The 144,179-nt window shown below is 43.6% G+C and overlaps 1 protein-coding gene across 3 annotated transcripts; it reads left to right on the top strand.

The window, feature by feature from the left end:
• The first annotated feature begins 33,717 nt into the window (after nt 1–33,717).
• Nucleotides 33,718–127,158, top strand: LOC137543654 (uncharacterized). 3 transcript variants are annotated; one of them, XM_068264778.1, is made up of 16 exons: nt 33,718–33,861; nt 38,092–38,265; nt 41,006–41,170; nt 51,158–51,328; nt 55,201–55,374; nt 62,723–62,896; nt 65,329–65,502; nt 66,776–66,946; nt 68,918–69,091; nt 73,341–73,514; nt 84,550–84,720; nt 87,217–87,390; nt 107,425–107,598; nt 110,615–110,794; nt 121,772–121,945; nt 125,138–127,158. In XM_068264778.1, the coding sequence occupies exons 1-16, from the start codon at nt 33,774–33,776 to the stop codon at nt 125,338–125,340; spliced, it is 2,715 nt and encodes a 904-aa protein (XP_068120879.1). In that variant the 5' UTR covers nt 33,718–33,773; the 3' UTR covers nt 125,341–127,158. The 3 variants fall into 3 exon arrangements, with proteins under 3 accessions (XP_068120879.1, XP_068120880.1, XP_068120881.1); XM_068264779.1 differs by lacking the exon at nt 51,158–51,328; XM_068264780.1 differs by lacking the exon at nt 84,550–84,720.
• The last annotated feature ends 17,021 nt before the right edge of the window (nt 127,159–144,179 follow it).

Here is a 144,179-nt window from a genome sequence, read left to right as displayed (position 1 = left end):
CAATCAAATCTCAGCCATTCATTTTAAATGGGAAAATTTAAACTGCAGCCATTCTTAGACTGTTAATCGCAGGGTTTTCAAACTTGGCACACTTGGTCACTGGGTGAATGAGATTAACCACTTCCCGACCGCCGTATGTACAATTGGCGGCCGGGAAGTGGACCCCGCAGGGACCGCCGCATATACAATTGGCGGCGGTCCTTGTACGGGCATGGGCGGAGCAATCGCGTCATTCGTGACGCGATCCTCCGCCGGGGACTGGCTCCGCCCCCCTCGCGCTGTAACCCGCCGGCCGTTCGGAAGCGCCAGCGGGTTACTAGCACCCGGATCGCCGCATGCAAATGTATAATACACTTTGTAATGTATACAAAGTGTATTATACAGGCTGCCTCCTGCCCTGGTGGTCCCAGTGTCCGAGGGACCACCAGGGCAGGCTGCAGCCACCCTAGTCTGCACCCAAACACACTGATTTCCCACCCCCTGCCCCCTGATCGCCCACAGCACCCCTCAGACCCCCCCCGCCCACCCCCCAGACCCCTGTTTGCACCCAATCACCCCCCTAATCACCCATCAATCACTCCCTGTCACTATCTGTAAACGCTATTTTTTTAAAGCCCTAAACTGCCCCCTGCTCCCTCCTGATCACCCCCCCCACCCCTCAGATTCTCCCCAGACCCCCCCTCCTGTGTACTGTATGCATCTATCCCTTCTGATCACCTGTCAATCACCTGTCAATCACCCATCAATCACCCACCAATCACCCCCTGTCACTGCCACCCATCAATCAGCCCCTAACCTGCCCCTTGCGGGCAATCTGATCACCCACCCACACCAATAGATTGCCCGCAGATCCGACGTCAGATCACCTCTCAAGTGCAGTGTTTACATCTGTTCTCTACCCTAAACACCCACTAATTACCCATCAATCACCCATCAATCACCCCCTATCACCACTTGTCACTGTTACCCATCAGATCAGACTCTAATCTGCCCCTTGCAGGCACCCAATCACCCGCCTACACGCTCAGATTGCCCTCAGACCCCCCTTATCAATTCGCCAGTGCAGTATTTACATCTTTTCTTCCCTGTAATAACCCACTGATCACCTGTCAATCACCTGTCAATCACCCATCAATCACCCCCTGTCACTGCTACCCATCAATCACCCCTTGTCACTGCCACCCATCAATCAGCCCCTAAACTGCCCCTTGTGGGCAATCTGATCACCCACCCACACCAATAGATCGCCCGCATATCCGACGTCAGATCACCTCCCAAGTGCATTGTTTACATCTGTTCTCTACCCTAAACACCCACTAATTACCCGTCAATCACCCCCTGTCACTGCTACCCATCAGATTAGACCCCTATCTGCCCCTAGGGCACTCAATCACCCGCCCACACCCTCAGAACGCCCTCAGACCCCAGCCCTGATCACCTCGCCAGTGCATTGCTTGCATCTATTCCCCCCTCTAATCACACCTTGAGACACCCATCAATCACCTCCTGTCACCCCCTAGCACACCTACCCATCAGATCAGGCCCTAATTTGCCCCGTGTGGGCTCATGATCACTCTGCCAAATCCTCAGACCCCCTTCCGATCACCTCCCCAGTGCATTGATTGCATCTATTTTCCCCTCTAACCACCCCCTGAGACACCCATCAATCACCTCCTGTCACCCCCCTAGCACTCCTATCCATCAGATCAGGCCCAATACAACCTGTCATCTAAAAGACCACCCTGCTTATGACCGGTTCCACAAAATTCGTCCCCTCATAGACCACCTGTCATCAAAATTTGCAGATGCTTATACCCCTGAACAGTCATTTTGAGACATTTGGTTTCCAGACTACTCACGGTTTTGGGCCCGTAAAATGCCAGGGCGGTATAGGAACCCCACAAGTGACCCCATTTTAGAAAAAAGACACCCCAAGGTATTCTGTTAGGTGTATGATGAGTTCATAGAAGATTTTATTTTTTGTCAAAAGTTAGCGGAAATTGATTTTTATTGATTTTCTTTTTCACAAAGTGTCATTTTCCACTAACTTGTGACAAAAAATAAAATCTTCTATGAACTCGCCATACACCTAAAGGAATACCTTGGGGTGTCTTCTTTCTAAAATGGGGTCACTTGTGGGGTTCCTATACTGCCCTGCCATTTTAGGGGCCCTAAACCGTGAGGAGTAGTCTAGAAAACAAATGCCTCAAAATGACCTATGAATAGGACGTTGGGCCCCTTAGCGCACCTAGGCTGCAAAAAAGTGTCACACATGTGGTATCGCCGTACTCAGGAGAAGTAGTATAATGTGTTTAGGGGTGTATTTTTACACATACCCATGCTGGGTGGGAGAAATCTCTCTGTAAATGGACAATTGTGTGTAAAAAAAATCAAACAATTGTCATTTACAAAGATATTTCTCCCACCCAGCATGGGTATGTGTAAAAATACACCCCAAAACACATTATACTACTTCTCCTGAGTACGGCAGTACCACATGTGTGGCACTTTTTTACACCCTAAGTGCGCTAAGGGGCCCAAAGTCCAATGAGTACCTTTAGGATTTCACAGGTCATTTTGCGACATTTGGTTTCAAGACTACTCCTCACGGTTTAGGGCCCCTAAAATGCCAGGGCAGTATAGGAACCCCACAAAATACCCTATTCTAGAAAGAAGACACCCAAAGGTATTCCGTTAGGAGTATGGTGAGTTCATAGAAGATTTTATTTTTTGTCACAAGTTAGTGGAAAATGACACTTTGTGAAAAAAAAACAATTAAAATCAATTTCCGCTAACTTGTGACAAAAAATAAAATCTTCTATGAACTCACCATACACCTAAAGGAATACCTTGGGGTGTCTTCTTTCTAAAATGGGGTCACTTGTGGGGTTCCTATACTGCCCTGGCATTTTAGGGGCCCTAAACCGTGAGGAGTAGTCTTGAAACAAAAATGACCTGTGAAATCCTAAAGGTACTCATTGGACTTTGGGCCCCTTAGCGCAGTTAGGCTGCAAAAAAGTGCCACACATGTGGTATTGCCGTACTCAGGAGAAGTAGTATAATGTGTTGAGGGGTGTATTTTTACACATACCCATGCTGAGTGGGAGAAATATCTCTGTAAATGGACAATTGTGTGTAAAAAAAATCAAACAATTGTCATTTTCAGAGATATTTCTCCCACCCAGCATGGGTATGTGTAAAAATACACCCCAAAACACATTATACTACTTCTCCAGAGTACGGCAATACCACATGTGTGGCACTTTTTTGCAGCCTAACTGCGCTAAGGGGCCCACAGTCCAATGAGCACCTTTAGGCTTTACAGGGGTGCTTACAAATTAGCACCCCCCAAAATGCGAGGACAGTAAACACACCCCACAAATGACCCCATTTTGGAAAGTAGACACTTCAAGGTATTCAGAGAGGGGCATGGTGAGTCCGTGGCAGATTTCATTTTTTTTGTCACAAGTTAGCAGAAATGGAAACTTTTTTATTTTTTTTTCTTGTCACAAACTGTCATTTTCCGCTAACTTGTGACAAAAAATAATATCTTCTATGAACTCACTATGCCTCTCAGTGAATAGTTTGGGATGTCTTCTTTCCAAAATGGGGTCATTTGGGGGGTATTTTTACTATCCTGGAATTCTAGCCCCTCATGAAACATGACAGGTGGTCAGAAAAGTCAGAGATGCTTGAAAATGGGAAAATTCACTTTTTGCACCATAGTTTGTAAACGCTATAACTTTTACCCAAACCAATAAATATAGGCTGAATGGGTTTTTTTTTTATCAAAAACATGTTTGTCCACATTTTACTTTATTTGAAAAATGTCAGCACAGAAAGTTAAAAAAATCATTTTTTTTTGACAAAATTCATGTCTTTTTTGATGAATATAATAATATAATAAAAAGGAAAAATCGCAGCAGAAATCAAATAGCACCAAAAGAAAGCTTTATTAGTGACAAGAAAAGGAGCCAAAATTCATTTAGGTGGTAGGTTGTATGAGCGAGCAATAAACCGTGAAAGCTGCAGTGGTCTGAATGGAAAAAAAAGGGTCTGGTCCTTAAGGGGGGTAAAGCCCACGGTCCTCAAGTGGTTAATTTCAATGGGAAAATGCAATTTATTGATGCCAAAGACCACAAAGCCTATAAACTTGGTCATTGAGTGATTATATGTCAAGGTTTGAAATTGTGGGCTGAGCCAAAAATAACTAACCTTTTACATGGGAAAATTGCAGCCATTCTTACACTGTTAATGGCAGGGTTCTCAAACTTGACACAGTTGGTCACTGAGTGACTGGAATTAATATTCAGAAAAGTGGGTGGAGCCTACAACAGCCAATCAAAATTCTCCTATTGATTTTCAAGGGGAATATTGAAACTGCTGCCATTCTTACACTGTTATTGGCAGAGGCCTCAACCCTGCTACAGTCGGTCATTAAGTGATTTGGGTTCAAATTCACTCAAGGGGCAGAGCTACAAACAGTCAATTAGATTTTTTTTGCTGGATAAACTGCTTCCATTCACACGATTTTAATTCCAGGAACCCAAAAGTACACAAACTTGGTCATTGACTTGGTCACACAGTCGTGTCAAGGTTACAAAAGAGGTGGAGTTAAAAACAGATTTCCCGGGGGAAAAACTGCAGCCCTTCTTCACTGTTAAAGCGGATCCGAGATGAAAAAATAACTACAGCAAGTAACTTGTCTATATCACTTATCTAATGTTTAGATAGTTTACACAGCAAATCTAGCTGCAAACAGCTTCAACAGAATATGATTACTTCTTACTGTGATACAATGATGGCAGCCATATTCTGATTGTCTTCATTACAGCCATATTGTGATTGTCATCATTACACAGGTAACTGCTCTGTATCTCCACCCCTCAGTCTGTGAAACTCAACTCCCCTTTCCGCCCCATTCCCTCTGAAATCTCGTGCATGCTCAGTGTGTGCAGGGGGTGTAATCTGTGGAAAGTAGCTACATTTACTGGAACACAACCTGTGGAAGGAGAGGCGTAACTGCAGATATAACAGTTTCTGGAATTTCACAGTCAAATCCTTGCAATAACCTAATTTTATTTATAAAACTATTTTTTTCTCTCTAACCAGATAAAAGTATTACTCTGCAGTGACAATGATTTCTTGCTCATTTGTTATTTTTGTTATGGTGGCAGCAGGTTTTTTCAGAACCAGTCCATTTCCGCAAAGCTAGGAGTGATTTGTAATTGCTGTTGTACCCAGTTATCTGGTGTGTTTAGTATAAAGGTGCCCATACAAGTATAGATTGCCACCCAATGTGGCAAACGGTTTAATGTCTCTCTATGATCTGAATTTGCATTGGGCTGTTTGATTCAGTATAATGCTATGGGCTGTTGATCTACTTTCAACTGGACAATCAATCACCAATCTTACCTCGACAGTGATTTGAAAAGCGATTGGCTAATGTTACCCTATGACGGTGTTCTCACAGCAGTGTTGTGATTTTTTCAATATCGCAAGCACGCTGCATGTAGCATTTTTTGGAGTGATTCATTCAAAAATCACTCTGAAAATCACTTCACAAAATCTCACTCAAAAATTGCTAGCGATTGCTATTGTGATTTTGCCGTGCACTAGCCCAGAGAGAGAAGTGGAGAGAGACTGAGAATAGCCTGAGATGGAGCAGAGCTGTATTGCAGTCTCACATCACACAGAGGCTACTTGCCTGCAATTTGACTCCTGTTCCTGCCAGTCTCTCACACAAGTCAGAAAGCAGCCCTCCTGGAGTCTAGAGACTGTCAAAAACTTTTCAACTTGTTTAACACATTATCCACACATGAAGTCATAACAATGGGGAGAGACAAGACAGATGTTTGCCCACAGACCCTTCAGGCAAGCTCTGTGTAAATGCTGTGTAAATTTAGCAACTTGCCTGCCCTCCAGTTGCACTTTTATCAGCTAGCCTAGTGTTTCACATTGCCTTACAACAAACCTGAATACACCAGGCACTGGACCGGTGTTCCAACATTTTAACACCGGTGTAATGTCTGATTACGCTACCCGGAAACTCCCTTCCACACTGAATAGCGCGCATGCTCAGTGTGAAGTTAATGATGCTGCTGGAGATAAAATACGAAATATCTCCGCTCCCACATCTCTTACACTACCCACATTTTCAGGGTAGGGAGGGGACCCCCCGAACGACCTCTATGCCAAATTGCAGCCCCCGAGACCCGCTGGTTCAGGAGATAGATTACAGTAACCTATCTCGGGAACCAGCGGGTCTCGGGGGCTGCAATTTGGCATAGAGGTCGTTCGGGTGGTCCCCTCCATACCCTGAAAATATGGGGAGTGTAAGAGGTGTGGGAGCGGAGATATTTCGTATTTTATCTCCAGCAGCATCGTTCTATAGGAAATGTGGCCGCACAGTCTCCTACTGCGCATGCGGGGCAGCGCAAATCCACAGGCAGCGCAATCAGACATTACACCGGCCCTAAATCACTGAATGAAAGGTGGCCTGGGGGGATATTGCCCCCCTTCCCCCCTGGCCAGTCCGCCCCTGAGCCAGTCCCAAACAGTTTAACATTCTCCGTTCCTTGATTTATTGCTGCTTTTAAACCAGTGGCAGCTACAAGGAGGGTGAGAAAGTGAAAGTAGCTGCAGCAGCCCTCCTCCTCGTTTGTGTCCACTATCCACGCTGTTCAGACTTGCTGAACACACACACACACACACGCAGTGCTGTTGTGCTCCCAGCTAGGCTCTAGTGACGCACACTGGCCAAATTCTGTGTGACGCTGGGAGACTGCAGAAGAGTTATAACTGTCGCTAGGGAAAAGGCTGGAGCTGCTGAGAACAGAGAATAATGCATCCTTATGGTGCTGCTCACACAAGCATCGCGTGAGTTCAGCTGCTCCCTGACTGGCAATGCCTACTCCTCCTCCTCCAGCAAAAGCCTCCTCCTCACCAGTCCGAGCTTCCATAGGCATTTGTGGCACTGAATTCAGAACACCACGGCGCTGGAGAGCTGGGGGGGGGCGGGCTTCATTAGATTAATGAAAAATAAAGTAATTTTTTTAAAAAATGAAGCGTTTTGGAAGAAGATTGCCCTATGAAGTTTTTGTAAGGGGCACATTTATCAAGGGATCAAAACGTCACCTCAGATCCACTGTTAATGGCAGGGTTCTCAAACTTTGCACAGTTGGTTACTGGGATTAATATTCAGAAAAGTGGGCAAAGCCACAAACAGCCAATCAGATTTGTTTCATTTCACTGGGAAAATACAAATTATTGAGTCCAAGGATCCCAAACCTCACAAACTTGGTCATTGAGTGACTGTGTGTCCAGGTTACAAAAAAATGGGCGGAGCCAAATACAAATTTCACTGGGAAAATATAAACTGCAGCCATTCTTACACTATTAATGGCAGGGTTCTCAAACTTTGCCCAGATGGTCACTGGGTGAATGAGATTAATATTCATGGAAGTGGGTGGAGCCTATAATAGCCAATCAAAATTTGCCTGTTGATTTTGAAGGGTAATATTTAAATTGCTGCCATATTTAAACTGTTAATCAGAATCAGAATCAGAATCAGAATCAATTTATTTTCGCCAAGTAAGTTTGCACCTACAAGGAATTTGTCTTGGCAGTTGCTTAACAAACACAAACAAAAACAATACAAGGACAGACAGTGTGAATATTACAAGTTAAGGACATTATAAGTATAGTGGCAGTAAGCAATGTGAGAATTGTTCATGTTTAGTTCTGTGCTGATTACTTTCAGTCCTAGCAGCTCTAACGTGGTTCAGCATTAAGTATGGCTACCGCTTGAGAAAAAAAAACTGTTCCTGTGTCTAGAGGTTTTGGTAGCGATTGACTGGAATCTTACTCCTGAAGGCATGCGCTGGAAGATGGAGTGAGCTGGGTGAGAGGGGTCAGAGGCAATTTTGGTCGCTCTCTTTCTGCACCTGCTAGTGTAAAGATCCTGCAGGGAAGGTAAGCTACAGCCAATTATCCTTTCTGCTGATCGGATGATGCGCTGCAGCCTCCCCTTTACTAATGCTGAGCAGGAGCCGAACCATACAGTCATAGATGATGTTATGGTGGATTCGATGATTGCAGTGTAGAACTGCACCATTACATTTTGAGGTAGGCCAAACTTTTTCAGCTGCCGAAGATGGTACATTCTCTGTTGTGCTTTCTTGACAATAGTGGCAGATGCCTCAAACCTGCTACAGTTGGTCATTGGGTGACTGGGGTTCAAATGCTGGAGAGGGGCGGAGCCACAAACAGCCAATCTGATTTGTTTAATTTCTATGGGTTAGGGTTAGAGAAAGTGGGCAGAGCCAACACCAGCCAAATACATACCCGGGCAACGCCCGGTCATCAGCTAGTCTTTAATAAAGCTTGACAAGGATGATTCTCGTTAGCAAATTTCATTAATACCTGGTGCCAAATTCGTTAATAACCCAGGCCCTTTTTTCACTGCGCCATTTTTTCATGCACGCTAACTTAGAACTCGGCACTACATTTTGTTTTCTTAGTAAGTTTCTATATTCAGATTTCTGTAAAATGAATCACATCTAGCATCCAACTAATGGTCCAGTTTCTAGTAAAAAATTGTTTGTGCGGTCAGATAATTCTGACCAGACGTGATTGGATTGACTGTAAATAATCTCTATTGATGGGCACAATCGATAAAAACATTTGGATTTTCTTGTCGTTTGTGATAGATAGGAAGAAAAGATTAATTTGCTGATGGTGTAGTCAATGATGTATAATTGTAAGGGATAGCGTAGATGCCGCCGCTTCAGGGAATGACATGGCAGCTATCTCCGCGTCTCAACCGGCGGTTTCCATCGCGCAGTTACATGATGAAACTGTGCCTGGGTTTGTGGCGATGGAGGATGAAGCCGCCGCAGCGCCAAGTGGCATGGCGGCGGTCTCCGCGTCTCAGCCAGCGGCCTTCGCCGCATTGTCGCATGATGGAACTTTGTCTGGTCCCTCAGTCACACATAGACTGAGGTCTACGCACGCGCGCGTGCGCACACAGACAGGCTCTTTATGCAAGCAGAAGGGGAGTCAGCTGATCAGCCGGTCAGCTGACTCCAACACTGATCCTGATTGGCTGATTGGCTGAGTAACTGGGGCGGGGCTTAGGAGCGCTCCCAGTATATATAGAACAAGCCTGATCCACACTTAGGCAGATTCTGTTGATAGCTTAACCACTTCGCTGCCCGGGTACAGTATATCTACGCTCCTTTGGACTTCAGTTCCCTGCCCGGCGCGTAGATATACGCACCCCCCGCCGCTACCGCCGCTGCCGCCACTGTCCGCGCTCCCGCTTGCACTCCCGCGATCGTGCACGCCGCTGCCCGCTCGCCCGGAGATCAATGAACAGGAAAATACATTCCCGTTCGTTGATCTCTGCCCCCGCAATGATCAGCATGCTTCTATGAGAAGCAGCCGATCATTGTGAAAAAACTCAGTTTCCCAGCCTCCCTTCTTGCAAGCGTCTTTCCGACGCTTGTAGGACGCCTGTAAAAAAAATGTGGCCATCTTGTGGCCAAAAAGTAATACTACACCCAAACACATTTTTCACATACAAATACATTATTATCACTATTAAATTTAACTCATTAACTCCCACACTCACCAATTGTTAAGAATATTTTTTTTGTAATATTAAAATAAATTAAAAAAAATTACAATAAAAAAAAAAACTTAAATAGTTACTTAGGAACTGAAATTTTTAAATATTTATATCAAGAGGGTATAACACTGTTACTTTAAAAATTATGGGCTTGTAATTAGGGATAGACGCAAAACTGAAAAAAATGCACCTTTATTTGCAAATAAAATATTGGCGCCAAACATTGTGATAGGGACATCATTTAAACGGTGTAATAACTGGGACAAATGGGCATATAAGTTACATGGATTTTAATTATAGTAGCATGCATTATTTAAAAACTATAATGGCGGAAAACTGAAAAATAATGGTTTTTTTTCCAAATGTTTTCCTATTTTCCCATTAAAACACATTTAGAATAAAATAATTCTTGGCATAGTGTCCCACCTAAAGAAAGCCTAATTGGTGGTGAAAAAAACAAGATATGGTTCATTTTATTGTGATAAGTAATGATAAAGTTATAGGCAAATGAATGTAAGGCGCGCTGAAAGGAGAAAATTGCTCAGATGCTGAAGGGGTAAAACCCCTCAGTTGTGAAGTGGTTAAAGTACTAATTGAATTGTATTATCTGTCATGACCTTCTGCTAAGCCTTGACTACTCTCCTGTCTTCTGATTCTGTGCCTTTGCCTATCTGATCCAGTTGCCGACTTAGGTTATTCCTCACTCTGATCTTGTCTGCTGCCTTTGTACTGTATCTGTCCGTGTGTTGCCGAACTTGCTTGTCTGACTCCTCTACCCTCGCCAGGGAGTTAGTCCTGGTGAGGGGCTCTCTGTTTAGATATCACCTGCTCCTCAGGTAGATAGCTGCAGTATAGTCTGAATCACCTGCTCCTCAGATTGATAGCTGCAGTATAGTCTGAATCACCTGCTCCTCAGGTTGATAGCTGCAGTTCAGTCTTTATCACCTGCCCCTCAGGTTGATAGCTGCAGTACAGTCTTAATCACCTGCTCCTCAGGTGACTAGCTATTACAGTACTGTCTGGATCTCCTGCCCCTCAGGGGATCACCTGTTTCAGTATAGTCTGAATCACTCGCTCCTGGAGTGATCTCTCTTCATTGTCCTTCTGTGTATTACCCGCTCCTCGGGTAACCCTATCATTACTCTTCTGAGTCTCTAGCTCGCTGGAGTACTGATTACTGTGTTAAGAGATCCCCCTTTTACCAGCTCCTCTGGACAGTGGGTATCTCTATCTGTTATTACTGTTGCACCAAACACCAACCTACATATCAGTGTGTCTTGCTATACTTGTATTATTGGTGATTCTGCAGATCACCACATAATCAGGTATAACATCTGTATTATTGGTGATACTGCAGATCACCAATAATCAGAAAATCTGTTCTTGCTGACACAGATCGTTACAATAATGATATTTCACTCCCAATCAAAATGATCTGATTGCTTGAATTATTTTTAGCTAGAAATTGGAATGTTGGTGGCCACCTTAACTTGTTAACAGCTGCTTCACGCCAATTGGTATGGACGCGGTGGCAGCCCCAGGACCGCTGAATGCCAATTGACGTGAAGTCCCGGGGTGGGGTTTTGCAGGAGATCACATGCACCATCTTCAGTTTCCCAGCGGCGATCACCAGTGCTGTACTGGTGACACGTAGAGATGAGCGTAATGACCTAATTACGAATTTCCGAAATTTCGCGAAATTACTACAATTACGATTTTAATCGAAATTTCGTAATTTTCGCAAATTACGCAAATTTTCGTAATTACGATTACGAAATTTAGTATTTTAAAGTTTGCAAAGGTTTCTATCCCTCTAGATGCCTAAAATGAATAACCAACCCTCCTCCTCCTCCTCCTCTCTCTCTCTCTCTCTCTCTCTCTCTCTCTCTCTCTCTCCAGAGATCTGTAGTATTTCAAAACCATACTCACATTCATGACATGTCCAGGGATCAAACCCAGGCCAACCACATGGAAGACAGCTATGCTCACCACCATACCACCAAACACACACTAAATAGACTGCTAACCTAAATCTTACTTGTAGACAGTCATATGAGACACATGCTGGGTGCAGGGCTTTGTGATTGGACCATGGACCATGCGATAGAGTGAGGTGCAAAAATGAAATCATGCCTAGCAGAGGATGGTTTCACAGTGCTAAATGCTAGGCTGGCTGTGGTGCAATTGGTTAGTGTGTCTGGCTGGTAACAGCAAGGTTACAGGTTCGATTCCATCCAGGCATGTCTTTTCCTTTTGCGCCATTGAACCCCATGGGGTATTTTGCGTGCGTAAAACTTTTCGAGAGAGGAGGAGGAGGAGGAGGAGGAGGAGGAGGAGGAGGAGGAGGAGGAGGAGGAGGAGGAGGAGGAGGAGGAGGAGGAGGAGGAGGAGGAGGAGGAGGAGGAGGAGGAGGAGGAGGAGGAGGAGGAGGAGGAGGCTGGCTGGCTGTGCTATTCATTTTAGGCATCTAGAGGGATAGAAACCCTTACAAACCTGAAAAAGTAAAATTTCGGTTGGAGACACGAAATTCGTCATTACGGGAGTGAAATTTCGATTATGAAATTGTAAATTACGATTTGAAAATTAATTACGAAATTACGAATTTGGGTCGTAATGTTAAATTTCGCATTCGTAATAAAAGCAGTTCGAAATTTCGAAAATTTCTGCTCATCTCTAGTGACACGGCTGTCCCCCTGGGAGGCACAGAAGAGATTGGCTATGCCTATGACAGCCGATCGCTGTAATTGGCTAGTGGGGGGAGGGAGTAAAAAGATATATAGTAACATTTATTTTAAAAAAATACAAATAGATAAAAAAAAGAAAGAAAGAAACATCCCGCCAGGGATCAGGGCCCACCAACAGAAAGCTCTGTTGGTGGGCAGAAAATGGGGGGGGGAGGGAGGTAATCACTTGTGTGCTGAGCTATATGGCCCTGCAGCGAGGCCTTAAAGCTGCAGTGTCCGCAATTGTAAAAAAATAACCTGGTCACTGGGGGGGGGGGGGGTGTAAGTCTACAGTCCTCAAGGGTAGTGTTGGGCGAACACCTAGATACACAAGAGTTTGGTGGACCCTCCAGGTCGCCCAATCATTAGTGGCATTGGGTCAGTGAACCATCGAATAGGACAATACCTGGATTTTTTCTTGCAGCCGGTGGTTGATAAATTACCGAGAGTGCTGCGAGATACCAAACATGCGATACAAATTTTGGAAAATCTGGAAGTAGACGATGAGACGATGTTGGCAACGGCAGATGTGTCATCGTTATACACAAATATCCCGCACGAGGAGGGCATAAAAGCAGTTACGGAGGCCCTGTGGAAGGATGGAGGATTGCCAGAGAAGCAAATTTTGTTTCTGGCGGAACTATTACGTTTCACACTAACGCATAACTATTTCTGGTATGGGGGAGACTTCTATAACCAGAGATATGGATGCGCCATGGGGGCATCGTATGCACCCTCCCTGGCAAACATTTATATGGCAGTGTGGGAGGAGAAGGCCATAAGGAAAGGGGGTAATAATATTACCCTGTGGAAACGTTACATAGATGACTTGGTATTTCTATGGAAGGGGGATAGAGACTCATTGGAACAGTTTATGGAGAACATCAATGAGATTGCCCCTAACATCAAACTAACATTGGAGGCAGACCCTTGTAACATTCACTTTCTTGATTTGGATATCATGAAGGTCAATAATAGACTCATAATGAAATGTTATTTCAAAAAAACAGATAGGAATGGCTTTATACCAACCACCAGCTGTCACCATCCGAATTGGATCAAAGGGGTGCCAAGAGGGCAGTTCACTAGGGTGAGACGGAATTGTACATCTTTGGCCGATTATCAACAACAAGCCATCACCCTAGGTGAAAAATTCATTGAAAAGGGGTATAAAAGAGATATTATACAAAACATGGCCAAAAGTGTAGGGGAAATGGAAAGAAACAAAATCCTGGAGAACAGAATACAAAATGAGCAAGGAGAAAGCTTTCAACTTGCGTTTATAAGTGATTTTTCCCGACAACATAGGGCCGTGGAGAAAATCATTAGGAGGCATTGGCCAGTCCTGATGAGTGACATACAGCTAAAGAGAGTAATACCTGAGCATCCAAAATTTATTTATCGCAGGGCCCCGAACCTAAAGGATAAACTGGTCCCGAGCTGTGTGGATCCCCCAAGGGGTGGGGAAAATCTTAACCCACAACTAAAGGGTTTCTACCCGTGCAGAGACTGCAAGGCTTGTAAAATGGGAATTATGGCTAAGACAAAAAAATTTACAGCTAAAGATGAGACAAAGGAGTTTAAGATTGAACAATGCATCACGTGTAGAAGTAATCACGTGGTATATTTATTATGGTGTAATTGTGGATACAGATACGTGGGGAGGACCACCCGTACACTGCAAGAAAGGGTGGGGGAGCATGTCTATAAAATCACGAAAGGACATGACAACCACAGCGTATCCAGACATTTTAAAAATAAACATGGGTGTAATCCAAAACACTTAAAAGCATGTGCCATTGAGAAAATACAAACGGATTGGAGGGGGTGTCACAAACTACGAAAGTTGTGTCAGACTGAAACGAAATGGATTTACATACTGAAAACAATGCACCCTGGCGGTCTAAACATTGATTTAGACATAAATTGCTTTCTGACTAATGATTAAACGCCATATGTGCTGTATATTGATATATCTGCCCCATCCAGAACCATGCAAATACACCCAATGGGGAAGAGAGCGCAAGCCCTTATAAAATGAATGGGGTTGAATAATAACTTGAACAGACGTGGATATAATGGAGTTGGAGATGATGGAGATGTAGTATATGTGTATATGATATTCATATGATGTCTATAAACTCTATGAGGAATCCACTAAAATCCACTATAACTTTGGGACCCATTCTTCCGGGCGCCAAGCTATTGTTACTGGTATTGTTATTTGTACTTTTACTGTGAGGTATAATGGGTCAATGGGCACACGAGATGGGATAATTAGAGTATGTATGTTAGGGATAGGTTAGTGGTATTGTAATAGATTGGCAATATTCCCAGTGGTTCTGACATTTTGTAAACCGATCGCTCCTTCAGTTGTGGGAAGCGGCTAGGACGCGGTTGGTAGCTGGCGGCGCTGTGACTACGCTTGGGGGAGGCGTGTTGCAGCGTTGCCATGGGGAATAAGGGCGGTGCGGGAAGGAGAGAAGGGGGAGGTGTATGGTGATGCATCCTGGCCTGCGCTTTGACTACGGTCATATGACTTGCAGCAAGCCAGGAAGTAGGGGATGAGGGCGGAAGCGGAGGGGGACAGTGGTCCTGGCTACGGACTTCCGCCCTTAGCGCATTGAGGTATATAGTTGTCCTTTCCACGCATGTCAGACAGCCCCTGATGAGTCACACATTGTGACGAAACCGGTAGGGCGTGGCTTGGAGCAGCGAGGAGGACAACAAGTGCGAGGAACGCCGGACACGCTGGAAACAAGAGCGAGCTGAGCCGTGGCCCTGGAGGGGAGATCGGTACTATGCTTGTGACATGTTATTTTAAAGAAATTGTGATGTACGCGCATTACTTTTAATTAGTAGAGATTAAATGTATGTTTTTACACATTGGAAGCTTTGTTTACTTTGAGGTGCATGATCTATGGAAACAGTGTTGGGCCCATACTTGTGATAAGTGGTCTGAGCGGAAAGCAGCGTTCTGATGATCCTACTGGCTGTGTATAGTACCTGCTGACGGTGAGCGGGGAGTATATCAGAATTGGAGGGGAGAGCCTGTGTCTTAGCTGGTGATGGTGGTCCCCGCCCCCTGAACCTCACAAGTAGAGTGTATATGTGTATCCTCACACCAGCTGGGTGCCAAGAAAGTTTTTTAGCAGTCTGCACTATCATTTCTTTTATCTCCTTTGAATTCTGAGGTGTTTCCGTGCCCAGGAGAAATCTTGCAGAAGCAAGTTCCCCCATTGGTTGTATGGATTGAGCGCAAGCTATCTTGATTGGGAACATTTTTACACTGGACTGGTAACTGTATATAGCGCGCACCACCTATTACGTGTAATCCTGTAGCGCTGTGACACTGTGGGTTTGAATTGCAATTATACTTGGAAGCAGCAGCTTTAAAATGGATCTGTTTGAAAGGAGAAAACACAGAGGAGTCAATTTGGACTTGATTTTTGGGGATGATGGAACGGAGGGAGGGAGAGGGGGAGGGATGGATCAGGATTTAAAAACTTTACATACTACTATGGTTAAAGAACAACAAACCTGGTGGGATATTGCCACTCTAAATAAATATGACAAGAGGGGAATAGTGCCAAAAAAACTAAGATGGGATGTTACCCCTAATGATGGGGAGGAGGGGGAGGAGAATGATGAGGAATGGGAGACGTTTTTTGAAAAGAGTGGGAATCAGTTGATTAAATTATATATAAAAAGAAAAACGAAGAGATTGGAACGACTAGGAGGAGAAATTGAGGAATTAAGAACTAAATTAGAACCATATAAGGAATTTGAGGAATATAAAAAACGACTGGAGAAAATCCAGGAGTCATTAAATAAGAGTGAAAAAGAAATTATAATAGACAAACAAAAACAATACGCTAGAGATGTAGAGGAATATAAAACGAAAACAGCATATAAATGGCAAAAGAAAGTAACAACTGGGAGTGAAAATACAGGGGTCCCCAATCAGGAAAACGAAAAGGTAGCTATGGTACAGAAAGTTCCTATTAATCAACAACCAGAGTATAGGCAAAATGTAACACAAAATCGAATATACGGGAACAGTGGAGGTGGAAGAGGCCAGAGCTACCCACCAAGGGGTCAAAGATATAATGGGAGGGGCCAGTATGGCCCATCAGAAAGGGGACAATGGCGTCAAAACCATGGAGGATATACCCCACCGAATCAGAATGGGGAGAGGTACGGTGTACCAATTTATAACAGATATGAGAACTTGGGGCCCCAAAGAGAGGGAGATGAACAGTATTTTTTAGGCAGGGGCCAATACCATCACCCTTACAGGGAGAAAAGCCACTATCAAACAGAGACATACGAATCCCCAAGAGGTTCAAGAAAAAGAGGAATAGAAGGGGATGTAGGGGAGGTAGAAAGCAACAAGAAAAGAAGAGAGTGAATTTGGAAGGAATATTTAACCTTAGCGGGCAAGAATTGGATGCCAAAGAAATGAAATTATTAAATAAGGGATTGAAATTTGCACCACCAAATGATATTAACAAATTCAATCAGTTTATTGATGTGCACAAATTTGTGCGGAAGATAAACCTGAAACGGTATTTTTTGGATAAGGAAGGGCCAAACACTAGAGCCAACCCAGTAACCGTATATAGCCACTCAAATATGAAGAATAACTCTACATTTAACCCCCAATCAAATTGCAAAGCAATCGATGTATTTCGAGATATCGTCAACAAGGAGATCAGAGAGATCCCGATTAGACGACACACAGGGGTTAAGGAGCAAGTGAAAAGCCTTTTGGAAGAGAAAAATTTGGTGATACGACCGGCAGATAAAGGGGGTGGGGTAGTGGTACTTAATAAAATACAGTATTTCGGTGAGCTGGATAGATTGGTGAAAGATGAGAATACCTATGAGAAATTATCTAACGATCCAACAAACAAATATAAGAGAGACCTCATACAGATATTGAGACAGGGATTAAACGAAGGGATACTGACAGATAATGAATTTGACTGCCTGGTGCCTACGGCTCCAAGAGTTCCAGTAGTGTATCAAACTCCTAAGATACACAAGAGTTTGGTGGACCCTCCAGGTCGCCCAATCATTAGTGGCATTGGGTCAGTGAACCATCGAATAGGACAATACCTGGATTTTTTCTTGCAGCCGGTGGTTGATAAATTACCGAGAGTGCTGCGAGATACCAAACATGCGATACAAATTTTGGAAAATCTGGAAGTAGACGATGAGACGATGTTGGCAACGGCAGATGTGTCATCGTTATACACAAATATCCCGCACGAGGAGGGCATAAAAGCAGTTACGGAGGCCCTGTGGAAGGATGGAGGATTGCCAGAGAAGCAAATTTTGTTTCTGGCGGAACTATTACGTTTCACACTAATGCATAACTATTTCTGGTATGGGGGAGACTTCTATAACCAGAGATATGGATGCGCCATGGGGGCATCGTATGCGCCCTCCCTGGCAAACATTTATATGGCAGTGTGGGAGGAGAAGGCCATAAGGAAAGGGGGTAATAATATTACCCTGTGGAAACGTTACATAGATGACTTGGTATTTCTATGGAAGGGGGATAGAGACTCATTGGAACAGTTTATGGAGAACATCAATGAGATTGCCCCTAACATCAAACTAACATTGGAGGCAGACCCTTGTAACATTCACTTTCTTGATTTGGATATCATGAAGGTCAATAATAGACTCATAATGAAATGTTATTTCAAAAAAACAGATAGGAATGGCTTTATACCAACCACCAGCTGTCACCATCCGAATTGGATCAAAGGGGTGCCAAGAGGGCAGTTCACTAGGGTGAGACGGAATTGTACATCTTTGGCCGATTATCAACAACAAGCCATCACCCTAGGTGAAAAATTCATTGAAAAGGGGTATAAAAGAGATATTATACAAAACATGGCCAAAAGTGTAGGGGAAATGGAAAGAAACAAAATCCTGGAGAACAGAATACAAAATGAGCAAGGAGAAAGCTTTCAACTTGCGTTTATAAGTGATTTTTCCCGACAACATAGGGCCGTGGAGAAAATCATTAGGAGGCATTGGCCAGTCCTGATGAGTGACATACAGCTAAAGAGAGTAATACCTGAGCATCCAAAATGTATTTATCGCAGGGCCCCGAACCTAAAGGATAAACTGGTCCCGAGCTGTGTGGATCCCCCAAGGGGTGGGGAAAATCTTAACCCACAACTAAAGGGTTTCTACCCGTGCAGAGACTGCAAGGCTTGTAAAATGGGAATTATGGCTAAGACAAAAAAATTTACAGCTAAAGACGAGACAAAGGAGTTTAAGATTGAACAATGCATCACGTGTAGAAGTAATCACGTGGTATATTTATTATGGTGTAATTGTGGATACAGATACGTGGGGAGGACCACCCGTACACTGCAAGAAAGGGTGGGGGAGCATGTCTATAAAATCACGAAAGGACATGACAACCACAGCGTATCCAGACATTTTAAAAATAAACATGGGTGTAATCCAAAACACTTAAAAGCATGTGCCATTGAGAAAATACAAACGGATTGGAGGGGGTGTCACAAACTACGAAAGTTGTGTCAGACTGAAACGAAATGGATTTACATACTGAAAACAATGCACCCTGGCGGTCTAAACATTGATTTAGACATAAATTGCTTTCTGACTAATGATTAAACGCCATATGTGCTGTATATTGATATATCTGCCCTCCAGAACCATGCAAATACACCCAATGGGGAAGAGAGCGCAAGCCCTTATAAAATGAATGGGGTTGAATAATAACTTGAACAGACGTGGATATAATGGAGTTGGAGATGATGGAGATGTAGTATATGTGTATATGATATTCATATGATGTCTATAAACTCTATGAGGAATCCACTAAAATCCACTATAACTTTGGGACCCATTCTTCCGGGCGCCAAGCTATTGTTACTGGTATTGTTATTTGTACTTTTACTGTGAGGTATAATGGGTCAATGGGCACACGAGATGGGATAATTAGAGTATGTATGTTAGGGATAGGTTAGTGGTATTGTAATAGATTGGCAATATTCCCAGTGGTTCTGACATTTTGTAAACCGATCGCTCCTTCAGTTGTGGGAAGCGGCTAGGACGCGGTTGGTAGCTGGCGGCGCTGTGACTACGCTTGGGGGAGGCGTGTTGCAGCGTTGCCATGGGGAATAAGGGCGGTGCGGGAAGGAGAGAAGGGGGAGGTGTATGGTGATGCATCCTGGCCTGCGCTTTGACTACGGTCATATGACTTGCAGCAAGCCAGGAAGTAGGGGATGAGGGCGGAAGCGGAGGGGGACAGTGGTCCTGGCTACGGACTTCCGCCCTTAGCGCATTGAGGTATATAGTTGTCCTTTCCACGCATGTCAGACAGCCCCTGATGAGTCACACATTGTGACGAAACCGGTAGGGCGTGGCTTGGAGCAGCGAGGAGGACAACAAGTGCGAGGAACGCCGGACACGCTGGAAACAAGAGCGAGCTGAGCCGTGGCCCTGGAGGGGAGATCGGTACTATGCTTGTGACATGTTATTTTAAAGAAATTGTGATGTACGCGCATTACTTTTAATTAGTAGAGATTAAATGTATGTTTTTACACATTGGAAGCTTTGTTCACTTTGAGGTGCATGATCTATGGAAACAGTGTTGGGCCCATACTTGTGATAAGTGGTCTGAGCGGAAAGCAGCGTTCTGATGATCCTACTGGCTGTGTATAGTACCTGCTGACGGTGAGCGGGGAGTATATCAGAATTGGAGGGGAGAGCCTGTGTCTTAGCTGGTGATGGTGGTCCCCGCCCCCTGAACCTCACAAGTAGAGTGTATATGGGTATCCTCACACCAGCTGGGTGCCAAGAAAGTTTTTTAGCAGTCTGCACTATCATTTCTTTTATCTCCTTTGAATTCTGAGGTGTTTCCGTGCCCAGGAGAAATCTTGCAGAAGCAAGTTCCCCCATTGGTTGTATGGATTGAGCGCAAGCTATCTTGATTGGGAACATTTTTACACTGGACTGGTAACTGTATATAGCGCGCACCACCTATTACGTGTAATCCTGTAGCGCTGTGACACTGTGGGTTTGAACACCTAGATGTTCGGGTTCGGGCCGAACAGGCCGAACATGGCCGCGATGTTCGGGTGTTCGACCCGAACTCCGAACATAATGGAAGTCAATGGGGACCCGAACTTTTGTGCTTTGTAAAGCCTCCTTACATGCTACATACCCCAAATTTACAGGGTATGTGCACCTTGGGAGTGGGTACAAGAGGAAAAAAAATATTTGAAAAAGAGCTTATAGTTTTTGAGAAAATTTATTGTAAAGTTTCAAAGGAAAAACTGTCTTTTAAATGTGGAAAATGTCATGTTTCTTTGCACAGGTAACATGCTTTTTGTCGGCATGCAGTCATAAATGTAATACATATAAGAGGTTCCAGGAAAAGGGACCGGTAACGCTAACCCAGCAGCAGCACACGTGATGGAACAGGAGGAGGGTGGCGCAGGAGGAGAAGGCCACGCTTTGAGACACAACAACCCAGGCCTTGCATGAGGATAAGAAGCGTACAGATAGCAATTTGCATTTTGTCGCCATGCAGTCATAAATGTAATACAGATGAGAGGTTCAATAAACAGGGACCGGAAACGCTAACCCATCACAGATGTTCATTGTTCATGTTACTTGGTTGGGGTCCGGGAGTGTTGCGTAGTCGTTTCCAATCCAGGATTGATTCATTTTAATTTGAGTCAGACGGTCTGCATTTTCTGTGGAGAGGCGGATACGCCGCCGATCTGTGACGATGTCTCCGGCAGCACTGAAACAGCGTTCCGACATAACGCTGGCTGCCGGGCAAGCCAGCACCTCTATTGCGTACATTGCCAGTTTGTGCCAGGTGTCTAGCTTCGATACCCAATAGTTGAAGGGTGCAGATAGATTGTTCAACACAGCTACGCCATCTGACATGTAGTCCTTGACCATCTTCTCCAGGCGATCGGTGTTGGAGGTGGATCTGCACGCTTGCTGTTCTGTGTGCTGCTGCATGGGTGTCAGAAAATTTTCCCACTCCAAGGACACTGCCGATACCATTCCCTTTTGGGCACTAGCTGCGGCTTGTGTTGTTTGCTGCCCTCCTGGTCGTCCTGGGTTTGCGGAAGTCAGTCTGTCGGCGTACAACTGGCTAGAGGAGGGGGAGGATGTCAATCTCCTCTTTAAAGTCTCCACAAGGGCCTGCTGGTATTCTTCCATTTTGACCTGTCTGGCTCTTTCTTCAAGCAGTTTTGGAACATTGTGTTTGTACCGTGGATCCAGAAGGGTATAAACCCAGTAATTGGTGTTGTCCAGAATGCGCACAATGCGTGGGTCGCGTTCAATGCAGTCCTAGGCCGAAGAGGTCATAGCCTAGGGTCACAAAACCTGTTTATTTGGGCAATTTCAATGGTGGCGAGTCTGACATACATAAATCGCAGCAATGGCCGTTAGCAACGTCTGAATCTCACAAAATGTCTCATGCAGGTAGAAGACATATTGTTAGACTTGGGCTCCAAAGATGGGTTCCCTCCATCTCTGCAAACCAGAGTTACAGGGCTCCAAATTTGGTAAAATCCCCCATAGGCTTTCATTGGGCCTCCTATTTACAGTTCCAAAATCTCACATCTTTTCAAAGGGCAATTACTCAGCGGTGGCAAATTTTCTAGCATTGTAGGGACCCTTAGGGGGAACATGACTGGTGAGTTTCGGGCCCCTAGGCCGAAGAGGTCATAGCCTAGGGTCACAAAAACCTGTTTATTTTGGCTATTTCAATGGTAGTGATGGTGACGTACATAAATCTCAGCCATGGCCGTTAGCAACGTCTGAATCTCACGAAATGTCTCATGCAGGTAGAAGACATATTGTTAGACTTGGATTCCAAAGATGGGGTCCCTACATCTCTGCAAACCAGAGTTACAGGGGTCCAAAATTGGTAAAATACCCCATAGGCTTTCATAGGGCCTCCTATTTACAGTTCCAAAATCTCACATCTTTTCAAAGGGCAATGGCTCAGCAGTACCAAATTTTCTAGCATTGTAGGGACCCTTAGGGGGAACATGACTGGTGAGTTTCGGGCCCCTAGGCCGAAGAGGTCATAGCCTAGGGTCACAAAAACCTGTTTATTTTGGCTATTTCAATGGTAGTGATGGTGACGTACATAAATCTCAGCCATGGCCGTTAGCAACGTCTGAATCTCACGAAATGTCTCATGCAGGTAGAAGACATATTGTTAGACTTGGATTCCAAAGATGGGGTCCCTACATCTCTGCAAACCAGAGTTACAGGGGTCCAAAATTGGTAAAATACCCCATAGGCTTTCATAGGGCCTCCTATTTACAGTTCCAAAATCTCACATCTTTTCAAAGGGCAATTGCTCAGCAGTGGCAAATTTTCTAGCATTGTAGGGACCCTTAGGGGGAACATGACTGGTGAGTTTCGGGCCCCTAGGCCAAAGAGGTCATAGCCTAGGGTCACAAAAACCTGTTTATTTTGGCTATTTCAATGGTAGTGATGGTGACGTACATAAATCTCAGCCATGGCCGTTAGCAACGTCTGAATCTCACGAAATGTCTCATGCAGGTAGAAGACATATTGTTAGACTTGGATTCCAAAGATGGGGTCCCTACATCTCTGCAAACCAGAGTTACAGGGGTCCAAAATTGGTAAAATCCCCCATAGGATTTCATTGCCTCCCTATTTCACTTTCCAAAATCTCACATCTTTTCAAAGGGCAATGGCTCAGCAGTACCAAATTTTCTAGCATTGTAGGGACCCTTAGGGGGAACATGACTGGTGAGTTTCGGGCCCCTAGGCCGAAGAGGTCATAGCCTAGGGTCACAAAAACCTGTTTATTTTGGCTATTTCAATGGTAGTGATGGTGACGTACATAAATCTCAGCCATGGCCGTTAGCAACGTCTGAATTTCACGAAATGTCTCATGCAGGTAGAAGACATATTGTTAGACTTGGATTCCAAAGATGGGGTCCCTACATCTCTGCAAACCAGAGTTACAGGGGTCCAAAATTGGTAAAATACCCCATAGGCTTTCATAGGGCCTCCTATTTACAGTTCCAAAATCTCACATCTTTTCAAAGGGCAATTACTCAGCAGTGGCAAATTTTCTAGCATTGTAGGGACCCTTAGGGGGAACATGACTGGTGAGTTTTGCCACTGCTGAGCCATTGCCCTTTGAAATGGTGTGAGATTTTGGAACGGTAAATAGGAGGCCCAATGAAAGCCTATGGGGGATTTTACCAATTTTGGAGCCCTGTAACTCTGGTTTGCAGAGATGTAGGGACCCCATCTTTGGAATCCAAGTCTAACAATATGTCTTCTACCTGCATAAGACATTTCGTGAAATTCAGACGTTGCTAACGGCCATGGCTGAGATTTATGTACGTCACCATCGCTACCATTGAAATAGCCCAAATAAACAGGTTTTTGTGACCCTAGGCTATGACCTCTTCGGCCTAGGGGCCCGAAACTCACCAGTCATGTTCCCCCTAAGGGTCCCTACAATGCTAGAAAATTTGGTACTGCTGAGCCATTGCCCTTTGAAAAGATGTGAGATTTTGGAAAGTGAAATAGGGAGGCAATGAAAGCCTATGGGGGATTTTACCAATTTTGGACCCCTGTAACTCTGGTTTGCAGAGATGTAGGGACCCCATCTTTGGAATCCAAGTCTAACAATATGTCTTCTACCTGCATGAGACATTTTGTGAAATTCAGACATTGCTAACGGCCATGGCTGAGATTTATGTACGTCACCATCACTACCATTGAAATAGCCAAAATAAACAGGTTTTTGTGACCCTAGGCTATGACCTCTTCGGCCTAGGGGCCCGAAACTCACCAGTCATGTTCCCCCTAAGGGTCCCTACAATGCTAGAAAATTTGCCACTGCTGAGCAATTGCCCTTTGAAAAGATGTGAGATTTTGGAACTGTAAATAGGAGGCCCAATGAAAGCCTATGGGGGATTTTACCAAATTTGGAGCCCTGTAACTCTGGTTTGCAGAGATGTAGGGAACCCATCTTTGGAGCCCAAGTCTAACAATATTTCTTCTACCTGCATGAGACATTTCGTGAGATTCAGACGTTGCTAACGGCCATTGCTGCGATTTATGTACGTCAGACTCGCCACCATTGAAATTGCCCAAATAAACAGGTTTTTGTGACCCTAGGCTATGACCTCTTCGGCCTAGGACTGCATTGAACGCGACCCACGCATTGTGCGCATTCTGGACAACACCAATTACTGTTTATTGTTTATTGAACCTCTCATCTGTATTACATTTATGACTGCATGGCGACAAAATGCAAATTGCTATCCGCACGCTTCTTGTCCTCATGCAAGTCCTGGGTTGTTGTGTCTCAAAGCGTGGCCTTCTCCTCCTGCGCCGCCCTCCTCCTGTTCCATCACGTGTGCTGCTGCTGGGTTAGCGTTACCGGTCCCTTTTCCTGGAACCTCTTATCTGTATTACATTTATGACTGCATGCCGACAAAAAGCATGTTACCTGTGCAAAGAAAACAGACATTTCCCGCATTTAAAAGACAGTTTTCCCTTTGAAACTTTAAAATCGATTTTCTCAAAAACTATAAGCTCTTTTTGCTAATTTTTTTTTTCCTCTTGTACCCACTCCCAAGGTGCACATACCCTGTAAATTTGGGGTATGTAGCATGTAAGGAGGCTTTACAAAGCACGAAAGTTCGGGTCCCCATTGACTTCCATTATGTTCGGAGTTCGGCTCGAACACCCGAACATCGCGACCATGTTCGGCCAGAACCCGAACATCTAGATGTTCGCCCAACACTACACGTGACCCGTTCGGCCAATCAGAGCGCTAGCCGAACGTTCGGGGAACGTTCGGCCATGCTCTCTTAGTTTGGCCATATGGCCGAACAGTTTGGCCGAACACCATCAGATGTTCGGCCGAACTCGAACATCACCCGAACAGGGTGATGTTCTGCAGAACCCGAACAGTGGCGAACACTGTTCGCCCAACACTACTCAAGGGGTTAAGGCCCCATTCACAGTGCAATGTGAACGCAGCAGATACAGAAACAGTGTGCTAAGCTTATGCTCATCAGTTCCGTGGGCTCTGGAATCTACATCACATTATTAACGTTCCTGCCATTTCTACCCACTGTGTTTGTGACGTCTCCCGTACCCCATCCCCCGTCATCTGCCACTTCTTTTGTTCTCTGATCCAACACAGTGGACCGAATGGTGGCGGTGGAACCGAATCCACAAGAGAGGTGAGGTTTTCCATGTGGGGACCAGCCTAGTGGCAACCAGCACTTTCCATTCCCATAGGTTCCTTTTCTGTCTCATTTACAGCGTTTACAGCTCTATTGCAATGTGGTTGTGGAAAAATGCAGCAGGTTGAGAGTTTTGCATTTGCGGCCTCATCCATGCATGTTATGCTTGCATTCTTATTGTCAATGTGATAACATAGTCACAGTGTGATGCTGGCGCACATGCACCGCTTTGGTTACAGTGAGGAAGTACATCGCAAGTACGGAGGACAGAAAGCGGTGTAGCGGCAGGCGGCCACTGTGTCTTGCTATATAGCCAGCTACAGGATGAGAAGAGGTATGCATCGGCATCCACAGGACTGGAGTGAGGGGGAGAGGAGCGCGGCGGGAGGACAGGATGCAGTAAGACCTTCCCTGCGCATTCTGCACTTCTTCTTACCATATCTTTTGAATGTGTTGCACAGAAAGAGCCCATGTGAAAGAAACTGTAAATTGAAAAATACACTGTACTACAAAATCCACGTATAATCAGCATACATTTTATTGAAACAGTACCAAACAAAAAATTATTTAAAACCAAATGTTAAAAAAAGTCTCCACAACCTGATTGTAATCAGTGTCTCAGAACTCTATATATAATAAAATATTGTCCATCTCATTAAATGTATCTCATCCACACATACAAAGTGCCAAGTGCCCCCCCCCCCCCCCCAAAAAAAAATAATAACAATAAAAAAAAAAAAAAAATCACTACCAAAAAATCACTGCAAAACCATGTTACAAATATAAGGAAATATAAAATAAAGTGCAAAACCTCTCATGAAAAGTCATGTGATGGTGTGTCGAATCCTGTTGCACAGAAAAAGTGCTAGAGCAATGTTAGTGCAATATAATCAATGCATGACTCTATTAGGCAGGGACGGATCAAGACCAAGTTGCGCCTGGGGCAAGGTCAGGTTTTGGCGCCTAAACTGCTATTCTTTTTGCTGCCTTTTTAAGAATTCAACAAACTGCGCCTGGGGCAAGATACCCGCTTGCCCCCCCCCCCCCCCCCCCCAGATCCGTCCCTGCTATTAGGGAATAGAGTGTACTGGGATATAAAAACTGTGCTATATATATAAATGATGCAGTTGCAATCAATGGTGCCATGTGCATATAAAGTGCTGAGAGCCTACCATTACATGGCTGGGAGCTAGGAGAGCAGAGATTGTCGCCTGAAAATAAGATGCACTAACCCTTTTGAAAATAAAATACATCCACTTTTCCTTCAGTTTTAGTGGGTGGGTGCCTATTTACATATACAGTATATACCAAAATACGGTATATATATATGTATATATATATATATATATATATATACAGTGGTGTGAAAAACTATTTGCCCCCTTCCTGATTTCTTATTCTTTTGCATGTTTGTCACACTTAAATGTTTCTGCTCATCAAAAACTGTTAACTATTAGTCAAAGATAACATAATTGAACACAAAATGCAGTTTTAAATGATGGTTTTTATTATTTAGTGAGAAAAAAAACTCCAAATCTACATGGCCCCGTGTGAAAAAGTGATTGCCCCCCCATGTTAAAAAAATAACTTAACTGTGGTTTATCACTCCTGAGTTCAATTTCTGTAGTCACCCGCAGGCCAGATTACTGCCACACCTGTTTCAATCAAGAAATCACTTAAATAGGAGGTATCTGACACAGAGAAGTAGACCAAAAGCACCTCAAAAGCTAGACATCATGCCAAGATCCAAAGAAATTCAGGAACAAAAGAGAACAAAAGTACTGTAATTGAGATCTATCAGTCTGGTAAAGGTTATAAAGCCATTTCTAAAGCTTTGGGACTCCAGCGAACCACAGTGAGAGCCATTATCCACAAATGGCAAAAACATGGAACAGTGATGAACCTTCCCAGGAGTGGCCGGCCGACCAAAATTACCCCAAGAGCGCAGAGAAAACTCATCCGAGAGGTCACAAAAGACCCCAGGACAACATCTAAAGAACTGCAGGCCTCACTTGCCTCAATTAAGGTCAGTGTTCACGACTCCACCATAAGAAAGAGACTGGGCAAAAACTGCCTGCATGGCAGATATCCAAGGCGCAAAGCACTTTTAAGCAAAAAGAACATTAAGGCTCGTCTCAATTTTGCTAAAAAAACATCTCAATGATTGCCAAGACTTTTGATAAAATACCTTGTGGACCGACGAGACAAAAGTTGAACTTTTTGGAAGGTGCGTGTCCCGTTACATCTGGCGTAGAAGTAACACAGCATTTCAGCAAAAGAACATCATACCAATAGTAAAATATGGTGGTGGTAGTGTGATGGTCTGGGGTTGTTTTGCTGCTTCAGGACCTGGAAGGCTTGCTGTGATAGATGGAACCATGAATTCTACTGTCTACCAAAAAATCCTGAAGGAGAATGTCCTGCCATCTGTTTGTCAACTCAAGCTGAAGCGATCTTGGGTGCTGCAGCAGGACAATGACCCAAAACACACCAGCAAATCCACCTCTGAATGGCTGAAGAAAAACAAAATGAAGACTTTGGAGTGGCCTAGTCAAAGTCCTGACCTGAATCCTATTGAGATGTTGTGGCATGACCTTAAAAAGGCGGTTCATGCTAGAAAACCCTCAAATAAAGCTGAATTAAAACAATTCTGCAAGAATAAGTGGGCCAAAATTCCTCCAGAGCACTGTAAAAGACTCATTGCAAGTTATCGCAAACGCAGTTATTGCTGCTAAGGGTGGCCCAACCAGTTATTAGGTTCAGGGGGCAATTTCTTTTTCACACAGGGCCATGTAGGTTTTCAGTTTTTTTCTCACTAAATAATAAAAACCATCATTTAAAACTGCATTTTGTGTTCAATTATGTTATCTTTGACTAATAGTTAACGGTTTTTGATGAGCAGAAACATTTAAGTGTGACAAACATGCAAAAGAATAAGAAATCAGGAAGGGGGCAAATAGTTTTTCACACCACTGTATATATATACATTATTTTATCCAACACCTGTGTGTGTGTATATATATATATATATATATATATATATATATATATATATATATATATATATATATATATATATATATACTGTATATACATATATATACAGTGGCTTGCAAAAGTATTTAGCCCCCTTGAAGTTTTCCACATTTTGTCACATTACTGCCACAAACATGAATCAATTTTATTGGAATTCCACATGAAAAACCAATACAAAGTGGTGTACACGTGAGAAGTGGAATGAAAATCATACATGATTCCAAACATTTTTTACAATTAAATAACTGCAAAGTGGTGTGTGCATACATTTTCAGCCCCCTTTGATCTGAGTGCAGTCAGTTGCCCATAGACATTGCCTGACGAGTGCTAATGACTAAATAGAGTGCACCTGTGTGTAATCTAATGTCAGTACAAATACAGCTGCTCTGTGACGGCCTCAGAGGTTGTCTAAGAGAATATTGGGCGCAACAACACCATGAAGTCCAAAGAACACACCAGAGAGGTCAGGGATAAAGTTATTGAGAAATTTAAATCAGGCTTAGGCTACAAAAAGATTTCCAAAGCGTTGAACATCCCACGGAGCACTGTTCAAGCGATCATTCAGAAATGGAAGGAGTATGGCACAACTGTAAACCTACCAAGACAAGGCCGTCCACCTAAACTCACAGGCCGAACAAGGAGAGCACTGATCCGAAATGCAGTCAAGAAGTCCATGGTGACTATGGACAAACTGCAGAGATCTACAGCTCAGGCGGGGGAATCTGTCCATAGGACAACTATTAGTCGTGCACTGCACAAAATTGGCCTTTATGGAAGAGTGGCAAGAAGAAAGCCATTGTTAACAGAAAAGCATAAGAAGTCCAGTTTGCAGTTTGCCACAAGCCATGCGGGGACACAGCAAACGTGGAAGAAGGTGCTCTGGTCAGATGAGACCAAAACTGAACTTTTTGGCCAAAATGCAAAATGCTATGTGTGGCGGAAAACTAACACTGCACATCACTCTGAACACACCATCCTCACTGTCAAATATGGTGGTGGCAGTATCATGTTCTGGGGGTGCTTCTCTTCAGCAGGGACAGGGAAGCTGGTCAGAGTTGATGGGAAGATGGATGGAGCCAAATGCAGTGCAATCTTGGAAGAAAACCTCTTGGAGTCTGCAAAAGACTTGAGAGTGGGGCGGAGGTTCACCTTCCAGCAGGACAATGACCCTAAACATAAAGCCAGGGCAACAATGGAATGGTTTAAAACAAAACATATCCATGTGTTAGAATGGCCCTGTCAAAGTCCAGATCTAAATCCAATCTGTGGCAAGATCTGAAAACTGCTGTTCACAAACGCTGTCCATCTAATCTGACTGAGTTGGAGCTGTTTTGCAAAGAAGAATGGGCAAGGATTTCAGTCTCAAGATGTGCAAAGCTGGTAGAGACATACCCTAAAAGACTGGCAGCTGTAATTGCTGCAAAAGGTGGTTCTACAAAGTATTGACTCAGGGGGCTGAATAATTATGCACACCCCACTTTGCAGTTATTTATTTGTAAAAAATGTTTGGAATCATGTATGATTTTCGTTCCACTTCTCACGTGTACACCACTTTGGTCTATCACGTGGAATTCCAATAAAATGGATTCATGTTTGTTATAAACTGTTCTAATCACCTTTTTCCGGCACCAGCAACTCATCAGCAAGAGTTGCACATACGACTCATCACAGCAAGCAGGAGATAGACTTTCTCAGGCTTCTTCAATATTCACGTTATTTATTCAGGAAACAGAAATACAGATAGATACAGTTCATCATATCCTAGCCACGCCAATCTTCATGTTGCGTTACAAGCTTCTTGATTAAACTTCCTGCTGAAGTCAATCAGGCACCTTCTTCCTAACCTACGTTACACTAGACTACCTATGTACAGCAAACATTATATCAGATTACATATAGAATGAAAATACTTAGAGGTTCCAGTCAGCATTGAGAGCTAGTGTGAAAGTAAGAAGCAGAGTGAGCTCCCATCGCTCACTCGGGCTTTAATACCGACTAGGAAAGAGTTAAATATGACATCATCTTCGCCATCCCCTAGATCAGACTATTGGTGGAGCCCCCTCGTGGGGTCATAATACCCACCTACTCAATTAATATTTAATGAGGCTTTTGACATACATACATGGAATTTGGTGTTTAGTAAATATGGCTGATGTTTACTGTTCTAGTGGTGTACATGCACAGGTCAGGGAGACCTGTGGCCTTGTCCATAGAACAGCTTCTTGGTATGTTCTGGTTCTGCTGACAGAACTGCAGAAGGCTAAAGGGCAGGTCTGCTCCCCAAGCCTTTTTGACTAACTCAGTCCAAATAACTGAGGCCTACTTAAATTACAACAATGTTTGTGGCAGTAATGTGACAAAATGTGGAAAACTTCAAGGGGGCCGAATACTTTTGCAAGCCACTGTGTGTGTGTGTGTATATATATATATATAAATAAATACCAAGGGGTAAGCAGCACAAACCAAATTTTTATGCAATTCTATGCAAAGCATGCATGCAGCACAGGAGGTCCCCAACCTCCATAAGAAATATATAATTACAGAGGGGCTGCAGCACACAACAGGAAAACAGTGACAGGGGCTCTTGGTTACGCTTTAACGCGCTTAAGCTCACCAACTGCGCCAAAGTGTCCCCGATCTGGTGAGTCCTACTCTACCATGCAAAATGCCAGTTTTTATAAGCAGTCTAGTGGGAACTAAACCATAAACCCAAGAGTCAACTTAATGGGAAAAAAAGGAAATTAAAAACACCTTACCTTTTACTAGCTACCAAATGAACTCTCTGAACATGTGCAATGCACTCATTTATATGCTTAACTGTGCTAGAGGTGGGTGTGGTTATGCAGGCTTACAGGGGAAAATTATAAATCAATACCAAGGGGTAAGCAGCACAAACCAAATTTTTATGCAATTCTATGCAAAGCATGCACGCAGCACAGGAGGTCCCCAACCTCCCTAAGAAATATATAATTACAGAGGGGCTGCAGCACACAACAGGAAAACAGTGACAGGGGCTCTAGCACAGTTAAGCATATAAATGAGTGCATTGCACATGTTCAGAGAGTTCATTTGGTAGCTAGTAAAAGGTAAGGTGTTTTTAATTTCCTTTTTTTCCCATTAAGTTGACTCTTGGGTTTATGGTTTAGTTCCCACTAGACTGCTTATAAAAACTGGCATTTTGCATGGTAGAGTAGGACTCACCAGATCGGGGACACTTTGGCGCAGTTGGTGAGCTTAAGCGCGTTAAAGCGTAACCAAGAGCCCCTGTCACTGTTTTCCTGTTGTGTGCTGCAGCCCCTCTGTAATTATATATATATATATATATATATATATATGTATATATATATATATATATATATATATATATATATATATATGTATATATATATATATATATATATATATATATATATATATATATATATATATATATATATATATATATACAGGTGTTGGATAAAATAATGGAAACATCTTAAGAATCAACAAAATATATTTTATTATGGTGTAGGTCCACCTTTTGCTGCAATTACAGCCTCAATTCTCCAAAGTATTGATTCATATAAATTGAGAAATGTTTTCATATTTTAGCCCATTCTTCAGTTACAACACCCTCCAGTTCTTTTAGAGAAAATGGCGGCGGAAATCGACTTCTTACTTGAATCTCTAATAACGACCATAAATACTCAATAATGTTGAGGTTTGGGGATTGTGGTGGCCAGATCAGATGCTCAACTTCATTAGAATATTCCTCGTGCCATCCTTTAACAATTCTAGCTGTATGGATTGGGGCATTATCATCTTAAGAGATGGCATTCTCCTCCAGAAACAGTTCTTGAACCATAGGATGAACTTGGTCGCCCAAAATTCCTAAATAGTCTCGGCTGTTAATTCTTCCATGAAGGGAAATAATTGGCCTGGTGAATTTCTAAGAAATAGCACCCCAGATCATCACAGAACCCCTGCCATGCTTTACGGATGGGAGAAGGCAGTCTGGATGAAATGCTTCTTTCGGCTGTCTCCAAACGTACACTCAGCCGGAAGTTGGAAATGAGGTAAACGGTAATTCGTCAGAGAAAATCACATTTTTCCACTGCTCGAGGGACCAATTCTGGTGGTTTCTACACCACTCTAAACGCTTTTAAACATTTTTCTTTGAGAGCAGAGGTTTTCTAATTGCAGTTCTTCAGTGGAATCCAGATTTGTGCAGCTCCTGACGAACAGCTTTTGTGGAAACTGGGTTTTGTAGGTGTTCATTCACCGCAGTGATTTAAGGAGCCGTGGCCGTGGTCTTGCAAGTTTTTCTAACAATTCGATTTAGAGTCTGACGGTCTCTCTCAGACAACTTCGACTTTCAGCCACAACTGTGCTTTGCTGAGGACGTTTTTTCCTTCTCTTTCAAAGGCAGTCATTACTTTTGAGACAGTACCTCTTGAAATTTCAAGCATTCGGGCAGTTTCTGTTACAGTAGCGCCTGCCATACAAGCACCAACAATTTGGCCTCTTTGAAAGTCTGATAGATCTGCCATTTTTATAAATTATAATCAACTTTGGTTTAAATATCTGTAAAAAAACAATTATTTTAATTAAACCTGTCAAATAACAACAATATTAAACAAAAAAATTGTGTGTGTGTGTGTGTGTGTGTGTATATATATGTATGTATATATATATATATATATATATATATATATATATATATATATATATATATATATATCAGCAGGGGACTGTACTCATGATTGGTTTAAAAAATAAAATAAAAATGATAAAATAAATATTAGCAGCACTAAGCAGTACATTTGGAAATATTTAGAAATCACCTTTCTATACATACCATATGTATGGAGCTAGAGCTGCTCAGAGTACAGTAATGTTTACTAATAAGCAAAAGGTCATGTTGCATTGCAGATTACATTTCTAACCTGAGTCTTATGTAAACTAAATTTGAAGGAAAAACAAATGCTAAGGTTAACAAGAACGGTCATTGACTCTGCGGCCAGAACAAAACTGAAGTGGCTTTGCCTACAGAGTCAGTGGGTAATGGCTTGATGGGGATCACTGCCTTGTAACACATACAGGACAGAAGCACCATCTGCATGACAAATGTATTGTTCCAGGATGTTTATTATTGGATTACTGGCATTTCTCATACCTACTCCAATCTGTAGAGCAATTTTAGCAACAGGGAATGGTGAGTATATCTCTTGTATCCTTATTACTGTATCACTTTATGTTAGGTCTGCTATAAGGGCACTACCGTATTTAAAAGTATGGGTCAGAAAGATCTGTGGTTTTCAAACACAGTATCACTGCATTGGCAAAGTACTGCTCATCAGGGCTGGATCATCGACAAGGCAAACCTAGGCAGTTGATTAGAGTCTGGAGAGAGTCTAGGTGCCTAGTAGAACATTAAAGGACTTTTTTTGTGGTCGCGTTTTAATTTCAAAACTGTCCAAAAACATGGACAATGGCATGGTGGAGGAGGATCAATGGCAAAATGTCCCCCCCAAAATTATGTATTTTACGCATAGGCTTTTTTTTATGTGTAAATGCGAAAAATTGCTGTTTGCGCAGTGTGGGCTTAACACTCCACTAGAAACGCTTTGCTTGATAATGTCTGGTGAGATGACACAAAATATTTTATATGACACAACAATTTTGGTCACAAAATATGCTGTTTGTGCAGTGTGGACCACACACTACACTATCCTACACAGGTTGTGTGGTGTAATATAAGATAGCTGCACTCCACACCAAACAACACCTACACACACAAAAAAATCTAAATTACAAAAAAAAAAACGGCATAAGTCCTCAAAGGGACTTTTGGGGTCCCTGGTTGGTGATGGTGAACTGCCTGGGGAAGAACACCTGTGGAAGCAGCTACACAGCAGTGGATAACACTGAACAGTGTCAGCAGCAAGTTTTCTATCTGTCCCTCAAGCAGCAGCACAGCGCTCCCTACACTGACTCCATGTAGACTGTAAAATGGCTGCCAGGTTTGTTTCTTTTATGGGGGGAGGGGAGGGTTGTGGCCCGTGTGGCAAAAATGTGGTAAAATGCTTAATTGGCTGTCCTTTTCCAACTTAAGGGTTTGAAGATACAAGCATCTGATGCCATTTGAACACTGAGCGCTAGTAGAGTGGACTGAACTGACTTAAGGGTGAAGGGTCAAAATATGGCTTTATGTTAACTACTTTAGGACCGAGCTGATTGAAACCTACGCCCTGTTTTGGTGGTTACCTGGCTGGCAGGGCTTAGATTTCAATCTGCTGCCACTGCGCGCATCCGCCGCTTCCGTCGCTCCCGCCGATCTCGACGCTCATTCCCCTCCATCTCTCGCCGCAGCTCACTGGCTCTGCCTGTCTCTATGATGGCAGAGCCCTGTGAATGGGTCAGGTGCCGATTTCATTGGCTCCTGACCCTGTCTATCAACGTAAGCCACTCCCATGGGAACTCTGTCGTCATAGAAACGGCAGCGTGGGTGGCCCAGGTTCCCGACGTGCGGTGGTGACGGCGATTGCAGTGTGTATGTGTGGAAATTTGTCGTTTTCCATTGGGATTCCACCGTTTCTGTACCAGTGGTCTCTGGTCCTTAAGGGGGCAGAGACCGCTGGTACTTAAGTGGTTAAAGTATGGAGCTAATGCAAACTCTGCAGAAAGTTCATATTAAATGTGAACAGCAAACAAACTGTTCTCTGTTGCAAGCCGCAGGCCATCACTGTGCTTCAGCGGGGAAGGGGGGGGGGGGAGGGTTGTCATAGTGAAGACAAAGGCAGAGAGTGTCTCCTGACCAGCAATGATTACATTTTCTAATTAATCAGAGATAAGCTGGCTTCTACTGCTCTCTTTAGCAAAAAAAATAAAATAATGCAGACTTTGCCATGTTGAATAATACAATACAATACAATAACATTTCTATAGCACTTTTCTCCAATAGGACTCAAAGCGTTTCGAGTAGACACTCCACACCCCCCACCTGCCCCCCCCCCCCCCCCCTACATGCGATACTCCACATTGACATGCAGGCATGTGTAGGATAATCATTGGACAGTTTTTACATCAGTCCATCCATTGCCTAAGGGGCACTGACCCTATGGGATGGTATTTTTGAGAATATTTATTTGTTGTGGACGTCTGCAGTCTTTCATTTGAAGTGATCCATTAATACAATACACATTTACAGAGATTGTTATACATATTGTGTGCCTCTAAAGAAGTGACCATTTATAATTGTGAAACGCACGTCAGGCTGTGTTTATGATACTGTTGTGATGCATTGTGAGATTTGATGTACTCCAGGTGGATTTTAAGTTATGTTTTATTGCTTTACACTTACAATACTAGGCGTTGTGAACTGTAAGGTGCTTGTTGAATAGGGTTTAATGTATATAAAGGGGGCATATCTCTGACAGATTGATTTTTTTTTATTAATTACATATTATAATCCCACTTCAATGATAAAGAGAATTATCTCTACAAGGGTTATGTCACCACAAAATAATGAAGCAGACATGAGTTACAGTAGACATTCAAATCCCTACACCATTTGGACCCCTTAATACATGAAGGACTTGCTGAAACTGCACCACACCTCTCACAACCTCAGATCAGCAGGATCCATAAACTTGGTCACTCCCAGAGTGCACCTCAAAACCTTTGGAGCCAGAGCTTTCTGTCATGCTGCCTGTAACGATCGGTGTCAGCACACAGAGAGAATCTGATTATTGGTGATCTGCAGTATCACCAAGAATACAGATATATACCTGATTATTGATGATCTGCAGAATCACCAATAATACAGATATAGTACTAACCTCTGGACACCTGTATAGTGTGAGTGTTTGGTGCAACAGTAATAACTTTGAGTGGGACCACCCGAGGAGCAGGTGGTCCTTGGCCGTATGAGAAATACCTCCCTTTTGGGAAGTGCAGGGACCTTGCAGCAGCCTGGGACATACAAGGGGTGGAGCCCCAGGCTGAATAGCAAGAAGGCCCTGTGTCTGAGTGACACCTAGAAGGTGGGCGTCACCAGCAGGTTTGGAGACTAAACTCTCAATGGGAGAGATAGCTCTCAAGGTCGAGCAAGCCAGGTCGGCAACACACAGGCAGATAAAGTACAGAGACGGAAAGCTGATTCGGTAACCAGGGACAGGCAGGGTTGGCAACAGGTGATCAGATATGCGTAGGTACCGAATCAGGAAGCAGAGGGATAGTCAGGAATGCAACAGGTCATAACAGATATCAAACAATGCCTAGTCTTGGGTGTGAGGTCCGTAGTCTCAACACCCTGGAACTAGTCTGAAGTATAATATGATGGTAACACAGAATCCCTAGTCTTGGGTGCGAGGTCCGTGGTCTCAGCACCCTGGAACTAGTCTGGAGTATAACACAATGATAACACAGAGTCCCTAGTCTTGGGTGCGAGGTCCGTGGTCTCAGCACCCTGGAACTAGTCTGGAGTATAACACAATGATAACACAGAGTCCCTAGTCTTGGGTGCGAGGTCCGTGGTCTCAGCACCCTGGAACTAGTCTGGAGTATAACACAATGATAACACAGAGTCCCTAGTCTTGGGTGCGAGGTCCGTAGTCTCAGCACCCTGGAACTAGTCTGGAGTATAACACAATGATAACACAGAGTCCCTAGTTTTGGGTGCGAGGTCCGTGGTATCAGCACCCTGGAACTAGTCTGGAGTATAACACAATGATAACACAGAGGTAATCTGGCTCAGTGTGAATTCCCAGGTCCTCCTGGTTCAAACACACTGTGGTATCTGACTATGGTCTGAGTGCTTTCATGTAAGTGTTTGCAACGGCAGACAACCTGAGACTGACCAACAATAGGTATATATAGAGCGGCGCTCTCCGGCACCACCCACCGCTGATCAACCAATGGCCAGTAGTTCCGTGATCAGCTGACCAACCTGGTCAGCTGACCCCTCTTCGTTTGTCATAAATGTTCTGCCTCTCAGCGTGCGCGCGCGTATTCCTCAACCTGTGTGCACTAGAAGGCTCAGCCAGATCAGACGCACGCTGCCGCGTGTAAACCGCCGCGTTTGACGCGGAATAAGCCGCCTCGCCGCCAGTCTGCGCGGCGGCTTCTCCGCAATCTATTACACTGCCCCTACCCTTTGGCATTCCCTGCCACGCCAAGGAAAAACAGCCCCATCCCTGGAGTTATTCATATCCAAACTGAACAGCCACCTGTTTAGCCTGGCATTTGTAAACTTGTGGAATTCTTCCTCTGTACCAAAATTAACCAATTGCTGGTCTGAGCCATGCTTATGCTCATGAGTCCTACAGGAGAAAAGCGCTTTACAATTTATTTTTTATTGTTGTTAAAAGTGTAACACTTTATTATTTGTATCTGTGACATGTATGAATGCCTTTATCTCTGTAAATCCATGTATCTTCCGTAGCACTGCCCACAGTGGGAGGAAATGCAAATGGAGCACCATGCATCTTCCCTTTCACTTATAAAGGCATTAAGTATTATACATGTACCACCGCTGGACAGGATGACCGCAGGCTATGGTGTGCCACAACCAGAAACTATGAACATGACAGAAAATGGGGCTTCTGTCATGATAAAGGTAAAGCAAAGTTATTATAGCAATCAGATATATATCACGTATAATACTAGACTTGAAAATGTATTGCACTTGTATAGAAGCTTCATATTATGTAATTTGTAGCATTAGAAAAAAAAAAGCAGAACAGTATCATGATGTGTCAATGAATATATTTAAGTTTAAAGTACACCTGACCCCAGGTAAAGCTACCTAAGTTAAGCACAGAGGTATGTTCATGCTGAATCCACATCCCTCTGTGCACTATCCGTTACTCCCCTTTCTCCCAGAAGTCCCTATAATCACTGCTTGAAAAGTTTGACTTTCAGCTTAAGTCAAAAGTTCAGGCAGGAAGAGGCAGGCTTGTTGCAATGTTCCCTCCTAATACCCTACTTTCCCTCATATTACTTGCAACGTTCACACCCTTAACCACTTCACCCCCCCCCCAAGGGTGTTTACCCTAACGGATCAGAGCTCCCCCCTTTCATTGGCCAATAACTTAACACTACTTATCACACCAAAATTATCTATGCCTTGTTTTTTTCATCCCAAATCAAGCTTTGATGGGGTGCTATTTGTTTTCAGCAATTACTTTATTTTCTATTCAATTTAATGGGAAATCTTGGGGGAAAATGAAAAAAAAAATTCACTATTTCTCTTATTCAATCCCCTATAACTTTATAAAACCCACACATTGTATTTGCCCATTGTCCCTGGTTATTACGTTTAAATTATGTCCCTAGTACAATGTACAGTGACAATATATTATTTTGAAATAAAGGTATATTTAATCTTTTTTTGAGTTTTTTTTTGTACTGGATCAATAATTACAAGCCTTTTACTTGCAAAAAATAACAGTGATATAACTTCATGCAAAATAGTAATTTACCTTAGGCTTCATGCAATATAGTAAAAACAGTCCCTAAGGAGATCTTGGGCAAGTCTCCCTAACACTGCTACTGCCTATACAGCGTGCCCTAGTGGCTGCTGCTCTGGTGCTTTGAGTCCGCCAGGAGAAAAGCGCAATATAAATGTTCTGTGTTTGTTTGTTTTGTTAATCAGTCCCCCACCTTCCTCCTCTGCCTCCTGGATCCTCTGTTAGAAGCCCCGGTATGCCTGGGCGTGCGCATGAACCCTGTTGCGATCCTGTCACCAGAAGCATTCTGCACTTACACAGTACTGCTGCGCAGGCACAGCTGGCTCTTGGCTGCTGGAGCAAGATGAGGGAGCTAGTGTGGCTGGACTGCTCCTGCACCGACTGGCCCCGAGTACCGGATTTACCTAGCGGAGGATCCAGGCAGCCTGGGAAGACGGTGAGGCACCAATAAGCCTGAAGGGGGCTCCAGGAAGCTCACTTCAAACATTTAACCACTTAAAGACGACAGGCTTACACCCCCCTAGTGACCAGGCAATGTTTTACAATTCAGTGCTCTGCAGCTTTAAAAGCTCACTGCAGAGCCATACAACTGAGCACACAAATGAAATTTCCCCCATTTTCTTAGAGCTTTCTGTTGGTGGCATTTGATTGCTGTTGTCATTTTTTTTTATTAATTTTATTCTGTTTTTTATATAAAAATGCATATTTTTTATTTATATTTTTAAAACCAGAAAGTTATCATATTTTTTTTTCGGTTGTGTCTGTAACATAAAAAGTTTCATCCTTCGCAATTAACTGACCACTCCCACCAATGTTTATCACAACCTTAAATCACCCGCATGGATTTTCATAATGGTTAATAGGGGACTCTATTTTCCTCTTTTTACCCCCACCTTACAGAGACCCCTCTTTTCCCTATCATGTGCCATGCAAGCTAATATAATTTAGTGTAACTAAGCCCCATGCTGGTGAGCTCAGCCACCTTAGCTAAGCCAGCCTGCAGAGGGACAATAGGGGTAAAGAAGCGCTAAAAGGTGTTTAAAACAGAGTTAAAAACAGCAATAAAGATGTAAAGGGGTGACGTGGCTTACCTCAATGACATTTTCGAATGAGAAAAATACATTTTATTTAGCACATTAGCATGAGAAGTGCTCCACACTGAGAGCTCCATGCTCTGGCACACTTATTGGCCTGAGGAAGCGGGCTTAGACCTGTAAAACGTGTTTCCTGTGCTAAAATAAAGCCTCCCCCCCCCCCCCACATAGAGCAACCGCCATTCAGTCCCTGGCCTGGGACACCCCGAGTGCAGTCGGGTTCATTGTCTCCACCTGCTCCCTGTAGTCGGTTGCCCCTCTGCAACCCACCTTTGTGAGTAGCCCATTTATTGTTCATCTATCTTTATTTACTCTGACGTTCTACACTATTTGGGCTCCCGATTTTGTCTTTGTGTTCTTTTCTCTAGGGTGTCCAGATACCCCCCGCCCACTGCTCCTTTGGGGAAGGAAGCTACTTTTTTAAGTTTATTGTTAATTTTCAAAAAAAAAAAAAAAAAAAACAGCGACAGATGAGCGATAGAGACATAAATCAGGGGATAAGTTCTCGCTCCTTTTTCCCTCATGTTTGCCGAGACACATCTCTTCTCAGCAGCATGAAACCAGCAGCTGCATAGTGGAAAGAACTTGCTTGCAGGTAAAATCTCCTCACAACTCTAGTCCATGATTTTCCTGTGCCCTCCTTACCCATTTGGGACATCTTCTGATGCAGAGGCACAGTCTCTGCCATGTTTATGCTGTCATAGGGAAATATTTAAGAATCATATCTTAAAAATGTAACGCATTATTTTGTGTATCTGAGAGATGTAAGATGGGTTTTATTTCTTTTATATAGCGCAGTACACAGTAGGCGGTACTGGAAATGGTGCACCGTGTGTCTTCCCTTTTACTTATGAGGGCATCCAGTATTACTCATGCACCAGTGCTGGACAAGATGACAGAAGGCAATGGTGCGCCACAACCAGCAGCTATGACAAATGGGGCTTCTGTCGGGATCAAGGTAAAACAAATTTAATATAGCAATACACATACAGTAAATAGTGATGAGCAGAAATTATGAAAATGCATAATTACGCATCGTAGTACGCAATTACGCACCATAATCGTAATGCAAAATTTTTGGGGAATAGCATAATCAATTTAGTAGTCAATTGTTCCGATTCGTATTTAATTTTGTGCTGACTTTGGTGGTGAATAGCAAAGCTCCCATATATCATTCCATTGCTACCAAAATCGCTACATATGTTAAGAAGAATAGTAGGTAAACGTTACGAAAATAATTTATCAAAGAGACCTTGTAGTTTTTGAGAAAATCGATTTTAAAAATTCAAAAAAAAATTGTTTTTAAACTGTCATTTTTCTGGCTTTAAAAACCATTTTTCTTTGCATTTTTTTTATTATTTTTTTTTTGCATTGTACCCACTATTTTCCTTAACCTATGTAACAATTTTGGTAGCAATAGCATGTATGAGGTCTTTGCAATTCACCGCCAAAGTCGGCATGAAATTACACGTAAACTACTTATAAATGCATGTGTAATTACAAAGTCAGTTGAATTACAAATTTGTAAATATGTTTATGCGTAATTGCGAAAAATTATGCGTATTTTTGCATAATCGTAATTAGCAGATTATGATCATCACTACACATAATAAATCATAAGTTATAATTTCAGATATTAACATTTATTGAACTTAAAGGGAACCGTCATACCATACAGCATTAGAAAAAAAAATCAATATCATAACATATCAATGAATATAGTTGAATTAACTCTGTGTAATTTAGCTCATTGGATGATAGATTTTTCACAGTGTAACTCCAGTTAGTTGCACACTTGGGTATAAGGTTCTTATTCTGTTTCTTCCCAGTGGCTAACCCATAAAGTCCAGAGATTGAGACCTTTATCATAAAGAAAAGGAAAATGACAGAGAGGAAGTGCTTTAAAGAGACTCTGTAACAAAATGTTCAGCCTTATTTCTTCTATCCTATAAGTTCCTATACCTGTTCTAATGTGGTCTGTCTTACTGCAGCCTTTCCTAGTTGCACAGTCGCTGTAATATCTCTGTTATCTAATCTAATCTTCTTTCCTTTGTCAGCTTTGTCCACTCAGGCAAGAATGTGCTGCTCTGCTTGTGATATGGAGAAGCTATACACACCCTCTCCACTCCCCCTGCAGGCTCTGTATGAGTCACAGACTGAGCTTCTCTGAGCCTATCACAAGCTGGTTAACAGCCATGTCTTTTGTTTGTAAACACTGCCTAAAACTGGCAATTACAAGCCAGCATTGCAGCAGGGAGTGGCAGAAACAGCACAGAGGGCCCAGGAGAACATAATATGTCCTAATATAAATTGACAAACCCACCTTGGGTTATATGAATTGACAAACCCACCTTGGGTTCTCTTTAAAAACTTTAAGATCATTCCATAAATCACAAAGTTAGGATGCCAAAATGGGGAATGACCTAACAATTATTATAACCATACTGAAAACTTTGCCATATCAGCAAATTGTTATGCACCATGCCAACAGAATAACATATAGGAGGCTTCAGTTTCCCTCTGCAGAAGCAGGTTATTTCGGCATGCGACGCTGAGCACCATGCTCCAGGCCTGGGCTCCATCACTTTAGCAATGACATGCATGTACACCTATCCATCATTTGATTTTGCTCTTCAGTCGTGATTGTGGACAGTTCCAGATGCCAAGTTTTCTCCAATAGAGGATAATTGCTTTTGAGCTGAGCTAACGAGTAGGGACTTCTATAATATGAGTATTCAGTACAATTGTCTCATATGTATGTTTGCTGTTTTGTTTTTTGTTGGTTTTTTTTTTTTGGGGGGGGGGGGGGGGGGGGGTAGCTATTTTTCTAGTATTTTGAATAAATAAAATATAATCTTTTGTATGCCCCCAAGAGCCAGTTTCTCTTTTGCCCTTCTGTATTCAATAAATGCTTCTGTAATCTAATCATGTCATAAAAGGGCCTACAGAGGCCCTTAGCAATTAAAAAATACTATAAATAAATAATATAAAACAAACAAACAAACAAAAAGTAATATCAAACTTATTTTGAGTAATTTCTCCTTAGTAGGAGCTTTAAAGGTATTTTATCAGTAAGGTTTAATTTACTGTATGCTGGCCAGAAAAGTCATGGAAAAGATGTTTCAAGGGGTCTAACACCTACGTTTTTTCAGTGACTACAAGAGGGGAAAAAAAATCTAAAAAAAACGTATAGTTTTTGAGAAAATCTATTTTAAACTTCTCTTTCTGACCGTGGGAAAATTAAACGCCCGCCGACTTTAGTGGTTAATAGCAAAGCCCCTTTAAAATCTAGAAACACCAAAATTGCTGGGAATGTTAAGAAGAACAGTGGGAACAAGAGGAAAAAAAAATTCAAAAAGACCTTATAGTTTTTGAGAAAATCGATTTTAAATTGTCAATGTAAAGACTCTTTCTGACCGTGGGAAAATATACCCCGCCGACTTTAACGGTTAATAGCAAAGCCCCTTTAAAAGCTAGAAACACCAAAATTGCTGGGAATGTTAAGAAGAACAGTGGGAACAAGAGGAAAAAAACATTTTCAAAAAGGTTCACTGCGAACGCGAACCACCGAAGTTCGCCGGGAACCGTTCGCCGGTGAACCGTTCGGGCCATCTCTAGTTTCCAGGTGGTCACTGTTACACATTGCAACTGACCACCTGGAAACCGCATCCCCGGCAAACAGATTGTCATTCTTTTGATATATGTAAAATTACACGACTAATAATATGATGCATTGTCATTTAACTGCATAAAAAAACAAACAAAAAATTCATACTTTACAATCGATTTTCTCAAAACGCCACTCCCCTTGTTACCACTGTTCTCCTTAACATACACTGAATATTTGGTCGTTCTAGTATTTAACCACTTGAGGACCACAGTCTTTCTACTCCTTAAGGACCAGGCACTTTTTCCCCATTCAGACCACTGCAGCTTTCACGGTTTATTGCTCGCTCATACAACCTACCACCTAAATGAATTTTACCTCCTTTTCTTGTCACTAATAAAGCTTTCTTTTGGTGCTATTTGATTGCTCCTGCGATTTTTACTTTTTATTATATTCATCAAAAAAGACATGAATTTTGGCAAAAAATTGATTTTTTTAACTTTCTGTGCTGACATTTTTCAAATAAAGTAAAATTTCTGTATACATGCAGCGCGAAAAATGTGGACAAACATGTTTTTGATCAAAAAAAACCCATTCAGTGTATATTTATTGGTTTGGATAAAAGTTATAGCGTTTACAAACTATGGTGCAAAAAGTGAATTTTCCCATTTTCAAGCATCTATGACTTTTCTGACCCCCTGTCATGTTTCATGAGGGGCTAGAATTCCAGGATAGTATAAATACCCCCCAAATGACCCCATTTTGGAAAGAAGACATCCCAAAGTATTCACTGAGAGGCATAGTGAGTTCATAGAAGATATTATTTTTTGTCACAAGTAAGCGGAAAATGACACTTAATGACAAAAAAAAAAAAAAGTTTCCATTTCTGCTAACTTGCGACAAAAAAAATGAAATCTGCCACGGACTCACCATGCCCCTCTCTGAATACCTTGAAGTGTCTACTTTCCAAAATGGGGTCATTTGTGGGGTGTGTTTACTGTCCTGACATTTTGGGGGGTGCTAAATTGTAAGCACCCCTGTAAAGCCTAAAGGTGCTCATTGGACTTTGGACCCCTTAGCTCAGTTAGGCTGCAAAAAAGTGCCACACATGTGGTATTGCCATACTCAGTAGAAGTACTATAATGTGTTTTGGGGTGTATTTTTACACATACCCATGCTGGGTGGGAGAAATATCTCTGTAAATGACAATGTTTTCATTTTTTTTACACACAATTGTCCATTTACAGAGTTATTTCTCCCACCCAGCATGGGTGTGTGTAAAAATACACCACAAAACACATTATACTACTTCTCCTGAGTACGGCGATACCACATGTGTGGCAGTTTTTTGCACCCTAACTGCGCTAAAGGGCCCAAAGTCCAATGAGTACCTTTAGGATTTCACAGGTCATTTTGCGACATTTGGTTTCAAGACTACTCCTCATGGTTTAGGGCCCCTAAAATGCCAGGGCATTATAGGAACCCCACAAATGACCCCATTTTAGAAAGAAGACACCCCAAGGTATTCCGTTAGGAGTATGGTGAGTTCATAGAAGATTTTATTTTTTGTCACAAGTTAGCGGAACATGACACTTTGTGAAAAAAAACAATTAAAATCAATTTCCGCTAACTTGTGACAAAAAAATAAAAACTTCTATGAACTCACCATACTCCTAACGGAATACCTTTGGGTGTCTTCTTTCTAAAATGGGGTCATTTGTGGGGTTCCTATACTGCCCTGGCATTTTAGGGGCCCTAAACCATGAGGAGTAGTCTGGAAATCAAATTCCGCAAAATGACCTGTGAAATCCTAAAGGTACTCATTGGACTTTGGGCCCTTTAGCGCAGTTAGGGTGCAAAAAAGTGCCACACATGTGGTATCGCCGTACTCGGGAGAAGTAGTACAATGTGTTTTGGGGTGTATTTTTACACATACCCATGCTGGGTGGGAGAAATAACTCTGTAAATGGACAATTGTGTGTAAAAAAATCAAAAGATTGTCATTTACAGAGATATTTCTCCCACCCAGCATGGGTATGTGTAAAAATACACCCCAAAACACATTATACTACTTCTCCCGAGTACGGCAATACCACATGTGTGGCACTTTTTTGCACCCTAACTGCGCTAAAGGGCCCAAAGTCCAATGAGTACCTTTAGGATTTCACAGGTCATTTTTGTTTCAAGACTACTCCTCACGGTTTAGGGCCCCTAAAATGCCAAGGCAGTATAGGAACCCCACTAATGACCCCATTTTACAAAGAAGACACCCCAAGGTATTCCGTTAGGAGTATGGTGAGTTCATAGAAGATTTTATTTTTTGCCACAAGTTAGCGGAAATTGATTTGAATTGTTTTTCTTCACAAGTGTCATATTCCGCTAACTTGTGACAAAAAATAAAATCTTCTATGAACTCACCATACTCCTAACGGAATACCTTTGGGTGTCTCCTTTCTAGAATGGGGTCATTTGTGGGGTTCCTATACTGCCCTGGCATTTTAGGGGCCCTAAACCGTGAGGAGTAGTCTTGAAACTAAATGTCGCAAAATGACCTGTGAAATCCTAAAGGTACTCATTGGACTTTGGGCCCTTTAGCGCACTTAGGGTGTAAAAAAGTGCCACACATGTGGTACCGCCGTACTCAGGAGAAGTAGTATAATGTGTTTTGTGGTGTATTTTTACACATACCCATGCTGGGTGGTAGAAATATCTCTGTACATGACAATTGTTTGATTTTTTTTACACACAATTGTCCATTTACAGAGAGATTTCTCCCACCCAGCATGGGTATGTGTAAAAATACACCCCAAAACACATTATACTACTTCTCCTGAGTACGGCGATACCACATGTGTGACACTTTTTTTGCAGCCTAGGTGCGCTAAGGGGCCCAACGTCCTATTCACAGGTCATTTTGAGGCATTTGTTTTCTAGACTACTCCTCACGGTTTAGGGCCCCTAAAATGCCAGGGCAGTATAGGAACCCCACAAGTGACCCCATTTTAGAAAGAAGACACCCCAAGGTATTCCATTAGGTGTATGGCGAGGTCATCGAAGATTTTATTTTTAGTCACAAGTTAGTGAAAAATGACACTTTGTGAAAAAAACCCAATAAAAATCAATTTCCGCTAACTTTTGACAAAAAATAAAATCTTCTATGAACTCGTCATACACCTAACAGAATACCTTGGGGTGTCTTTTTTCTAAAATGGGGTCACTTGTGGGGTTCCTATACCGCCCTGGCATTTTACGGGCCCAAAACCGTGAGTAGTCTGGAAACCAAATGTCTCAAAATGACTGTTCAGGGGTATAAGCATCTGCAAATTTTGATGACAGGTGGTCTATGAGGGGCCGAATTTTGTGGAACCGGTCATAAGCAGGGTGGCCTTTTAGATGACAGGTTGTATTGGGCCTGATCTGATGGATAGGAGTGCTAGGGGGGTGACAGGAGGTGATTGATGGGTGTCTCAGGGGGTGATTAGAGGGGAAAATAGATGCACTCAATGCACTGGGGAGGTGATCGGAAGGGGGTCTGAGGGGGATCTGAGGGTTTGGCCGAGTGATCAGGAGCCCACACGGGGCAAATTAGGGCCTGATCTGATGGGTAGGTGTGCTAGGGGGTGACAGGTAGTGACAGGAGGTGATTGATGGGTGTCTCAAGGTGTGATTAGTGGGGGGAATAGATGCAAGTAATGCAATGGCGAGGTGATCAGGGCTGGGGTCTGAGGGTGTGGGCGGGTGATTGGGTGCCCTAGGGGCAGATGGGGGTCTAATCTGATGGGTAGCAGTGACAGGGGGTGATTGATGGGTAATTAGTGGGTGTTTAGAGGAGAGAACAGATGCAATGCACTTGGGAGGTGATCTGACTGCGGGTCTGCAGGCGATCGGATGGTGTGGGTGGGTGATCAGATTGCCCGCAAGGGGCAGGTTAGGGGCTGATTGATGGGTGGCAGTGACAGGGGGTGACAGGGGGTGATTGATGGGTGATAGGTGATTGGCAGGTGATTGACAGGTGATCAGTGGGTTATTACAGGGAAGAACAGATGTAATTAATGCACTGGCGAATTGATAAGGGGGGGTCAGAGGGCAATCTGAGCGTGTTGGCGGGTGATTGGGTGCCCGCAAGGGGCAGATTAGGGTCTGATCTGATAGGTAACAGTGACAGGTGGTGATAGGGGGTGATTGATGGGTAATTAGTGGGTGTTTAGAGGAGAGAATAGATGTAAACAATGGATTTGGGAGGTGATCTGATGTCGGATCTGTGGGCGATCTATTGGTGTGGGTGGGTGATCAGATTGCCCGCAAGGGGCAAGTTAGGGGCTGATTGATGGGTGGCAGTGACAGGGGGTGATTGATGGGTGATTGATGGGTGATTGATGGGTGATTGACAGGTGATTGACAGGTTATCAGGGGGGATAGATGCATACAGTACACGGGGGGGGGGTCTGGGGGGGGGTCCTGGGGAGAATCTGAGGGGTGGGGGTGATCAGGAGGGGGCAGGGGGCAGGGGGGGAGATAAAAAAAAAATAGCGTTGATAGATAGTGACAGGGAGTGATTGATGGGTTATTAGGGGGGTGATTGGGTGCAAACAGGGGTCTGGGGGGTGGGCAGGGGGGGGTCTTAGGGGTGCTGTGGGCGATCAGTGGGCGGGGGGGGGGCAGATCAGTGTGTTTGGGTGCAGACTAGGGTGGCTGCAGCCTGCCCTGGTGGTCCCTCCGACACTGGGACCACCAGGGCAGGAGGCAGCCTGTATAATACACTTTGTATACATTACAAAGTGTATTATACACTTTGTAGCGGCGATCGCAGGGTTAACATCCCGCCGGCGCTTCCGTATGGCCGGCGGGATGTTACGGCGGGTGGGCGGAGCCAGTTGCCGGGGGAAGCGCGCGTCATCAATGACGCGATCGCTCCCCCGGCTAAGGAAAAGGACGCACCGCCTTAAGGCGTATTGCGGTCCTTAGGGGATCCACTTTGCCACCGCCCATGGGCTGTGGGCGGTCGGCAAGTGGTTAATGACTTCAATGTTAAACACAAATGCAAACTTTTGGACACAAAAATGTGTGGTAAACATGAACTGTGAAAAATCGTTGTTCAAGACCAGTGTTGCTTGCAAGTTTTCACCAAAGTTATTTTTGCTATGAAAATAGCATTTTTGATTTCGCAAAACTTTTCATTAAAATTAACTGTATTTTCAATCATGGCAAAAACACGGAAATTGTTTACCACCCACAAAAAAAATCATTATTTTAACTGCAATAATGCAAAACCGTTTACTTTAGCGTGAAAGTTTGTGAAAAATTTGAAAAATCACAAACTTACAAAAAAATGTTTTTCAACGGCATTTTTGCTCAAAAAATGAAATTAACATTTTTGCAAAAATTAGTGTGAAAATAACATTGACATTTTCGCTCATTACTGTTCACTACAAACTGTCAACCGGCATACATGTCCTTCCATCACTAATCTCCATCTCTCTACCAACATTTTCTCTGCTAACTCTCTCTATATTCCTTCCTTTCCTTCCTTTCCACCCTTCCTTCCCTTCCTTCACCTTTCTCCCCCTACCAAAACTGTTCTCTTTATCTACCAAATATTTCTCTTTTTTTGTGACTTTCAGTATCTCTGACTGTGACTCCTCCAATAGTGATGTTACATCAGTAGCAAACATCAAATTTTCGATTTTTTTTAACTAGACCAGCATTGGAAGGGTTACACACAGAGCTTTAAAGTTCCTTGGATAGAAATGCAGACGCATCCGAAGTTTGGATTGATACATTTAAGTAAACACAATGTAACAAGTGTGGAATGTGACTCACTCTCTCTGACTGTGCAGGAGCTGGAGGACAGCCAGAGAGTGTGTAACATTCACCACTTGTTACATTGTGTTTACTTAAATGTATCCATCTAAACTTCGGATGCCTCTGCATTTCTATCCAAGGAACTTTAAAGCTCTGTGTGTAACCCTTCCAATGCTGGTCTAGTAAAAAAAAATGCTGGTTGCATATAATATGCCGTAAATAATGGTTTAGAGCAAAGTTGAAATGCAGGATTATATTCCGCTTTAAGAAGAAGAGTGTGAACAAGAGAAAAAAAAATCCTCCTGATTCCCATTGGTCTGTTATTAGACCAATAAGGAGCATTGGAGCCAAAATTTAAAGATGCTTTAGCTCTAGCTATACTTTGTATAGCTAGAGCTGTGCAGGGAGCAGCGAGTGTGGCGTCGGGTGCCAGAGATCTTCAATCAACTTAATGAAGCTCACAAGATTAGAGGAAATTAGCGTGGGACATTTCCAGGATATTGGCGTGGGAACATTTTCTTAAAGGTACAGGTAAGTATTTCTGGTTAATTAAGAAAAATAAAGGACTTTTTTCATTGTTGTGTTTTTATTTAATTTAACCCTTTAGTGGGTAGGGGTTCTTTGAACTCCTATACTCTTTTCTCCTGGGAGGGGGAAGGGCATCTGAGGAACCCCTTCTTAAAAAGGACTCCCAGATGCCACCATAAACCCCCCCCCCACCCCAGGGCGTTGTCACCCCACCACCTCCTGGGGCACTGAAGGTGGGGAGGAGCCCCTTCTCCATGGATTGGACAAGGGCTCGAGGGGAGAGGGGAATCCTTGGCTGCCCCTCTCCCTGAAGCCCCCATACCATAGACCATGGGGCTGGTATAGCAAAGCCCCATGCAGCCAGGGCACCACATTCTGGCTAACCCAGGGGTTAAAGAGGCTCACACTCTGAACATAGAAAAAAAATACATTATCTGTTGTTTTAGCGCAGTGACTGCAATACTTTTGCTATTTTTTAACTTTAACTGTAAAACTGTTTTTCCCAAAGCCACTGTTCTTCTTAACATACCTTGCAAATTTTGGTGTTTCTACCACATACGGGGCCTTTGCTATTAACTGCTAAAGTCGGCGGCCGCTGAAACATTTCCCACCCTCTGAAGTAGAACTTTAAAATTGATTTTCTCAAAACCTACTGTATAAGGTCTTTTTTAAAAAATTATTTCTTCCTCTTGTACCCACTGTCCTCCTCCACATACCCTGCAAATGTGGTGTTTCTAGCACATACTATTGGCTATTAACTACTAAAGTCAGCAGCTGCGACTTAAATGTAAAAAATGTGAAGGAAATTAAAAAAAAAATTAGGTTTTGCCTCCACCCAAATGTGCACACTCCTGTTGGTGAAAAGAAAAAGTAGAGCATCAACAGTGTTCATGTTTCACAATAAAATAATAAAGCACTGTCATCTTATAATCTTTAATAATTATTTTGGGAGTGTGCATTGGGATGTATGGAATATTTTAACTCTATTTGTCCATTTATTTTATATAGTGCTGCCCACAGTAGGAGGAAATGCAGATGGTGCACTGTGCGTCTTCCCATTTACTTATAATGGCATTCAGTATTACGCCTGCACAAGTGCTGCACAGGATGATAGAAGGTTATGGTGTGCCACAAGTAGTGATTACAAGGATGGCAAATGGGGCTTTTGTCCTGATCAAGGTAAAACAATTTTACCATAACAATCACATCCACATGTTACAGTATAAGCTATGGAAATGTATGTAGCTTTAGGGAAACATAAACAATACTATAGACCAATGAACAGAAACAAATGTAACCATTCATTCGCCAATAACTTAATCGCTACTTATTACACTGAAACAATCTATATAATATTTTTCTGTTGGACAAACTAGGCTTTTTTTTGGGCAGTACTTTTTTTTTTCTAAGAATTATTTTATTGTATATGCATTTTGCAGTGAAGAAAGAAAAAAATGAAAAAAAAATCATCATTTCTCAGTTTTTAGCCATTAAAGTTTAAAATAAACTGTACAATTGTAGATAAAACCCACACATTTTACTTGTCCATTTGTCCCAGTTATTATAACATTTTAATTATATCCCTAGTACAATGTATGGTGATAATATTTTACTTGTAAATAAAGGTGTGTTTTTTTCCTTTTAATGATTTATACTATATCAATAATCACAAGCCTGTATTTACAAAAAGAACAGTAATATAAACTCATGACATACATATTAAAAAAGTCTCTAAGGTACCTATTTAGGTATATATATATATATATATATATATATATATATATATATATATATATATATATATATATATATATATATATATTTATTTAGGTAACTATGGGGTAGGGGTGAAATGAGTTACAAATAATAAAATATGTTTTTAGATTTATATTTAATAGTGTATGTGATTGTATTTGTATTTGTACTTTTTGGCCACAAAATGTCACCACACTTACTTCCTGAGTACTATAGACAGTACACGGGAACTGTTACATGTACATGTATCTGTTCACTTTCACTTTTGTGAATGAATGCCGGTATCTTGCTGATGTCGGCTTTCATTCATCATTATCACAGTAATTGGCTATGAGGAGAAGCTGTTACCATTCCCCTATAGAGATGTTGGCGAACCGTTCGCCAGCGAATCTCTATGGGCCGCTACTACTTCCAGGTCGCTATGACCCGAAGTAGTACGGCTGCGCTGGGCCGGCGGTGCACTCTCTGCGCATGAGCGTGACGTCACTCATGATGTCACGCACATGCGCAGAGAGTGCCCGGCAACAGGCGTGCAATCAAGAACGTGCACCGCCGGCCCAGCACAGCCATACTACTCCGGGTCATAGCGACCCGGAAGTAGTACAGGGTGAGGGGTTCGCCGGCGAACGGTTCCTGAAGCGTTTGCCGACATCTCTATTCCCCGATCACAGAATGGCAGAATTGCAATAAAGGTGAAAGGGAGCGCGCCAGGATTGCCAACAGCAGTAGTATGTAAGCAAATACATATACCTACACCCCTGATCTGAAAGTGAAGTTGATAAGGGCATAGATATACGTAGCAGGAATCCGGAAGTAGCCAACTGTGTTCATGCCCACTGGGGATATATTTCTGAAAATATAACTCCATCTAATTTTGTGTATGTGTTGCAATACCACTGTTGACTTGGGTGCCGGTTACCAGTATTTTAAAGCAACTCGCCCAGTACCTAATTCTTACACTAACCTCCCCTACTTATGCCGTAGGCCCCATTCACACTGGGAATATTCACAAAATGGTAGCAAAATCACTAGCGCTTTGCAAATCGATATTCCCATGATTTTTCACAGTACAGGAAAGTGATTTTAGAGCTATTGCATTTTGCAATTCTAAAACATTGAGATGCAATCACTCCAAACTCACTAAAAAAGGCTGCATGCAGCATGTTCGCAAATCACTAATTATTGGTGATTGCTAAGTGTGAACACTGCCACACCCTTTACATTGCAGTAGAGCTTTTCAAAACGCTAATGATCACCAGCGATAGAAAGTGCTGCTGAAATCCCTAGTAAAATGCTCCAATGTGAATGAGGGCTAACACTATGTCCCTCCATATGCCTGACACTAACGTCCACTCCTAATTTCTAACACCAAACCCATCATAGTGCTCCTGTGTGCCGGGTGATGTGGAGCTGTAGTGCTGATCTTCAGCACCACCGGATGGCTGCCTTGCTCCACCTTGAAATGCATGCACTAGAATCTGAAATCGGAATAACAACTCAGAATTCAAAATCAGTGATGATCGTAATCAGCGAATTACGATTACGTGAAATTATGCGTACATTTTCGCAATTACGCCTATACTTAATTACAAATTCGTAATCCTATTGACTGTTTAATCTGTCAGAATTTACACGTATTTACGTGCCGACTTTGGCGGTGAATAGCAAAATCCCCGTACATGCCATTGCTACCAAAATTGCTACATATGTTAAAGAGAATAGTGGGTACAAGTCAAAAATATATAGTTTTCCAAAAGACCTTGTCGTTTTTGAGAAAATCGATTTTAGAAATGCAAAGAAAAATGTATTTTAAACTCAGAAAAATGACAGTTAAAAAAACATTTTTTTCTTTGTATTTTTAAAATCAATTTTCTCAAAAACCACAAGGTCTTTTTGAACAATTCTTTTTTTTTACCTTGTACCTACTATTCTCCTTAAAATATTTAGCAATTTTGGTAGTAATAGCATGTATGGGGCTTTGCTATTCGCCTCCAAACTCAGCACGAAATTAGGTATATATATTCTGCATAAATTCATGCGTAATTACAAATGCTTACAAATACATACAAAATGAATGACTATTTTTCCTGAAATTTTGCATTACCATTATGATGCGTAATTGCGTATTACGATGCATAATTATGCATAGGTGTAATTTCTGCTCATCACTATTCAAAATGCTCAGTAAAATTCCCCTGGAACTGCCTAATGGAGGAGGATGGGGAAGACTCTGAGAGATCCAGAGGCTTCCCTCTCCCAAAGGTAAGTATCTATTTTTTTTAATTAACTAAGCTCACAGGTTTGTTTTAATTAAAAAGAAAAAAAATACTTCCTTTGCATTCACGGTCCCCCACCGTAGCACAAGCCACACACTGCTTCTCGCCGGCTTTTCAGAGCTACAGTATTCAGTGAGCCCTGACAAAGCATCTTTGAGAAGTGGGTGTGGCATGTATTTCCAGTGGTCAGCAGCAGGGCAGCAAGTGGTAGTGAAGGTGCTGAGGGAGCGTGGATTGTGATATGGCTGGAGGCACTGGCAAAGCATCACCAGGTAGTGAAGTGGAGTGGCCGAGAGCTCTTGGGTTCTCCTTAGTTAAAGCTAATGGGAGTCTTTCAAAAAAAAAAAAAAAAAAGAAACCAGGTACTTACATAAGGAGAGAGAAGGCTCTGGTTCCTAATGAGCCTTCCCTCTCCTCTCCCAGTGCCCTCGGAGCAGTGCTGGCTCCCCAGTTTAAATCACCCACCCCGGGGGACTTCAGAAGTCTTCTGTAGCAGAGTCCTCCAGGCTCCATACTGCACATGCATGAGTGCACGAGAGAGGGTGCTTGCACGTGTGCAGTATGGAGTGGCCCATCTTCGGGAGCACTCGGGCTCCCGAAGACTTCCAAAGCCTCCCTTCAGTGGTGGAGAGAGCAGTATTTGACTAATTTGGTCAAATACTGCTACAGGGGAGCCAGCGCTGGTCTGGAACGGGCACAGGGAGAGGAGGGGGAAGGCTTTATAGTAACCAGAGCCTTCCTTAGGTAAGTATTTGGCTTTTTTTTTTTTTAAAGGTTCCCATTGAATTTAAGGAGGCTCCCAGATGTTAGCTGCGTCAGAAGACATGCATTAGGGGCTTTCCTCAGTAGGTCTAAGCTAGCACTCATATCTGATGGCAAGCACTGCTTCCCGGCACCAGGAAAATTTGAATAGGAGAGGGTCACAGCAAGAGATATCAGAAATCATGTTTAACATATTAATTTGGGCATCTGCAAAATAAAACATGGCTCTTAACTCCACTTTTTGTCTATTTTCCATAGCACTGTCCACAGTAGGAGGAAATGCAGATGGTGCACCGTGTGTTTTTCCATTTACTTATGGTGGCATCCAGTTTGATGCATGCACTGAAGCTGGGCAAGAGGACCGCAGGCTATGGTGTGCCACAACCGGCAACTATGATAATGACAAACAATGGGGCTTCTGTCGAGATAAAGGTAAATTACAGCAATGAAATATAGATATTGATAAAATGGTAGTCAGAGAGTTCATCTGGCTTGTTTCATATTAGGTCATATAGCCTAACATATAAAAGAGGCATTGCAGAATACAGCTCAACCTGCACTGAAGCCAAGTTGGCAAAGCTGGACCAAGACTGGACAAGTCTTGTCAATGGCAATTAGGCTAAAATATAAACGTTATTCAATCTTCTTCACAAGGTACATCTAGCAACAGGAGAGCAGACATATTTCGCACCACAGTGGTCCTTAGTCATGGCTACCTTTCATAAGTACAGAGTATGGTCAGGACATCTAGTAAAAGGGGAAGCTTCATATCCATTTAGCCCATACCATGATCTATGAAACAAAACACCCATAAGCTGGTATCTTTATGATAGAAAGCAAAAATAATCCTAAATGGGTACTCCCCTCAATAAATAGAAGCATCTGAATAATCCAGAGGCTTCCCCTGTCCTCCTCCACTGGCCTATCCCAGTGCTGTGTCCTCTGGAAAACCATGGACAAGCCCTTGTTGATGGCTCATGCATGCACAGTAGCATGGACCCGATCAGGCTCAGGTTTTTCTGCTGAAGCCCAAGAGGGTCCATGCTACTGTGCATGAGCCATCTGAGCCAGTCCATTAGCATGGACCTGATGGGTCAGGCTTTTTCTGACAATTTATTTTTTTAATGTGCTTTTGGACATCCTCACCACATGTGGAAAAAAGTACCTTCCTGCCCATATGAAAACATCTCTCTGTATGTTGAAACATCTCTCTATATCAGGGGTCAGGAACCTTTTTGGCTGAGAGAGCCATAGACGCCACATATTTTAAAATGTAATTCCATGAGAGCCATACAATATGTTTCAAACTGGGTGGTAGGGCTCACGTCCCTGTTGCTGTGGTGATGTGTACACAGTTGATCCTCCGGGCAGCGGAAGTGTCAGACAAGTCTTCAGCTTCTCTTGGGTTTCAGCAACATCAGCAATTTCCCTGAGAGCCAGACAGGAGAAATACCGACTAACAGCTTGTACAATTAGGTTTAGTATATAAAGAAAAAGCGCTCAACAACCAACATTATGCAAACCCCCCCCCCCCCCCCCACACAAATAGTCCACAAAACTTGATGGGCGTGATTGGAAGGTTCTCAACAGGTAGTCCGTCCCATAAGATCTTCATATATAATACATATTAATAATAATATGCTCTCACCAGAACCGAATGCCAACCATCAAAGATCAGCTTTCACGTTTTATGGACAATTTCAGCACTCCTGATGAGTCTGAGTGACGAAACTAGTCGGGCGGCGCTGTAGGAGCCGGTCAGACGCTGAATTCACCTCGAGGATTGTTTTACATGCGCATTTTAATTGGATGTTTGTAAGTGCAATTGCTTCTTTTTTACTATTTTAATAAATGGAATTATGCTATGTTGAGCCTGCTTGAGTCCTAGATCATTCTGTGGATAAGAAAAGATTCATTTAACAAGCTGAAGTTGCTGGTCTGTGAGGGGTCGGCCACGTTATCTGGTGAGAGGCCTGAGTGCTTATCTGGTGGAGGCACTTAAGGTGTTTTGTGTATTTAGTGGGAGCATGGGTGATACTTGATAATATAGTTCAAAACGGTATCACACTATTGCTGTGTCTCTCTTTTATGATACATATACGTATGGTTATGGAGCTCTGAACCAGTGGAGGACTCTGATCCGACTGAGGAGTGCTGAAATTGTCCATAAAACGTGAAAGCTGATCTTTGATGGTTGGCATACGGTTCTGGTGAGAGCATATTATTATTAATATGTATTATATATGAAGATCTTATGGGACGGACTACCTGTTGAGAACCTTCCAATCACGCCCATCAAGTTTTGTGGACTAGTTGTGTGTGTGTGTGGGGGGGTGGGGGGGGTTGCATAATGTTGGTTGTTGAGCGCTTTTTCTTTATATACTAAACCTCATTGAGTGTGACACACACATTTGAAACTAGCGATCCAACTGTACGCAGATATATTATTGTTAAACTGTCATTGAGGAGCGCACTAGTTAATATATATAAGCTTGTACAATTAGCTAGCTGACTTGGGGATTGATTCACTTTGTGGGACAAGAGCCCTGCACTTTGGCCCAATAGGCTGCCTGACAAGTGACAGGCAGCCCTGTTGGGACAATCAAAGTGCAGGGATCTCGTGCTACAAAGTCACAAAGTCCAGAGTGGGACAGTTGGAGCAGCTGATCGTTTTGGAGGAGCTTAACTTAGTAGTGCATGCTACAGCAGTAGCGTTGTCACTTTGAAAAGGTTACTTGCGCTGCCACACTAAGATGTGCTGCTTGAGCAGTGTAGCTTAGTGAACCAACCCCTACTGATGTGTCTGTGAGCCAGATGTAGCCATCAAAAGAGCCACATCTGGCTCCCGAGCCATAGGTTCCCTACCCCTGCTCTATATGTTGCCCAACAAATTTGGCCAAACAGTCAAGGGTCAAGTACCCCCTCAGAAGAACTTTGTAATTTGTTTATACAATTTTAGAACAAAGATCAGTTTCATCTTAGAAGCCTACATCCCTTTCTCATCTTTAAATATACCCTGGTTTGGTATCTTCTTTGCCAGTAAATTGGTTACTATAAATCCTTGTTATCAGACCAGGCGCCAAAGGATTCTTGTGGATGTATGCCTTTTTCTATAACCCAGCTACCTATGTAACTAGTGTGATATTGGTTGTCAAAAAAAGATCTGGTATGATATGAATACTTTTTTTTGCAAAATTTTGAATAAAATATTTTACCTGCAGATACCTGTAAATTTAGGTTGACGGTATCACTTCAGTATTGATACTTACCTTGGAGAAGGGAAAGGCCTGAATAGCATACAGCATTCTTCTTCCTTCAGCCACTGAGTCACTCCGTCGCCATCCACCGCTAAATCTTTGTAACTGAGAAGCTTTTCTAACTACCCGTTTCTCCAAGTAGTTCAGATAATGAGTTCACCCCTTCTGGGCCTAAGTGAGTATGATTTTATGCATGCGCAGTAGGGTTGCACTCATCTTCAGAACTACTTGGGGAAAAAAGTAGTTCCAAAGAGTTATTTGACCAAGTTAGGAGCAAAAGGCATGTTTCCAATGTTAGCGCAGCAGAGTTGAGAGTATCCGGCACTGGCAGGTCTCGCCTGATGCTGGATATATATGCTTGCTGGTTAAGCAACCGGCCTAAAATGCAAAAAAAAATCCTCCTCAAATAATTACCGAGCCTCCAGCGATGTCTAGCAGCTGTTCAGAAACACCTAGAGGCATGACTGGATTTCAGGCAAGGCCACAAAGGCCATGGCCTAGGGCACCAGGAAAGCAAGGGGCGGGCTGTGGGCAGCAGTAGAAGTTTGCATGCTGAACATTCATCCTGCCATACAGAGTTTGCACATAGCGGTGGGCGGCTATCAACAGCCGGATCTGGCACTCAGGGGGATGAAGGGGGAGTAAATGGGAACACGCAGTGGCCTCTGAGCTCACCAAGGAGCTTATAATCTAATTATAATTTAATTCCTGCATTACCTCAGAGGAGCTTACAATCTAATCCCTACAAAGTTGGGGGAGTTTGGATGCTGTCAGTCCGGGGGCAGCTGGCGATAGTGGGCCTTGGGAGGTATAAAGTACCAATCTGGCCCTGCCTAGAGGGCTGCTAGCGGGTTTCCAGCTTCCCTCGTGCATGGAAGTCAGCATGTCAGCTGATCTGCATTGGGTCATGTTTCACAACAACTTGCATGCACAGACGCTGGAAGCCAATAGGAGCCTGCTAGGTGATTCCGAACAGTTGCTAGACATTGCCAGGGGCTAGGTAAGTATTTAAAAAGTCCAAAAACCAGCCAAAAGCAAAGTCCTTGTTATCACTGAGGTATGCCGGTTAGTTGAGACTTCGGGTTGCCTGAGTTTCGGATAAAGGGGACTTTGCTGCACTATGTTTCCAATGTCACAGTAAAATAGAGAAGATTTTTTTATATATATATATATATATATATATATATATATATATATATATATATATATATATATATATATATATATATATACTTTTACTGATTTTCAAAATTAAAAAGCAAATCACAACACATTCCCTACCAGTCTTCACACGCAGATGAGTGGTAGACACCTAACCATAAACAGTCCTCACTAGTTGTAACATGTCTAGCACAATCCTGGACCCGCCACCAATTCCAAACTTACACAACCTCCAAACAGTCCAAGTGGTTTCTTTAGACTTATTCCATATCTTCTATATATATAATAGAGTAAGTCCCTCAACCTTCAAGCAAGAAGAAGACGTAGCGCCCTGCCCCCAGGGCCGGTCCAAGCAAGAAGAAGGGGCTGGTCCAAGCAAGAAGAAGTAGTAGTGCCATATTAAACCAAGGGCAAAGAGGGATAATTTGCATATTTAGCAGCAGTGCATTGTGGGTAACCACAAATGTTCACTTATAGCTGAATTATTGCAGATTTGCTTCTGTTTTAAGAAGGCAAATTACACCAAGTTTGCTTTTTTTTTTTTAGTAGGAGGGCTTTTTGGTCCCTTTTATCCCCCTATACATTCTTAGTAGTTTGGGTCACCCCGAGCTGCTTGGTTACTCTGTTGTACTGGTCCAAGCCCTATCTCATAAAGCCATATCAATTTCTGCTGTGTACTGATGAGGATCAAAAGTCTGAAATAGGCTGTCACATGTGGGTTTGATATGACTGTGTAAAATTTAAGGATATATGCTATATGCTAAAGCCACTCATGGCAAACCGCTAGCGGTTTAGTAAAAACCACTACACATTGGGTATCATTCATAAAGAGGCTGTCGGTAAGAGGAATCAATGCGGAAAAACACAGCTGGCGGTGTTTTAGTATTCTGGGTGGGCATTCATAAAGAAATATCCAGGTGCGTTAGCAGTGCGGAGATTCCCCGAACTAGGCTGGCGGTAGGCTTGCGGAGACACGGAAGCTGCCGAGTTGATACATTTCTCCGTGTTCCGCTCTGCTGCAGCTGCCTGGGAGGTCTGTGTGTCTCCATTCATTTACATTGGAATCGCCACATCAGAGGGAGCGGGACTTTCCGACGTTGCACCGCTGGCGGTATTCTTTATGAATTAACATTTTGCTACATTTGTTCCGATAATAACCGCACAAGGCGGTGATTTATCACTCTGCTCGGTAGTGTCATTTTTTTATGCGGAAAGAGCCTTTATGAATGCTGACTTTGCCGAGTGGTCGGTAAAGTCAGCTGTTTTTAGCATTTCCGCATGCGGAAATGCTTTATGAATGATAGCCATTGTTGCAAATGACAGTGTTCTCACTACTGCGTTTGTGGTTAGCGATAACCGCAAACATGTTTCATGCAGCAGTTTGCGTTTAGCGATTGTGATTAGCGTGCAAAGCACGCTAATCGCGATCGCTCCAAAACCGCGCAGTGTCCAGTGATTTTTCTGCGTTAATTGCGGGAAAATCACTCCCGCAAAAGTTTGCGATTATAGGTGTGGACGGGTGCATAACAATATGTGTAATCTGCTACCCGAAAACGCTCCTAAAACCGCTAGGCATGTTTAGAAAACGTCTCTAAACATGCCTAGAATTGCTCTGAAAATATGCTCCAAAAAACGCTAGCATTTTGCAGATCTGCTAGCATTTTTGGAGTGCACTGGACCTGATAGTAAGTGTGTGAGTAGTAGTACACATTGCCAGCAATGATATTTGGTGTGTGAGTAGTAGTACACATTGCCAGCAGTGATATTTGGTGTGTGAGTAGTAGTACACATTGCCAGCAGTGATATTTGGTGTGTGAGTAGTAGTACACATTGCCAGCAGTGATATTTGGCGTGTGAGACAAGGAGTTAACTTTGTAACCAAGAGCTGCTGCCTGTGGTGCCAGTAACCTGATCCTGCACTTCCTGTTTCTTCCACTGTGATCCGAATCGTTCACTGTGATGATCCGGATGATTCGACTCACAAAAAGGATTCGGATCAAAGATCCGAATCGTTCATGATCCGGACAACACTAATGCACCAGCGGTTCTAGATGCTTGCGTGACTTACCAAGGGTGAAAAGGGATAATTTGCATATTTAGTAGCAGTGCATTGTGGGTAACCACAAATGTTCACTTATAGCTGAATTATTGCAGATTTCCTTCTGTTTTAAGAAGGCAAATTACACCAAGCTTTGTTTTTTTTTAGTAGGAGGTCTTTTTGGTCCCTTTTATCCCCTATACTTTCCATGAGGTTTGGGTCACCCTGAGCTGCTTGGTTACTCTGTTGTACTGGTCCAAGCCCTATCTCATACAGCCATATCAATCCTTGCTAAGTACTGATGAGGACCAAAAGTCTGAAACAGGCTGTCTACATGTGGGTTTCATATGACTGTGTAAAATTTAAAGCTATATACTTGCTATACATCGGCAGTTCTGGATGCTTGCTTGGCTTACCAAGGGTGAAAAGGGATAATATGCATATTTAGTAGTAGCGCATTGTGGGTAATCACAAATGCTCACTTATAGCTGAATTATTGCAGATTTCCTTCTGTTTTAAGAAGGCAAATTACTCCAATACAGTGGGTAGCATTACAGGAAGCGACGACAGTGGAACGCATGCTGGAACGTGGAAGAGGTGAGTCATCCCCGCCCGCTGCCTCTTACTAATAGTGGCGGCTGCTGCTGAGCTTAATCAGGAGGGGGAGCGCACATGGGGGACCCAGGTGAGGGAGGGGGACCCAGGTGAGGGAGGGGGGTCCTGCTGAGCTTAAGCTGGAGGGGGAGCGCACATGGGGGACCCAGGTGAGGGAGGGGAGTCCTGCTGAGCTTAAACTGGAGGGGGAGCACACATGGGGGACCCAGGTGATGGAGGGGGGTCCTGCTGAGCTTAAGCTGCAGGGGGAGCGCACATGGGGGGCCCAGGTGAGGGAGGGGGGGTCCTGCTGAGCTTAAGCTGCAGGGAGAATGCACATGGGGACCCAGGTGAGGGGGGTCCTGCTGAGCTTAAGTTGGAGGGGGAGCGCACATGGTGGACCCAGGTGAGGGGGGGTCCGACCCCCCTCCCCACCGCTGTGCCCAATACCCCCTTCCTGCCCTCTACCCCCTTATGCGGTGTATGCTACGCCGCGGGTAGGCTAGTATTCCATATTTTTCCAAACTTAGAGGCACACCCTCTTGCTATATTAGCAGCTTTGTATTGGTGTAACGAGTTATTAATTAATTTCTTCCAGTTCTGTAGCCCAAAAGGATCTGGATGTTTTCATCGCAATATGATAGCCTTCCTGTAATAGAACAGAAGTAAGCCTATCAGAGCCCTCGAAGAAATGATGTATAACATTATTTTGTGTATCTCTCTTCTATAGCACTACCTACAGTAGAAGGAAATGCAAATGGATCTCCATGTGTCTTCCCATTTATTTATCGTGGTATTTATTATAACTCATGTACTGCTGCTGGACAAGATGACCGCAGACTATGGTGCGCCACAACCAGAAACTATGATAATGACAAAAAATGGGGCTTTTGTCTTGATCAAGGTAAAATGAATACAAATACTTGTGTATGCATACATTACAAAATATTAGACTTTATCTATCTCTCACCACTCATCTTATCTGCATGGGCAGTGCTACACTGGGGCAGAGGCCCCCCCTTGGAAACACTGTGCCCCTCTGATTGACCCACCAACTCAGTAACATACAGTTAAAGGGATACTGTAGGGGGGTCAGGGGAAAATGAGCTGAACTTACCCGGGGCTTCTAATGGTCCCCCGCCGACATCCTGTGTTGGCGCAGCCACTCCCCAATGCTCCGGCCCCGCCTCTGGTTCACTTCTGGAATTTCTGACTTTAAAGTCAGAAAACCACAGCGCCTGCGTTGCTGTGTCCTCGTTCCCGCTGATGTCACCAGGAGTGTACTGCGCAGACACAGACCATACTGGGCCTGCGCTGTGCGCTCTTGATGACATCAGCGGGATCTGGGACACGGCAACGCAGGCGCAGTGGTTTTCTGACTTTAAAGTCAGAAATTCCAGAAGTGAACCGGTGGCGGGGCCGGAGCATCGGTGAGCACCTGCGCGGGCACAGGATGTCTGCGGGGGACCATTAGAAGCCCCGGGTAAGTTCAGCTCATTTTCCCCCGACCCCCCTACAGTATCCCTTTAACAGCTTACAGTCTCCAGCAGTGTACAGTGAACAAGATAGGGTCTGTTAAAAACACTCCATGTCAGCCTGAATCTATGCAGGTGTTAAGTATACCAAAGGCTTGATTCACAAAGCGGTGCTAACTGTTAGCACGCCTGTGAAAACCCCCTTAGCATGTCTAAACGAGTTTTCGCGCATAAAAGTTTGCGCACAAAGTTAGCGCGCGATCTGATTGAGAAATCCGCTGCTAACCTACTTAGCACCCTGGTTAGCACGTCTAAAGACTGTAGACGTGCTAAGTAGGTTAGCACCGCTCTGTGAATCAAGCCCCAAGAGTCTTATCTACCTGTCATAAATACCTCAACATGCTTGCAAGATCCCTTGTAATTAATGTAACTGGATGACACTCATATTTGCAAAAAATCTCTCTACACCCATCTGATTGTATGTTCCAATGTTGTCAACAGAAATAGAGTCTAAATCAGGCTTCCAAACTTAAAGCGTACTGTTTTTTCTTTTAAATTAGCCAAATAAACTTGAGCTTGTATTTTAAAGACATGAAGTTTTGAGTCAAGATAGTAATCCTGATTCAAAACCTCATGTCTGTAAAATACAAGCTCTAATCCCCAGCAATACTTAGCTACCAAGATAAGGAATTACTCACACAGTGTTTCTCTCCCTCCTGCCTCTTCCCCCTCCCCTAGCTTGTAGAGTCATGAGACACAGTCTTGGGACTGGAATGCTTTGTCTGTGATCTGTCCACACAGGAGCAGCTAGCTAGCAAGTTAGGGTTAAAGCATGCCAGCAAACTAGCCAAGTACATCTTTAGGAAACGTTTCTTCAATAATTGCGCCATCATTTTGACAATCTGCTCTGCTCAAAAACCTCTGAGTTATTTTTGTGATGTTTACATTTGGTTTGTATCATTGCCGAACTCGCCTTAATTTTACCACCTGCTTAGGCAAAAAAGATCTAAAGTTCACTATACACACATCTATTTTGATCACCCAAATAAGCTCCACCAGCTAGCCATCGTGCCCCTCCCCAAAAAAATTTGAAGCTGAAACCGCCGCTGCTCATCTGTAAATGGCTTGCTATAACATTTATTAAAACATTTTTTTCTATCGATAAATGTAACTATTCATTGCATTTGAAAGCAACAGAAAGAGCCATTACCTATACCAGTGATAGGCAAACTTGGCTCTCCAACTGATAAAGAACTACAAACCACAATGCATTTGCCTTTATGAATTCTGACTGTGGCTGTCAGACTCCTACAATGCATTGTGGGACTTGTAGTTCCTAACCGGGACTATGCATGACGTAGTGCATGTAGGCTGCGGCGAACACTGGTTAGAGGCTGGGTAATGTATATAGAGGCTGGATGGGGATATACTAGCATTTACATCAGACACCAAACCTAATAGATTAATCCTGGGGGACTCCTGAGGCAGCATACCGCTTAAGAGGTTAATATACAGGAACAAAGTCTGAAGAAGGCTTATTAGCCGAAAGCTTACTTCTTTACTTCTGAGTTAGCCAATAAATTGTATCATCCGGATTCAAAAATTATTGTAACATGATACAATACTCTATTGCTACTACTATTAGGTTTAAAATATTTTTGTTTTACTACTGTAGGTATTGTTACCTAATTCCCAGGCCTATACATCCTCAGCTTGCATCTGTAAGACCTTATTATGTTTTATTGCCTTTCTTTTCTCTTAAAGATGATTTAACATAAGTCTAACTTAATTGCTTTGTGCTTCTTTAAGATATAGGAATGTCTTCATCTCTTCATAACCATTTTTTTGTGTCTTTTGACAGCACTACCTACAATAGGAGGAAATGCAAATGGTTCACCTTGCGTCTTCCCTTTTACTTATAATGGAACTATTTATCACTCATGCACTCGCCTTGGAGAAAGTGAGGGCAGGCTATGGTGTTCCACGACCAGAAACTATGATAATGACCCCAAATGGGGCTTCTGTCATGATCGAGGTAAAACAGATTCATTGCAGCAATTAAATAACACATGAATTATGGTCACTGGTGTGAGTCATACTGCAGATGGCGATGGCAGGCAGGAGATGGGAGTAACACCAACTAGTTTCGCCATATAGCTGCAGCATCTTCAAGGCATACAGAAATAGTGATTTGAAGCAAGAGGATTGCTCGTTTGCATATACATGTTTGGAAACATATGGATGACATTATGGACTATTTTCACCATCAGGGCTGTGAATAGGCCCATTGGAATTGTGCTCTTCTTTATTACGATATTTTCCAAACTGGGAGTTATGGTGGCCATACATGGTACAATAAAAACGTTTGATTATCCCGTTTATTCGATCTAAATGATCAAATCAAATGAAAGTTAAAAATATATTTTTTTTTTTCGATCAAGAAATTTTGAACGATTATCCTGTTTTTTTTTTTGGTTTTTTTTTAGAAAAATCAGATCAGACTTGCTGGAAAAACCTTTATATTCGATCTAACGGAAAGATCGAACTAAATTATCTAATCGGAAAAAAAAATAAAAATTGTACCATGTATGTCCACCTTTAGATTTACCAAATATGATCCAATCTATGATGCTAAAGGAACATCAGCATTGTCCAGATGCATCTATGTATCACCAGGAATAATACATGATTTATTTCTAGATGGACTTGCTGTATGAACTCCCAAAGCTACACCTCACTTTATTCAAACCTTTCTTGTACCCAAATGGGAGCACACTAGTGATGGTTAGAAGTGTTGATTTCTGATTTCAAGGAAATTATTATTTCCACCAATGCCAATGACTGATTCCGTGGTTTACCGATTTCTGATTTCCATTTTCCGATTCTGGTTTGCAGTCATTTTTTTTGTATTCTCTGATTGATTAAATACTTCCGAGTTGACTCTGCATTCTCTGATTGGCCAAATACTTCCGAGTTGACTCTGCTTCTGGGTTTTGTGATTGCGCTAAAATTACCAAGTTGCGGTAATGTGGTATTTCTGCAGAAATCCGATTTGTTTTTCAATTCCGATCGGAAGTGCCGATTTCTGATCAGTAATGGGAAAATTTCATTTCCGCAGAATCCGAATGAGCATCCCTTGCAGTGCACACACCTGATAGTAGGAAATGAAGAGGCTGAGTCTGCATATTGTTTAAGCTGCCATAGTTACCAAATCAATCAAGTGTTACACATTTCCTCATGATCTTCTGCATCTGAGAGCAGAAAGGATGCTTCTGAATTCTACATATCCTTTTATTTTTTTTTAATAGCATTGTACAATGAAGACTACGTAGATGTTTCACCATGTGTCTTCCCTTTTACTTATCGTGGCGCTCGGTATGACTCCTGCATTAGCACCGAACAGGATGATGGGAGGCCATGGTGTGCCACAACCACGAACTATGACATTGACCTCAAACGGCGCTTCTGTCCTCATAAAGGTAAAACAAATGCATTATAGAAATGTAATTCACATACAGTACAGTGCTAGAGATAATAAGCACACTTAAGGTCATGCAATTTGGTTTAAACACTAGATACACAATAATATAGAGCTGTGGAATAAAAAATAAGAATAGGGAAAAAAGGTATGGCACACTTACACCATCCAGGCTTCTGGCAGGACTGGACAGGGACATCAGCACTGCTCAGTGTATGTCAGGCTATTGCTCAGACGGCGTGCTCAACCACAAAATGCATAAGACGTAAACTTCAGGCAAAAGAACAGGAGGCAGCACTGTAGTACTCCATGACACAACAGCTTTATTCCATACTAACAGTGCATCAGACAATTCGAAATGAGGTTTGTGCAACACACGGTGTAAGAGCGAGGTGGGTGGTGCCCAGTAATGAACGTTGCTGGTCGGCATGGTTGCTGATGGCTGCCTTGCTCCAACTTGAAATGCATGCACTAGAATCTGAAATCGGAATAACAACTCAGAATTCGAAATCAGTGATGATCGTAATCAGCGAATTACGATTACGTGAAATTATGCGTACATTTTCGCAATTACGCCTATACTTAATTACAAATTTGTAACCCTATTGACTGTTTAATCAGTCAGAATTTACACGTAATTACGTGCCGACTTTGGTGGTGAATAGCAAAGCCCCCATACCGGCTATTGCTACCAAAATTGCTACATATGTTAAGGAGAGTACAAGTCAAAAATATATATTTTTCCAAAAGACCTTGTCGTTTTTGAGAAAATCGATTTCAGAAATGCAAAAAAAATGTATTTTAAACTCAGAAAAATCTCAGTTAAAAAAACATTTTTTTTCTTTGTATTTTTAAAATCAATTTTCTCAAAAACAACAAGGTCTTTTTGAACAATTCTTTTTTTTTTTACCTTGTACCTAGTATTCTCCTTAAAATATGTAGCAATTTTGGTAGTAATAGCATGTATGGTGGCTTTGCTATTCGCCTCCAAACTCAGCACGAAATTAGGCATATAGTATGCGTAAATTCATGTGTAATTACGAATGCTTACAATTACATACACAATGAATTACTCTTTTCCTGAAATTTTGCATTACCATTAGGATGCATAACTGCGTATTACGATGCATAATTATGCATAGACATAATTTCTGCTCATCACTATTCAAAATGCTAAGTAAAATTCTTCTGGAACTGCCTGATGGAGGAGGATGGGGTAAGGCTCTGGAAGCTCCAGAGGCTTCCCTCTCCCAAAGGTAAGTGTCAATTTTTTTAATTAACTAAGCTCACAGGTTTGTTTTAATTAAAAAGAAAAAAAATACTTCCTCTGCATTTTTCTTCTTTTTTTTATTTCTATCAGTCACTTTCATCTTTTATTTCTTTCTTCTGCTGTAAATCTTGATTAAAGAGTCTCCTTCCAGCTGCTGCCCTCCATGGCTACTACCACCATAGCTTATCACTGGGTACCCTCTCTCTCTTCCCTCTCCTCTCCTCTCCCAGTGCCATCGGTGCAGTGCTGGCTTCCCAGTTTAAATCCCCCACCCCAGGGGACTTCAGAAGTCTTCTGTAGCAGAGTCCTCCAGGCTCCATGCTGCACATGTATGAGAGTGCGAGAGAGGGCGCTCGCACTTGTGCAGTATGGAGTGGCCCATCTTCGGGAGCACTCGGGCTCCCGAAGACTTCCAAAGCCTCCCTTCAGTGGTGGAGAGAGCAGTATTTGACTAATTTGGTCAAATACCCAGATGCTAGGTTACTGTGGCAGAAGACATGCATTAGGGGCTTTAGACCTGTTTCTCAGTAGGTCTAAGCTAGTGCTCATATCTGATGGCAAGCACTGCTTCCCAGCAGCATGGAAATTTGAATAGGAGAGGGTCACAGCAAGAGATATCAGCAGTCATGTTTAACATATTACTTTGAGCATCTGCAAAATAAAACAAGGATCTTAACTCCACTTTTTGTCTATTTTCCATAGCACTGCCCACAGTAGGAGGAAATGCAGATGGTGCACCGTGTGTCTTTCCATTTACTTATGGTGGCATCCAGTTTGATGCATGCACTGAAGCTGGGCAAGAGGACCGCAGGCTATGGTGTGCCACAACCAGCAACTATGATAATGACAAACAATGGGGCTTCTGTCGAGATAAAGGTAAATTACAGCAATGAAATATAGATATTGATAAAATGGTAGTCAGAGAGTTCATCTGGCTTGTTTCATATTAGGTCATATAGCCTAACATATAAAAGAGGCACTGCAGAATACAGCTCAACCTGCACTGAAGCCAAGTTGGCAGAGCTGGACCAAGACTGGACAAGACTGGACAAGTCTTGTCAATGGCAATTAGGCTAAAATATAAACGTTATTCAATCTTCTTCACAAGGTACATCCAGCAACAGGAGAGCAGACATGTTTTGCACCACAGTGGTCCTTAGTCATGGCTACCTTTCATAAGTACAGAGTATGGTCAGGACATCTAGTAAAAGGGGAAGCTTTATATCCATTTAGCCCATACCATGATCTATGAAACAAAACACCCATAAGCTGGTATATTTATGATAGAAAGCAAAAGAATCCTAAATGGGTACTCACCTCAATAAATGCAGGCATCTGAATCATCCAGGGGCTTCCCCTGTCCTCCTCCACTGGCCTTGGCCTATCCAAGTGCTGTGTCCTCTGGAAAACCATGGACAAGCCCTTGTTGATGGCTCATGCTAGCACAGTAGCAGGACCCGATCAAGCTCAGCTTTTTCTGCTGAAGCCCGAGAGGGTCCATGCTACTGTGCATGTATGAGCCATCTGAGCCTGTCCATTAGCATGGACCTGATGGGTCAGATTTTTTATGACAATTTATTTTTTTATGTGCTTTTGGACATTCACAACACATGTGGTAAAAAGTACCTCCCTGCCCATATGAAAACATCTCTCTGCATGTTGAAACATCTCTCTATGTGTTGCCCAACAAATTTGACCAAACAGTCAAGGGTCAAGTACCTCCCCAGAAGAACTTTGTTTATACAATTTTAGAACAAACTACCTGGAATATACTTTCAGGCTATTTTAACCCATCCAGTTTGATCTTAGAAGCCTACATCCCTTTCCCATCTTTGAATGTACCCTGGTTTGGTATCTTCTTGGCCAGTAATTAGGTTACTATAAATCCTTGTTATTACTAGACCAGGTGCCAAAGGATTCTGGTGGATGTGTGCCTTTTTTCTATAACCCAGCTACCTATGTAACTAGTGTGATATTGGTTGTCAAAACCAGATCTGGTATGACATGAATAATTTTTTTTGCAAGATTTTGAATAAAATGTTTAACCTGTAGATACCTGTAAATTTAGGTTGATGGTATCACTTCAGTTTTGATACATACCTTAGAGAATGGAGTGCTCTGAATAGCATACAGTCGTCTCCTTCCTTCATCCACCAAGTCTTTCCATCGCCATCCACCGGTAAATCTTTGTAACCGAAAAGCTTTTCTAACTACTCGTTTCCCCCAGTAGTTCAGAGAATGAGTTCACCCGTTCTGGGCCTAAATGAGTATGAATTTATGCATGCGCAATAGGGTTGCACTCATCTTCAGAATTACTTGGGGATGCAAGTAGTTCCAAAGAGCTATTTGACCAAGTTAGGAGCAAAAGGCATGTTTCCAATGTTAACACAGCAGAGTTGAGAGTATCCGGCACTGGCAAGTCCCGCCTGATGCTGGATACATGTGCTTGCTGGTTAAGCAACTGGCCTAAAATGCTAAAAAAATCCTCCTCAAATACTTACCGAGCCTCCAGCGATGTCTAGCAGCTGTTTAGAAATGCCTAGTGGGCTGCTAGCGGCTGGAAGCCAATAGGAGCCTGCTAGGTGATTCTGAACAGCTGCTAGACATCGCCAGGGGTTTGGTAAGTATTCAAAAAGCCCCAAAACCAGCCAAAAGCAAAGTCCTTGTTATCACTCAGGTATGCCGGTAAGTTGAGACTTCCGGTTGCCTGAGTTTCGGATAAAGGGGACTTTGCTGCACTATTTTCCAACGTCACAGTAAAATTGTAACGATTGGTGTCAGCAAGAACAGATTTTCTGATTATTGGTGATCTGCAGTATCACCAATAATACAGATGCTATACCTGATTATGTGGTGATCTGCAGAATCACCAATAATGCGAGTATAGCGAGACACAGGACAACCAGATTTAAAGATAGGTGTTTGTTGCAACAGTAATACAGATAGAGATACCAACTCCCCCAGAGAAGCAGGTAGAGGGAGATATCTCTATAGAACACAGAGATCAGCACTCCAGCAAGCTGGAGATGATGATTCAGACTGTGCTGCAGCAGGTGATCACGGAGCAGGTGATGAGGACAGTACCGCAGTTACTAGTCACCTGAGGAGCAGGTGATTAAAACTGTACTGCAGCTACTTGAAACAAAAAGAAAAACCGAGAGCCCAATATAGTGCAGTAAGTCTAACAATTGTTGGCGAAATGATTAACTGATGTGGATATACTCACAAACACGGGTTACCACATAGGCAACCACTTGAAATGCAGGTGGGGAGCATTAGAACCTGACCCCACTCAGGTTTAAGAAGTCGCTCTCTGTAGATAGAAAGAAGGGGACAGTCCCCTCCACCCAAGGTGGACTATATACTGTGCAAATTTGGACAGAGGCGCCAGGCAGGTTAAAATGATCTAAAAACAACTAAAAAGGAGGAGTACAGGTGGACTTACCTCCTGAAATGATGGACAATCGAGATTGTTCAAATCGCAAATAACAATTTATTTTGGCACTCCGCAACGCGTTTCGCAGGTATAATCCGCTTCATCAGGCAAGGAGTGCAGGCTCAAAAAGGTCCAATAGTGGCAGAGGCGCATTGCCACTATTGGACCTTTTTGAGCCTGCACTCCTTGCCTGATGAAGCGGGTTATACCTGCGAAACGCGTTGCGGAGTGCCAAAATAAATTGTTATTTGCGATTTGAACAATCTCGATTGTCCATCATTTCAGGAGGTAAGTCCACCTGTACTCCTCCTTTTTAGTTGTTTTTAGATCATTTTAACCTGCCTGGCGCCTCTGTCCAAATTTGCACAGTACTGCAGCTACTATGCACCTGAGGAGCAGGTGATTAAGACTGTACTGCAGCTACTGGTCACCTGAGGAGCAGGTGATTAAGCTGTACAGAGAATCCCTCACCAGGGACTTGGCTCACTGGGGAGGGCAGGAGAGTCAGACAAGCAGATTCGGCAACAAACGGACAGATACAGTACAAAGACAGAAGGCTTAAATCAGAGTAGTGTTCAGGCTGAGTCGGCAACAGGATCAGATAGGCAGAAGCACAGAATCAGTAAGCAGAAGAGTAGTCAAGGCTAGCAGAAGGTCATAACAAATAATACAATTCAATTAGTACTTTAGCTATCAACAGAATCTGACTAAGTGTGGATCCCCAGCTCCTGCTGGTTCTAGCACACTTTGGGATCTGACTAAGGTCTGAGTGCTAACATGTAGCATAACAGCAGACGAAGAGCTACTGACAGGCAGGTCCTATATATACTGAGAGCGCCCCACAGCGCCGCCCAAGTCACTCAGCCAATCAGGAGCACTGCTGGAGTCAGCTGACTGGCCGATCAGCTGACTCCCCTTCTATTCGCATAAAGGTCCTGTCGCCTGGTGCGCGTGCGTAGCCCTCAGTCTATGTGCAACCGAAGGACCAGGCAAAACTCCACCATGTAACCGCGCAGCGAAGGCCGCCGGCTGAGACGCGGAAACAGCCGCCATGCCGCTCACCGCTGCGGCGGTATCTCTGCTATCTATTACAAAAATAGAGAGGATTTTTTTTATACTTTTTACTGATTTTCAAAATTAAAAAGCAAACAAAATCACAACACATTGCCTACCACACGCAGGTGAGTGGTAGACACCTAACCGTAAACAGTCCTTACTAGTTGTAACATGTCTAGCACAATCTGGTCGTTGTCGTCCCCCCATCACAAAATATAACACATTTTTTACTCAGTGCGCAACTATGGAATTTTCTTATATACTTTGAGTAGATATCAACATACTATATATTATTGTAGGGCGTATATATAGAAGGTTTGTTTTGAATCTGTTTCTTACCAGAAGGTACCAAACTTACACAACCTCCAAACAGTTCAAGTGGTTTCTTTAGACTTATTCCATATTTTCCATATTTTTCCAAAATTAGAGGCACACCCTCTTGCTATATTATCAGCTTTGTATAGGTGTAACGAGTTATTAATTAATTTCTTCCAGTACTGTAGCCCAAGAGGATCTGGATGTTTACATCGCAATATGATAGCCTTCCTCTAATAGAATAGAAGTAAGCCTATCGGAGCCCTCTGAGAAATCATATATAACATTATTTTGTGTATCTCTGTCTATCTTCTATAGCACTGCCTACAGTAGAAGGAAATGCAAATGGATCTCCATGTGTCTTCCCATTTATTTATCGTGGTATTTATTATAACTCGTGTACTGCTGCTGGACAAGATGACCGCAGACTATGGTGCGCCACAACCAGAAACTATGATAATGACAAAAAATGGGGCTTTTGTCTTGATCAAGGTAAAATGAATACAAATACTTGTGTATGCATACATTACAAAATATTAGACTATCTCTCACCACTCACCTTATCTGCATGGGCAGTGCTACACTGGGGCAGTGGCCCCCCTTGGAAACACTGTGCCCCTCTGATTGACCCACCAACTCAGTAACATACAGTTAAAGGGATACTGTAGGATGGTCAGGGGAAAATGAGCTGAACTTACCCGGGGCTTCTAATGGTCCCCCGCAGACATCCTGTGTTGGCGCAGCCACTCCCCAATGCTCCGGCCCCGCCACTTCTGGAATTTCTGACTTTAAAGTCAGAAAACCACAGCGCCTGCGTTGCTGTGTCCTCGTTCCCGCTGATGTCACCAGGAGTGTACTGCGCAGACACAGACCATACTGGGCCTGCGCTGTGCGCTCTTGATGACATCAGCGGGATCGGGGACACGGCAACGCAGGCGCAGTGGTTTTCTGACTTTAAAGTCAGAAATTCCAGAAGTGAACCGGAGGCGGGGCCGGAGCATCGGTGAGCACCTGCGCGGGCACAGGATGTCTGCGGGGGACCATTAGAAGCCCCGGGTAAGTTCAGCTCATTTTCCCCCGACCCCCCTACAGTATCCCTTTAACAGCTTACAGTCTCCAGCAGTGTACAGTGAACAAGATAGGGTCTGTTAAAAACACTCCATGTCAGCCTGAATCTATGCAGGTGTTAAGTATACCAAAGGCTTGATTCACAAAGCGGTGCTAACTGTTAGCACGCCTGTGAAAACCCCCTTAGCATGTCTAAACGAGTTTTCGCACATAAAAGTTTGCGCACAAAGTTAGCGCGTGATCTGATTGAGAAATCCGCTGCTAACCTACTTAGCACCCTGGTTAGCACGTCTAAAGACTGTAGACGTGCTAAGTAGGTTAGCACCGCTCTGTGAATCAAGCCCCAAGAGTCTTATCTACCTGTCATAAATACCTCAACATGCTTGCAAGATCCCTTGTAATTAATGTAACTGGATGACACTCATATTTGCAAAAAATCTCTCTACACCCATCTGATTGTATGTTCCAATGTTGTCAACAGAAATAGAGTCTAAATCAGGCTTCCAAACTTAAAGCGTACTGTTTTTTCTTTTAAATTAGCCAAATAAACTTGAGCTTGTATTTTAAAGACATGAAGTTTTGAGTCAAGATAGTAATCCTGATTCAAAACCTCATGTCTGTAAAATACAAGCTCTAATCCCCAGCAATACTTAGCTACCAAGATAAGGAATTACACACACAGTGTTTCTCTCCCTCCTGCCTCTTCCCCCTCCCCTAGCTTGTAGAGTCATGAGACACAGTCTTGGGACTGGAATGATTTGTCTGTGATCTGTCCACACAGGAGCAGCTTGCTAGCAAGTTAGGGTTAAAGCATGCCAGCAAACTAGCCAAGTACATCTTTAGGAAACGTTTCTTCAATAATTGCGCCATCATTTTGACAATCTGCTCTGCTCAAAAACCTCTGAGTTCTTTTTGTGATGTTTACATTTGGTTTGTATCATTGCCGAACTCGCCTTAATTTTACCACCTGCTTAGGCAAAAAAGATCTAAAGTTCACTATACACACATCTATTTTGATCACCCAAATAAGCTCCACCAGCCAGCCATCGTGCCCCTCCCAAAAAAAATTTGAAGCTGAAACCACCGCTGCTCATCTGTAAATGGCTTGCTATAACATTTTTTAAAACATTTTTTTCTATCAATAAATGTAACTATTCATTGCATTTGAAAGCAACAGAAAGAGCAATTACCTATACCAGTGATAGGCAAACTTGGCTCTCCAACTGATAAAGAACTACAAACCACAATGCATTTGCCTTTATGAATTCTGACTGTGGCTCTCAGACTCCTACAATGCATTGTGGGACTTGTAGTTCCTAACCGGGACTATGCATGACGTAGTGCATGTAGGCTGCGGCGGACACTGGTTAGAGGCTGGGTAATGTATATAGAGGCTGGATGGGGATATACTAGCATTTACATCAGACACCAAACCTAATAGATTAATCCTGGGGGACTCCTGAGGCAGCATACCGCTTAAGAGGTTAATATACAGGAACAGGGGGCGTGGCCTGCACGGAGACCAGGACGGCAGCTAGCTAACTGAGCTCCGTCTTCACCCTGCCTAAAGCGGCTCAAAGCAACCCAATCCAGGGCAATAATCACCCCAGGAGCATGGAAGAGACAGCCATGGAGCTTGATGCCTCTAAGAAGAGGAAGAAGAACTACCCCAAGCCGCAGAAACTGACGGATTTCTTCCCGCCGCGCGGCGGACCAGCTCCACAAGATGGCGCCGACACCAGCACTCCGTCTCAGCACAGCTCTACAGCGCAGGAGCCCGACAACAGCCAACATATAGAAGGGGAAAAAGACGCATCCTCGTCACCTGATTCAGCCTCTCCCTTCCAGAGCCCAGCGAAATCAAGGCTCAGGAGAGATTCTGACAGCGCTGCTCCTCGCGAGGTAGGCCTCTCCCAACATCCCTACACAGGCCCCAGCCTATTAGACACGCAGCTGCAGATAGAAGCTTTCCCTGCTTCAGAGCAAACAGCGTCCCAAGCATTCATAAAAGACATACTTCTAACATTCAAATCATCTTTAATGAAAGACATTGCTTCTCTCACTGACAATCTCAGAAATGATATTTCTGCTCTGGGGGAGAGGGTACATGCATCAGAGGACAAAATTTCTGAAATCATTAAGGGGCATAACATACTGGTTGACACCTCTGACACACAATCTTCTGATATTGCTTGGCTGAAAGCCAAATCTGCGGATTTAGAAGACAGGAGCAGGCGCAACAACCTAAAGTTCAGGGGTATTCCAGAACAAATCCCTACTACAGAATTAAAATCATACTTAAAAACAATGATGAAAAAAGTGCTTCCTGATATCCCTGATATCGAACTAACAATAGACCGAGCTCATCGCCTGCCTAAGCCTGCCCATCTTCCCGACTCGGTCCCCAGAGACGTCATAGCACGATTCCTTTTCTATCAAGCTAAGGATGACTTTCTACTTGCTATAAGGAAAGCCGGCTCCCTACCAGACCCATACTCCAATATCCACACTTATGCAGATCTCTCCCCAGCTACGCTTTTACTACGACGTGAACTGCAACCATACACGAAGGCTCTCCAATCCCTTCAAATCCCATATAAGTGGGGCTTCCCCACCAAGCTTATCTTCTCATTCCGCAACAAACAGTATGTTATAACATCCTCTGAGAATGGGATGAAGTTGTTCAAGCAACTGCAGATTCAAGTCTCACCCGACTCTCATCGGCCGCAATCCAACCCAAGCTCAGCCAAATTATCCCTGGATTGTCACAGTAAATCTAGATCGATCCGTTGATGGCAGGGATCCTACCACTGCCAATCCCCTCCGTGTGCCGCTGGTGACTTTTATATCTGGTCATAACAGCTCGTGATCTATTAGGAGGTTTTTTTTTTTCCTTCGTGCCCCCAACTATTTGTGTGCGCGGTGAACTTTCAGCACACAGGTTCACCCTTCGCTCACTCCCGGTTCATTATATCAGTCATTTGTTCTTAAGGACTGTTGGTTATGCATGTTAATTATGCTTGTTTATATTTTCCTTTAATCATTTCTCATTGGTATGACTACACTTTGCTGCTCCATGCGACTTACAAGGGTATCCTTTCCTCTGCTGACTCATTTAATGAAAGTTCTATCGTATATGCAAATAACATTGCTGTACTATGTCATTAAAAATCACCTCTATGAATGTAAGAGGCCTGAACTCCCCAATTAAAAGACACTGGTTCTGGAGAGAGGTCAAAAGACATAACCCTCAGATCATTTTCGCCCAAGAGACCCACCTACTAAAAGAAGATAATTTCCGATGCAGTAATCCCACCTTCCCCACGATATTCTATAGCTCATTTAAAAAAAAGAAAAGAGGAGTTATAATTGCCTTTCACAAGGATCTAAAAGTAGTACCCACGGAAGTGATCCTAGACCCACAAGGCCGATATATTATATTTACAGGGTTTATCAATGACCAGGCTTTGACGCTAGTTTCCCTGTATGCTCCTAATACTGGGCAAAAAGCATTCCTTCAAAAACTCTGCACCAAAATCCAAGCTCATAAAAAAGGATTGCTATTGCTAGGGGGAGACTTTAACACTTGTCTCTCTAAACTAGATTCCTCTTCAAAACACCCCCACCACCTCACTTTAATAGATAAGCAAGTTAAGTGGAATAATTTGTTTGACCCCTGGAGAATCCTTCACAATAATGAGAGAGACTACACACACTGGTCTGCGGTCCATAAGACCCACTCTAGAATTGACCTTTTCCTCACAGACAAGGTCCTCCTTCAAGAAGTCCTAAGCGTAGACATTGACACAGCTACTCAGTCGGACCATGCCCCGATACATATTACCGTCCGAAATTCTTCAACCATCCCCAAACCCTTCCTCTGGAGACTAAACACCTCTCTTTTAACAGATAAGCACTTCTCTGAAAAGGTAGAGACGGAGTTAAAGGAATTCTTTAATATCAATATGAGTTCTGAAGTTGGCATTCCTAGTGTTTGGGCTACGCACAAAGCCTTTGTTAGAGGTATACTGATACGTCAGGGAGCTCGGAAGAAAAGAGAACGTACCCAAGCTTTCGACACTCTAATCACTCTTATCCAAGCTAAAGAAAAACTCTATAAGCAACAACCGACTGTAGAACTTGAAAAAGAACTCTTCCTTCTCAGGAAAGACCTTAGTAACCTATTAAATCATCAGTATGACCACTACCTACAGAAATGCAATCTAAATTTTTACTCTCAGAGCAATAAAGCCAGTAAATATCTCGCGAACCTCCTAAAACATAAACAAAACAAAGCTAGAATCTCGTCTTTAACACATCCAGTAACCAAAGATATAGTCTCCAACCCCACAGCGATAGCAGATTTGTTCAGCGACTACTACAACAAACTCTATAACCTAAATTTAGATCCCTCTACCTCCCAACCCTCAGAAACTCTAATTAACCAATTCTTAGAGTCTATCAATCTCCCATTTCTTTCTCAATCACAATTAGCATACCTTAATAGTCCCTTTTCAGATGAAGAAATATCTAAAACAATTAAATCATTGAAACGGAATAAAGCCCCCGGCCCAGACGGATTCAGCAATGAATATTTACTGGCTTTCTCGTGTACACTTACCCCCTATCTCGCCCTCCTTTTTAATAATTTCGCATCTTCGGGCAAGATCCCTGAGGAATATCTTGCAGCAAACATTACGGTTATCCATAAAGCAGGGAAAGACCAGAGGGACCCTGCCAACTACAGACCCATCTCGTTATTAAACGCCGATGTCAAACTCTACGCAAAATTACTAGCTAACAGACTGATGCTATGTACTCCTGACCTACTTTCCCAAGACCAAGTGGGCTTTACAAGAGGCAGACAGGCGTCAGACGCTACGAGACGCATGTTAAACCTTGTCCGCTATGCCGAGCTCTGTCGGGTGCCTTCTCTCCTCCTCACTTTGGATGCGGAGAAGGCATTCGACAGAGTTCACTGGCAATTTCTCAAGGCTACGCTTAATAAATTTGGGTTTGATGGTCCAATTTTATCCGCTATTATGGCCCTATATACAGCCCCTTCTGCCCGGGTGAATGCAGCAGGTTTTCTCTCAAAGCCATTTACCATAACCAACGGCACTAGACAAGGATGCCCGCTTTCCCCAATCATTTTCGTTTTAATTATAGAAACGTTAGCTGAAAAAATACGCTCAAATCCGCTAATATCCGGGATCAAAGTTAAGGACTCCTCCCATGTAATTAGCCTTTTTGCTGACGATGTAGCGCTAATTATCACAAATCCAGAAATTTCTCTCCCCCATTTAATTTCTGATATCAACAGCTTCTCAGCAGCCTCTTTATACAAATTAAATCAGCACAAATCTTTCATTCTAGGCCTAAACACCCCCCCTGAAGTCAAATCCCGCCTGATCAAGACCTATCAGTTCCCATGGGCAGAAGGGGCGGTAACATATCTAGGGATTAAAATTACCAATAGAACCTCGGACCTGTTTAAAACAAATTATATCCCTATGCTCTCACTTTTGAAAACGGAATGTACAGAGCTATCGAAACATTGGCTTTCTTGGTCTGGCAGGATTGCCGCTTTCAAACTCTTTATACTCCCCAAAATCCTATACTTATTAAGGACACTAATTATTCCCCTTAGCAAGTCTTTTATATTAGATCTACAAAAGTGTGTTCACAAATTTGTTTGGAACACCAAAAAAGCTAGAACTTCCTATCATATTATGACCCAGACAAGAAAGAAAGGTGGCATGGGTTTGCCGTGTATTTGGTCATATCACATGGCCTCAATACTAGACATGTCCAAACACTGGTGGGACTCTTCACTCCACAAACCGTGGGTCCAATTGGAACAAGAGATCTTAGGATCCAACCTACGCAACCTTTTGGTAGCTTTATTCCTTGGTCATAGAACTTCTCCCAATTCCAAACAATACCCGAGCATTACTGCCACCCTTAAAGCATGGGAAAACTTCATCAAACATCCCCCTAATAAAAAAGACCTCTCCACACTCAACGTTAACCTAACAGTCTTAAAATTATTTATTGCTGATCTTGATCTCCACATTTGGATAGATGCGGGTGTAAAATCATTGAATCATCTATATGAAGGGGATAATATTCGGACCTTTGCCGACCTAACAAGATCCTTCAACATTCCCACAAACCAACTATTCACGTACCATAGGATTTACAATTTCCTTCACTCCAAAAGAGTAACCCTTCCTCAAACAACCACTCCCATTCTAGCGATGCTTAATTATAAGGGACATTTTAAAGGAGGCATCTCAATCTGGTATGAGGAGCTTATAAGACATCCCTCATCCCCTATTGAAAAATACGTGCGGATTTGGTCTCATGATCTAGATATGGAGATCTCCGCGGATAAATTGATCTCTGCTTGCTCCACCTCACTCAAACTCTCTAAGTGTAACTCCCACTGGGAACTGATGAGGAAAATTTTATACAGGTGGTACTTAACCCCCAGAAAAGTAGCGTCCTTCTCCAAAAACTACTCCTCTACATGTTGGAAATGTGGTTCTGATATAGGCACCTATCTCCACATGTTCTGGGCCTGTCCCATCATTGCCAGACTTTGGTGCAGCATCGAGAAATTAATCACATCCCTGATACTCCCTGAATTCCGCCTATCCCCCCAATTAGTTTTACTAATGCTGGAGTTCCATAAAATACCCAAAACGTCACAACCCATCATTTACCATACAATACTTGCAGCTCTGCATTTGATTACTTCAAATTGGAAATCTACAGAAGAATTTTCCTTCCCGCATCTATTATCACTAGTCAAAAAGAACCTAGATATGGAGATCAGAATCAGGAATAGAACCACTAATAATAGCAAGGGTTATATGCTGCCGGAGGAATGGTCGTCTTTCACCCCGTAATAAGATACCCTCTTAGAACTTTCTCTCATCCTCACCCCCCCCCCCCCCTTAGGTCGCACAAGCAAATGGCTTTGCCGTTCCTTTATACTGCTCTGCCGCATGTGTATTATTCTCCTACATCCTGAAGCATAGGTTATTTCTGGTTTATGTTAATGTACATAGTTAGCTAACAACATACTACAAGCCTTTCACAGAACTCCAAAGGCTACCAGCTGTTCTAAGGTCCTTTCCTAAGGTCTATCTGGGTTGAACAGTTAGGTATATTATTCCACTACCATGTGTCTGTCAGCCTCTTTGAGGTTATGTATGACAGTATCAGGTATTTCGGACTTCTGCATATGTTCTGTATTTATAACAAGAGAAACTTGGTTTACTAGAATCTAGAATCCATATCCCCTAGTGTATGTCTAGAGTATTGTTATACTGTTCTGTATACCATTATATTTGGAAATTCTATCTTGTTGATATTCATGTTTGTCTACGAGTTAAAACAATAAAACTTGGATTATAATGAAAAATATACAGGAACAAAGTCTGAAGAAGGCTTATTAGCCGAAAGCTTACTTCTTTACTTCTAAGTTAGCCAATAAATTGTATCATCCGGATTCAAAAATTATTGTAACATGATACAATACTCTATTGCTACTACTATTAGGTTTAAAATATTTTTGTTTTACTACTGTAGGTATTGTTACCTAATTCCCAGGCCTATACATCCTCAGCTTGCATCTGTAAGACCTTGTTATGTATTATTGCCTTTCTTTTCTCATAAAGATGATTTAACATAAGTCTAACTTAATTGATTTGTGCTTCTTTAAGATATAGGAATGTCTTCATCTCTTCATAACCATTTTTTTTTGTCTTTTGACAACACTACCTACAATAGGAGGAAATGCAAACGGTTCACCATGCATCTTCCCTTTTACTTATAATGGAACTATTTATCACTCATGCACCCGCCTTGGACAAAGTGAGGGAAAATTATGGTGTTCCACGGCCAGAAACTATGATAATGACCCCAAATGGGGCTTCTGTCGTGATCGAGGTAAACAGATTCATTGCAGCAATTAAATACACATGAATTATGGTCACTGGTGTGAGTCATACTGCAGATAGTGATGGCAGGCAGGAGATGCGGGTAACGCCAACTAGTTTCGCCATATAGCTGCCGCATCTTCAAGGCATACAGTAATAGTGATTTGAAGCAAGAGATTGCTCGTTTGCATATACATGTTTGGAAACATATGGACGACATTATGGACTATTTTCACCATCAGGGCTGTGAGTAGGCCCATTGGAATTGTGCTCTTCTTTATTACGATATTTTCCAGACTGTTATTGGGTCTGAGTTATGGTGGCCATACATGGTACAATAAAAATGTTCGATTATCCCGTTTATTCGATCTAAATGATCGTATCGAATGAAAGTTAAAAATATTTTTTTTTTCGATCAAGAAATTTGAACGATTATCCCGTTTGTTGAGAAAAATCTTTATCGAACTAAATGATCTAATCGAAAAAAAAATTAAGAATTGTACCATGTATAGCCACCTTTCAGATTTATCAAATATGATCCAATCTATGATGCTAAAGGAACATCAGCATTGTCCAGATGCATCTATGTATCACCAGGAATGATACATGATTTATTTCTAGATGGACTTGCTGTATGAACTCCCAAAGCTACACCTCCCTTTATTCAAACCTTTCTTGTACCCAAATGGGAGCACACTAGTGATGGTCAGAAGTGTGGAGTCTGATTTCACGGAAATTATTATTTCCACCAATGCCAATTACTGATTCCGTGGTTTACCAATTTCTGATTTCCATTTTCTGATTCTGGTTTGCAGTCTTTTTTTTGGATTCTCTGATTGGCCAAATACTTCCGAGTTGACTCTGCATTCTCTGATTGGCCAAATACTTCTGAGTTGACTCTGCATTCTCTGATTGGCCAAATACTTCCGAGTTGACTCTGCATTCTCTGATTGACTAAATACTTCCGAGTTGACTCTGCATTCTCTGATTGACTAAATACTTCCGAGTTGACTCTGCATTCTCTGATTGGCCAAATACTTTTGAGTTGACTCTGCGTTCTCTGATTGGCCAAATACTTCCGAGTTGACTCTGCATTCTCTGATTGACTAAATACTTCCGAGTTGACTCTGCATTCTCTGATTGGCCAAATACTTCCCAGTTGACTCTGCATTCTCTGATTGGCCAAATACTTCCGAGTTGACTCTGCATTCTCTGATTGGCCAAATACTTCTGAGTTGACTCTGCATTCTCCGATTGGCCAAATACGTCCGAGTTGACTCTGCATTCTCTGATTGGCCAAATACTTCCGAGTTGACTCTGCATTCTCTGATTGGCCAAATACTTCTGAGTTGACCCTGCATTCTCTGATTGGCCAAATACTTCCGAGTTGACTCTGCATTCTCTGATTGGCCAAATACTTCTGAGTTGACTGCATTCTCTGATTGGCCAAATACTTCCAAGTTGACTCTGCATTCTCTGATTGGCCAAATACTTCCGAGTTGACTCTGCATTCTCTGATTGGCCAAATACTTCCGAGTTGACTGCATTCTCTGATTGGCCAAATACTTCTGAGTTGACTCTGCATTCTCTGATTGGCCAAATACTTCCGAGGTGACTCTGCATTCTCTGATTGGCCAAATACTTCCGAGTTGACTCTGCATTCTGTGATTGGCCAAATACTTCCGAGTTGACTCTGCATTCTCTGATTAGCCAAATACTTCCGAGTTGACTCTGCATTCTCTGATTGACTAAATACTTCCGAGTTGACTCTGCATTCTCTGATTGGCCAAATACTTCTGAGTTGACTGCATTCTCTGATTGGCCAAATACTTCCAAGTTGACTCTGCATTCTCTGATTGGCCAAATACTTCCGAGTTGACTCTGCATTCTCTGATTGGCCAAATACTTCCGAGTTGACTGCATTCTCTGATTGACCAAATACTTCTGAGTTGACTCTGCATTCTCTGATTGGCCAAATACTTCCGAGTTGACTCTGCATTCTCTGATTGGCCAAATACTTCCGAGTTGACTCTGCATTCTGTGATTGGCCAAATACTTCCGAGTTGACTCTGCATTCTCTGATTAGCCAAATACTTCCGAGTTGACTCTGCATTCTCTGATTGACTAAATACTTCCGAGTTGACTCTGCATTCTCTGATTGGCCAAATACTTCCGAGTTGACTCTGCTTCTGGGTTTTGTGATTGCGCTAAAATTACCAAGTTGCGGTAATGTTGTATTTCTGCAGAAATCCGATTCGTTTTTCAATTCCTGAGTTCCAATCGGAAATGCCAATTTCTGATCAGTAATGCGAAAATTTAATTTCCTCAGAATCCAAATGAGCATCCCTAGCACACACCTGATAGTGGAAAATGAAGAGGCTGAGTCTTCATATTGTTTATGCTACCATAGTTAGCAAATCAATCATGTGTTACACATTTCCTTATGATCTTCTGCATCTGAGAGTGGAAAGGATGCTTCTGAATTCTACATATCCTTTTATTTTTTATAGCATTGTACAATGAAGACTATGTAGATGTTTCACCATGCGTCTTCCCTTTTACTTATCGTGGCGCTCGGTATGACTCCTGCATTAGCACCGAACAGGATGAGGGGAGGCCATGGTGTGCCACAACCACGAACTATGACATTGACCTCAAATGGCGCTTCTGTCCTCGTAAAGGTAAAACAAATGCATTGTAAAAATGGAATTCACATACATTAGTGCTAGAGATAATAAGCTTGCTTAAGGTCATGCAATTTGGTTTAAACACTAGCTACACAATAATATAGAGCTGTGGAATAAAAAATAAGAATAGGGAAAAAAGGTATAAAGGTTGGCACACTTACACCATCCAGGCTTCTGGCAGGACTGGACAGGAACATCAGCACTGCTCAGTGTATGTCAGTGTTAGGCTATTGCTCAGACGGTGTGGTCAACCCCAAAATGCATAAGATGTAAACTTCAGGCAAAAGAACAGGAGGCAGCACTGTAGTACTCCATGACACAACAGCTTTATTCCATGCTAACAGTACAGCAGACAATTCGAAATGAGGTTTGTGCAACACACGGTGTAAGAGCGAGGTGGGTGGTGCCCAGTAATGAATGTTGCTGGTCAGCATGGCTGTGACCAAGTGTCCCACTGACGCGAAACAACTGTTGAGGTGTAAGCGTGAAGTGGGTGCTCGGGAGTGAATGTTGTTTCACATCAGTGGGACACTTGGTCACAGCCGTGCTGACCAGCAAAATCCATTCCTAGGCACCCACCCTGCTCTGCCATTTCCTGTTGCACACACCGGATTGCTTGATGCACTTTTTACGTAGAATAAAGTCTTTGCAATTTCATGGAACATTGAACAGCTTTGCCTATTTTTTTTATGTTAACTTGCTATATATGTAAAATGTGGTTTATTATTACTACTGTGCAATGCTATGCTCTTCATCATACACCACTGCTCTATCTGTACACCATTACATATGCATTCACTACTGTTGGAAGCAGTGCTGTAAGTCATCAGGTGTGATCTACTTCAGTGGCAAAGCCATTTTCTCCTTTACCATTGTTTCAAAATTATTATCCTTTCCACTTTGGTCAAGTCTGGTGACTAAAGTGAAAGATACAACCCTGGAATCTCCTTATCAGACAGATACTGCTTTACAGATGGTGCACTGTTAGCTGGACTATTGCCCTGATTAGAGTTCAAATATAATTTCTCCATTGATCGAGCCTCTTCTTTTCACTATGGAGCCACCCATCTTTAAAAGCACTTGAGGACACGAGTGCTCCCATGGGCTACTGGAAATGGCAAATTCAAATAGAGGACAGTGCTGGAACTGGAACACCGACAGAGGAGAGGGAAGGCTCTATAGCCGTGTTTTTCAACTCGGTTCTCAAGGACCCTCCAACAGTGCATGTTTTGCGGAAACCACAAGCATATTCACAGGTGAGGTAATTGGTGTCCCAGCGGAACTCATTACGGTAACTACCTGTTTTTTTACAAAACATGCACTGTTGGGGGTCCTTGAGGACAGAGTTGAGAAACACTGCCTATAAGATATTGGGGTGCATGAAAAAGAGGCGCTGGGAAATTTGGGTGCCTAATTTCGGAAGTAGAATATCGGTAAATTTACCAATATTCTACTTTTTAAATTGGCAATTACGATAGTAAAATATCGGTAAATAGTATTAATATTTTACTACATCTAAACCTAATCCAATTCTCACACAGAACCCCCCTCTACCTATACATAACCAACCCCCCAGCCAACAGCTAACCCTAAATTTCCCCCACACCTAACCTTAAAACCTCCCTCCCCCATGCTTAACCTTAAAGGACAACCTAGGTGACATGTTACATGATGAGATAAACATGTGTATGTACAGTACCAAGCACACAAATAACTAGGCTGGTTTACTTGTTTCTCGGACCATAGCATTACCCTCACTGATAAGTAATTACAGTCATAAAACACTTTCCTGTCAGTAAATGGCTTCTGAGAGCAGGAAATAAATAAAAAGAGTCAATTGTTCATAGATTTGAGCTCTGGCATACTTCAATAAAGGTTTCATTGAGCAGAGACAATGAAACAGTAAAAACTTAAACCTAGAATTAAATATAAAATAAAACTGTGGGATATCTAAAAAAAAAAAATCATTTTAGGAGAAGGAGGACAGATACAATTGTTTTTTCTCATCAGTTTATTTTCACCTTGAATGTCCTTTAAAACCCTGTGGATTCCTAACCTTAACCCCCCAAATGCCCCCCCCCCCCCCTTTTACTTCAATTCCACCACACAAAAACAAAAATGTTAGGCATCCCATAGGCATCCATAGAAAATGTTGGCATGAGTGTGAAATTTGGGCTCCTGCGGTACCAGTTAAATAGCAGACCCTGTGCCGTCTGCAATGCGGCTATAAATAGCGGGCACCTGTGCCCCACCCAGATTATTACCACAAATGGGCACCAAATTTCCTGCCTCTGGATCCAGAGCGTTCCCTCTCCATAGTTAAGTATCTGATTTTTTTTTTTATGATTTTTTTTTATTTAGCTTCTACAATGTTTTTGATACCACAGAGAAGCAATAAAGCAATTATATATTAAACATGTAACTCATTTTTTGTGTATCCGTAAGATATAAGAATGCATATTCCATCACATATGTGTCTACTTTATACAGCACTCTACACAGAAGGAGGAAATGCAAATGGTGCCCCATGTGTCTTCCCTTTTACTTATGGAGGCATTCTGTACCAGTCATGCACGAGCGCAGGACAAAGTGACGGCAAGCTATGGTGTGCCACAGCCAGAAACTATGATAATGACCCCAGGTGGGGCTTCTGTCCTGACCATGGTAAGATCTAACTCCTGCTCTTCCAGTCCAGCCTTGCTTGACTCCTGTATTTCTGGTGCAGCTTTACGAAACTCAGCCAATGCATCTCATTTGGGGTTTCCAGCAATCTGTCTGGACAGTCTGGAGTTGTTATGGTTCTTCAGGAGTTTGTGCCTCCTGGGGTCCTTTTTACATTGTTTTCACCGGCCCTTCCTGCAGTGTTGCCAGAATTAGGGGCGACTGTTTGGAAACTTTTCTTTAACCACTAGGCTACCACGTCACACCGATGGGCGTGAACGTGGCACCAGCCCCAGGGCCGCCTAACACCAATCGGCGTAAAGTCCTTAGAGCGTGGTTTGCAGGAGATCGTGTGCACCGATGTGCGCTCATCCCTGCTTGGATGGCGGAGGCACCACATCGATCCGCTGTCATAGGCTGAAGCCTATGACAGCCGATCGCACTGATTGGCTGGCGTGGGGAGGGAAAGAGGGCTACATAAATACAAAAAAATACACATTTTTATTATAGAAATAATGCAACAAATATTTACAAAAAAGTAAATAAACATTGGGGTGCGATCAGACCCCACCAACAGAAAGCTCTGTTGGTGGGAAGAAAATGGGGGGGGGGGATCACTTGTGTGCTGACATGTACAGCCCTGCAGCGAGGCCTCAAAGCGGCAGTGGCCTATTTAGTGAAAAATAGCCTGGTCTCTAGGGGCAGGGCCGCCATCAGAAGTTTTGGGGCCCCTCACACATCATCAGGCCTGGGCCCACCCACTGGTTGCTGTGCCCGTCCACTAGCCACCCCACCCCGTATCCAAGCGCAAAGTGTGCTGCGACGAAAAATTTGAATGACAGTGAAGAAAGCACAGCAGGATGTTGCAAAAAGTATGCATGACAATGGCATGTTGTGGGTGGAGCCCAATACTACCAAAATACAGATAGTCCCTGGTTAAAAAATGAGATAGGGACTTGTAGGTCCGTTCTTATCCTTTATCCATTATCTTTTGTCCCCCTCTTTTCTTCCTGTGCCTCTTTTTGCCCCCTTCTGTCTCACCTTAGTTTGTGCCTCTTTTGTGTCCCTCTGTGTGACCTCATGTTCCCATCTCATCTCTATTCTCTCTGTGCCTCTTTTGTCTGCCTCTGTTCCCCCTGTGTTTCTTTTATCCCCCTGTGTTACCTCTTGTCCCCTTCTGTCTCAGCTCGTCCCCCTGCCCTACCCAGGTATAGGGGCCCCCAGTATAGGTATCCAAGCATAGATGCCCCCAGTATAGGTAGCCAGGTATAAGTTCCCCCAGTATAAGTAGCCAGCTATAGGTTGTGCCCCAGAATAGGTAGCCTGGTGGAGATGCCCCCAGTATAGGTAGCCTGGTATAGCTGGTGCCCCAATATAGGCCAGTAAGATACAGGTGCCCCAGTATAGGTAGTCTGGTATAGTTGCCTCCAGTATAGGTAGCCTGGTATGGGTGGGGTGGTGCACCAGTATAGGTTAGCCAGGTACAAGTGCCCCCGTAGCTAGGTATAGGTGGTTCCAGCCCCAGTATAGGTAGCCAGGTATAGGTGGTGGCCCAGTATAGGTAGTCTGTAGCCAGATATAGGTGGTGCCCCAGTATAGGTAGTCTGTAGCCAGGTATAGGTGGTGCCCCAGTATAGGTAGCTAGGTATAGGTGGTTCCAGCCCCAGTATAGGTAGCCAGGTATAGGTGGTGGCCCAGTATAGGTAGTCTGTAGCCAGATATAGGTGGTGCCCCAGTATAGAAAGTCTGCTTAGCGGGTTCACTCATCTGCTCCCCACGTTCAAGCGCTCATGTCACTCTTCTCTCAGTGCTGGAATGCAGTGTGCTGGTTAGTGAGCCACAGACCCGCAGCCAACACATGTGGCCCTTCCAGCGCTTGGGGGCCCAGGGCCCCCAGAAGCCCTGGGCCCCTCACTGCAATGTCAGTTGTCCCCCCTGATGGCTGCTCTGTTTAGGGGGGTTTAACACCTCAAGTGGTTAAGGCATCTTGCCATGATCGCTGCTGTGCATGCTCCTGCACACATTCACGTCACTGCCCATTAGTACACAGATCAGTTCCCATTCACCGATCTAAGCGTCTGTGATCAATCAATGAGATGCCGTGGTCATTGGTAAACTGAAAGTAAAAACAGACACACATTACTTACTGTTAGCTTTCTAACAGTATGCACAGGAAGATAAAGTGGTAAAAAAAAAATTACACCTGCATACATTACAATTAAAAAAATACATAAAATACCCCATTAATTAACCCCTTACCTCCCCTCCCATAGTATACTAAATAAAACACTCTTATAAAAAAAAAATACATTAATAGTTAACTTAGGGACTCAACTTTTTAATATGTATGTCATAATTATATATTACTGTTATTTTTGCAAATATGGGCTTGTAACTAGTGATGGACGCAAAACAGAAAAAATACACCTTTGTTTCCAAATAAATTATTGTCACCATATATTGTACTAGGAACATACTTTAAATGTTGTAATAGAATAAAAATAAAATGTGTGGGTTTTATTCATAGTAGCATGTTTTATTTTAAAACTATAATGCCTGAAAACTGAAAAAAAAATTCTTATTATTCCACCTAAAATGCATCCTCTATAATCATTCCCTACTGTCGCTGCGTCCAGCAGCTCTCCCTATGTCCCTGTTATTTTGTTACTGTGCGCAGTAATGAATAGCTGGACGGGAACAGGGAGCGAGGTGGGTGGGCAGGCTGTTGCACGCGGCAGGCGCGCGGCGGACGTGCGTGGCGGGTGCGTGCGCATGCGCAGTGACTGGCGGCGGCAGTAAAAAAAGATCAAGAGCCCATTTTTAAACGGGCTTAGGTCCACTAGTTTGGAATAAAATAATTTCTAGCAAAATGTACCACCTAGGGAAAGCATCATTGATGGCAAAAACAGTGTGATAAGTAGTGATAAAGTTATTGGCAAAGGAAAGGGAGGAGCACTGAAATGTGAAAATTGCACTCGTCCATAAGAGAAAAAACCCATCAGCAGTGAACACAACCGTGTACCTCGGAAAATAAAAAGCCCTTTTTTTAAAATATATCTCCTGATTTGTACCTCTGCATGACTTTACTTTGAGATCTTCTAACACTACTATGTTACCCATATTTGCTTATTTGCTTACAGTTGCACTACCAAGCACTGGGATGCTCAATAAATAGCTAATCTATGCTGAACTAATTATTACAATTTATTACAGGAGGAATTTGATTAGCTTGATTTGCAATGGGGAAGGTGGTTAGTTACACCTGACAAGTATTTTTAAGAGGGCATGACCTTTTATCTATCTTAATACTTGAGTAAGCCATTTTTTTCAGCAGATTATGTATTATAGAAAGTTTTATTCTAGTTTTCCGTGGATCTGAACATCTTCTGAACCAAAGGAAACATCTTAGTTTGTAATTGCTGGGCAAAATTAGCTAAGCAGGCCACACAGCAGTAGTGGGGTTGATTCACTAAGACAAATCACATGTTTTATCAACGTTAACACGCCTTATCAGATTTGGCATGCCTTATCAGAGAAGCATAGCAAGCACTACAAACTTATGCCTGCTAATTGGCAATGACGAGAGCTCCACTCATCCTGCCCTGAGCCCCTGCGGGTCCAATCCCTTTAAAGGATATTATCCCCACACTTTGATTGGCCCAATAGGCTGCCTGTGAAGATTCCTGTCAAGTGACAGGCAGCCTATTGGGTCAATCAAAGTACTGGGATAATGTCCTTTAAAGTGATTGGACCCGCAGGGGCTCAGGGCAGGACGAGTGGAACTCTTGTCATTGCCAATTAGCAGGCATAAGTTCATAGCGCTCGCTATGCTACTCTGATAGGCATGCTATTTATCTTAGTGAATCAAGCCCAGTGAGTGGTGCCTACCGTTATGCCCCTTTCACACTTGCTGGAGTAAGCTGGATTACGCTGTTGACTTTGATGTGTGATTTAAGCCCTTTGACAGGGTTCCAATCCCGCCTCAAGCTAGTGCATAAAACAGTAAGGAGTGTTTGGGCAAGGATCTTATTCACCTATGGAGTGCGCCTTAAAGTATACCTGAGACAGGGAGGGTCAAATTGCAGAGGATTCGGGAAGTGCAGGGGAATGGCAAGGGTACAATTAGCCTGGAGGGGACTGGAGGAATCCCAAATATATATATATATATATATATATATATATATATATATATATATATATATATATATATATATTTATATACCCCCATCTCAGGTTCCCTTTAAGTGGCTGCAGGCTGCAGCTCTGGAGCCTTGAGTCCGCCAGGAGAAAAGCGTGAAATAAATGTCCCTTGTCTTGTCTGTATCTTGTCTTGCTTTGGGGTGTGGTTATTCTACAGGAATTTAATATTACTTTGCCATTTCTACAATTACACCACAATAGTCATGAAACTTCACACCCCACGTTGCTGCAACACAATGTGACGCAATGGTGCAAGTGTGAAAGAAGCCTGACTGACCAGTTTGTATGTGATTTAAACTTCAGGTTCCTTTGTTGAATTAAGCCTGCAGTAGGCTTGTGGCACCCACCAGCAGGGATGCTCGTTTGGATTCTGCAGAAATTACATTTTCGAATTTCCGATCGGAAATTGCATTTCTGCATTGAAATTCAGAAATCGGTAATGGAAGTGCTGTAGGCGGATTTTCACTGAGATTTTTGCGGAAATTGCGGAAATTTCTGCCGAATTTAACATAAATTTTATCAAAAACAAAGATTTTTTTTTCTTCTTGTTCCTACTTCTCTGCTTAACCTCTAAAGTTGGCATCATACCTCATAGCGGTTCTTATGCGGATTTTCGCGGTAATTTCTGCCGATTTTAACATCGATTTTCTCAAAAACTACAAGGTCTTTCTGAATTTTTTTTTTCTTCTTCTTTCCACTTTTCTGCTTAACATACCCTGAAAATGTGGTGTTTGTAGAACCTACAGGGGCTTTGCCATTAACCGCCAAATTTGGCCGCTGTTGACTGTAATGTAAAATGCAGAAAATTTTCATTACCAATATGCGGTATTATGCTGACTTTAGAGGTTAATAGCAAAGCCTTCTTAAGAGCTAGCAGCACCAAATTTTCAGGGAATGTTAAGCAGACAAAACAAAACAAGAAGAAGAAAAATATTTCAAAAAGACTTTGTAGTTTTTGATAAAATCAATGTTAAAGTCAGCAGAAATTACTGTGAAAATCCGCATCGGAATGCGGAAGTCGTTAGCAGAAAGCGAAATCGGTAGCGGTAATTGGCAATGGCGAAATGTGGATTTTTGGCGGAAATGGAAATTGGCATTTCCGACCATCCATACCCACCAGTAATATGAGAGGAGTGTACCCCATGTTACGGAAATGTTGTTTTTTCAACCCCAAAATGTCTTATGTCCAGTGGTGCTCAGCAGAGCTCGAATATTCGAGTAGCTCGAATATTCGAGCTCTTTTCCAGCTATTCGAGCTCGGTATTCGAGCTCCGAATAGCTGTAGCTATTCGAATGGGCTATTCGCGTACACTCGAATAGCCCATTCACTATTCGAGCTATTCGAGCAAACGGCGCTATTCGAGCTCGGTACCGAGCTCGAATAGCGTCATAGCCCAGATTGATGTCCTTAGAGCCAATCAGAGGGCTCCCAGGCCCTCTGACGGCAGCCAATCACAGAGGGGGACCCTGACCAGCCCCTACCCTATAAATAGCGGCCGCCATGTTACGTTTCTCCGTCCTTGCCTGAGACTTGCATAGAGAGAGAGTTGCTCCTTTGTGCTTTGGCTTAGCAAGAGCTTTATTGTGGTCATTTACCTAGCGTTTTTGCTCACATACACCTCCTATACACACCTATATTGTTGTTAGTTAGTTAGACATTGTATTTTAGTTAGTAGCTTTTGTGTTACATAGAGACAGGCCAGCTGCTGCAGGCTTACAGCTTTAGGCCTCAGGGCCTTGCCTGTGTGGGCAGCTGTCCTCCTGTCCTCTGTTTATTTCTCTCTATTCTATACCAGTATTTCTGCTGTCCTTTACTACTGATTGTATTAGTATTGTAGTTATATACTGTAACTGTACTAGGACACTCACTGTCACTGTTCATAGGCTACTAGCTGCTCCTGCGTGTGTGCACTCACTTTCTGTGTACACACTACACACACTCTATTTCCTTCTGATAACTGATTGATTATTGTAATTGAATATTGTAATTAGTTAGTTGTACTCACTGTTACTACTTACTGTACTAGGAGTCTAGGACACTCAGTCACTGTTCATAGGCTACTAGCTCCTGCGTGTGTGCACTCACTGTCTGTGTACACACTACACACACTCTATTTCCTTCTGATAACTGATTGATTATTGTAATTAGTTAGTTGTACTTACTGTTACTACTTACTGTACTAGGAGTCTAGGACACTCAGTCACTGTTCATAGGCTACTAGCTCCTGCGTGTGTGCACTCACTGTCTGTGTACACACACTACACACACTCTATTTCCTTCTGATAACTGATTGCTTATTGTAATTAGTTAGTTGTACTTACTGTTACTACTTACTCTTACTGTACTAGGAGTCTAGGAAACTCAGTCACTGTTCATAGGCTACTAGCTCCTGCGTGTGTGCACTCACTGTCTGTGTACACACACTACACACACTCTATTTCCTTCTGATAACTGATTGCTTATTGTAATTAGTTAGTTGTACTTACTGTTACTACTTACTCTTACTGTACTAGGAGTCTAGGACACTCAGTCACTGTTCATAGGCTACTAGCTCCTGCGTGTGTGCACTCACTTTCTGTGTACACACTACACACACTCTATTTCCTTCTGATAACTGATTGATTATTGTAATTGAATATTGTAATTAGTTAGTTGTACTCACTGTTACTACTTACTGTACTAGGAGTCTAGGACACTCAGTCACTGTTCATAGGCTACTAGCTCCTGCGTGTGTGCACTCACTGTCTGTGTACACACACTACACACACTCTATTTCCTTCTGATAACTGATTGCTTATTGTAATTAGTTAGTTGTACTTACTGTTACTACTTACTCTTACTGTACTAGGAGTCTAGGACACTCAGTCACTGTTCATAGGCTACTAGCTCCTGCGTGTGTGCACTCACTTTCTGTGTACACACTACACACACTCTATTTCCTTCTGATAACTGATTGATTATTGTAATTGAATATTGTAATTAGTTAGTTGTACTCACTGTTACTACTTACTGTACTAGGAGTCTAGGACACTCAGTCACTGTTCATAGGCTACTAGCTCCTGCGTGTGTGCACTCACTGTCTGTGTACACACACTACACACACTCTATTTCCTTCTGATAACTGATTGCTTATTGTAATTAGTTAGTTGTACTTACTATTACTACTTACTCTTACTGTACTAGGAGTCTAGGACACTCAGTCACTGTTCATAGGCTACTAGCTCCTGCGTGTGTGCACTCACTGTCTGTGTACACACACTACACACACTCTATTTCCTTCTGATAGCTGATTGCTTATTGTAATTAGTTAGTTGTACTTACTGTTACTACTTACTCTTACTGTACTAGGAGTCTAGGACACTCAGTCACTGTTCATAGGCTACTAGCTCCTGCGTGTGTGCACTCACTGTCTGTGTACACACACTACACACACTCTATTTCCTTCTGATAACTGATTGCTTATTGTAATTAGTTAGTTGTACTTACTGACTGTTACTACTTACTTACTTACTGTACTAGGGACACTCATTCAGTCACTGTTCATAGGCTAGCTCCTGCGCGTGTTTGCGCGTGCGTGCACTCACTGTCTGTAGTGTACACACACTAAATTTACTTGTGATTACTACTGATTATTGTAACTGCTAGTTGTACTTCCTGACTGTTACTACTTACTTACTGTACTAGGGACACTCACTCAGTCACCTCACCCACCAACCCACTCCATTAAAGTACCCCACTTTTCACCCGCCCTTTTAAAAAACTTTTGTCTATACGCCCAAAACATCGAAGATGTCTGGAAGTGGCAGCCAGCGCGGTTTGGGCAAGGGGAAGGGCAGCAAGGGAATCAGGAGGAGAGGGAGCAGCATTGTGGCAGGCCGCGGCCGCGCCACCATGCACAGTTCCGCAGCAGCAGCGTCAGTGGCTAACATTCCTCCCATAGCCACTGGCCGTGGACGCCTTGGGCGCCGCCCAGCAGGAGCATCTGCAACTCACGCTGCAGAGACACAGCAGCAGCAGCGTGTAGCACCTGCTCCGATTTTCCTCCAGCCGGGTCGGAAACGTCCCATTGAGGAAAAGCATGCAGACACTGTGGTGCAACTCATGACGGAGGATGAGCAGCCCGCCATCAGCTCTGCATCCGAGGCCTCCACCCTCACCACCACCACCACCCCTGTTCGCAGCAGCCACCCAGCAGGGTCTGGGGAGGAGGCCAGTTCACCGTCACAAGTTGGCGACCTGTCACTCAGCAGTATTTTTACCCCAGGCACCATCAGGGTATTGTCTGCTGTTGTTGGCGATTTTGAGGAGGAGATGCTGATGGGCACTTTGGGGGATGAGGGATTGGACAGCAAGACTGTGGCGACAGTCAAGCAGCCCATCCATGCATCAGGAGAGGAGTTTGGGGGGTCATCATCCCAGCAGGACATGTTTCAGGAGGGGGAGGCACTGGCGAACTCAGGGGGCTATTCCGGGTGTCTGGAACCTCCCCCCTGCACTGAGCTGTGTATTCAGCCAGGGAAGCCTGCATAATATAAACAGCCTCATTCTCCCTCCTTTCTTACTTCTGGTGCCTCCCTCCAGCTAATAGAATGAGAGAGGCAGCCGAGCTTCCCTCACAACCCTCACAAGAAGATGCAGCCTGCAGTGAGAGAATGTTGATTATGGAGTCCTGGACTCTCCACAGCACAGAAGTGTCAGACATGATGAAATTAGAGTGCAGGCAAGCTGGTAAATATGCACAGCATGATGCAGAGCTTGCCTGGACTCAGGGTCTGTGGGCAAACATCTGTCTGGTCTCTCCCCATTGTTATAATGACTGCATGTGTGGGTAAGGTGTTTAACAAGCTGAAAAGTTTTTGACAGTCCCTAGACTCCAGAAGGGCTTCTTTCTGACTTGTGTGAGAGACTGACAGGGACAGGAGTCCGATTATAGGCAAGTAGCCTGTGTGATGTGGGACTTCAATACAGATAAGTTCTCTGCTCCATCTCAGGCTATTCTCAATTTCTCCACTCCTCTCTCTGGGCTAGTGCAACGCCAAAATGACAATAGCAATCACTAGCAATTTGTGAGTGTGATTTTGTGAAGTGATTTTCAGAGCGATTTTTGAATGAATTGCTCAAAAACATGCTACATGCAGTATACCTGCGATTTTGAAAAAATCACAACGCTGCTGTGGGAACACCCACATAGGGTAACATTAGCCAAGCGCTTTTCAAATCACTGTTGATTTGAAAAACGCTCAGAAGCACTCTTGGTGTGCACCAGTCTCCTTCATTCACCTTTGTTTCCCTCTTCCCCTAGAGCTGACTGTGTGTTCTTGTCATACAGGAAAGCTAAATAAAAGTGCAATCCTGGTGAGGCAAAATATTATTATTTAGTATTTATGTAGCGCCGACATCTTCCGCAGATGCATATATCCCTGCATCATATGGGTATCGCTTGCGATATGTGACACTATGTAGCATATTCCACTGAATTGTCCAAACTAAGTCTATCTCCTGTTCCTCTCATGGGGAGTTGTTCCAGCGCTGTCCCCCGTTCACATTTGCTGCTACCAGAAGCCCTCAGAAACACTAGTGTCCTTGAGTACTTCCAAAGACAGGCAGCCCCGTAATACGCCAGCGCACTTTTGTGCATGGGCAGTATGGAGCCACCTGTATTCGGAAGCACTCGGGACATAAGTGCTTCTGGACCTTTCAGGAACCCCCCCCTTAAAAATCCTGCGTTTGCCCCTGGGAGGATGATGATGACCCGGTGACAGACAGAGACTGGGTGCCACCACCTCCAGGGGATGTCGTCCTCAGCAGCTCTGAGGAGGAGGAGGAGGAGGATGCTCTTGTGGGCCTTGCAAGGAGGCGCATCATTGCAAGCATTGGCAGCAGCAGTAGGCAGGTCCCACAGCCTGCTGGTGTCTCAGGCTCAGCAGCAGCAGCAGCAGCATCTGCCAGTACCACCACCAGCCGCACCCAAGCCCCCCAAGCCCCCCCCCCCCCCCAACCACCACAGGGAGACAGGCAGCAGCGCTTCCATGCCGTAGGGGGATGTTATGTTCTGGCGCTTTTTCACCATGCCCACAGTGTACAGCAAGTACGCCACTTGCAACCACTGTCAGCGGAAGTTGAGCAGAGGTGCAGACCCCTTAAAGTTCTGCACCAGCTCGCTCATCAACCACCTTGCTGCGAAACATTTCCACCAGCATCAGGAGTTCCAGAGGCTGAAGGCATCTGGTGCTGGCAGTGGCACCACACCCATCACTGCACAGCCTTCAGCAGCAGCAGCAACAGCAGCCACCCGCCCTCCTGCTCCTCCAGCAGCACCAGCAGGAGTGCGGAAACGCACTGCTCCTCCCCCCTCTGCAACTCCTGCCGCCGACACTGAGGCCTGTTCTGGCAGCCAGTCCTCAGTGGCCTCCTCCGCTGTGTCTGCTGATTCCCGTGCCAGCAAAAGGCCACGCCAGAGCCTTTTGAGCGAGTCCTTCCAGGGGGTGGTTAGGGCTCTGCCTCCCAGCAGCCGTCGCGTGCGGCAGCTGAACGGCTTGCTGGCACGGGCCATGTGCTCCCAACTCCTGCCGTACACGCTCGTGCAGGAGGGGAGCGACATTCGTGCGCTGCTTGCTTGCGCAGCCCCAGACTGGCAGCTCCCCAGCAGACACTTTTTCTCCCGCAAGGCCATTCCTGCACTGCACCGCTTTGTGATGGCCAATGTGGAGCGAGGGCTGGAGCACGCGGTTGGTGAAAGGGTCCACGTCACCATGGACTCCTGGAGCAGCCGCTTCGGGACAGGCCGCTACCTGTCCTTCACTGTCCACTGGGTCAGCTTGGTGGAAGGGGGTGAGGATGGGAGAGCAGCAGCGGGCACAGCAGCAGCAGCAACACAGTGGGTGGTGCCACCCCGCAGGGTCAGGGGAACTGCAGCAGGTTCCTCCGATCCTCTGCCATCCTCCGGCACACCTGGCCAAACCCCCCGCCTCAGCAGCAGCGTGAAGGCCCGCCACTGCCAAGCGCTGCTGCACTTGGTCAGCCTTGGGAAGACCAAGCTGACGGCAACCCATGTGTTGGCCAAACTCCAGGAGCAGGAGAGGATTTGGCTGACCCCCAGAGGCCTCAGAGTCGGAGAGGTGGTGGCCGACAATGGGGCCAATCTGGTTGCCGCAATAGACAGGGGAAACCTGACCCACATCCCCTGTCTTGCCCACGTGCTGAACCTGGTGGTGCAGAAGTTCTTGCGCACCTACCAGGGGATGGGCGAACTGCTGGAAATGGCAAGGAACGTTGTGCGTCACTTCCGGCGCTCGGCTGCAGCCTGTGCGAGCCTGGAAGACGTGCAAAAGGAGCTGGATCTGCCATGCCATCGGCTGATCCTTGACGTTCCGACTCGCTGGAACTCCACCCTGGCGATGTTGGAGCGTCTGGTTGAACAGAAGCACGCTGTCAAACAGTACCTTGCCCTGGCCACTGTTTCCGCCGCTCAGAGAAGGGACAAGACCAGCAACATCCCGTCCATCGTCCCCGATGATGACTGGAGGCACATGCAGCAGGTGTGCTTAGTGCTGGCTCCCTTTCTGCAGGCCACTAACATGGTGAGCAGGGACCATGCTATGGTCTGCGAGTGGGTGCCCCTGGTTTGTCTGCTGAACAGGGCCCTCGATGCTTTGCTGGAACAGGGAGCGGCAGCCTTGGACCAGCAGGAGCGGCAAGCAGCTGCACAGTCCACCTCTGAGGGGGAGGAGGAGGAGGACTTGGTGGAGGTCCCTGACCTTGCTGCTGATGAGGGGGATCAGCACAGTGCAGCTGAGTTGGTGCGGGGGTGGAGAGAGGATGAGGCTGACGAGGCAGAGGAGGAGGATGAGGACAGCAGCACTGCCGTCGATGTGCCAGCAGACGTGGCCCGCCTCTTCCCAATGGCAGCGCACATGCTGACGTGCCTGCGCAGAGACCCCAGAGTGATCCAGATGAAGCAGAGGGAGGACATCTGGATCAGCATGATGTTGGACCCACGCCTCAAGGGGAAGTTGAGCCAGTTCCTGCCGCCTGCAGGAGGAGACCCAGCGCAACAAATAAGGAGCTTGCAGCAGGCCCTTGTTGAGCGCTTGGAGGAAGCCTTCCCCCAGCCTTCCACCCCCACTGTCCAGCAGCCAGCACAGAGGCAGCAGCAGGTGCCTGCATCCAGCAGCAAGCGCCCCACAGACCTGCTGTCTCTCAGCCACGAGCTCTACAGGACTGTAGAGGCTCCGGCAGCAGTGACTAGAGAGGAGGTGCATGCAGCAGCATCCTCCACCGGTCACAGCCAGCGCCTGACCCGCATGGTGGCTGACTACATGGGGTCCTACAGCGGGCTTGACAGCGATGCCCCTGTTGATCCCATGGAGTATTGGGTCAAGCGCCTGGAGATCTGGAGTGAGCTGGCGCAGTACGCCCTGGAAGTGCTGTCCTGCCCCCCTTCCAGCGTGCTGTCCGAGCGCTGCTTCAGTGCAGCTGGTGGTGTGGTCACCGAGAAACGCTCACGTCTGTCTCACAAGTCTGTGGACAGACTGACGTTTCTCAAGATGAACCAGGCGTGGGTGGAAGGCGAGTTCCTGGCCCCTGTTGTCGGCGAGAGGGGGACATGAACTGGCTAAGAACCATCGTTAATGTGCCTTACCACCCTTTACCACCTCCTGGCTCCTGCTCACTAAGCCAGCCTGGTTCACTTTGACTATTACGTCGCCTGCAGCCACACATTTTACACCTACAGTGGGCTGCTGTGTACTGCCCTTCTGCTGTCTGTCTGTGTTTCCCACTGCCAGGGTACACAGATTTACCTTCTGCTGCCACTCTGCCACCAGCTATTACGTCAAACAATAGCTATATATCTGTGTAATTTGTTTTACAAACAAAACCAAAAAAACATTAAAAAAAAAAAAGGTTTAATTTTTCTGAGGTGCCCGGGTTGAAAACTGTGTTGTCCCAGTTGTGTATTGGACACGATGTGGGCTGCACGACCGCTGTCTGGGACCTCCTGTTGTGTTTATTTACGGCCTGGTATCACCGCTAGGTACCAGGGCTATTATGTCACGCTGCCTACCTGCTGCCACACTCACACTACTCCTCCATTCCTCCTGCTGATGCTGCTGTCTGTCTGTGTTTCCCAACGCCAGGGTACACAGATTTACCTTCTGCTGCCACTCTGCCACCAGCTATTACGTCAAAAAATAGCTATATCTGTGTAATTGGTTGTAAAACCAAAACTACAAAACCATAAAAAAAAAAAAGGTTTAATTTTTCTGAAGTGCCCGGGTTGAAAACTGTGTTGTCCCAGTTGTGTATTGGACACGATGTGGGCTGCACGACCGCTGTCTGGGACCTCCTGCCTGCTGTGTTTATTTACAGCCCTGGTATCACCGCTAGGTACCAGGGCTATTATGTCACGCTGCCTGCCTGCTGCCACACTCACACTACTCCTCCATTCCTCCTGCTGATGCTGCTGTCTGTCTGTGTTTCCCAACGCCAGGGTACACAGATTTACCTTCTGCTGCCACTCTGCCACCAGCTATTACGTCAAAAAATAGCTATATCTGTGTAATTGGTTGTAAAACCAAAACTACAAAACCATAAAAAAAAAAAAAAGGTTTAATTTTTCTGAGGTGCCCGGGTTGAAAACTGTGTTGTCCCAGTTGTGTATTGGACACGATGTGGGCTGCACGACCGCTGTCTGGGACCTCCTGCCTGCTGTGTTTATTTACAGCCCTGGTATCACCGCTAGGTACCAGGGCTATTATGTCACGCTGCCTACCTGCTGCCACACTCACACTACTCCTCCATTCCTCCTGCTGATGCTGCTGTCTGTCTGTGTTTCCCAACGCCAGGGTACACAGATTTACCTTCTGCTGCCACTCTGCCACCAGCTATTACGTCAAAAAATAGCTATATCTGTGTAATTGGTTGTAAAACCAAAACTACAAAACCATAAAAAAAAAAAAGGTTTAATTTTTCTGAGGTGCCCGGGTTGAAAACTGTGTTGTCCCAGTTGTGTATTGGACACAATGTGGGCTGCACGACCGCTGTCTGGGACCTCCTGCCTGCTGTGTTTATTTACAGCCCTGGTATCACCGCTAGGTACCAGGGCTATTATGTCACGCTGCCTGCCTGCTGCCACACTCACACTACTCCTCCATTCCTCCTGCTGATGCTGCTGTCTGTCTGTGTTTCCCAACGCCAGGGTACACAGAAGCTTCTGCTGCCACTCTGCCACCAGCTATTACGTCAAACAATAGCTGCTCACATTACTCCTCCATTCCTCCTGCTGCTGCTGCTGCTGTCTGTCTGTCTGTGTTTCCCAACGCCAGGGTACACAGATTTACCTTCTGCTGCCACTCTGCCACCAGCTATTACGTCAAAAAATAGCTATATCTGTCTGTGTAATTTGTTGTAAAAACAAAACTACAAAACCATTAAAAAAAAAAAAAGGTTTAATTTTTCTGAGGTGCCCGGGTTGAAAACTGTGTTGTCCCAGTTGTGTATTGGACACAATGTGGGCTGCACGACCGCTGTCTGGGACCTCCTGCCTGCTGTGTTTATTTACAGCCCTGGTATCACCGCTAGGTACCAGGGCTATTATGTCACGCTGCCTGCCTCATTGACTGCCTGCTCCCACACACTCATCCTCCTCCTCCTGCTGCTGAATTTACCTCCTGCTGTCTGTGTGTTTCCACTGCCAGGGAGCACATACAATGGCGCTTCCAACATGCGTGCGCCACCAGCTATTTGTTACGCTCAAAAATAGCTGCATTTCTTTAAAAAAAAAATTGAAAAGAGAAATAAGTGAAGAAGAAGACGATATAGAAGAAGATGAAGAAGATGAAGAAGAAGAAGATGAAGAAGAAGAAGAAGAAGATGAAGAAGAAGATGAAGATGATGAAGAAGAAGAAGATGAAGAAGATGAAGAAGATGAAGATGAAGAAGATGAAGAAGAAGAAGATGAAGAAGAAGAAGATGATGAAGAAGAAGAAGAAGATGAAGATGAAGAAGATGAAGAAGATGAAGAAGAAGAAGAAGAAGATGAAGATGAAGAAGATGAAGAAGATGAAGAAGAAGAAGATGAAGATGATGAAGAAGAAGAAGATGAAGAAGAAGATGAAGATGATGAAGAAGAAGAAGATGAAGAAGATGAAGAAGATGAAGATGAAGAAGATGAAGAAGATGAAGAAGAAGAAGATGATGAAGAAGAAGAAGAAGATGAAGAAGAAGAAGAAGAAGATGAAGAAGATGAAGAAGAAGAAGAAGAAGATGAAGAAGATGAAGAAGATGAAGAAGAAGATGAAGAAGATGAAGAAGAAGATGAAGAAGATGAAGAAAAAGAAGATGAAGAAGAAGAAGATGATGATGAAGAAGATGAAGAAGAAGAAGAAGAAGACAATATAAAAGAAGAAGAAGATATAGAAGAAGATATAGAAGAATAAGATATAGAAGAAGAAGATATAGAAGAAGAAGAAGAAGAAGAAGATATAGAAGATAAAGAAGAAGAAGTATATACAGTACTGAACACATTTCTGGACACAACTTCTCTTTTCAACTTTTTTTTTTAAAGGAACATCCCCACATAATCACTTGCTGTTGTTACTTGGAAAAAAAGAGGTTTCTTGCATCATTCACCCTCAAAACAAGTGTTGGAAGCTATTTAAGGCCATTTCGAATAGTCAGCTCGAATAATGAGCTCGAATACCGACTCGAATAGTGAGCTCGAATTCCGAGGTCGAATCGAATAGTAAAAATTATTCGACTCGAATATTCGACTGATCTCGAATAATTTACTATTCGAATTCGACCTAACTCGAATTTTGAAAAGGGGTATTTGAGCACCACTACTTATGTCTTGTGATAGTAGCAAAAAAGTTAGTTGGCTCCAACACCAAATGGTATGGCTAACTGAAAACCAGTCAATCTTACTAACCAGAGATCACCATAACCACAATAAGGCAGTACAGTGGTAGCATCCCGTTGTGGGAATGTTTCTCTTCACTAAGGACAAGTATACTTGACAGAAAAAGGGGAAAATGGATGAGATAAAATACCATATATATATGATGTGCAAATATTTATCAGAAAGGGGCTATGACTTCAACATACTGTAACTCACTCTTTTTCTTTTTTGCTACTATCATCTTGTTTAAAGAAAACCAGAGATGTCTCATTACAATTAGTGCTGCACGGATACCCCTTTTCAAAATCTGGATTAAATTCGGATCTGGATACCAGATATCCAGATCCAGATCGGATATGCGAGTTCAAAATTTTCCGATCCGAATCGGATATCCGACCTCAGTATCTGGGGTACACTAATTTATGATGTGGGGACTTACAATCCCCCCCCCCAAAAAAAAATGGCTGTCAATTAGCATTGTCAATTGACACTTGGCACTTTGCACTTGGCACTTGGCATTTGGCACTTGGCACTTGGCACTTTGCATTTGGCACTTTGCACTTTGCATTTTGCACTTTGCACTTGGCACTTTGTACTTTGCATTTAGCACTTGGCACTTTGCATTTGATGTCCAGGAGACAAAGAAGATCTGGCAATATAGTTTATTGACAGCAGGGTGAGTACAGGAACTTGTGCAGCATGATGCGGAGTGCAGTCTAAGGATGATTGGAACCAGCAAATTCCGTCGCTATGAAAATTCAGCCGGATTTCTACGAAATTCCGCGGAATTCCGGATTCCGTCTGAAAAATTGAAATAATCGATAAAGTGACCTTGTTTATCATAGTCCCTGTTCACTTAGTCCTTCTTTCCTTCCTCCCCTCCCCCCAGAGGGAGGAGGGTCTCATCTTCCAGGGAATTGTAGTATTTCAAAAGTCAGCTTACATACCGTGGCTGGGAATTGAACCCAGGCTGGGCTGGGAATTGAACCCAGGTCTCAGTGTGTGGTAGGTATCTGACTTAATAAATGTGAATTCCTAAAATTCCACGGAATTAAAAACTTGTCCGCGGAATTCCGTTTTAGAGGTATAGCAATTCCGTTCCGACTGGCGGAATCGGAATTGACCCAATTCCGGCCGGAATCGCGGAATTGAGAATTCCGCGGAATCCAGCGAGCATCTCTAGAGTGCACATCCCACCTCAGAAGAAGCCCGGCGTTTAGCCCAGCAAAACGGTTGTAAGGCCGTGCACCATTGGCGCCGACATCTGCCACCTCCCACCACCCAGGTACAGCACTTGGATTCACTTGTCAGACGAGTTTTTCATGCATGTAAGTTTCATACTGTACACCTATTTTTGCTACCGCATCATGCTTCACAAGTTCCTGTACTCACCCTGCTGTCAATAAACTATAGTGCCAGACCTTCTTTCTCTCCTGGACATTTTTGCATAGTATTGCTTTAGTCTTGAGCACATAGTTGTATAACCTGGGTGTTTAAGCACAGCAACCTGCTTATTCCAGTCAGCCCCGAGTGCCTGCCTGCCAGTTCTCCCAGAATTTGCACTTTGCATTTGGCACTTTGCATTTGGCACTTTGCACTTGGCAAGTGCCAAGTGCAAAGTGCCAAATGCAAAGTGCAAAGTGCCAAATCCAAAGTGCAAATTACAAAGTGCAAAGTGCAAAGTGCCAAATGCAAAGTGCAAAGTGCCAAATGCAAAGTGCAAAGTGCCAAATGCCAAGTGCCACGTGCTGAGTGACAGTCAGACAGCAGAGGAGAAGACACTAGTGCACACTTATCGTCACACTGGCACTGCTCAGCAGCACAGCAGTTTTGTAGTAAGCTAACACAGTAGTAGGGATGATCGGAAAGAGCAAATTCCGATTCGCCGGAATTCGCGGATTCCGCCAGCACTAAATTCCATCGCAATGACATTTCCACTGGAATTTTGTGAAATTCCACGAAATTCCGCATTCCGGCGGAAAACTTAAAGTAATCGCAAATGAAACCTTGTATATGCTAAATGGTAGCCCATAGCACCTGTTGGCTGTTCCCCTGGTCCTTTTTCTCCCTCCCTTCTCCCGTCTTGTCTTCCAGGGAATTGTAGGATGTCAAAAACCAGCTCACATACATTGGCCAGGAATTGAACCCTGGTCAACTGCTTGGAAGGCAGCTATCCTCACCATTATACCACCAACACTACACGCTACAATGCTACATGCTGAAGCCAGCCTAGCATGTACCATTGTGATATACCCAAGAGAAAAATGATTTCAGCAAAGCTTGGTGTACAGAGGCGCCAGAGTAGAATAAAAACGTTTAAAAACCATCTAAAAGAGGGGAATGTTCAGGTGGACTTACCTCTCTCAAAAATATAAAACTCAATTGAGTCACAATATATCAATACAATTTTTTTTATTTAACTCCACTTAGTGCTTCCAAGCGGTAGGCCTGGGTTCGATTCCTGGCCAATGTATGTGAACTGGCTTTTGACATCCTACAATTCCCTGGAAGACAAGACAGGAGGAGGAGGGAGGAGGAATGTTTGGGTGCAAAAGTCTGTCGAGCATAAATTCTTATTTTTAGGCAGAAATCTGTTTGGTGGCAAAAAAATGTGCATTCCGCGGAATTCCACATTTTCCCTAGCGCTATAGCAATTCTGTTCCATCGGAACGGAATCACCAAATTCTGTCCGGAATCGCGGAAATCTGAATTCCGCCGAATCCAGCGACCATCCCTACACAGTAGTACTACTACTCTAACAACTAACTAGCACTGACTGCAGTACTACAGTACTAACTACACAATAACACAGTAATCCTATTCCCTAACCTAACCTACACTGTAGCTAAGGCTAGCAGGCCAGCAGGCAGCAGCTGGCCTGGTCTGTGCACAGCACACACATAGCAGCTGCCTGCAGCAGTCCTGCAGCACACACTCTGACTGTCACACAATGAAATCAAGCTAGCTACCTATTTAACAATAGTGTAGTGAGAGTGAAGGGGTTAATCACTGAACAGCTTTAGGTTTATCACTGTATACAGCACTTGCTAGGCCAGCAGCACTGGAGCATGTCTCTCAATGAGCATTCACAAGCAAGGACAATATTTCTCATCATGGCAGCCCTCCTTATTATACAGGGGGGCTGGCCAGGGTTCCCTTCTGTAATTGGGTGCCAGGGCTTAGGCTGGGAGCCCTCTGATTGGCTCAATGAGGTCAGGTGGGGCTGGCCAGGGTTCCCTTCTGTGATTGGTTGTTAGGGCTTCTGCTGGGAGCCCTCTGATTGGCTCAATGACATCCTGGACATCATCTACTTAGTTACAGTATCTCAATATTTGGATATCCGGCGGATATCCACGGATATCCGGATTTCCAGCCAACTATCCGCAGATAGCTATCTGGATTTGGAAACAGGTATCTGGAATCTGAATCCGGTCGGATAGCTGAAAAAAGGTCAGTAATCCGGGTTACCCAGATATCCAGAATTCGGATGAGCACTACTAATTACAATGATTTTTTACTTACCCGGGGCTTCCTCCAGCCCAATAAGCATGGATGGGTCCCTCCCAGCCTCCCGTTGTCCTCCGTTTGTCCGCCATCAGCCCCAGTAACTGGTTCAGTCAGCTCCAGTCTGGGCCAGCCGGGGTCTTCTGTACATGTGCGGACCTCCTCCGCATGCGCAGGAGATCTCGGCTGATGTCACTAAGCCAGATACCAGGGCTGATTGCCACTAAACGGAGGACCACAGAAGGACAGCGAGGAACGCATTCGTGCTTATGGGGCTGGAGGAAGCCCCAGGTAAGTAAAAAAACTTTGTAATACATCTCGGGTACACTTTTTAAGTCTTTTGATAAATTAGCTTGCGTTGTGCCTGGCTGCCATGGTTCTGATCGTCCTTAATCAGCTAAAGCATATTTGGTTTTGCTTTACTTCTATTTAGAAACATCCTGTAGCAAACCCGATGAGATACAAGGTGGTCGAGTTCTGGATAGTAAGACAAAATACAAGCATGGTGACAAGGCCTCCTATGAGTGTTTTGAGGACTACAAGCTGTATGGGGACAGAGTCGTGACCTGCTTTCTTGGAAGTTGGCAAAATACTCCAAAGTGTGTCTGTAGGTAACACTTACCCTGATTAGTGCAACAACAACATGAAAAATGCATGCAGTTTTCATAAGAGTACATCGTGGAATGACAATTATTTATTATTTATTTATTGTATTTATGAAGGACCATCATATTACGCAGCGCTGGACATTAGTTATGGTTACAGACAATATTTAGGGGTTACATACAGCAATAAGACAATACAGGAATACATGAAAACCACATCATGCAGCACAGTATGAGTACAAGGTAATGCTTAGTCAGTCACTGGATGGGAGCATGGAGATTAGGCAAGTCAAGTTCACTCAACAGTTCACTCAGATCCATAGGATGGGTGTACGGTAACTGAGGTACATGAACAGGTAGGAGACACAAGGAGGAGGAGGACCCTGCCACAGGCTTACAATCAAGAGAGAGAAGTAGGAACACGAAAGGTAGGGGACCAGAGTTCAGCTGCGGGTTTAGAGCACAAGTAAGGGGGGGTAGGCCAGAGTGAAAAGGTGCGGTTTGAGGGCCTTTTTGAAGAGTGGGTGCAGCCCTAATAAGGGTAGATAAAGCGTTCCATAGTGTTGGAGCAGCTCTTGAGAAGTCCTGGAGTCATGCATGGGACTGGGACAATCAGACAATGTAATAATATTCACAGAGTACATAAGCCTTACAGTCCTCTTTATGAGGTTCTATTCCAGACACTATTTTTTTGTAACTTTTCAAGGAATATATGTATAAGGAAATGTGTGTTAAAGGGACTCCGAGCAGTGCAGAAACTATGGAAATTGCATACCATTTTGAAGCTCTCTTTCTCCTCTTTCCAACGATATATAAACCGCCACCCTACGCCTTTTAGTTTTTGCTATTTTCGCGATCGAAATTGCGGCCGCCCAGATGTTGATCGCAAACATATCGAAGACTAAAAGGCGTTGGGCAGCGGTTTATGTGTCATTGGAAAGAAGAGAAAGAGAGCTTCAAAATGGTATGCATCTTTCCATAGTTGCTTGTATTACACAGGACGACTTTTCCCCAAAGTCGGCAGCTGAATGGAGCTGCCAACTTTGGGGAAAAGTCGTCCTGTGTAATACAAGTAACTATAGAAAGTTGCATACTATTTTAAAGCTCTCTTTCTCTTCTTTCCAATGACACATAAACTGACGCCCTACGCCTTTTAGTTTTTGTTATTTTCGCGATCGAAATCATGTTTGCCGCGATTTCGATCGCGAAAATAGCGAAAACTAAAAGGCCTAGGGCGGCGGTTTATATATTGTTGGAAAGAGGAGAAAGGGAGCTTCAAAATGGTATGCAACTTTCCATAGTTACTGCACTGCTCAGAGTCCCTTTAAAACCATGCCGTGCAAATGTTTTAATACCAAAATTAAGACTGCAAGGTGTCAGCAGTCACTGAGACCTTTGTGTAAAAAGTGTTGTGCTATTTCTCCTCTCCAGAGAAAACAAAACTTAAACATGATACTTAAAGGAACACTATCTATTTTTTAACGCTGTATGTTAGGCCACACATTACCACAAGTATTAGGAGCAATTTATGTCTTCACGCAGCTCTGCCTCCCTGCTGTAAGATTATCTAGTCAGTTTTAGATACAAAAAGTGTCACGTTCTACAGGACTAGACCATGTTCATACACAGGGGGTTGCTATCATCTCCTAGGTGTATATTTTAGTAATCACCATGCTTAAAGAATCTTATTCAGATGGTGTTAAGGGGTTAAGATTCTAGCAATGTGTGTTTATTGTCTTCACTTCTCTGACTGCTTACAAAGGCATTATCAGGGTCTTTGTTGGCATGTATCTCCCTCCCAGCATGCAATGGTAAAAAACTGGCACTCACTGTAGAGGGGACCGGTGTGAACAAGCCTCAGATGACCCCCGCACCTTAGGATCCAAGCAGCTGTAGACAAGATGGAGGCTGACACTACCAAATGTACAAGCCTCTGTTATTGAAACATCAATAAAAACAAGTAACTGCATGCCGTATAGCCACTTGTTTTTATTGATGTTTCAATAAAAGAGCTTTATACATTTAGTAGTGCCAGCCTCCATCTTGTCTATATCTCCCTCCCAGCATGGACTTTACAATTATTTTCTGGAGAAATGCTGCCCACTTTACGATTATTTTCTGGTGAAATACTGCCCACTTTACGATTATTTTCTGGAGAAATGGTGCCCACTTTACGATTATTTTCTGGTGAAATGCTGCCCACTTTACGATTATTTTCTGGAGAAATGGTGCCCACTTTACGATTATTTACTGGTGAAATGGTGCCCACTTTACGATTATTTTCTGGAGAAATGCTGCCCACTTTACAATTATTTTCTGGTGAAATGCTACCCACTTTACGAGTATTTTCTGGAGAAATGGTGCCCACTTTACGATTATTTTCTGGAGAAATGGTGCCCACTTTACGATTATTTTCTGGAGAAATGGTGCCCACTTTACGATTATTTTCTGGAAAAATGCTGTCCACTTTACGATTAATTTCTGGTGAACTGCTAGCCACTTAACAATTAATTTCTGGAGAAATGCTGCACACATTACGATTATTTTATGGTAAAACATTGCTGCATTACGATTATTTTATGGTGAAAAAATGCCTCATTACAATTATTTTATAGTGAAACGCTGCCCCATTATGATTATTTGGCACCTATTATGGGGGGGGATCCACATTTTTGCAGGGGGGCCCAGTGACTTCTAGTTATGCCTGTGTGTGGTCAGTCTAGGGAGTGATGCTTGCAACCCCACACCCTTCCCCCACGGCCCACACTTTTTACGAACCTCCCTTAGACACTAGCAGAGGTTTGTTGTATATATTTAATTTATCCAGTGCAAAGATTCCTTTAACCATGGGTATGATAATTCTCAGTAGATATCTACATAGTACGGAGATTACAAGTGGTAGGATTATTTATTGAGCGTTATTCTTTTTTTCATGTATGTACTTTTGTTACAGTTTGAATACATGTTTCCAGTTCTACCTGAATATTTATTGTATTAATTCTTTTATGTCCCTTTAAGCTGAAACATGTAGACCTCCAGCAGACATTCCAAATGGGAAAGTCAGAACACCAAAAAAGGCAGCATACTCCTCTGGTGAGCGTGTATTTTATGAGTGTGAAATCGACTATTCTACGGGAGAGGGGACTGTAGATTATATCACCTGTGAGAACACAAAGTGGACAGATCTGGCATGCAGAAGTAAGTCCTCTCTGATGTGTTGTATTACGAGGAGGATAGGAGGCGCCCTTGTAATCTAATCAGTGTTCACTTTTTGTAAAGAAACTCCACTTGGTAAAAAGAGTTGAAAGGTTTATTAGCACTATAGACAATGTGTTTCGCGGCTTAAACCGCTTCCTCAGGTCAAGTACAGGTGCTTTTAAAATAAACAAATAAGATACATTGGACGCTCAGTATTCCATAATTAAACAAATAAAATACATTGGACGCTCAGTATTCGATAAATTAATAAGGTTATTCTAGGAAACATAAATAACATTATTCTAGGATAGAAAAAATATATATATGTATATAAAATCCATCAGACAAGAAAAATTATAATAATAGCATATTAAAAAAAGAAAATAAAAATAACCATAAGCAAAATAACAGGATAAATTAGAGATAAACATTATTATACCATATCATATGGTAAAGCCATAGGTGAATAAAAAACAGGGCACATGTGTCTAGACATCAATAAGCACTGTATTATTGCAGGAGGGACCTGAAATATGAAGGCCAGGAAGTGTATCTCAGTGGAGTGGCATAAACCTAAAAACCAGAGGAGTCAGTGTGAGCATTAGAAAAACTGGTATCAGGGTGACAGGAGGTGTGGGAGGGATAGGACATATAGTGTAAGGTAGCAGGGGGCTGCGTAAGATAGTGCACCCAGTAACGTGCGGTGGGTAGGTGGAGATACTAATCTGGCGTAGCCAGTTAGGGATCTCTGTATAGGGATGTATAGACAAGGTTTGCCTGTAAAGGACTCGCAGGTTACTGGGGTAGTATTCCTGGAGGGGAAACTCAGTAGGGAGTAGGAGCGGGCCACTAAACATGGCGTGGCTCGTGAGAGTATGGTTCAGTGAGGCTTACCTTGAATGTAGACAGGAATGCCCGGGCGCCAAGCAGAAGGTAGGGCTGGCTGGCATTTATGTGTGTAACGGAGGAGGGAGCCGCTGTATGGAGGGGACACGTGGGAGTGGGAGGGAGGACCGTCGGACACATAGGGGGCGTGGCAAGGGTTACGTGTCCGGATTCAATTGGGCCAGCTCAAAGACGAGGTGCATTGCGCTCCAAGCCTCGCGTACAGAAAGATAGAATAGCGTCTATGTAGGAGGGGACACAGGGAGGGATGACGTGATGATGGGAGAGAGGACGTGATGTCACATGTTAGGAAGGAGAGGTGCGCATGTGCGCATGTCTGTATGCCTAAAGGCGCCATGTTGGGTAGGGGCAGGAAAGAGGGCATAGGAAGAAGGGAGGGGAAAGGCAGATTGTATATACTCGCAAGCAAGCCGAATTTCTCACCCCCCAAAAGTGGCCCAAAAGTTGTGGGGTTGGCTTGCTTGCGAGTCATGGGTAGGTGGGTGGGTAGGTGGTGCCCCTCTCCGCTCCCCCCTGGCCGCCGCTGCTATTACCTTAGGCGGCGCCGCTTCCTCTATCCCCGTCCTGCTCCGATAACTAATTCAATTCACAGCAGCGCGCCCCCCGCTGCTGTGATGACGGAGGAAACCATAGAGAGCGGTTCCCATAGTAATGGCATCGCCGCCACAGGAAGCCGCTCTCTATGGTTTCCTCCGTCATCACAGCTGCGAGGGGCGCGCTGCTGTGAATTAGTTACCGGAGCAGGACGGGGATAGAGGAAGCGGCGCCGCCTAAGGTAATAGCAGCGGCGGCCGCGGGGGGAGCGGGGAGAGGCACTAACTACCTACCCACCCACCTACCCATACTGGCACTATGCTAGCTATACTGGGGCACTATGCTAGCTATACTGGGCACTATACTAGCTATACTGAGCACTATACTAGCTAAACTGGGGCACTTTACTAGCTATACTGAGCACTATACTAGCTATACTGAGCACTATTGAGCACTATACTGGCTATACTGAGCACTATACTGAGCACTATACTAGTTAAACTGGGGCACTTTACTAGCTATACTGAGCACTATACTAGCTAAACTGGGGCGCTATACTGGGGCACTACCTACCCATACTGGGCACTATACTAGCTATACTGGGCACTATACTAGCTATACTGGGCACTATACTAGCTATACTGGGCACTATACTAGGGATACTGGGCACTATACTAGCTATACTGGGACACACTAGGGGAATAAGGCGGCCAGCATTTCCTACCTCTGGCTTATATGGGGGTCAATCATTTTTCCCTGTTTTTTCAGGTGAAAGTTGGGGGGTCGGCTTACATGCGGGTCGGCTTGTTTGCGAGTATATACGGTAGATAAATAAATATGTGAAAGAAAAAGATAATGAGCACTATAGTACATGTGCCTGATACATACAAATCAATCTTGAGAATCATAAAACGTATATTACAAACTTTTTACATATACGTGTTTACAAGGTACATATTACAGACTGAGACTAGTATATTGCTGCCATCTAGTGGCCAAACAGACAATAACAGGCCACCCAACTATTTTCATATCAAAAACAGGAAAAAAAAAATATATATATATACAAGCTTCAGAAGGCACAACAACCCATAAGCAAATACATACAATGTAATTTGGAAAGTTCGTTATACATGAAAAAATAACTGTAGTATCACTGGAATAAGACATAAAGTAATAATTATAGAAATAATAGTAGATAGATATTGGTGGTGGAAGCCGCATTAAACCAATTAAAATGGTTACTAGTGTTCTTATTCCTTATTTCTAGAGGTGTGAGGACCTCATTGTCGGTATATTCCGGAAAGGATCAGAAGACCCTTGCACTGAGTAACAAGGTGTATCCTAGGATGGGGATACCCTTGTGAGCTGTTGGGGTATAACAGTGTGAAGGCAAGGTATGGGGGGCCCTGGAGGGATGAGGAGGGGTTTGTATAAGGGGTATAATAATGGCGGGGGGGGAGGGGGGGGTTTAGTTTTGGAAAAGGAATAGCCGTGAAAGGGAAATTGAGCCCATTGGGGACGTATATTATATCTTGTGTTCTAAGCAGATGTTTAGACCTTCTGGGTGGAGAGTCCTGAGCTTAAATACCCAGTACATCTCTCGTGCTTTTAGATTTTCTTTCCTATTCTGTATGTTCAGAGGTATATGTTCAATTGGACAGACTTTGATTCGGTTATGATCTTGGTTTTGTGATTCTTTGCAGTGTCTCGATAGTCCATGTTTCATGAATCCTTTGTTGATATTTCGCCGATGTTGTCCCCATCTTACTTTCAGCTGTTGTGTAGTACGCCCTATGTGTTGCAGGCCACATTCGCATGTTAGAAGATAGATAATATAGTTTGATGAGCAGTCCATCTTATGGGTAATGTTAAAAGTTTTGCCTGTAACAGTGGATTCGAAGGTTTTTTGATAATTGTGTATTTTCTGACAGCAGAGACAGCCCTTGTGTTTGCATTTTTGAACACCTGTGCACTCTTGTTGTTGGTCAGTCGCTTTTGATCTGGTGTTTTTCAGTTTACTTGGGGCTAGTTCGTTTTTTAAGGTTTTAGCCCTTCTGAAAATGCAGTGTGGTTCCTCCTCTATCTCATTCTTCAGATACAGATCATCTTTTAATAATGGCCAGTGTTTCTTCAGTATTTTTCTCACTGATGTATGGTTCTTAGAAAATTTCGTTATGAAATTGGTTTGGTTCCGAATCCTTGCAGAATCAGTTGGTTTTTCTTTTTCTATTAGAAGTGTTGGTCTTTCGGTATTTCTTGCTTTTTTCCTGGCAGCTGTGATGAGTCTGGTCGGAAAGTTTTTTTCTTTGAATTGGTTTGTGAGTATTTTCGCCTGTGTGTCAAATGATTTAAAGTCAGTACAATTTTTTCGAATCCTCAAGAATTGTCCATAAGGGATATTGTTTTTCCATGGTTTGTGGTGGTTGCTCTTATAGTTAATGTATGAATTTGAATCTACAGACTTGAAGTAATTCTTAGATTGTATCTTTCCGTTTTCTGTGTATAGGGTTACATCTAAGTACTCTGTTTTTATTTCGTCATAGTTTGAAGTAAAAGATATTCCCCAATCTTTATCGTTCATATAATTGACAAATTTGCATATTGATGTTGTGTCGCCTCTCCAGATGAGGCTCAAATCATCTATGTATCTTCGGTAGTATACGATGTTTGATGTGAAAGGATTTTCTTGTTCTATGAGTAGATGTTCTAGGAGGCCCATTGTTAAATTTGCATAGCTGGGAGCCATGCCCGATCCCATTGCTGTTCCCCGTTTCTGTAAATAAATAGTGTCCATAAATGTGTGAGTATGAAGTTGATGGATTCGATGAGGAAGATTTTTTGTTTCAAGGGGATCTTTTGATTTTTCATTAGAAAGTACCACACTGCTTTTAGCCCGATTTTGTGGTGTATATTAGAGTATAAAGCAGATACATCTAACGTTAGCCATTTGTAGTTATTTCTCCATGGTATATCTGTGAGTTCTCTGAGTAATTGTGCGGAATCCTTTGGAAATGAAGGCAAGTCTCTTACCATTTGTTGTAGGTGATGATCTATTAATTCTGACAGATGTGAGGATAGTGAGTTTATGCCTGCTATGATTGGCCTGCCGGGTGGGTTGGTTATCGATTTGTGAATTTTGGGTAGATGATAAAAGTGAGCTACCATTGGATCCTGGATGAGTATGAAGTCTTTCTCAGATTTATTTAGAATGCCTTCTTCAAGGGCATCAATCACTAGTTTCTTCAGTTCTTTTTTGTATGTATCAGTTGGATCTTGTTGCAATACCCCATAATACTCTGTATCTCTGAGTATTCTTTCTGCCTCTTTGATGTAGCCCACTTTATTCAATAGAGCAGCGAGGAACAACCTTAACAGGGAACTCAAGGCAGCGAAGAAGGAATACTCTGAGAAGCTTAAACACAATCTTAGCTCAAATGACCCACGAGCCGTTTGGAAGGGACTCAAGTTAGCCACCAATTATAAGCCCCCCCCCAGCATGCCACACCCAGCATCAAGCTAGCCGAGGAGCTCAGTGACTTCTACTGCAGGTTTGAAAACCAAACTTCGAAATCTGAACACATATGAGTACTCAGGCCGCCTTAATATGCAAAATATCAAAATTTATTATTAATAAATCAAGGACAATAATTACTCAATTAATCACAATAGGACAGAACACACATGATTCAAAATTAAAATTGCGTAAGCAAAGCTGTCATTTAGCCATCAATCAGCCACTACAATAAATATGCCAGCTTGGTAATGCTTAAGGGAATAACCCATCCACACATCACAAGCATGCCGCGCTTCCGTACTGGTGCCATGCGCTATGGAAAAAATGATATATATATATATATATATACATGGTGGGGGCCCCCCTCTCTCTCTCTCCTCCTCCTGAAACCAAGGATTTAAGTTCCCGTTGTAGTCCACCATGCATAAGCAATTGAGTGAGCCTGGGGGCTAACAAAAATTCATTCCCCCACGGGTAATGCAGTTCATATGTTGATCAGTGAGGAATAAAGGGTGGGTCTCACCATGTGGTTTAACTAGCGTCCGTCCTGTCGCCAGACTCCTGTATGCCGTTTTAGATTCCACTGTGAGGTGATTGGATGGATAATAGGCCGCATCTCGGCTCGTGTCCTCGCTATCACGGTTCCTCAAACAGAGACAAATACAAGCTTCAGAGGGTCATCAGGTCGGCGGAGAGAATCATCGGGAAACCACTCCCCTCTCTTGACCTCCTCTACAACTCCAGACTGCGCTCCAGGGCACAAAGGATTGCAAACGACCGCTCACACCCAGGCCACCGATACTTTAACGTGCTCCCATCCGGCAGAAGGCTACGGTCCATTTCCACCAAGACAGCTAGGCACATGAACTCCTTCTTCCCTGCTGCCGTTAAACTCTTGAATTCCATTCACTGGCTCCCCCCCCTCAGGCCGGTAGTCAGACCATAGGGGTTCGCTGTGTCCTGCCCCATTGGCCCAAATTAGTGCCTCCCTTGTTCAAGCTGCACCTACCACTGCACTATTGCTTCTTCACTGCAATACATCATCCATTGGTTGCTGCTGCTGTCATTGCTGTTAGATGTCGTGGTTAGAAGTTGATGTCATGGTTGCTATTAGATGTGTACTGTTGTTGCCTTCTCATTGTCTCTTTGTGTTTGTTTTTGCTGCTGAGTTCTCTGTCCGTGCCAAACCCAATTCCAGGCATAACCCAGTCATGCTTGGCAAAATAAACTTGATTCTGATTCTGATTCTGATTATGATTATTACGATCCCTCCCCCTTTGTCAGCTGATTTAATACTAATTGAGTTGTTATTCTTCAAACTTTTGATCGCTCGTTGTTCTTGTTTTGTCAAATTTGATGTTGAGTCCTTGTTATCTAGGTTCCTGAAATCTTCTAAGACTTGATTGTAAAATCCCTCTATGTGGGGCCCCCTATAAGTAGTAGGATAAAAATTGGATTTATTTTTTAGTTGAGTGTGTATGTATTTTTCCATGGCCAATTCTTCTGGGTTATAAAAGATGTTCTGTGCGTCATCATTATTGAGAATTATTGGTATTTCTCCATCGGTATTGTCGGTTTTTGTATAGTGACCTTTGGATTTTTTCAATGCAAAATATCGTTTTAAAGTCAATTTCCTAGTGAAATGATTCAAATCTATGAATAAGTCATATAAATTTGCTTGTTTGGTGGGACAAAAAGAGAGGCCTCGACCTAAAACTGCTTTCTTCGCTTTGTTCAATGTATAAGAGGATAAATTAAAGATGGATTTTATATCCGTTGTTTCTCCGGTGGTAGCACTAATTTTTTGTCTGCATTTTCTACCTCCTCTTCTTCCCCGCTTCCTTGTTTTTCCATAGTTTTTTCTGATGGTTTCAACGGTGAAGAGTTCACTAGAGGTGCTAGATGGGTTATGGAGTATGGTATTATTGGTCTTAACGGTGTGGCTTCCCCCAATATGGTGGGTAATTCTAAAAAAGAAGACAAACTGGTTGTAGTGCCTTCTGTGGTGTTGTAGTCGGAACTATAGTTGAGAGGTTCCTGTGTTGGCGTAAAAAATTCCGTTATAGGTCTGGTTTCTTATTCGCCTTTGTCGGTTGAGGGATTCTCGATATGGGTGTTGTTTTGGTTGGTGCTTTTTGTATCCGTTCTATATTCTTGTTCTGGATTTCTGATGTTTTTCTCTCCGTTATCGGAGATTCTTCTTGTGTGTTATAGATGCTCAGATCTAGAAGGTCATCTGATGTAGTTGATAATTTATTGCTGAGTTTTTGTTCTTTGTGTTCTTGATTGATTAGCGGTGTGCTGAATACCTCATCATCTTCTGAGGATCTACCCCTTTTCCTTGAGGTTTGTGTTCGTCTTTCCGTTCCATCTGTGTTAGGTCTTTGTTGTGTCCCTGGATGTTCTGTGTTTAAAATACGGTTGATTGGGTCCTTTCGATGAGTGTTTGTTCATCGGTTCTCTTTGTTTCTCTTTTTCCGTTTGTTTCTTATCATCCCTTTCACTCTGAAAGTATACTGGTCTTTGGTTTGATCCTTTTTCCTGGATTCCTTCTTTGTGGTCTGGGTACTAGAGCTGGTGGCCGTTGATTTCTGGATTCTTCTGTAGTGGCTGGAGTGTCTTGAATTACGGCTTGGGCTTGGGGTTTGGGGAAGATATATATGTGGTTTTCTTTTATTAAATAATCTTTGTCTGTTTTGTATGTATAGGTGTCTATCCCCATTGAGTTTCCCTAATTTATTCTCAGATATATCCAGTTCAAATTTAGTGATCTTATTATGTAGTATATGTGAGAATGATTTATATTCATTTGTTTTACTGTACTGTGTTAATTCAGTTTTAATAACGGCTATCTGTGGTTGTAATTCTGTTACGATCGTTTTACGTTTTTTTATGATACATTCTCTGATGTGTTGTAATGATTTCTCAGCAATCTATATATACAAAATATATGTGTGTGTGTGTGTGTGTGTGTGTGTGTGTGTGTGTGTGTGTGTGTGTGTGTGCGTGCGTGCGTGCGTGTGTGTGCCGCGATCACGCGAAAGCGCCTTGACTGATTTCAGCGAAACTTGGTATACAGAATCCTTACTACCTGGGATGACATGTTCTGGGGGTCTCGCATTCCCCCTGCACATCTGGGCGGAGCTACAAACAGCAAATCAGATTTCATCAGCGCTGCGTAATATGTTGGCGCTTTATAAATACAATAAATAATAATAATAATAATAATAATAATTTCACCCATTCACGTCAGAGGAAAAAATGGAAAACACTGCCATTCTCACACTAATCAAGCCAGAGTCCCCACACTTGGCACAGTTGGTCACTTGGTGACAGAGGTTACAAATGCAGAAAAAGTGGGCGGAGCATAAAACAGCCAGTCAAATTTTAGTCATTCATTTTAAATGGGAAAATGTAAACTGCAGCCATTCTTAGACTGTTGGGCAGGGTTCCAAAACTTGACACAATTAGCCACTGGGTGACTGGGATTGATATTCAGAAATGTGAGTGGAGCCTACAACAGCCAATCATAATTAATCTATTGATTTTCAAGGGGAATATTTAAATTGCTACCATTCTTACACGGTTAATGGCAGAGGCCTCAAACCTGCTACAGTAGCTCATTAAGTGAGTAAGTCAGTCAATGGGTGAGTAGGGTCCAAATTCACTAAAGAAGCAGGGCCACAAACAGTCAATCGGAGTTCCTTGATGGATAAACTGCTTCCATTCGCGCAATTTTGATGCCAGGAACCTGAATGCTCACAAACTTGGTCATTGAGAGACTGCGTGCCAAGGTTACAAAAAGTGGGTGGAGCAAAAACAAATTTCACTAGAAAAATATAAACCTCAAACCTGCAACAGTAATTGGGTGACTGGGGTCCAAATTCACTAAAGGGGGTGGAACCATAAACAGACAATCAGATTTGTTAGATTGATGTCAGCCATTCTGTTATTGGCAGGGTTCTCAAACTTGACACAGTTGGTCACTGGATGATTGGAATTAATATTCAGGAGAGTGGGTGGAGCCTACTACAGCCAATCAAAATTCACCTATTGATTTTCAAGGGGAATATTTACGTTGCTGCTATTCTTGCACTTAATGGTAGAGGCCTCAAATCATGTACAATCAGTCACTGGGAGACAGGGGTTTAAATTCTGAAAAGGGGGCGGCCTGCAAACAGCCAATCAGATTTGTTTAATTTCAATAGGAAGTTGCAACTTATTGATGCCAAGGACTCCAAAGCTCATAAACTTGGTCATTGAGTGACTGTATGTCAAGGTTAGAAATAGTGGGTGGAGCCAAAAACAACTAACTTTTTACATGGGGAAATATAAACTGCAGCCATTCTTACACTGTTAATGGCACGGTTCTCAAACTTGACACAGATGGTCACTAGGTGACTGGAATTAATATTCAGAAAAGTGGGTGGAGCCTACATCAGCCAACAAAATGCACTGGTTGATTTTCAAGGGTAATATTGAAACTGCTGCTATTCTTACGCTGTTAATGACAGAGGCCTCAAACCTGGTACAGTCGATCATTAAGTGACAGGGTTCAAAATCACTAAAGAGACGGAGCCACAAACAACCAGTCAGATTTATTTGCTGGATGAACTGATTCCATTCACACATTTTTGATGCCAGGAACCTGAAAGCTCACAAACTTGGTCATTGAGTGACTGTGTGTCAAAGTTACAAAAAGTGGGTGGAGTCAAAAACAAATGTCCCTGGGAAAATGTAAACTGCAGCCATTCTTACACTGTTAATGACAGGGTTCTCACACTTTGCACAGTTGGTTACTGGGTGACTGGAATTAATATTCAGAAAAGTGGGTGGAGCCTAAAAAAGCCAATCAAAAATTGCCTGTTGATTTTCAAGGGAAATGTTTAAATTGCTGCCATTCTTACACTGTTAATGGCACAAGCCACAAACCTGGTACAGTCTGTCATTGGGTCACAGGGGTTCAAATTTAGAAAAGGGGGCGGAGCCACAAACAGCCAATCATATGTGTTTTATTTCACTGGGAAAATACAAATTATTGATGTCAAGGACCCCAAAGCTCTCAAACTTGGTCATTGAGTTTTTGTGTGTTAAGGTTAGAAAAAGTGGGCAGAGCCAACAGCAACCATAGACATACCCGGGCAACGCCGGGTTATCAGCTATCCTCTATATTTTACATCTGCGTAATGGCACAGTGAATGTGTACATTTTAAAAAAGGCACATGGGAATTTGGGAGCCTAGTTTTACCACCAATAGTAGAATATTGGCAATTTTACCATTGTTCTACACACTTATTCTACCCATTATTCTCCTTAACATATGTAGCGATTTTAGTGACAATAGCATGTGTGGGAGCTTTGCTAATATCCGATAGTCAACACGAAATTACACACAAATTATGCAAAATTACAAATGTATTACAAAAAATAATCCGTTGAATTACATATGGGAGTAGTTGCAAAAATGTTAGCGAAATTTTGTGTAATCATAATTAGCTGATAACCAGTGTTGCTTTTACATTTTTGCCAGTCATTTTCACATGGAAAATGCTATTTTTGATTGAGATTTTTTTTTTTTTGCGAAAATAGCTTGTATTTTTACCACAAAAATGTAGAAAAACAATATTTTTAGTGTGAAAATTTTTACCACAACAAAAAAATATTATATAGCAAAAATTCACGCAAAAATGCAAAATATAACAAATCTTATTTCACCTGCCATTTTTGCTTGAAAATCAAATTTAACAATATTTTTGTGAACTGATGCAAAAAGAATATTGGCTTAAAGTGAATCACTGCTGATTCCAATCACCACTAATATTTACAGATAATCTTCAGTTATCACCTGGAGGCTCCTTGTATTCAGAGCTCATTTTGCAAAAGAAATGGTCCAGAAATGCTTTCATCGGATAGGATTTTGTTAAAAACAAATGTTCCTTATCCATTTCTTTATTTCTTACACAACTTTCAAAAACTTTGAGATTATAGTCTTCCCTTTACTTGTAATTTTTGCTCTGCAGAGAACTGTGGCGCACCACCATCAGTGACCAGTGGAGATATTACAGAAGCAAAGAAAACACTCTATAAGTCAGGTTCTTCTGCACAATATCAATGTGCAAATTTGTATAAACTTGAAGGAAGTCAAACAGTCACCTGCAATGATGGAGTCTGGGAGAAGACACCAGTTTGTCGAGGTAATGTCCATAAGATTTCATATTTAACATTTTTCTTTCTCTACATGTATGTATCTTTAACCACTTAGCTTTATAAACCAGTGTAGCAGGCCTAATTTATTTTCCAACTGCTGACATGAATTTCGAGTGTCCAGAATGCATTTGTGTAAAAACTGCGTCAGGTAATTTGGACCCATAAAGCCATTACAATATCCATGTTAGTAATATTGTACTAACAACTTCACTAAAGGTGGCCACTAATGATACAATTTGGTGAACAATCTTTTAAACGATTCTTCGCATGACCAATTGGAATTATTGTTTGGGACTACTAATGGACTAAAATCTCTTAACCAATCCGATCAGATTGACAGGATCGACTGGAAAACAGGATTGATTTCATTAATCTGATCGGATTGGTTGGGAGACTTTTGTCCATAAGTGGTCCCAAACAATAATTTCCGATCATTCATGCAAAGAATCGTTCATAAAAGACAGTTCAAAAATTGTATCATTAGTGGTCACCTTAACAGTCACATTTCTCCTCCTGCCTAAATGTGTCTACTAATGATACAATTTGCTGAACAATATGATACACATAAATCTGACTAGATTGGTTAGGAGAGTTTTGTCCATTAGTGGTCCCAAATGATCAGTTCCAATTGTTCATTTAGAAGAATAACAAGTGTTGCCTTTAACATGAGACTAATGTTTAAAGATAGGTCAGTTGTATAATGCACGCGTTATGAGCAGGGGTGCTCGGATACCCCTTTTCAAGATCCGGATCCGAATCGGATATCCGAAGCTGAACTTTTTGGTATCCGAGTAAGCTTGGATATCCGAACCCAATATCCGTCCGGTTTCAGATATCTGGATAGAAAACTGGAAGTGACTTGAAAATGGCTCAAAATGCTTCCAAAAGTCTCTCTCTCTCTCTCTCCCTCCCTCCCTCTCTCTCTCCCTCCCTCCGAAAGGGATTTTTGCCATCTATCCACCCGGATTTCGGATTTCAGATGTGAAATCCAAGTTTGCTCGGATAGTCTATTCGGATTTTAAAAAATATCCAAATTGCTAATCAAAGTTCGGATATTGGAAAAAGTTCAGATTATCTGGGTAGTTCGGATATCCGAAATCTTGCTGAGCACCACTGGTTATGAGTGTGAACTGCAATGGAGACTAGACATAGACTTTAAAGGTACTTACCTTGGGAGGGGGAAGCTTCTGGATACTGGAAGCCTCTGGCTTCCCCATCCTCTTCACCCAACAAGCATGTCAGCTGTGGCACAGTAGGGGCTGAAATACTTACCTTTCACATTCATGCGCAGGTGCAGTAGTGGCTTTCCGAGGGGCTCCGGCAGAAATAGTCGAGCCCGACTGGGTCCGATCTGTTGTGAAGGCGACTCGCGTCTGCACAGTAGAGTGGACCCAATCGAGCTCAGCTATTTCCACCAGAACCCATTAGAAAGCCGCTACGGCACCTGCTCATGGAAGGTAAATATTTACATCACCGCTGCTCAGGGCTGCCAGCACTGGATCCCAGAGGGCAAAGAGGACAGTAACTCCCAGGGGCAATATTTTTTTTTTTTTTTTTACAGATTTTCTTTAATACAAATCTTGCAGGCAGCAAATTAGAATAATGTGATCAGTTACAACATAGTACTGTGAACAGGCCCATACAATTGTATGGGCAATGAGTCGACATGCAGAACTATTCACCAGTGCAACTGACCTCTATGAACTAGACCTAATGCTCAATGCATTTTCCTGTTCTAATCAACATCTTCAGACATGAAAAAAGCATTCTGTAAAAAAAAAGAAAAAAACAAACAAACAAAAAACAAGTAGTATAAAGTAATGCTTGTTTTTGTTTTTTTCATTTTTTTTCCAAGAGCCACCACATTTGGCTGAGGGAATATTATTATGTTTTGAAGAAGGAATTGATCATGTTACATCATGAGTGTTAGGGTTGGTACACAGTTGTCAGTTGCATAACACACACATTGGCTTCAAGTCATCAAAGGCTGTTGGATAAAAAAAAAAAAAAGTTGGTAAAATATCGCATTTGGTATTTTAGACTTTTTTGCTAATTCACCAAGATTTTCACAGGTGCGGTAGAAGTTTGGTAGTTTACCAGAACAATGGGTTGAAGCCATTCACAAAAAAACTGTTCAGTAAAAGCAGTTGCGTGTGGAGTTGTCTCTGTTTTGTTACATGCTGTTCTGTACAGTGACAGCATTACAGTAGTAAAAAGCATCCCCGCATCCCTTTATTTGTACATGTTTGTTATACTCCCTCTGCTCCCAGTGAATCTGTTTATTAGTCTTTCTTAACATTTTATTTTTTTGCAACAGTTTAGATGAACTTTCAAGAAACATTAAGCATGCCATGCTTAGGTGATTTCCCCACTTGCTCCTCCGCATCTTCAAACAGAAACCTAAAGGGTTAATTGTCTGAAGAGCTGCAGGGGAAACCTCTTTTGTGCTGGCTCTCTCTCTTCTGCTGCCTGGGGGTAGGGAAGCTTGACCCTCCCTAGAAGGTATCAGAACGCATCACAGGAACTTGCAGGAGACAGAAGCTGTTCCTATTGGCTCTCTGCTTTTGTCAGTCATGTCTTATCGGACAGTGAAGCTGGTTTTCAACACTTCAGAGCTGTCTGTAATTAGTGAACATGTTACTGGGCTTTATCGCATGCTCTAATCTTCATGAATTGACATTTGCTGATATTTATTGAGTTGCTTACAGCACAAGTCGGTAATTTACCTCACTGCTCTGTAATTTCAGCTTGCCATATAGTAGCAGCCTTGATGAATTGACATTTTACAAAATGCTCTGTGTGAAATGAAATTGAGAATGATAGACTTTAATACATGATACATACACTACCCGGCACATATAGACATAGAACTATGGTAGGGATTTGATTGTGAGCTCCTCCGAGGGACAGTTAAGTGACAAGACAATATACTCTGTACAGCGCTGCGGAAGATGTCGACGCTATATAAATACTAAATAATAATAACAATAGCCTGAATGCAACAAGTTGGAATAATGCAATCCATTACAATGCAGAGATGAGAACAGGCCCAAAGAATTGCACGGGCAGTGAGTTGACATTCAGAACTATTCTGTAACAGGCAATAGGGTTGGCACTAGGGAATTTTTTTTTTGTAAGCACAAACATTTGACATAATGCCATTCTTTTCTTATTTTCAGTCCCTTGCACAATAACAGAGGCTTCTCTGCAACAAAATAATATTCAGCATAAATCAGAGGAAAACAAATACAAGAAAATATACCTTCAACACTCTGATTACACAACATTTGAGTGTGCTCCAGGATATCAAATATCAAAATCAGATCTTCTTACAGTCCAGTGTTTGGATGGTGTTGTAACGTACCCAAAATGCCTAAAATAAGGCAAGTAAAAAATCAGAACTGTATTTACTGTTTCTTAATCATAGGCCAATGTGTTTTAAGGGCTGGTACACACCAAGAGCACTTTTGAGTGCTTTTGAAAGTGTCCAGAATTTGAAAAGTGGTTGCCTAATGTAGCCCTATAAAGGTGTCCCACATCTGCATTGTGATGTTGTTAAAATTAAAAATGTGCTGAATGCTGCATTTTTGGAATGGTTCAACTTGAATGAATGCAGTGGTTAGCACTCACTGGGTCCCCGGGTTTGAATGTCAGCCAGGTCAACATCTGCAAGGATGACGTGAGCTGTAGCGTCGTGATCGGTGGGTCCGTGAGGCGTGAGGAATGCGGAAGTTGAAATCTACGCCCTGACAGGCTTTGGGGGAGATAAGCAGGGCATAGATTTCAACTATGCACGTCTGAAAGAGGTTAATGGCAGTTAGTAAATCAACCCCATAATTTTTTATATGCAGGTGTGATTCATGTTGTGTGTGAAGATTTTCAATTCCATATATACATCTTTGAATTCAGAATAACTGTGCAACCCCCATTTTCTAGGATAATGGTCTGTTTGAGGATGCTGTGAAGTTCCCCAAAGTGCAAAACTCTCCTTTCTGATTAGTAATAAAAATCCTCACATTCTGAAATGGAGAAGAGACTCACATTTGCTAATAGCAGAGAATGCTGGGATAATTACAGACCATTACAACACAGTAACCAAGCAGCTCAGGGTGACCCAAAACCACAAGCAAGGTATAGGGGACTTAAAGAGAACCTGTACTGAGTAAAAATATTTAAAATATTTAAAATATATTAAAAATATTTAAAATAAACACATGAGGTAACTTCAAATGAGCATTGCATAGTTACCTTGCCATCAGTTCCTCTCAGAAGTGCTCCATTTTCTTCTGACAATAATCCCTTCCAGTTCTGACAATATTTTGCCAGATCTAAATATATCAGTTGCTGTCAATAAAATATCAGTTGCTGTCAGTTATAGCTGAGAGGAAAACTGATGTACCAGGTAATGTCCATGTTTCCCTATGGCTCAAGTGGGCGATGTTACAGTTTAACTGTGTGCTGACCAGAAAGCTGTTATGGGTAATGGCCATTTTCAAAATGGAGGACGGAAAATTCCCCTGATCACAGTGAACAAACAGGACGTGGGACAGGGGAAAGACACTGAGGAGTAGACTACATGGAAGGTAAGTATGACTTGTGTATGCTTATTTTGACTTTTAATTTTCAGTTCAGGTTTTCTTTAAAGAGACCGAAAAGCCCTCCTACGAAAAAGCAATGCTAAGTGTGGTCTGACTTCTTAAAATAGAAGGAATTTGTGATAAATCAGCTTAAAGTGGCCATCTGGTTACCCACAATGCACCACTACTGAATATGCAAATGATCTCTTTATAAATTTAAAGACACAAAATCCAGGATCCTCACCTCAAGCTAGGACATTTATCACTTACTTTTACAGATTTAATGGGGAGGTGCTAGAAGGGGTGTGACAAGCAAAACAGCAAAAAATGAACTTCCACTCATGCAAATCTTCATGCAAACTTATTAACAAAAAATGATGCAGCAATCAATGTTGTCCCTACAGCTAAGTTAAAAGCTGGAATTTTCATTACAAGAATAAAGTCTCTTGCGTAGTCACATACACCGCGTAGAGGTAGCCCAGTGTTGTATGTGTCCTAACTCTGGCCCTGCAACATGCATAGCGCAAACATGCATGCATTCAGCGCATCAAAACATATCTAAGAAATAGGAGCACATATCCTTAAAGGATACCCGAAGTGACATGTGACATGATGAGATAGACATGGGTATGTACAGTGCCTAGCACACAAATAACCATTCTGCGTTCCTTTTTTTCTTTCTCTGTCTGAAAGAGTTAAATATCAGGTATGTAAGTGGCTGACTCCGTCCTGGCTCAGACAGGAAGTGACTACAGTGTGACCCTCACTGATGAGAAATTCCAACTATAAAACACTTTCCTAGCAGAAAAGGGCTTCTGAGAGCAAGAAAGAGATAAAAAGGGCAATTTCTTATCAGTGAGGGTAGTCACTTCCTGTCTGAGTCAGGACTGAGTCAGCCACTTACATACCTGATATTTAACTCTTTCAGACAGAGAAAGAAAAAAAGGAACACAGCATAGTTATTAGTGTGCTTGGCACTGTACATACACATGTCTATCTCATCATGTCACATGTCACCTCGGGTATCCTTTAATGTAAATGATCTCTTTATGCCCCAGAAGCCAAGCTTGCATCCAGAACCGCTGGTGTCTAACAAGATTAGAGATAATTTGCATATTCAGAAGTGGTGCATTGTGTGTAACCACAGACCATTACAGAGTTACATTTATTTAGTTTTTTGGTTTCATGTTTTTGTTTTCTCTGTGCCATGATGTTTCCCTCATTTATAGTTCTTATTAAAAAAATAAAAATAAATGCAAAGTCATAATCAAAGAGCAATCTATGATCTCTACAAGAAAAAAAAAAAATTTTCACTTTGAATAGTGTAAAAAGAGAAATGTATTTCTATTTTTAGAGACTTTTTAAAATGTTGTTTCCAATAAAATATTAACAAACAATCCAAACATAAAACTTGTCTGCTGTGCCTTTTGTTTGCATGAAAATTTGCTGATCAGGAAAAAAAAAACACAAGTGGAGTCTATGCATTAATAAGTGCAATGCTGGGCATTAATGCAGAATTATTTATCTACACAACATCAATCTTTCACTTTGACAGGGTGTTGCAGTTACACATATGCATGCATCAAAATCAAAATTTTACACTATAAACCACGCATGCGCAGGACTGTCACGATGGCCGCGGTGATGATGCACAACGGCCGGCATGATGATGCGGAGCGTCACAGTTCAGGAAGTGTTGGGCTGACACTCACCCAGAGTATCGCCGGTAACAAAGCCGCCAGCGGGACCCGCAGCGGAGCCAAAAGGACGCCGGGGGACCTCACAGCCTACAATGGGCTGGAGGAAGCCCCAGGTAAGTACCAATTTTAATTTTATCCCACTGCTCAGGGTCACGTTAAATTGCCGATTCCAGTTTCTAGGTTCCATAGTAAAAAAATTCTGACCTCTTCCTTGTCTGGAAATAGATATTTTGCAATAGATTCTAAGTAAGCTTACGGAAAATAAAGAGAAAAAATGTTAAAACAAACAACGGCGTTCGTTGACTCCTCTGGCTAAATAGAAAATGAAGAGGACTTTGCTTGCACAGTCAGTGTTTTTATGCTTCGTTAAAACTGATGTTGTATCCTACCTAATAAGAGACAAGTGTCCCTGTGTACACTGTCTCTGTGTAGCTGGGACTTGCGGATGGGTCTACTAGTCTATATATGTATATATATAAAATCGTGTGTGTGTGTGTGTGTGTGTGTGTGTGTGCAGGGCCGGTTTAAGCAACAAAGGGGCCCCAGGGCAGAATAAACCCAGGGGGCCCCCAACAGATACCCCGGAACAAAAATCGGCATTTAGGGACCTTTTTTGCGGCTGGTATAGTCAGGGTGTGAAGCCCCAGTCAGCCGGAACTCCACATTCTGGCTATCCCAGCCTGCATGGGGGACAAGGGGTTAAAAAGTTTCAAGAGGGCGGACCCCACATAATTAAAAAAAAAAAAATTGCACACTCTAAACATACAATGTTTTGGGGGGAAAATAGGAAAAAATGCCAGGGATCTTCATACAGCCATATTGCGGCTGTATAGCGATCCCTGGCCAAAGCGCTGCGGCTGCGTATGGACCCCCTGGAAACCCTGTTAGGAAATTTATTGCTCTCTTTTGGTACATGTAAAATTACACTACCGTTAGGTTTGCTACTAAAAGTGACATTTACCGCATTTAAAAGTACTAGCCGACCCGCGGCGTAGCATACGCCGCATAAGGGGGTACAGGGCAGGAAGGGGGTACTGGGCACAGTGGCAGGGAGGGGGTCGGACCCCCCCTCACCTGGATCCCCCATGTGCGCTCCTCCTCCAGCTTAAGCTCAGCAGGACCCCCTTCCCTCACCTGGGTCCCCCATGTGCACTCCTCCTGCAGTTTAAGCTCAGCAGAAACCCCCCTCCCTCACCTGGGTCCCCCATTTGCACTCCCCCTGCAGCTTAAGCTCAGCAGGAACCCCTTCCCTCACCTGGGTCCCCCATGTGCCCTCCCCCTGCAGCTTAAGCTCAGCAGGAACCCCCTCCTTCCCTTGGGTCCCCCATGTGCGCTCCCCATCATGCTTAAGCTCAGCAGCAGCCGCCACTATTAGTAAGAGGCATCGAGCGGGGATGACTCACCTCTTCCGCGTTCCAGCGTGCGCTCAACTGTCGTCACTTCCTGCAATGCCACCCACTGTATTGGTAGAATTTGCCTTCTTAAAACAGCAATCCACTTCAGCAGGCACCACCAGTAATAAACGTGATAGCTTTATTGTGTCATTCAGATTAAAAGGCAGTCATCCAACTGGATGACTGCCTTTTAATCTGAATGACACAATAAAGCTATCACGTTTATTACTGGTGGTGCCTGCTGAAGTGGATTGCTGCAAGTAACGGCTCCGGTGGTGTGGAGGGCTGTCAGCTAAGGCACGCTATCTGACCTTCCTATTGATGAGTGCTGCTCTTAACCCAGTGACAAGTTTATATGCCTTCTTAAAACAGAAAGAAATCTGCAATACTTCAGCTATAAGTGAACATTACCCGCAATGCACTGCTACTAAATATGCAAATTATCCCTTTTCAACCTTGGGAAGTCAAGCAAGCATCCAGAACCGCTGGTGTATAGCAAACATATAGCTTTAAATTTTACACAGTCATATCAAACCCACATGTAAACAGCCTGTTTAAGACTTTTGGTCCTCATCAGTACATGGCAGAATTTGATATGGCAGTATGAGATAGGGCTTGGACCAGTACAACAGAATAACCAAGCAGCTCAGGGTGACCCAAACCACTTTGAATGTATAGGGGGATAAAAGGGACACAAAAGACCTCCTACTTAAAAAAGCAAAGCTTAGTGTAATTTGCCTTCTTACAACAGAAGGAAATCTGCAATAATTCAGCTATAAAGGAACATTTGTGGTTACTCACAATGCAGCTCTACTAAATATGCAAATTATCCCTTTTCACCCTTAGCAAGCCAAGCAAGCATCCAGAACCACTGGTGTATAGCAAGCCTATAGCTTTAAATTTTACACAGCCATATCAAACCCACATGTGACAGCCTGTTTCAGACTTTTGGTCCAGATCAGTACATGGCAGGGATTGATATGGCTGTATGAGATAGGGCTTGGACCAGTACAACAGAGTAACCAAGCAGCTCAGGGTGACCCAAACACTCGGAATGTATTGGGGGATAAAAAGGACCAAAAAGACTTTCTACTAAAAAAATCAAAGCTTGGTGTAATTTGCCTTCTTAAAACAGAAGGAAATCTGCAATAATTCACCTATATGTGAACATTCGTGTTTACCCACAATACACTGCTACTAAATATGCAAATTATGCCTTTTCACCCTTGGTAAGTTAAGCAAGCATCCAGAATCGCTGGTGTATAGCAAGCCTATAGCATTATATTTTACAAAGTCATATCAAACCCACATGTGGCAGCCTATTTCAGACTTTTAGTCCTCATCAGTACATACCAGGGATTGATATGGCTGTATGAGATAGGGCTTGGACCAGTACTACAGAGTAACCAAGCAGCTCAGGGTGACCCAAACTACTAAGAATGTATAGGGGATAAAAGGGACCAAAAAGACCTCCTACTAAAAATGGTGTAATTTGCCTTCTTAAAACAGAAGCAAATCTGCAATAATTCAGCTATAAGTGAACATTTGTGGTTACCCACAATGCACTGCTAATAAATATGCAAATTATCCCTCTTTGCCCTTGGTTTGATATGGCACTACTTCTTCTTCTTGCTTGGACCAGCCCCTTCTTCTTGCTTGGACCGGCCCTGGGGCAGGGCGCTACTTCTTCTTCTTCTTGCTTGAAGGTTGAGGCACTTAGTCTATTATATATATAGATACTTTTTTCCTTCGAAACTTTAAAATCGATTTTCTCTATAACTATCTTTTTGAAAAATTGTTTTTTCCTCTTATTCCCAATGATCTCCTTAACATATCCTGCACATTTAGGGTTTCTAGCATTAAAGGTGGATTTGCTATTAACCATTAAAGTCGGCAGGTTTTTAAATGTGCATTTTTTTCCTTTGAAACTTCAAAATCGATTTTCTCAAAAACTATAAGGTCTTTTTTTTTTTTAAAAAAATCCTCTTGTAGCCACTGGGGCCCCCCTACAGGCTCTGGGGCACTGGGGCAACTGCCTCCTATGCCTCTATGGTAGCACCGTGTGTGTGTGTGTGTGTGTGTGAGTGCGTGCGTGCGTGCGTATAGTTTGTATCGCGATCACTCGAAAACAGCTTGACCAATTTGAATGAAACTTGGTACACAGATCCCTTACTACCTGGTATGATATGTTCTTGGGGTCTCGCGTCCCCCCTGCACACCTGGCTGGAGCTACAAACAGCCAATCAGATTTCACCTATTCATGTCAATGGAAAAAATATAAAAGGCTGCCATTCTCACAGTTATCAAACCAGAGTCCCCACATGTGGCACAGTTGGTCACTTGGTGACCGAGGTTACAAATCCAGAAAAAGTGGGCAGAGCATAAAACAGCCAATCAAATTTCAGCCATTCATTTTTAATGGGAAAATGTATACTGCAGCCATTTTTACACTGTTAATCGCAAGGTTTTCAAACTTGCCACACTTGGTCACTGGGTGACTGGGATGAAGATTCAGGAAAGTGGGTGGAGCCTACAACAGCCAATCAAAATTAACCTATCGATTTTCAAGGGGAATATTGAAACATTCTTACACTGTTTATGGCAGAGGCTTCAAACCTGCTACAGTCGGTTATTGGGACTGGGGTCAAAATTCGCTAAAGGGGCGATTTCTGATCAAAGAGATCAGATTTCTTTTCTGGATATACTGCTCCCATTCACAAATTTTTGATGCCAGGAACCTGAAAGTTCACATACTTGGTCATTGAGTGACTGTGTGTTAAGGTTACAAAAAGTGGGCAGAGCCAAAAACAAATTTCACTGGTCAAATATAAACTACAGCCACTCTTACACTGTTAATGGCAGGGTTCTCAAACTTTGCACAGTTGGTCACTGGGTGACTGGGATTAATATTCAGGAAAATGGGAGGAGCCTACAACATCCACTCAAAATGCACCTGTTGATTTTCAGGGGGAAAAATTTATATTGCTGCCAAAAACATCAAATCAGATTTGATTAATTTCAATGGTAATATACAAATTATTGATAATAAGGACCCCAAAGCTCATATACTTGGTAATTGAGTGACTATAGGTCAAGGTCAGAAAAAGTGGGTGGCTCCAACAACTAATTTTTTTACATAGGGAAATATAAACTGCGACCATTCTTACACTATTAATCGCAGGGTTCTCAAACTTGACACAGTTGGCCACTGGGTGACTGGGATTAATAGTTAGAAAGTGGGTGGAGCCTACAACAGCCAATCAAAATTCACCTTTTTATTTTTCAAGAGGAATGTTTACATTGCTACCATTCTTACACTGTTAAAGGGAACCTAAACTGAGAGGGATATGGATGTTTCCTTTTAAACAATACCAGTTGCTTGGCAGCCCTGCTGATTTATTGGGCTGCAGTAGTGGCTGAATCACACCCCTGAAACAAGGATGCAGCTAATCCAGTCTGATTTCAGTCAGAGCACCTGATCTGCGTGCTTGTTCAGGGGCTGTGGCTACAAGTATTGGCGACACAGGATCAGCAGGAGAGTCAGTCAACTGGAATTATTTTAAAAGGATATGTCCTTCTCAGTTTAGGTTCCCTATAATGGCAGAGGCCTCAAACCTGATACAGTCAGTCATTGGGTGACTGGGGTCCAAATTCACTAAAGGGGGTGGAGCTACAAACAGCCAATCAGATTTGTTAGATTGATTTCAGCCATTCTGTTATTGGCAGGGGTCTCAAACTTGACACAGTTGGTCACTGGATGACAGGATTAATATTCAGGAAAGTGGGTGGAGCCTACAAAAGCCAATTCAAATTCACCCATTTATTTTCAAGGGTAATATTTACATTGCTGCCATTCTTACACTCTTAATGGCAGATGCCTCAAATCTGGTACAGTCAGTCACTGCCATTAAGAGTGTAAGAATGGCAGCAATGTAAACATTACCCTTGAAAATAAATGGGTGAATTTGAATTGGCTTTTGTAGGCTCCACCCACTTTCCTGAATATTAATCCTGTCATCCAGTGACCAACTGTGTCAAGTTTGAGACCCCTGCCAATAACAGAATGGCTGAAATCAATCTAACAAATCTGATTGGCTGTTTGTAGCTCCACCCCCTTTAGTGAATTTGGACCCCAGTCACCCAATGACTGACTGTATCAGGTTTGAGGCCTCTGCCATTATAGGGAACCTAAACTGAGAAGGACATATCCTTTTAAATAAATTCCAGTTGACTGACTCTCCTGCTGATCCTGTGTCTAGTGTTGGGCGAACAGTGTTCGCCACTGTTCGGGTTCTGCAGAACATCACCCTGTTCGGGTGATGTTCGAGTTCAGCCGAACACCTGACGGTGCTCGGCCAAACCGTTCGGCCATATGGCCGAACTAAGAGCGCATGGCCGAACGTTCCCCGAACGTTCGGCTAGCGCTGTGATTGGCCGAACGGGTCACGTGGTTCGGACCCGAACGCGCTCTGATTGGCCGAACGGTCACGTGGTTCGGGTAAATAAATACCCGAACCACGTCATATCTCCGCCATTTGTCTGTGGGTTTAGCTTTGGGTAGGCAGGCAGGGTAGTTCGCGCTCCAGCCACGCTAGCCAGGGTCCCCCCTGTCATTGTGTCACTGCTGGGAACAGTAGTACACCGCTTGCTCAGCCACACTATATAGCATTCTGTTTACTGCCACTCTGTGTACCTCGCTCAGCCACACTATATAGCATTCTGTTTACTGCCACTCTGTGTCTGCTGGGAATAGTAGTACACCGCTTGCTCAGCCACACTATATAGCATTCTGTTTACTGCCACTCTGTGTACCTCGCTCAGCCACACTATATAGCATTCTGTTTACTGCCACTCTGTGTCTGCTGGGAATAGTGGTACACCGCTCGCTCAGCCACACTATATAGCATTCTGTTCACTGTTCTGTGTCTGCTTGGAATAGTGGTACACCGCTCGCTCAGCCACACTATATAGCATTCTGTTTACTGTTCTGTGTCTGCTGGGAATAGTGGTACACCGCTCGCTCAGCCACACTATATAGCATTCTGTTTACTGTTCTGTGTCTGCTGGGAATAGTGGTACACCGCTCGCTCAGCCACACTATATAGCATTCTGTGCACTGTTCTGTGTCTGCTGGGAATAGTGGTACACCGCTCGCTCAGCCACACTATATAGCATTCTGTTCACTGTTCTGTGTCTGCTGGGAATAGTGGTACACCGCTCGCTCAGCCACACTATATAGCATTCTGTTTACTGTTCTGTGTCTGCTGGGAATAGTGGTACACCGCTCGCTCATCCACACTATATAGCATTCTGTTCACTGTTCTGTGTCTGCTGGGAATAGTGGTACACCGCCCGCTCAGCCACACTATATAGCATTCTGTTCACTGTTCTGTGTCTGCTGGGAATAGTGGTACACCGCTCGCTCAGCCACACTATATAGCATTCTGTTCACTGTTCTGTGTCTGCTGGGAACAGTAGTACACCGCTCGCTCAGCCAGAGTATATAGCATTGTGTTTACTGCCACTCTGTGTACACCGCTCAGCCAGACTATATACCATTGTTTACTGACACTCTGTGTACACCGCTCAGCCAGACTATATACCATTGTTTACTGACACTCTGTGTACACCGCTCAGCCAGACTATATACCATTGTTTACTGCCACTCTGATTCTGCTGGGAACAGTAGTACACCGCTCGCTCAGCCAGACTATATAGCATTGTGTTTACTGCCACTCTGTGTACACCGCTCAGCCAGACTATATACCATTGTTTACTGACACTCTGTGTACACCGCTCAGCCAGACTATATACCATTGTTTACTGCCACTCTGATTCTGCTGGGAACAGTAGTACACCGCTCGCTCAGCCAGACTATATACCATTGTTTACTGACACTATATAGCAGACTATATAGCATTGTGTGTACACCGCTCAGCCAGACTATATACCATTGTTTACTGACACTCTGTGTACACCGCTCAGCCAGACTATATACCATTGTTTACTGCCACTCTGATTCTGCTGGGAACAGTAGTACACCGCTCGCTCAGCCAGACTATATACCATTGTTTACTGACACTCTGTGTACACCGCTCAGCCAGACTATATACCATTGTTTACTGCCACTCTGATTCTGCTGGGAACAGTAGTACACCGCTCGCTCAGCCAGACTATATAGCATTGTGTTTACTGCCACTCTGTGTACACCGCTCAGCCACACTATATAGCATTGCGTACTCTGCCAGTCAGTGTGTATATTGCTGGGATCAGTAATACTCCACTCACCGTCAACCACTATATGAGCTCAACATGAGTTCCCCAGAGACCTCCGCTGTGAGCAGCACTCCCAACAACAGCAACAGCCAACGCCCCACGCAAGCTATAACATCCACCCCAGCAGCCAGTGGTCAGCAGCAGCCCTCCCCGGAGGAGAACGTTGTGTCCATCAGTCCGTCGCCAGAGCGATTAATGAGGGCTGCCATTGAGGAGATGATGGGGCCTGATGTGGAGGAGGAGGTCTGGCTCAGGCCAGCATCCCAAGTTAATGTTGAGGACGATGAGGGGTCTGTGTCTGGGGATGTTGGGGTGGCAGAGGTGGTGGGTGGGTCAGACTCAGGAGAAGAGTTGTATGATGAGGATGATGATCGGGACCATCTGTATGTGCCTCAGAGTCCGACCCCGGAAAACATGTTGTATCGTGTGTTTAGGTACTAAAATCTGCGTTCCCTCCCAGTAGTGTTGGGCGAACAGTGTTTGCCACTGTTCGGGTTCTGCAGAACATCACCCTGTTCGGGGTGACTATATAGCAGACTATATAGCATTGTGTTTAATGCCACTCTGTGTACACGGCTCAGCCACACTATATAGCATTGTGTTTACTTCCACTCTGTGTCTGCTGGGAACAGTAGTACACCGCTCACCCGCCACTGTATAGCATTGTGCTCTGTGTCACTGCTGACAATAGTGGTACACCGCTCACCCACCACTGTATAGCATTTCTGTACTGCCACTGTACTGCTGCCAGTCAGCGTGTACTTTAAGGATAAGTGAAATGAGGAAGAAATCCGGTGAAAGAGGGAGGGGCAAGGGAAGAGGTGTTTCCCCTGACGGTTCACGTACAGGCCACAGGGGAGCACCCAAGAAAACCCACTCAATACTGCCCATGTTGTCCAGGACAACAACCCTCACAGATCCAAAAGAACAGGACCAGATAATTACTTGGATGACCTCTCAAGCGTCCAGCAGTGGGTTAAGCAGCACCAGCACATCACGCACGAGGTCCGAGTCCTCAGCCAGTTAAAGTCTGGGCTTTCTTTGAAGACTGCACTGAGGATGTTACCATGGCGATTTGCAAGGTGTGCAAGACCCGCCTGAGCAGGGGGAAAAGTATTAACAACCTCTCCACCACCAGCATGAGCCGCCACATTCTATCCAAACATCCCACTCTGTGGGCAAACGCGGCAGGACAGGGTACCACCAGCAACACTGCCTCCCTTGGGTTCACCAGACTCACCACCAGACCCGCCTCAGCAGCAGCAGTAGCCCAGCCATTGCGTGGTTCACAACATTCACAAACATCAGACGATGCTGACACTGTCACTTTCCGGACTAGTGCTCTTGAGGTCTCCCAGTGTTCATCAAACACAACAACCAACAGCCCTTCGGTGTGCAGCGCTACGGTTGAGTTGTCTGTCTCTGAGATGTTTGAGCACAAGAGGAAATTGCCAGCAAATGACCCCCGGGCCGTGGCAGTAACAGCCAGCCAGCATAGCCAAGCTTCTGGCCTGCGAAATGCTGCCATATCGAGTGGTGGAGACAAACAGCTTCAAGGGCATGATGTCAGTGGCCATCCCACGTTACGTTGTTCCCAGCCGCTACCACTTTGCGCGCTCTGCAGTGCCTGAGTTGCATGAGCACGTGGTCAGCTAAATAACCCGAAGCTTGAAGAATGCCGTTGCCTGCAAGGTTCACCTCACCACTGACACCTGGACGAGTGCGTTCGGCCAGGGTCGATACATCTCCCTTACCGCGCACTGGGTGAACCTTGTGGAGCCTGGCAGCGATTCCTCACCTGCTACGGCGCGGGTGTTGCCCACGCCGCAAACAGCTGGATAACAACAGCAGCACCTACCTCTCTGACTCCTTCTCCTCCAACGCATCTCAAAGCTGTACCTCATCCGGAAATGCTAACCCAGCACCAGCAGCAGTAGGATCGTGGAAGCAGTGCAGCACAGCTGTTGGCATGCGTCAGCAAGCGTTGCTGAAGCTGATCTGCCTTGGGGATAAGCAGCACACAGGGGAGGAAATTTGGAGGGGAATAAAGGAACAGACGGATTTGTGGCTGGCACCGCTGGACCTGAAACCGGGCATGAAGCTAGACACCTGGCACGAACTGGCAATGTACGCAATAGAGGTGCTGGCTTGCCCGGCAGCCAGCGTTATGTCGGAACGCTGTTTCAGTGCTGCCGGAGGCATCATCACAGATCGGCGTATCCGCCTCTCCACAGAAAATGCAGACCGTCTGACTCAAATTAAAATGAATCAATCCTGGATTGGAAACGACTACGCAACACTCCTGGACCCCAACCAAGTAACATGACCGATGAACATCTGGGATGGTTTAGCGTTTCCGGTCCCTGTTTATTGAACCTCTCATCTGTATTACATTTATGACTGCATGGCGGCAAAAAGCATTGCTGCTATATCCGCACGCTTTTTGTCCTCATGCAAGGCCTGGGTTGTTGTGTCTCACAAAGCGTGGCCTTCTCCTCCTGCGCCTCCTCCTGTTCCATCACGTGTGCTGCTGCTGCTGCTGCTGCTGCTGCTGCTGCTGCTGCTGCTGCTGCTGCTGCTGGGTTACCGTTGCCGGTCCCTGTTTATTGAACCTCTTATCTTTATTACATTTATGACTACATGGCGGTACAAAGCATGCTATCCGCACGCTTTTTGTCCTCATGCAAGGCCTGGGTTGTTGTGTCTCACAAAGCGTGGCCTTCTCCTCCTGCGCCTCCTCCTGTTCCATCACGTGTGCTGCTGCTGGGTTAGCGTTGCCGCGTGGTCCCTGTTTATTGAACCACTTATCTTTATTACATTTATGACTGCATGGTGGTACAAAGCATGCTATCCGCACGCTTCTTGTCCTCATGCAAGGCCTGGGTTGTTGTGTCTCAAAGCGTGGCCTTCTCCTCCTGCGCCACCCTCCTCCTGTTCCATCACGTGTGCTGCTGCTGGGTTAGCATTACCGGTCCCTTTTCCTGGAACCTCTTATATGTATTACATTTATGACTGCATGCCGACAAAAAGCATGTTACCTGTGCAAAGAAAACAGACATTTCCCGCATTTAAAAGACAGTTTTCCCTTTGAAACTTTAAAATCGATTTTCTCAAAAACTATAAGCTCTTTTTGCTAAATTTTTTTTTCCTCTTGTACCCACTCCCAAGGTGCACATACCCTGTAAATTTGGGGTATGTAGCATGTAAGGAGGCTTTACAAACCACAAAAGTTCGGGTCCCCATTGACTTCCATTATGTTCGGAGTTCGGGTCGAACACCCGAACATCGCGGCCATGTTCGGCCTGTTCGGCCCGAACCCGAACATCTAGATGTTCGCCCAACACTACCTGTGTCGCCAATACTTGTAGCCACAGCCCCTGAACAAGCACGCAGATCAGGTGCTCTGACTGAAATCAGACTGGATTAGCTGCATCCTTGTTTCAGGGGTGTGATTCAGCCACTACTGCAGCCCAATAAATCAGCAGGGCTGCCAAACAACTGGTATTGTTTAAAAGGAAACATCCATATCCCTCTCAGTTTAGGTGTCCTTTAACAGTGTAAGAATGGTAGCAATGTAAACATTCCTCTTGAAAAATAAAAAGGCGAATTTTGATTGGCTGTTGTAGGCTCCACCCACTTTCTAACTATTAATCCCAGTCACCCAGTGGCCAACTGTGTCAAGTTTGAGAACCCTGCGATTAATAGTGTAAGAATGGTCGCAGTTTATATTTCCCTATGTAAAAAAAATTAGTTGTTGGAGCCACCCACTTTTTCTGACCTTGACCTATAGTCACTCAATTACCAAGTATATGAGCTTTGGGGTCCTTATTATCAATAATTTGTATATTACCATTGAAATTAATCAAATCTGATTTGATGTTTTTGGCAGCAATATAAATTTTTCCCCCTGAAAATCAACAGGTGCATTTTGAGTGGATGTTGTAGGCTCCTCCCATTTTCCTGAATATTAATCCCAGTCACCCAGTGACCAACTGTGCAAAGTTTGAGAACCCTGCCATTAACAGTGTAAGAATGGCTGTAGTTTATATTTGACCAGTAAAATTTGTTTTTGGCTCTGCCCACTTTTTGTAACCTTGACACACAGTCACTCAATGACCAAGTATGTGAACTTTCAGGTTCCTGGCATCAAAAAATTGTGAATGGGGGCAGTATGTCCAGAAAAGAAATCTGATCTCTTTGATCAGAAATCGCCCCTTTAGTGAATGTTGACCCCAGTCACCCAATAACCGACTGTAGCAGGTTTGAAGCCTCTGCCATAAACAGTGTAAGAATGTTTCAATATTCCCCTTAAAAATCGATAGGTGAATTTTGATTGGCTGTTGTAGGCTCCACCCACTTTCCTGAAACTTCATCCCAGTCACCCAGTGACCAAGTGTGGCAAGTTTGAAAACCTTGCGATTAACAGTGTAAAAATGGCTGCAGTATACATTTTCCCATTAAAAATGAATGGCTGAAATTTGATTGGCTGTTTTATGCTCTGCCCACTTTTTCTGGATTTGTAACCTCGGTCACCAAGTGACCAACTGTGCCACGTGTGGGGACTCTGGTTTGATAACTGTGAGAATGGCAGCCTTTTATATTTTTTCCATTGACATGAATAGGTGAAATCTGATTGGCTGTTTGTAGCTCCGGCCAGGTGTGCAGGGGGGACGCGAGACCCCAAGAACATATCATACCAGGTAGTAAGGGATCTGTGTACCAAGTTTCGTTCAAATTGGTCAAGCTGTTTTCGAGTGATTGCGATACAAACTATACGCATGCACGCACGCACGCGCACGCACGCACGCACGCACGCACACACACACACACACACACACACACACACACGGTGCTACCATAGGGGTTCTTCCCTCTGCTGAGCTGCTGGCGGCACTGGTTGCAGGTGGCATACTTGAACTCCACATATGGCAGGGTGAAAAAAATCCAAATTGGGGAGGTGAAGTTGCCCCTTCGGCTCGAAGGTGCTGCTGCCGCTGGTCTCCCTGTGGTGGTTGGGGGGGGGGGGTGTTTCTTGGTGTGGCTGGTGGCACTGGCAGAACTCTCCGCCTCCGGATCAGCACGCTCTGTGGCCTGCATACCACGCCCACTTCTGATCCTGCCTATGTTTGCGATGCTGATCCTTCTAGCAAGGCCCGCAGATGCATCCTCCTCCTCCTCAGAGCTGATGACATCCCCAGGATCTGCCACCCAGTCTCTGTCCTTCACCCTGTCATCATCATCCTCCCCCTCCACAAACATGTCCTGCTGGGATGACCCCACAAACTCCCTTTCTGCATGCATGGTCTGAGGGACAGTCACCACTGTCTGACTATCCAAAGCATCATCCCCCAAAGTACCCATCAACATTTCTTCCTCCTCCAATTCTGCCGCAACAGCACTCCATAGCCCCGCTGTGCTTGGGGATAAGAAGGTGCTGAGTGACAGGATGCTGGTGTTGCCCGCTGGGGCTGGAGAACTGCACTCCTCCTCCTCCTCCCAAGGCAGTGCTGGGCGGCTGCTGCTGCTCTTGCGAACAGGAGTGGTGGCGGGGGTGGAGGACTCGGTTCCAGAGCTAATGGTGGCCTGCTCATCCACCATCAGTTCCACCACAGAGTCTGCATCCTTCTCCTCAATAGGATGGCTACTACCTGGCGGTGGGAAAAACATCTGCACCACACGCTGCTGCTGCTGCTCTGTCTCTGCAGCGTGACTCCCAGCTGTTGAGCGGCCAAGGCGTCCACGGCCAGTGGCTAATGGTGGAATAGCCACTGGTGCAGACGCAGAACTGCGCATGGTGGTGGTGGTGGCGTGGCTGCCACGACCTCCTCTCTTGCTGATGCCCTTGCTGCCCTTGCTGCCCCTGCCCAAACCGCGCCTGCCAGTGCCAGACATTGTATATTTTTAATATTATACAAATGAAAAAAAAAGTTATGTATGTAAAGGCGGGTGGGACAAGTGGGGTCCTTTAATGGGGTGGGACTGGTGGTGGTGGGTGTGTGAGGTGATGGACAGGTGTACTCTACAGCAGAGATCGGTGTAGCGCTAACGAGAGAGTGCGCAGTGCGCACACAAAGACCCTAGCTGACGCTGACTGACGGTGTCCCTATACACAGACTACAGTACAGTACAATTCAGTGAATGCACAATACAAGTAATATAAACAATAGGACGGGTGTAGCACTAACTAGAGGGTGCGGACAGCGCAGACGTGCACTGCGCACACAAAGACCCTAGGTAACGCGGTGACGGACGGTCCCTATACACAGACTAGAGTACACTACAGTACTAACTAAACAATAGAAGAATCTAGCTAAACAATAGAACAGGTGTGACTAGATTACAGAGAGCAGATACAGGACAGGTATAGCAGTAAAGCTGGGCCTTGCTAACTACAAAATAGTACAATAATCTATCTAACACAGACGTAGTACAGTAGAGTAGGACAGGTGAGGGCACAGGTAACTAGAGACTAGAGCACAGAGCAGGGCAGGCTGCCTTGCCTAGGCACAGGGCCTAGCTGCTGCAGCTGCAGCAGCACCAGTGACAGTCTCCCTCCCTAGTCCCTAATCACACAAACTAAACTGCCTAAAATACAATCTATCTACAATACAAAGCAATACAGGTGAATATCAAGTGTTGGAGTGTAAAAACGCTTTGTGTTTTGAGCAATAAATGCACTTGCACAGACAAAAAGCACTGGAGCAGTCTCTCAGTACAGTAAGTCACAAGCAAGGACGAGTGAGGCAAGATGGCGCCCGCTATTTATAGAGGGGGGCTTGGCCAGGCTCCCCCTCTGTGATTAGCTGCAGTCAGAGGGCTGGGAGCCCTCTGATTCACTTGTGAGGACTCGAGGTGACGTCTGACGTGACGCTATCCGAGCTCCGATAGCTAGGATATCTCCGGATAGCTGATTGCTATCCGAGTGCGCTCGGATAGCACAGCCCGGATAGCTAATACTATTCGAGCTCGGTATTCGAGCTTGAATAGTGAAAAAAGAGCTAGGATATCCGAGTATCTCGGATATACTAGCTCGGATGAGCATCACTGAAGCTTGGTGCAAATGTTCCCTTTCACTTGAATGGGAGCATTTAATGCGGCATTCCGATCGCTTGCGGTAAACGCTCCACAAGCGTCCGTCTGAACCAGCCCTAAGTTACACTTTTCCATTGAAATTAAACAAATCTGATTGGCTGTTTGTAGCCCACCCCACTCTCAGAATTTAAAACCCAGTCTCTCAGTGACTGACTGTACCAGATTTGAGGCATCTGCCATTAAGAGTGTAAGAATGGCAGCAATGTAAATATTACAGGATCAGAAGTGGGTGTGGTATGCAGGCCACAGAGCATGCTGATCCGGAGGCGGAGAGTTCTGCCAGTGCCACCAGCCACACCAAGAACCCCCCCCCCCCCCCCCCAACCACCACAGGGAGACCAGCGGCAGCAGCACCTTCGAGCCGAAGGGGCAACTTCACCTCCCCAATTTGGATTTTTTTCACCCTGCCATATGTGGAGTTCAAGTATGCCACCTGCAACCAGTGCCGCCAGCAGCTCAGCAGAGGGAAGAACCCCTCTGCGTACGGCACCACCTCTCTGGTGACTCATCTGGCAGGGAAACACTTTCATGAGCATGAGGAGTTCATGAAGTTGAAGGAAGCTGGCAGTGGCAGACCCGCCACCACTGCGAAGCCGTCGGCAGCAGCCACCCGCCCTCCTCCACCTCCTCCAGCAGCACCAGCAGGAGTGCGTCAGAAACGCACTGCTCCTCCTCCCTCTGCAACTCCTGCCACCGACACTGAGGCCTGTTCTGGCAGCCAGTCCTCAGTGGCCTCCTCTGCTCCCTCCAGTGATTCCCGTGCCAGCAAAAGGCGTCGCCAGACCCTGCTCAGCGACACCTTCCAGGGGGTGGTCAGGGTTCTGCCTCCCAGTAGCCGTGGCTTTAAACAGTTTACTTTAGACTGTGTGGCAGAGAGAGAGAGAGAGAGAGAGAGAGAGAGAGAGAGAGAGAGAGAGAGAGAGGAGAGAGAGAGAGAGAGAGAGAGAGAGAGAGAGAGGAACACCCAGACAGAGCTGCAGCTAATGATTATTTACACACATTTGAAGCTACATTTCTACTTTCTAGCATTCTGAACATATTCCAGTCACAGTATTACAACCAGTGAAGATTGTTTCTGTATGCTGGATGTTCTGGACTCAGTCCTCCATAGTAATGTCCACAGTCAAAACTTTTCTCTGTAAATGTCATATTTTCTTCACATAAAACATGAAAAGATGAAAA

Source organism: Hyperolius riggenbachi, unplaced genomic scaffold (assembly GCF_040937935.1).
Source record: "Hyperolius riggenbachi isolate aHypRig1 unplaced genomic scaffold, aHypRig1.pri scaffold_142, whole genome shotgun sequence".
Taxonomy (NCBI): domain Eukaryota; kingdom Metazoa; phylum Chordata; class Amphibia; order Anura; family Hyperoliidae; genus Hyperolius; species Hyperolius riggenbachi.
This window is presented reverse-complemented; position numbering and strand designations above follow the sequence as displayed.

What these genes read in the sequence shown, in the direction of transcription:
- LOC137543654 (XM_068264778.1), top strand. Translation starts at nt 33,774, where the DNA reads ATGTATTGTTCCAGGATGTTTATTATTGGATTACTGGCATTTCTCATA. An exon ending in GGGCTTCTGTCGAGATAAAG is followed by an intron (nt 69,092 to 73,340) that starts GTAAATTACAGC and finishes TATCTTCTATAG; the next exon opens with CACTGCCTACAGTAGAAGGA. An exon ending in GGGCTTTTGTCTTGATCAAG is followed by an intron (nt 73,515 to 84,549) that starts GTAAAATGAATA and finishes TATTTTTTATAG; the next exon opens with CATTGTACAATGAAGACTAT.